The 144,179-nt window shown below is 38.7% G+C and overlaps 2 protein-coding genes across 5 annotated transcripts; both read left to right on the forward strand.

The window, feature by feature from the left end:
* The first annotated feature begins 50,093 nt into the window (after nt 1-50,093).
* NUDT12 (nudix hydrolase 12) lies at nt 50,094-63,946 on the forward strand. Its single transcript, XM_074933244.1, has 7 exons — nt 50,094-50,187; nt 50,799-51,012; nt 54,028-54,617; nt 55,546-55,713; nt 57,524-57,637; nt 59,115-59,314; nt 60,576-63,946. The coding sequence occupies exons 2-7, from the start codon at nt 50,807-50,809 to the stop codon at nt 60,684-60,686; spliced, it is 1,389 nt and encodes a 462-aa protein (XP_074789345.1). The 5' UTR covers nt 50,094-50,187; nt 50,799-50,806; the 3' UTR covers nt 60,687-63,946.
* A 382-nt stretch (nt 63,947-64,328) lies between these two features.
* Nucleotides 64,329-111,525, forward strand: LOC141974012 (uncharacterized). 4 transcript variants are annotated; one of them, XM_074933241.1, is made up of 14 exons: nt 64,329-64,669; nt 73,045-73,129; nt 73,589-73,680; nt 74,685-77,171; nt 79,731-79,913; nt 83,288-83,455; nt 85,165-85,266; nt 88,448-88,558; nt 90,195-90,373; nt 101,137-101,294; nt 102,543-102,585; nt 105,393-105,579; nt 107,469-107,604; nt 108,334-111,525. In XM_074933241.1, exons 2-14 carry the CDS (start codon nt 73,101-73,103, stop codon nt 108,431-108,433), a joined length of 3,975 nt encoding a protein of 1,324 aa, XP_074789342.1. In that variant the 5' UTR covers nt 64,329-64,669; nt 73,045-73,100; the 3' UTR covers nt 108,434-111,525. The 4 variants fall into 4 exon arrangements, with proteins under 4 accessions (XP_074789342.1, XP_074789344.1, XP_074789341.1 ...); XM_074933240.1 differs by lacking the exon at nt 64,329-64,669 and adding an exon at nt 64,676-64,969; XM_074933243.1 differs by lacking the exon at nt 73,045-73,129 and having other exon boundaries at nt 64,331-64,669.
* The last annotated feature ends 32,654 nt before the right edge of the window (nt 111,526-144,179 follow it).

The raw sequence follows: 144,179 nt of genomic DNA on the forward strand, positions 1-144,179 counted from the left end.
AGAAGTAGAAAAAAACCTATATCATCAAAAACAGTGCTTTGCAATTAGAAACAACTGTATGATACGTAATTCATAAGCTGATCAGGTTTCACCAGAAAGCTGACTAGAGGCTTGCTCCTGCTATATTCCCGAGAATCAGAAGCCTTGTCCATCCTAACTCAAGTGGTTAGAAACTGTTGTATAAGGTTAATTAATGGCCAGTTTATACTTTGCATTCATAGAGATGCGATTCCAAGATTCAAAATTGTGGAAAGTCAGTACTTATTAATAACTTTTGGTTTCTTCCTCCTGAAAAAACTCCAAAGGATAGAGTCTAATCTGTTTGCATGATGATTTACATACTACCCAGGGCAACAAAGTTGCAAAAACTTTTTTCAAGGAAAGGATTTCACCCCTATTCTCATGAATAGTACCTGAATACAGACCAATTCTGTTGAGTATCTATAACTAATTTAACTAAAGCATGGTTTAGTGATATTCTTGAACAGAACACACTGAAATTCTTAGTGCCTCTATGTTAAAGTAAATTAACTTTATAGATTCATACAGCAACACAGTGTAAGGGACTGTGTTGGACTCTATGTCTCAACATTGCTATCACACCACCACCATTTCCTCGTTTCGGAGTCCTGTGAACAGGGAGAAGTATGCTCAGGAGAAGAGGAACTGTCCCAGATGAAACCATGATATCCGCCCAAAGTTAAATCAGGACGAAGAAGACATGAAGCCCGGCACGACCACCATGAACGCCGGGGCATGCATGCTTGAAGGACCATGAGATAATAGTCCCGTGGAAACAGGCAGACTGTTTGGAGAAATCTGGGAGAATAAGAGGACTGTGTACTTCTCTCTCTGGATGGACATCTCTTCACATCTCTACACATCTCTCCACATCTCTCAACATATCTTCACATCCCTTCACATCTCTGCACTTCTGAAGCTCGGAGCACCATCATCTGCACCGGGATCAGGCCAACAGTACATCATGGGATTCGTGGTGGTGGTAACTAGCCTTGCTGCATCTCTGCTGTTTTTCTTGCTTAGGGATTCTGACTTTTCTTTCCTTTTCCTCTCTGTCCTATCGCTATTGCCAATTGTATGCTAAATAAAGTTCACAAGGTTGTACGGCATCTGACCTCATTTGTGTCTTAATCTCGCTCTTGGTATTGTTTAAGAACCCTCCCCAATATCGGATTGGGACAAATAGAAGTTACCAAAAAGTTCAAAGTGAATAGTGACATAGCTCGAAAACTGTAAATACAGCTGGACTTTTGAGTTTAGTGACTGAATAAATCAGTGGTAGATTACAATATGAAAGGTCTTATTGTAAGTGGCAGAAAATATTTTACTGCAGGTTGAATGCATTCCAATCTTTCCTTTTGTATGTACTCTTTAAAGACCTTTTTATTATTCAGAGCCATTTTAGTCACTTTTTTAAGTGCCTAACATGCATGTATAGCTTATAGATCATAATGAGGTTTTTTTCTCAAACCATTATAATCTACAGAGTAATATGTATTTTCAAAAAAGGACCTAAATCCTTATTTATCCAGTTGACCATAAATTCTACAAATAAGTGTCATATCAATTAATACTCCCCTAAAAGTTTTTCTCTGCTTTTTCAGGATGACCATTAATACAATTCTTTCCACAAGAAAGAAAACTCAGAAATAAGAAACCATGTCTGCGGTATGCAATGCAGAAAGAAAAAAAACAAACAAACAAACAAACAAACAAAAAAAAAAAAAAAACACAAAAAAAACCCAACACCAGCCTGCTATTTATAAGGCTTGGTTTGTTTTGTTTTTTTCATTTCTTAGGCTGAGGTGTAATGTGAGAATGACATTTCTATGTCATGTGTTTACTCTTTTTACTTTTTTGGACTCTTGCACACAAGTCTTCCTATAACAAGAAATGCAGATGCAGAAAGGTATGGCTTAGACCTTTGCAACTCAGAATAGTAGAAATACGCAAAATGTGGAACAAAATAACTACAGAATTGTTAGGTAATGTAAGAACTGGAGAGACATAGTTCCTCTAGGCCTTTAGAGCTATTCAGATCTGTCATTCTCATGCATCTAGAGAATAACTTTAAGTGAGAACTCAAGGCTAGCAATGGACAAATTGAAACCATAGTCCAACAAGTCTCCTGACTTAAAAACTGTAACTTGTTCTCAGCTGAGAAATTAGCCCTACTTTTCTGCATACTTCTTAACTATCTATCTAAACAGGCAGGAAACAGATAGCTTTTCTGATTGGTTTTTGTTAAAGATTAGCTTTATCTTCAGCATCAGCTGATTCAAAAAAATTAATCATTTTGCAGATTATCAGTGTGGACTACAAATTTCTGACAAGGTTAAGAAAGCTGTCTTATTTTACTTAAACAACTCACCATGTAATATCTGTAGCTTCTTAGTACTAGCTGTCTGTAATATTCCTCTTGGTAGTTTATTCTGTGTTATACAAAGACAGAACAAAGGAATTCAAACTTTTCAACTTTTAACTTTTAGTTGCATAACATCCTTCATTTAAACTTGTATGCCCTTGTTCCAAGGCCTGGGAAAAACAACTTACTGCAATTTCAGAACTTGCATCTTGCGACTTCTTGAGATGTCCTTGTAATCTTCTCCTCTCAGGCAACTGCATGCTTACTTTTGGAACATAATCATATACAGACACAGCGCCCCTAAAGTCCTTGTACTAATTTGCTTATGCTTTGTTATTTTTCCACTTCTATAATGCTTTCATTTTATTAAAGTACACACCAAACCATACCAAACTCCAAATGCAGCTTCATGAGACTAATGTTCCCACGTTATGTTTTATACAGCTATCTAAACTGTATAAATTTCGGTTGAAATTTTGTTTGCTTTTTACTGGTATTTGATTAAATTCTACTATCACCCTCAGATCTTCCTTGTGATAAGTGATCAAGAGTAATTTGCAGATCAAACGGGGTTTTTAATAAAAGGAATGATCTTGCTGCAACAGATCTGAGAACGTCCTGTCTGTCTGGCAAGGGAAAAAGGACTTAAGTGCGAGGTTGCAAGATGTACTGTCTCAAGGCAACTGTTAAACTGCAATCTTATATTAGCATGACAACTGTTGAACTTTTGTCTTTGTTTAGTTTAGACCTTAGTGTAAAAGAGATTAGTTTTGTATTTTACAACTTCACAGCTCCTTGTTAACAAATGCACAACCCCCATTGTTATGTGACTGAAAGCCTAATATTTGCTCAAACCAACAAACCAACAAACCGACCTTAAAGCTAGCGCCAGTCTTTAAGACTATATAATAACAAAAAGAAGCTGAGAGGCATGCCGAAGATGTCGAAACCGACCTCCGTGAGGATAAAAAGGCTGTGTTACTTGTCGGAATCTGCGAGCCTTGGGTAGAGCTGCGACTCCCCGGTGGCCCAGTGCGCTGTTTTTGCTTTCCTACCTTAATAAATGTTTAGTAATTTATTTCGGACTCTAGTAATTTTAATTCATCTATAACACTACTCTTGTTTACTCTTTGCACCACAATCATAGAGTCCATATTTTCTCTTTCTTCTTGTCTTTATCCAAAGTTCTAACTGTTCTTTCATTTAAATTGCATAAACTTCTCAACTCTTCTACATTCATAAAGACAGGGACCTATAGTGCCATCTTGAACTATAATGAGCTATTGCAAATAGCTTTCATTATCTACTACCATGCTTTGCTCCTATTTGTTTGCTGACGCAAACAGTACTGGAAGAAAGGCAAACATTTAAAAACATGACGTACGATCAGTGGAAAAACGTCCTCAGAGAAAAAGCTTCCAGTTTCAAGTTACATTTGAGACCCAGACTGACTAGTCTTCTCCTAAGATAGTAACGATGTAGCAAAAAGCTTAGTAACTAGTGTTTTTGCAGTAACAGCAGTCTTTCACTACATTATTTGCTCTTTCTTTTTTAACACAAACCAACTCGAAATGTCCCAGTCATTCACAATAACATAATGAAAAACACATTGATTAGCAAAAACATAGAGGGATCTGCAACATGGCCCTGTCCATAAATTTCAGAACTACTGGCAACAATACAAAGCAGTCTCAAGACGCAGGTATCTTTGCCCTTGATCTTGTGACTCTCTATATTTTCCCTGGTTTTGGTCCACTGTCTTCAGGGCCAGCAGTCCATTTTCTTTAAAGGGACATTGAAGTAGACCTACCCTCTCCACTGGTATTCCCACACATGAATCCTATGTTAACCAGCAGACCATCTTTATCTTAATATTTAATCTGCACTGCCTTCTTAATGCCCTGCTTAATAAACACCCTTTCCACACCAGTTTTTCCATAGCCTATACAACTGCAGCCTCAGTTTTCACTCCCTATCTTGCCTGGGTTGCAATTATTCTTAACATATGCTGAGCAAAAGATTTGTTACACTGAGAAGCTCACAAGGCCCATCATAGCTGGTTTCATAAACACACAAGCCTGTCACAGGGCCTACATTTATAACTGATACTCTTATACATGCTACCATACAGTATTGATATGATGATGCACCTGAAAGTTTAATTTACTGTCTCAGATGTCTGGAATGAATATTAAGCCTCTTCACCCTCACCAAGAGTAAAAAACCTGATCATTCTAATTAAAACAAGTCTATAAATAATGAGCACAAACACTAGTACAAATGTATCCATTAATTTCTCTTGTAGTCCTCTAGGGAAAGTGCAAGTTAACAAGAATTGTTAACAAGAACTCTTCTTTTTCATCATCAGGTTTGGTTATTCTATAGGCCTGGAATACTTCACAAGCAATTTCAGTCAGCTGTACTTTCCTTGCATCAGGTGGTAACAGCATTTCAAAATTCATTAGTTATTGTACTAGTTTACATGTGTGAATGCAGAAGGCTTTTACTAATGGTTCTCAGAATAATTTTACTAGTGAGTCTCTCAGAGTAATTCTAACTAGACAAGTACTACTCCTAGTTCTCAATTCTGCACTTCTTAGCATGTCTGTTACTTCTGTCTCCACTTAGCTTAAAAGAAAATAAATCCTCTAAGATGCAATATTGTTTTTAACTCAGATGAAAGATAAATGTGTGTCCCCATTCATATGAATGTGAGAAATCATAACCCTTCATAAAGAAGATACCTGAAGTGCACTTCAGTTTTCAATGACTGACACAAATATATAAAAGCACATTGCATAAACCCGTGAAAGTCATGTAAAAATTAGTCACCATTACTCTACTGCAATCTTCAATTTCTTTTTATATTTTAATATTGGCCACTGTTCAAAAACAGAATAGACCTAATAATGCTCCTGGTGCAGTTTACAAGGAGAGGTGGAAGAAAGATAGAGATACTTGTATGTTTATCTCTTTCATTTCCAAAATAGTATTTAGCAACTAAGATGCATGTTATGCTGTAATGGTACTGTAGTTTTTCTCATCTATGACTACAATCCCTTTTCTAAACTTCTTACTCCTGTACATAGTACTGTGCAATCCTTTCATATTTCATCTTTCAATTAATTTTAAAATAAGGACTACATTTGAAAAAAAAAAAAAAAAAAAGAGCCCAAGGTACACACAGTGTATTAGGCAAACTCTAAAAATCCATTTGCAAGTGTTATTCCTGTAAACACCAATGAAGATGCAAAACATCTACATTTTTTACACCTACATTCCTAATCTCACTCTTTAAATTAAACCCCATACTTTACAGAGAGGAAAAACTGCAACTGCACCAGCTATGGACAGTATGTTCAATCCACAGATTTTTTTTCTGCCTCACCATAAGCATCTCTGCTTGTGTAACTGAAATCTAAGTCTTAAAATAAGTCTTAAAATTTGCTGTTGGATTTAAGTTTCTCTTATTTTAGATGGATTGTTAGAGAAGGTTTTCTGAGGTTTAAGGCAAATTTCTAGTGTATTTTTTCAAGTAAGGAACTGATAGCAGTAGTTAAAAATGCCAGACATAGTACTAGCAGATGCCACACAAGCTTCCTTGCAGAGCTCTGCAAATGCTTTTCAGTCCTGACCTATAACAGCTCTGCTATTCTTGATCTGGACATCTCCTGTTCAGGGACTGACAGAAGTTATCTGATATTGTGGCTCTGTGATCTAGATAGACAGCCACTAAGGACTAAACAGATAACTCAAAAATCATCTCCACTTGTTTGCTAAGCCAGTTTTATGATCAGATCTAGATCACTGTGATGGTTTTAAGCCCTGCTGGGACCAGAGACCATGTTGCCGTTGCCCCTCCCACACCCTTAGATGGTCAGGCTGGAAGTGAGGCACAAACTCCAGGTTAAAATAAGAAGAAATTTAATACAACAGAGTGATAAACAATCTGAACAACAGTAGCAATGATATCAACAATAAACTGTAATAACAGTAAACAAAGACAAAAGATATACAGAGAAATACCGCAATGGTTACAGACAGCCCCGTGCTCCCCGCAACCAAAAACCACAAAGGAAAAAAAGTTCCTATGCTCCCACACCCGGACCTGACTTCAGCATGGTATGAATAACCCGGCTGGAGATCCCTTCCCCCTTCTCTGCTGGGGAAACTTAACCCTATCCTAGCTGAACCAGGACAATCATGCAAAATTTAACAGGTATTGTCATGAGTGAGTATGAAATTGTTTTTCAGCATCTGGACAGAGTGTTTAAATGGTTAAAACAATTGACTTTAAAGGTTATTCACAAACACACTGGGAAAAAAAAAAAAAAAAAAAAAAAAAGAAACCCATAGCCCTCCCCCAAAAAGGAAAGGTATTTGCAATTAAGGCATACAAAAGCAATATTTTTTTCCTACAGCTATATGGTATCTTCACATTCTGAATACAAAATCCCCTTGGAGTGTTTCAGATTGTGCTTACAACTGACCCATCCCAAGAAGTCACTGGTGTGCCAGTGATGTTTACTCAATGTGCAAATTATAAAATCTTTCAAATTTCCCAGTGACAGTAAAAAAAAGTTTGAAGTGCTAGAAGCAATACATAAATTATGTTTAATGAGAAAGTATTACTAAAAAATAAATTGTCAGGACAGCTAGTTTGAAGTGAGCTGGATGGCCAAGCAGTTCCTGAGCACTGTCTGTAATACTGTGGAACACAACAGGGAGAGCACAGAAAATATGTAGAAACAAACCAGCAGCATAACTTCAGTACTATAAACTGCCATAGATCGCTTGATGTCAGAACTATGACATTTTACACCTGCTGAGGATTTGTCCCTAGTGCAGTAAGCAAACTACAGTGAAAGTCAGGGGAGAAAAGATGGATCCCAAAATGCTTATTATGTAAGTGCATGTTTACCTTATTTCTTCAAATGCAAGTTAAACACATCTAACATTTTGTTTCTGTTATCTTAGTAATATGGCACAGTTTTGCATCTTAAGATATGATATTTTAATAATGATTTATCAGGCTTCAAAATCCTTAATGAACACGTTGCCCTTTTTCTTGGGAATAATATTCCACTACCACATTCAAGATATAAATATTAAATTTCTTTAATTATTGTTATTATGTTATCATTATTAATGACTAACTTAGAAACCTTTGAAAATAAAGTATTTGTCAGGAAAATAACAACATAAATTTATATTTGTGTGAACAGTGTCACTGCAACATAAATTATTTTAAGTATACTTGTTCTAGAACAAAGTAGAAGATATTAAATAGGTATTTATACCAAATACTTGTATGATGAAATACATAGTAATAGAAGAGATACTAAATCTGAATTATCAATTATGCTAAAGTACAACAGCAAAGTCAATCAGTAACTCGTGTCCTTGGTTAATCAATACAAATAGAATAACTGTACTGAAACCTTACACTGAAGACATATTTCCACCTCTGTATCAAGATCCAGCTAAATGCATTATAATTCCTAACAAATGTATTCAACACATTTTAATTTTTTTTTCTTAATCTTGTAATCTTTAAATACCCAAAACTCTCACTAAGATGGCAAGAAATGTATAAAAAGGAGTTTTGTACCTGTAACACCTCAGGAGAATCAATGTCAAATATGAAAAGTTTTCAAAACTATTTGAACTTTATCTATGTCCTATCAATCACATGCTAATATGAAAGCATTTTCTCTGGTTTTTTTTTGATAGTATAGTTACAATCCAATATTTCAGGAGATTACATAGAAAATACATATCATGGATTAAGTCTCTTCTGAATTACAAATAAACATGTTCACATAAAACATGGTAATATTAAATAAAGAGAATAAATAAATTTCTGCACTTAGAAGATTATCTCATTACCCCTAATTTGGGACCTAGACAAATTCAGACAGTCTGGTAGCATTCTTACTCCAGTCTGATTACAAATCTTGCCATAAAAAGCACAACAATATTGAAATACTTTTAAAAAAACCTATGAAATCTAGATATGTAGCCCTTCATAATAGATTCTGCTTAACTGCCCATGTGTAGAAAGACAATAAAGTACAGACAGTCACTTAAAACTGATAATACTTTAAAATCCCATAAAGGAAGTTGTGGTGGGCTGACCTTGGACAGCCAGATACCCACCCAGCTGTTCAACAGGGTGATGGGAGAAACTGAGATGGAAAAGATAAAGACAGGGAGGGTCAAGATAAAGATAAGGAGATAACTCATCAATTACCATCATGGACAAAGCAGACTCAACTTATGGAAAATTATTTTACTGCCACTTAAAACAGAGTTGGATTGTGAGAAACAAAACCAGAAAGCTAAAACACCTTCTCCCCAACTCCTTTTTCTCAGGATAATGGTCCTGTCAATAACATGCTAATACAAGAACTCCTTCACTCCTTCATTCCCAGCTTCTCTAGGAACAGGAATTGCAGTCAACTCAGAACAGATCCTCTCTGCTGCTTCTTCCTCCTCACACTTCTTGCCTCCTCCAGCATGGGTACTTCAGGATAAATCTGCTCCTATATGGGGTCCTCTCCACAGGCCACAGTTCCTGTCAGGAGAATCTGCTCCAGCATGGCCTTCCATGGGCTGCAGGGGAACATCTGCTCCAGGACCCAGAGCACTTCCTACCCTTTTCCTTCTCTCACCTTGGTGTCTGTAGGGCTGTTTCTATCATTTCTTCTCACCCCTCTCTCATACTCTGTTGCATGGCATTTTTTACCCTTTCTTAAAATATGTTTCCACAGAGATGCCACCATCTTGGCTGAGGAGTTCAGCTGTCCCATGTGGTGGGTCCACTGGAGGCAGCTGAAACTGTCTGCATCTAGCACCAGGCAGTCCCCACCTCTTCTCACAGAGGATGCTTCTGCAGCCTCCCACTGTCACTACTGAAACCTACAAACATACAGCCTATATTTACACCCATACATACACCCTATACAGAAGTGAAAAAGGTAACATTTCCTCTTATCTCACTCTAAACAACAAAAAAAACCCTCAAGAAATAAAAGAGTATTTGACAACCCCTCCATCAACAAGAACACTTAAACAAAGCTTGTCCACATATTTCTACCTGTAATAAGGATTCAAAACAAAAAAGGACTTTAAGACATTTAACATTCAGGACTAGCTCTCAGCTTAACCTTGAAAGTTTTTTGCATTTTTTCCCTGCTTGCTTTGTCATTTGAACTTTAGTCCTTTCATATCTTCCACTTCATCTCTGCAATCTATAAAGCATGAGCAGCAATGCATTTCTAGATCGATAACACAGATGCTAGAAGCTGTGAAGAGAAAGAATTACAGTTAGCCAAGTGTCTCATCCACTAAGCTGCAAAAATGAATGCTACTACTGCTCAAGAAACACTTGTTGCATAGGAGATAGCTACTTCCCATACAATACCTAACCACACCTACTGTAGCAATTTCCTTAGTCTCCAGGTGATAGTCCTGAGAAGCACATTCATTTCAGTTTGAACTTTATGAATAGCAAAGTGGATTGGAATTGTAAAACCACCAGTTTCTCCCAATCCTTTGTCTGGAGGTTGGTCACACACAGTAAGAGCAATAAAGAGCATTGTTTCCATCAAACCCTTTAAAGAGGCAAGAATTAGGAACTATAAAGCATGACACAAACTGAAATCAATAACAGGAATACATAGCCTGCCACCTACATATAAACAAATTTTATTCCTGACCGCCACTAACCCAAAGAAAACATTGAAGTATAAATTTACCATACAGATTAATTTACCCTATTTTTGGCTCAGTTTGTTACACAAATTTATGACAAACTTACTGAATTGATTATACAGTTTACATCACTCTTCAAGATGATACAGGACCTTTATTATTGCTACGTGGGATTTCCATTCTAAAAATTTTAAAGGTAGAAATAGTGATTATAATCCGTGATCATAACTTTTAGACGAATGTCCTGTAAGGCATATGTTTTGCTATTATTATTAATTTAGGATGTTCTGAACCATAAATTCAGTCATTCAAATGATACGAAGAATTAGAAAATCATTGATTAGATAACTGGCAAAAGAATATATTTCCCTGTCTAGCAGGAGCACTTATGCATGTTTAAATGTACGGCTTATTTCTAAATTACTTCTTAAACTTACACTTATCTTCCACTAATTTTCTTTATCTAGAACTAAGTGTGCTACATTATCTGTGTACATATTAATTCAATACTGATACTGTCTCTTACTTCACTAAAAAGTAGGTTCAGGTGAACTCTGTTTTTAAATTACCTGACCACAAAGATAGAAACTGTTGTTTCACAGCCACGTTTCTCCAGCTGAGAAAAGATTTAACAGCTTTGTGATACATCATTCCTGAAACTGCTTTGCTTCTTCTTTTGTAACTTCTTTTCAAATGTACAATACTGATACAGAATGCTGAAATCTCACTTGTATTTTGGCTGAAAAAGAAAGCAAAACTCATGAGAGCAAGAAGCACCTAGTTTATTAAAGTCAAAGCATTAGGAGAAGTTACCTGCTAGCATGGCTGAGAAGTAAATAAATGTTTGTTTTCAAAGTTGAATTTTAGCCTTTGTAAAATATGCTGTGGGAAATCCTGGAAATAAATCATCCACACAAACTGTACTGATTATGTACAACTTGAGAAGCAGCAGTGAAAAATTTCATGTGTGTCCAAATTCTGTTCAAGACAGAGTGAGATCTTGTTATTTTGAGACTGTAGGTGTATCAACATAAAGAAAACAACATGTTAAACAACTTCATAGAATAGAGGTGATTAGGACCTTCAGATGCAGGCTGGTTACTGAACAATATATTGCTAATAGTTATATACATTTAGAGAAACGAGGGGGATCAATCTATAAAAGCCTAATCTAAAACAATAATTTAATAAACCAAAACAACAAAAAAAAATAGCATACCAAATCTTAGATTATAGATCAGTAGCACTGCTGTTTACTTGGTATCTGACAGCTTACTTCAAATGAACATGTGACCCAACCTGTCACATAACACAACTCAAATATTTAAATGAAAAAGAAAAAAAAACAAATACCTTCACTTTTGATAAAGCCACTACACATCTCAGAATTCTGAGATGAAAGAACTAAAAGGCCAAATGAAGTGATTACACTACTTAAAGATGCTCACCTTAAAATAAATGGCAAATCAAGGAAACTGTCTGAAGACTCCATCTTGGAGAGTAAACCAGAAAACTCACATACTGCAGTATCCACATAAGAAAAGCCATAGATAGGATACTGCAAGCAGTAGTTGCAGCCAAGCAGAATGGCAAATGTTTAAACATCACTTCAGCTCCTCCTGACAAGCCTTTCCTGGACTTCAATCCTGTGTGGGTGATTTGCGGAAGTTCTTTAACCAGTCTAATGTGCAGTTGTAAGAAAATGTCAATTTAATAATACTGATAAAAGACAGCATCTAGAGGCATTATCAGGAATAGTCTGAATATAAGCTTATGCATTTTATCTGCTTAAACACTCATCTGAAACACAGATTATTTGATTACCTTTATTACCTCATAATGAAACAACTGCTTATAAGTTTATCAGACACTGCCAACTCCTTATGAATTACCTTTGTCCCAAAACTGTTTCAAAATTAGAAATTTCCTACAGCAGAAATATCAGTCTTGGCATAAATTTCTAGGAAATACTAGAAAAATGTGCTTTAAAGATCTGTGCCTTTATTTCCAGTCAAATTTTGTAGAGCTGGTAGCTTAAACAAACAGAGATAACAAAGTAACAGATGAAGGTAACAGGTTAAAGTAACTTATCGCAAAAGACAAATGGCAAACACTGCATTGCTTATCCTATTTCAGAGAGCATTCATCTTGAAAACCACCTTCTTTTTTCCTTACTCAGGTTGCTGGTTTGTCTGGAAACTCAGAAGAAAAACTAGCTAACAAACAGTCCCTGAGACACATTTGTTCAAAACCTGCTTTGTCTTCAATGGACACCTGAGGAGAAACTAGTTAAAAGCTTGACTGATTCAACACATAGCAAAAAATCTTTTCTTTGGCAGTGCTTTAAATTGCTATGAGGGAAGGTGTATCAGTGAATCAGAGGTCAGCAGAGGAAAAATAAAAAAGCCACTATTACCTCTATATTAGAAAAAGTGTTAGAATTTCAAGGTAGAAAAAAGATACAGAATCTCAAAAGCTCAGAAAACCACCAAATTTTCCAAACTAATTAAAAAAATCTTATGTAAATCTTAGGTATCTGTGGAAACATACATATTCTGAGTGATTTTATGTGTAGTTATAGTTTCACATCAGATAAAAGGACAGATTCTCCAATTTATAGTCTCTGACCTTCAGAAGAGTGAAACTTGGAACAGCTTTCCAGAACAGTCATCCAAAAGATGCAGAAGAATAAGTAAGACTATTTTTAAAATACAGTTTGATAAGATGATGAACAGGATTATATGTATTATGTGCTCAAATGTAATAGCAGAGGTCTGTACTTGACCCAAAAAGTTCTTTTCAGTCCTGTTTACTACATTCCATCAATGCAAGAAATATCCAGGACTATTCAAATACAAGTGGATCAGATTTCATAGAAACATAAAGTGGTTTGGGTTGGAAGGGACCTTAAAGATCATCTAGTTCCAACACTCTTGACACAGGCAGGGACACCTTCCACCAGATCAGGTTGTACAAGCCCCATCAAAACTGGCCTTGAACAATTCCAGGGAGGGGACATCCACAACCTTTCTGGGCAACCTCTTGTGTCTCACCACCATCACAGTAGAGAATTCCTTCCTCTAAATCTACCCTCTTTCAGTTTAAAAGCATAATGCCTCATGCTATCCCTACATTCCCTGATAAAGAGTCCCTCTCCATCTTTCCTGTAGGCCCCTGTAAGTACTGGAATGCCGCTATAAGGTCTCCCCAGAGCCTTCTCTTCTCTAGACTGAACAACCCCGACACTTTAGCCTGTCCTCATAAGGGAGATGCTCCAGCCCCCCAGACATCTTCATGGCCTCCTCTGAACTCACCTGAGTACGTCCATGTCTTTCTTTTGTTAAGGGCCCCAGAGTTGGACACAGTACTCCAGCTGGGGTCTCACGAGAGTGGAGTAGAGGGGTAGAATCACCTCCTTGGACCTGCTAGACACAATCCTCTTGATGCAACTCAGGATACAGTTGTCTTTCTGGACTGTAAATGGCTGGCTCAGTCAGTTTTCCATCCACTAATACCCACAAGTCCTTCTCCACAGGGCTGCTCTCAATCTACTCACTGTCCATCCTGTATTTGTGAATGGGATTGCCCTGACCCAGGTGTAGGACTTTGCACTTGGCCTTGTTGAACTTCATGAGGTTTGCACAGGCCCACTTCTCAAGCCTGTCAAGGTCCTTCTGGATGACATCCCTTTCCTCCAGTGTGTGAACTACACCACACAGCTTGGTGTCATCAGCAGACTTGCTGAGGGTGCACTCAATCCCACTGTCCATGTCCCCACCAAAGATGTTAAACAGCACTGGTCGCAAAATAGACCTTGAGGAACACAACTTGTCACTGCTCTCCAATTGGACATCAAGTCATTGACCACAACATTTTGAGTGTGACCATACAATCAATTCCTTATCCACCAAGTGTTCCATCCACCAAATCCATGTCTCTCCATTTTAGAGACAAAGATGTCATGCAGGACAGTGTCAAATGCTTTGCACAAGTCCCTTCTGATGATGTCAGTTGCTCTTCCCTTATCCACCATCACTGTAACCCCAATGTAGAAGGCCACTAAATCCACCAAGTACAATTTTCCCATAGTGAAGCCATGTTGGCTATCACCAATCACCTCCTTACTTTCCATGTGTCCTAGCATAGTTTCCAGGAGAATCTGCTCCATGATCCTCCCAGTCACAGAAGTGAGACTGACTGGACTGCAGTTCTCTGCATTTTCTTTTTTTCCATTTATAAAAATAGGGGTTATGTTTCTCCCTTTCCAGTCAGCAGGAACTTCACTGGACTGCCATGACTTTCCAAATTTGATGGATAGTGGCTTAACTACTTCATCCACCAGTTCCCTCAGGACCCATCCATGCATCTCATCAGGTCCCATGCACTTGCACACCTTCAGGTTCCTTAGATGGTCTTGAACCCAACCTTCTCTTACAGTTGCCATTCGCATCCCTGGCTTTGGCCTTTGACCTTCCTGACCTGATCCCTGGCTACCTGGACAGTTTTTCTGTATTCCTCCCAGGCTACCCTTCCTTACTTCCACCTTCTGTAGGCTTCCTTTTATGTTTGAGCTTGACTAGGAGTTCCTTGTTGATCCATGCAAGACTCCTGGTGGTCTTACCTGACTTCCTTTGTCAGGCTGCATCACTTGTGAGCTTGGAGGAGATGATCCTTGAATATTGACCAGCTTTTTTGGGCCCCTCTTCCCTGCAGGTCCTTATCCCATTTTACCCCATGTTCATTATTTAATGATGTATGGATTAAAGACTCCAAACAAAAAGGACGGTATGTTTGCAAGATATCTGCAAGTATAACAGAAAACAAAAAAAATAAATAGGACTGTCTGAGTGACTCTATAATAATAGTAATAGACTCTCACCTCTCCAATATTTGTTGTTTCTTCTTGATCATAGTTCAGGCCATAAGCAAGCTTTTTCAAGATTAAGTTAGGTGTTTCTCCTGCTACCAGGATCTTCACTGTATTTAAAACCACCAGTCACAATCTGGCTCTTACTATAAATCAGAGGTTACTGGCTTTGGGGTGGCCTTATACAAACAACCTTAGAATTGGCTAGGATGGAAGATATGTTTAAATACTTGACCAATATATAACAATAATAAATTATAAAAAGTAGGAATTATGAAAGGGTCTGTGAATATGGGGCACGTAAATTACTTTTCACTTACCAGACTTTCTTCCATACCCCTCTTCAGAAAGGGAATACACAAAGATTATAGGCATAAAATACTCAGTATATTGAAGAATTAAACATGCAGTATCAGGTCAAACTCATTCTAGAATGTATATAAATGTATATACACTTCTAGGTAAATGTATATATACATTCTAGAATGTATATAAAAACATTCTTGTACAGAGGTTCTGAAACCTGCCTTTCCTCCCATGGGATACTGCAATGTCACCCACCCTACAAGATGGAATGAGTATGCATATAGAAGCAAACACCTATTTACCTCCTTCTCTGGGACATGAAAAAGGCCTCTATAGACAAAAACATGCACAGAGAAAACTGATAATCTAAGGACAAAAAGAAATGTCCTATTCTGTTCAGAGACTATAAGCCTCCACAAGGCCATCAGAACTGAGAAGAAACAAGGTGTGTTTGGGCCACCTCAATTCTGTTATTCTGACAGGAAATTCAGACTGTTCCATGTGAAGAACCCACCTTTACATTACAGTTTTAAAATGTTCTTTTCATGGCTAGAGATGCTCAGTAAGTTCATTATCAGTCAGTTTCCTTTCTTTATATGTATGAAGCAATGAAAAAATCTGTATCGGTAGGTAAAAAGGAATGCAAAATAAAGGAATTATTTATCTCTTTTGACTAATCAGACCATGAATTTGCCAGGGGATGAAGACATTTAATTTTCATTACAATTTACCTAAAATTATTATTTGTCTCACTACTGCAATGACTCAACAAACTTGCTCACACCTCTTTGTACTCACAGATTATAACCATTTATGCCTGAGAACAATCCAGCACATTTAGCTCCCAAAAGTAGAAAAGTTCAACGTGCATTTTAAAGCTCTTTTCAAGAGACAGTTTGACTTACTCTCTTTTTGAGTTCTACTCCCTGCTTGCCAAGACTTTTCAACCTACCTGAATGCTGATGCACAAGAATCCAAGCATTTGACCATGTAAAAAAGCTGTAATGCAAGTTCTACAGCCACAGGGCAGATATGCATACATGCACAGTTATACAATGGGTATGCTTTCAGACTAGACAGGTTAATTGATGGACAGCAACCATACTGTCAGTCTGATGCCTTGGAAACCTACCCTCAGTCAACTTTCTTTGAGTTTGGATTTCTCTCTAAGAGATACAGGCCTGGCTGTAGTGCAATAACCTGGCACCTTTCTCTTCAGACATAGTTGAAAGCCAAAGACATATTGTAGAGCTGTACTGGGAATGCATTACAGTCAATCTCTGTGTCAGAGAATTAGGCAGTGAGGTCTAAAGAGTGAGCCTCACATTCACAGCATGGGAACTTCACAAGTTTTTCTTCTGGAAAAAGAAACCATGAATGGTTATGAGCACTTTTCCTTTCTGGATGCAAGTCTGAAAAATAAAGCCTGTTCTCACACATCTAACTCCAATCTCACATTAGAAAGAGGACTGTAACTACTATTTTCAGTGAGGCTATGAAGACTCTGTGTCTGAAAAAGGCAGGCTCCATCTAAAAAACATGACCACATAGACATGATGAAAGATTGGCTCCACTGCAGGTTCCACTTCTAACACAGAGCTCATTTCACTAATTTATAACAGTATTACATTGTCCTGTAACAAGGTAACAATGGGTATTTTAATGCAAAAGCAGGTTTAGTGAAGGGAGCTACAAGTCAAAAATATTCATCTGCTTCTTCTCATTAATCATAATGCAGTTTAGATACTCTGACTATATGCACTCTTACAGAAAACAATATTAGCAATCATGTGAATTGATCCAGTTTTAATAAATTTTGCAATATGTATGTACGTTTTCAAATAAAATAGATAGGTGTGTTCAGCAAAAAAGGATTTTTTTCCTATGTAAACCTTTAAACTGTGTAGTCATCTCAAGGACCTACAATATTCTATCTTGATAGCAGTTGTCACAATCTTAAATTATTAATTGTATTAAAGGAAACATATTTTTTAATTCCTCTATGTTAATAGTGATTTTATAGAATTGCTATGCAATGGTCTGCCATAATCTTCTATTCATTTACTATGATCAAAATTTCTTACAAGCACAAAGTAATTATTTCACTTCTATGGCATCTTACCTAAGGATCTTGAAAAGTTAAAATTTGTCAGCTAATTAATTCTAACAACACTCCCATAATTTGGCAAAGGTTATACAAGTATCACTTCAGCAAAATACCTTTTCCTCTGATGTCAAATGCAATATCTGACTGAAAGGTCTCAGTAGAATAAGATTTCAGGTCTTTTTCTACCACATGCTCAGCAGTCTCTATTATCCAGTTGTAGATTGTTCAGGATCTTACAAAGTCAGACATTAAATTACTTCAGAGAACACATATATTTATGTAGAAGGGGTCAAGAAACACACGTGGTTCTCTACAGAAGGTATAGACGTAAAAAGTAAAAATCTGGAATTAATATAGACTATGCATGTTTGGGCAAATGTCTTTTTTATGTTAGCAAAATGACTTAGCCATAGTGTTTGTTACATATGCATTCTGGGACACCTTAGTGCAATTATTACACTAGTAATTTAACTGTTACACCGTCCACTTACAAATGCTAGTTTAAATTGCTAATATATGGCAATATCTGTAGGTTTATAAGACGCAATAAGTCACAGGCTTCTGGCAAGCACTTAAAAAAGACATGTTCACTAAGCATACATTTGGCATGGCTAATTACAGAATCAGTTATACAAAATACAGGAGAGCAGCAGAATACATTCTTGAACCATCCTGATTTGCACTAGGTAAAAACCCCAACATAGTGTCAACAAGCCATCCTGTTTCTGTAAAAACACATTAAGGCACTAGGGAAAGAATTGTCTTCAAAACTATTCCCAATGTATAAAAAATATGAGGTTTCTTATAAATCTAGAGCACAGGCTATCACTCTCAGTGATCCTGCAGACACTTTGCAGCACCACTGTAATCACAAAGCAGCCACTAGCCTTTCTAAATAACAGGTTATGCTTCAGGCCTCAGGCCTAGCTTAAAACTACCTTCAGTTTTGTTGCATGCCTAGATTTGGCACAAATGAAACATCTGGGGGTTTTTTTCTTACAAAGAGAAAAAAAGCACAGGTTCTTAACTTAGGACTAGCTGAATCCTTTATGCTAAATTATATGCTATGCTTTCTGAAGGGCATAGTATGTTTTTTGAGAGGCAAAGCACAGGAAAAAGTTTATGAGGCCTTTGCTCATGCTCCATTTTGAATCACTCTAATATAAAAGAGCCCCTGAATGGCATTGATGGATTGCACATTATGAAGACACACAGACCCCTCTTTTCATTCTGTCTTCAGTCCCTTCCTTTTCTCAACTCTCTAATTTGGAAGCGCATTGAGAAATTGCATGAAAAATAAAATATATTCACAGGATACTAAGTTTAATTCAGATATTGCAGTTACTTTCCAGATTTTGAGAACTGTATGTTGTTTATACCTCATACTATTTAGGAATGCCAGATCATAGATCCCTAAAAAGACAGTCAAGAATTCACTAAAGCTTAATCAGTTCCATAATCAGTGCAGTTCATTCCCTGAACAAAGAACTCTCCTTTGTACCCTTTCAGCTGCAACAGCCACACAACACAAAGATCAGAATGATCTTTCTAGTTCACAGGTCCGGTCTGACTCAGCTCCTGTGCCAGTTTTTAAAAGGAGTGTCAGTGTGTAAGCCACTTACTAAGATCCTGAAAAACTGCACAGGATGATCATGAAACGTCATGGTAGAACTAAGCAAAAGACAAACAGTGTGAAGCAGATGTGAGCAGAAGAAAAATGGAAGGAAAAAAAATAGTACAAGTATATAGGTAAAAAGGCTATTACTGTATATTTTTCCCTCCGTCTTTTTTCCTAAATTTTTTGGGGGGCAGCTATTTTCTGGCTTGCTCTTACTTTGTGCCTCTAAAACACTTTAATGCAAATGTCAACATTAAAAAAATGCAGAAAATCCGCAAAAGGATAACCTCTGCCTCTTTCCAGAGGGGACCAAGAAATACTTTTCCTCTCCACCCTCCAAACCAGAAGGGAAGCATGGCAGTGAAGAATTTTCTTGAATCTTCTTCAATCATTTTTCTAACATGCTGAAAACATGCCTCCTGCTTTCACATTCCCTGTCTCTACTCCTTCCCAATGTTTGCTTTCTTCTCATGATGATATGGTGCATATCATTAACAGTCTTTAATGAAATTACTATTGTTTGGGGTTGTTTTGGGTTTTTTTTTTTTTGAGTGCCATAGGTTGTACCTGCAACTGCTTACAAAGTATTTCCAACAACCTAAAACATGAATGATTCAAGATTATTGGTAAGGGCACAAAAAGCCTTTCAACTCTGTAGGACAAATCAAAATGCACCATAAGATGATGGTGATGAATGCCATAAGCAATTATGTCCTAAAGTTTCATATAAAATAAATGTGGTGTGCTCAGTGATCTATTCCATGTCGAGAAACCCAATACATGTGGCACTAGTTAACAAGAGTTGGCAGTCTCCAAAGAATGGTTGCAGAAACAGTGCTTTATGAAATGGATTGCTCTTTTTGCCCTCTAAGAGGTGTTTTAGCTCAGACACTTCATAAAGATGTGCTAGGTATGGCAAGACTTCATGAAGAGTGGTGAGGATATGGATGAACGCCATGTCCGCTTAACTCTGCTGCTCAGAGATCTCTGTGAAATTTAACGTTAAAAATATTCATAGTACCAGAAGGTCTGGAATTTAACTCCATGGAGGATGGAGTAGGAGGGAAAGGAATAACCTTTGCCTTCACTGAAATAATCAAACTATATAATACAGTTTAGTCAGAGTATTCTTTTCTGGCTTTTCAACTGTGCTTCCTTCTTTTTACAAAAGGCACTGCCAGAAGGCAGGCCTGATAGCTGGCTCCAGGAAAACAGAGGTGCCAAGACACGGGGAAAAAGGGGACCTGCGCTTGGACTAAGCCAGCAAAGAGGAAGATAAAACACAATTTATGTGTGCTAAACCACTGTGGTCACAGGACCCTCACAATTATCCTTTCTGACAATGTTATTCAAGAGACTACAGAGATTATCTCAGTCCCTGGCTGGTTGTTGCTACCAGCCCTCACACTAGTGTTGTGATATATGAGATTCTTTACTGCTGATGTCCCCAAACCAGGGATATTGACCTCTAAAGAATACCCTAAGAAAATGAGCACTCCATGTAGCCATATATTTCATATATCCTTCAAATGGTTCTGGGCATATGTCTTGCTTCCATCAGAGACCATTAATTAGTTGAAAATGAAGTATTAAATGTGCCTGGCCTCCATTTCTCACATCAACCAGTGCAAAGACCCAAAAAATCTGTTAATATTGTGTAAAGACCAAAAAAATGTGTTAATATTTTAGACAACTTCACTCCTAATATCTTATTTCATATGTTTCTGGAACCCAAAACTAAAAGCAACACCATTCAGAGGACAACACCACATAACATGTACTTGGACAGAAAGCAGGAATGAGTATCAAACCAAACAGCTCAGAATGACCACACAGAGTAATTCAAATTACTCAGTAATTTTAAAAAGGTAGAGCATGCATCCTATGCATCACCTATTATTACACTTCAATTTTTCATTCTACCAAATGATCCCTGAAGATATGCAACACCTGCACTCCAATATCTAGTAAAAGTGAGATTCTTATGGAAGCTTTATAGCTTCCATAATCATTCAGTGATTAGTCATATTTCATGCAATGTGCCTATAAAGTTTAGATCACAAAAGGCAATAATACCTAAAACTATCACAGAAAAATTGAATTGTTCTTTGCTTCCAGTATTAAAAAGTTTTAAGCATATTTTAGGTTTGCAAGAATAAATAATGATGATTTGTTTTTCAGAGGATTTGGGTGAAGAAACCTATTATTAAATCCATCCTGAGTACGGTCAGCTGCAGATGCAGACAGAGAAATGCTCTGGAACCTCTGAATGCTCCTTGAAGTGTTAAACATATAAGGTTCCTCAGACATGTTTTTCGGGGCCCTTGAGGAGAATGCATGTAGAGGATTTTGTTCCCCTTTTTGCTATTTCTGTGCATTGTGCACCATCTAGTGGCAAAATATCATATTTTTAAGTATTCAAACTTTCTTTACTATCAGTGCAAGACCTTATATTAAATGTATTTTTACTTATTTTCTCAGATCTTTCTTACTTCGTGCCACACAACAGCTGAACACATTTATCTGAATTTTAAATTAAGTTATCAACAAAATTAGTTGTAAGCAAACTCAAGATTTGGAATGCGATAGAAGCAATGAAAGCACAATTCAAATTACTGCTTCAATTTGACAAAGATATTCAGTGCAAATACATCCTTACCCTAAGCCAGAGGGATTGGTAGATGTCTTATAGAGGGCTAAGGGATACCTACATTGGATATACACAGAAAAGTTTGCAGCTGGTCTGCAGCATGCCTATGTCAGACAGATGCATTCTGAGATGGTAGAATTTTTGTAAATTTTATAAACCGTCATATCAAAACAAAGAGAAGATTATATTCTATTAACTTCTACTAAAGATTGTAAATAGTCATGTTATGCTGTTAATTTGTACTAACAGGACATAAAGGCCTAGTTTTAGAGGTGTATGTATTCAAAATGAGTTGACACAGCTGTACACTTGGCACCTCCCCACTAAAAATGATGTTGCTGACTTTGACAAAACAAGGGTATCTTTTTCATGCTATTACCAGTTTTTCAGACAATGTGTACCAACAATTGCATGCAACTGTTTTCATAAATGTATTTCATTCAGCAGTGTGCAGCTTTTGAACTGTTTCCAAAAAATAGATTTAGCTCCATTCTTTGTTTTGTTCCATAAAAACTGATTACAACACTGTCTTTATAATAGCTAAAATGGATTACCATTAAAACCAATGTACACCGATTTAATCATTTACATAGAATTTACAGGAAGGGGCCTGATTCTAGGCTTCTATAAGTAACGTTTTTCCCCACAAGTCCATATTAATTTACAGATAGGTCACTGTTAAACAGGCATGCTACACCAAATAGTGTTAAACAAAAGTAAGGAATATTTTGGTAATGAGGATAGAAATAATTGGCTTTGTAGCATATGGTTGAGAAAACATTTTAGCAAATATTACATGTATAGATACTGTTAAAGCTACTGTTTTGGTATTACAGCAAAATGACTTAATAACCTGAAAATATGAGCTTTACTTGTACATAATAAGGGCCTGAAAATAAGCTACAATCTCTCCACTCTTATGTGGATTACAAAGTCTCTAAACTTGTACACATGAAAAAAATTTAGCATATAAGGTCTCAGGTTCATGAGCAAAATTCTTATACTTTCACACCTAGCTTTCTAGTTCCAATGTCTGTCAACTATCTGAAGAGAGTTCTTTGCTGTAAAATAAACAATTGTTTGTAAACATTTAGTAATTATCGCTTGTGCCTTTTTTTTTACCAAACACTTCACCTGCTTTGCAACTTGTTCCACAATCTTCTTGTAATCAATGCAAATACCTAACTTCAATTTCTTCATGCCTTTTAAGCATAACTGAGATTATGTGAATATTCACAGGGTACATTAGGTTCTTTTTATCCTAATAGTATTCCTCTCTATCTTTTGCAAGTGGTTCTCCACAGTAATGAGAATGAAAAGCTTCCCCAGGCAAGTACTCTTTTGTGTCATATAGGTACTATACAGATTCTGTACATGTTTAAAAGAGCGACTTTAAACTACAGACAACAAATTTAGAACTAATATAGGTACCCAGAGCAAATGCATATCATACATATGTATGTATATGTATATCTGTGTGTATATGTATATATGTATGTATAGAGATAAAAACATACACACATACCTTTGTTGTCTTTCAGCTTTGTAGGATGAGAAAAGAAACAACTCCTCTATATTGTGCATATACAAGTGTTCTTGGTGTCACTACCTTAGACACACAAAACCAGATAAATACACACGCCCTAGCTTCTGTATTGCAAAGCATGTATTTTGTTATAAAATTCAACCAGCACATACAATGTCAAAAAAATGTATTGGTTTACACATTAAATCATTTTATCTGGGATGATAATTTTATTTGGTTTAAGATCTTCAGAAATCGGACTGATCCACTGGTTTATACTAGCTCAAGTCTCATGAACACCCTCCATTGACTGAGATTCTCAGACCATGCTGCTAATTTGCAATGGTTAAAAACCATTCCTGTCTGTAACATCCGCCATAACTTGTCTACACTCAGACAAAACTGCATGATTAAATGTTATTTTTTTTCCACTGATTTACATACGTTATTTGTTGCTGTGATTCCTTTGACACAAACAGGTACTGATATCCAAATCTTTCATGAATCCCAAACATCAATTCATATTGCAGCATACCTATAGTAAGTACTACCACATGTGCTCTGTACTACCACCCATGCTCTATCATTAGGTTACTCTCCATGAGCTACTTCCGGTACTAGAGGTCTAACTGGAGCCATGCTCATAGTCAGGTAGTTTAATCTAGCTCTCAGCTGGGTTTTGGTGCTGCAATTAATACAGCAAAAGCTATTTTAAAAGCTCAGGAATACCTAGAATGCAGTATAGACACATTCTTTGCCTGGTCATAAAGAAATGGTAAAAAACAAGAGGTGCTGGTTGAAAGCAAATTAGTATTCCTGTGAAAACCTTGAAATTACTTAAATACAACATCAATTTTTTCAAATATTTAGTTAAAACAACTGAAATAGATTAAAACACAGCATACCCTGCCTTCTCACTTGCTATATTTCATACGAGTATCTCAGTATCCCTTTTTTAAAAAGTAATAAGTTTGTATATTTTTGCTTTAACTTACATTTCTGTCTTTTAACTTGTGAAGAAGTCAACAAGTGTAGATTTAACTATAAACAAAAGATGTTTTAACTGCAGTGAAAATTCTATACCAAAACTTCAAAGAACGCAGGCCTGTTTGAAATGTGTACAAATCAATTAATTATATTGATTTGAAAAGAGTTGTGCTTTAATTTAATACATAGATGATCAAAGGCCAGAGTTGATAAAGTCTTATATTTCAGTGAGCAAGTTTTACCGAAAACCTGATCATCTGTAAGACACTTAACATCTCTTTTTTTTTTTTTTCTCTCTAAATGACACAACCATTAGGACCTCCTTAAACTCTTATTGTTATTAATCTGTCATCTACTGAAAACCTGTAAGACAATTTGAATTCAAAGCAGAATATAAACAATGAGCTAACACTTTAGGAAAACCTTGAAAGATTGCAATTTAGACACAATATTTTTATACTACATCTTTTCTCTGGGTTTCTTCAGTCTTATTCCTCTTACTAGATAAGGTAGAATCAAGGCAGACTTGGTGGTCCATACAGTTGATGACATTGGGAAATCATATGATTAGACCAGAAACAACAGGACCTAATTCACTTCTTACAGTGAAACTACACTCAAAAAAAAAAAAAAAAAAAATCATTAACATACACTGAGTCTGCACCTGTGCCATAAGAGGGACTGCAACTCCTGAACAGAACATTCTAAATTCTATTTGTCTTACCTTTCAATTTTTTAACCATTTAATTAATGTTCTCTTTTAAGAAGCACAGTGGGAACACTTCACCATCATACATCAGGCTTGTTTTGTGTGTTGTTGTACTATTTCATTTTGTGTGTTATTTTTGTGATGGGTTCTGTCCAATTACAGAATGGAAGAATTTTAAAAGCTGGTCCTTTAGGCTGCTTATTGAAACTCTGGAAAGATCTGGGGGGAGAATCATTGATGTGAAAGAAACTGATGGAATATTGTAATCACTGGTAGCCCTTATATACTTCAGATTATCAGGAAAAATGGCCTAAGAATGGAAGTTTAAAATATAATATCGTGTTGAAACCGATACTGTTTTGTAGAAGTGAAGGAAAATGGAATGAGATGACATATGTGAATTTGTTCTTTGCATTACAGGATAATGATGATGTACATAAGGAATGTGGTTTGATTGTAAGTGAAAATTATATATTGGAGAAGTGAAAAGGGGGTGAATGGAAGGCAAAGGGAACAAAAGGATAGTGACACAGATAGTTGCGACAAGCAGGAAGATTTCAGTCCAATGGAGGGTAGGACTAGGTGTGGAAATGTTCAGAACATACAAGCCCCTCGCAGGCAAGCAGTAGGAAAGGAGAGACCAGTTGAATAAAAGTGCCATTTTTAGTATCATATTTAATGAATTGGAAGAAGTCTGTTGTTCCTGCCTGAGGAAAAGAGAGTGGTACTGGAAAACGCTCAGGAGGAAGAAGAGAGACTAAATACAAGGGATGGTCCAGATCATTTTATGCCAGCACAAGACCCAGGCTGCAACCTAAACGCAGGGCCAGGCAGACTGATGAATAAACAGTATCAACAGTTGACTACTTTGTTCATAAGTCAGTCAGCACCAGCTATAGCTTATAAGAAGAAAGTTACAAAAGTAGAAGGCATGTCTGGAATGTCAGCATCTCCGTTAACAGAAAATACTGCAATTTTCTTAAGCACAAACCTCCTCTGGGGAAGAGGTTTCCCCAAGAGGATAAAGAAGAGGAGAAAATCTGAGAAATAGAATCCCTCTGGGAAGGGATCAGTGTGTGATCTGCAAGGGAAAGGAACACTGGAAAAATGAACGCCCAAAGAGATAGTCAGTTAATTTGACACCCCTGTCTGCACCCGTTCTGGAGGCAGACTTATTTATGATTGGTATGGAAGATTCGGATTGACGGGGACCAGGGGTTGAGAAATTAAATCTCCTCAGCCCAAAACCCTGGTTTCAGTTAAATTTGGGAATGAGACAGTTAAATTCCTAGTTGATACAGGGGCAACATATTCTGTACCAGGATTTGAGAGCAATAGGTCAGATAACCCAGGATATTCATCCTGTAGTGGCAAATCCACATACATCATTAACAACCCTCACTGAAGAACAGGGTTGGTTTAAACTCTTAGACATGAAAGATGCCTTTTTCTGCATTCCCCTTGATAAAAGTAAGGAGTTCTTTGCTTTCAAGTGGAAAATCCAGAAACAGGGAGAAAAACACAATATACCTGGACGTCTTACCTTAAGGCTTTAAGAATAGCCCAACAATCTTTGGAAATCAATTGACAAAAGAGTTAGAAATTTGGAGAAAAGAAAATTATCAGAGAACTGTATTACAGTATCTGGATGACGATTGCAGCAGAGACTGAGGAACAATATCGTGCCCTGATCATAAGCCTTTCAAATTTCTTGGGCATCAGCGGATAGCAGGTGTCAAAGGACAAGATCCAAACTGCCCAAGAATTGATTACATATTTGGGATTCGAAATCTTGAAATGCTGGAGACATATAGGATCCAGCACAATGAGGCCATCTGCCACCTCCCTGAGCCCAAAACTTTGAGAGAATTATGGACAGTCTTGGGAATGGTGGGATGGTGCTGCCCATGGATCATTAACTATGTATTACTGGTGAAACCTCTAGATGAGATGCTAAAAGATTACCACAATGAGTATCTTGATTAAACTGATAATGGCAGAACTACATTTAAGCAATTAAAGTGGTATCAGTGACAGCACTGCTAATCCAGGAAGCCTACAAATTTACTCTGGGACAAAAGATTACTGCATATGTTCCACACATGGTGGTTACTGTGTTGGAACAAAAAGGGGGGCATTGGCTGGCTCCCAGCCGCATGTTAAAATACCAAGTGGTGTTGCTAGAACAGGAAAATGTTCATCTTAAAATCACCTCACTTGTTAACTCAGCTGTGTTTCTCTTGACTGAGAAAGTAGGAGTGCCAGAGCACGACCATTTGCAGACCAGCAACTCTAGTCAACTAGGCCTCCAGGACATCCCATTAGAGAATCTGGACTGGGAGCTGTACACCAATGGAAGCAGCTTTGTTCAAGATGGAAAACAAATGTCTGGGTATGCCATAACCACTGTTGACAAGGTAATAGAATCACAAGCTTTGTCTTCAAAGGTGTCCACCCAGAAAGCTGAATTAACGGCACCCAAGAGAGCACTAGACCTGAGTGAAGGAAAAGGACCCAACATATGGACAGATTCCAAGTATGCCTTAGGGGTAGTCCATGCCCACAGGGCTATTTGGAAAGAAAAAAGGTTGTTATCAGCACAAGGAACTGTGATTAAACATGCTCAAGAACTACTGGAAAGCATTCAAAAATTCATTGTAAAGCTCAACACACAGGTAAAACAACACCAGAATTGGGTAATCAGTTTGCAGATAAAGCTGCAAAGGAGGCTGTAGAAAAAGGCATCCTAGCCCTGGTACCTGGAAAAGATATAATTTTACCAGACACACCACCCAAGTATGATAAAAAGGATGGAAAATTGGTAACTAAACTACAGAACAAGGAGCAGGTGAATGGGTGAGCCATTATGCCCACTGGACAGGTAGTTATTTCACTCTCATTGATGAGGGAAATTGCTAGAAAAGAACATAATAAGGTACATTAGGGAACAGAGAATTTGGTGAAACACCTTCAGAAAACGATTATGAGCAGAGCTATGACAGAAATTGTTCAGTCCATTACAGAGAAGTGTGAAATTTGTCTTAAAATAACCCAAACACTAGCAATAAACTAGTATTTGAGGTTACCAAAGGTAAGTAGACAGGGGTTACCAAAGGTAAATAGATTTTTCTGAACTAGCCAGAATAAGGGGCTGGGGGAGGGAGGGGGGGTCTTACAGATATATTTTGGTTTTAGTTGATAACTTTACTGGGTGGTCCGAGGCTTTCCCCTGTCACATCAACAAAGCAAAAGAGGTAATTAAAGCTATGTTAAAAGAAATTATCCTGTGACTTGGTACACCTCTGGGGATGTCATCACGTAATATGCCTCATTTTATTGCTGAAATTGTGAAACAGTTGTTACCCATAAACAACCAGTCTAAAATAACTCCCTAAGACTCAATTTAGAGTTTTAGAAAGTAAGTATTCTTTATTGCAGCACCAGACACACAGGGGATAACTCCACCTAATGTGCATGCTGGGGTATCTAACAGCACTAAATATATACAGTTAACATAAACATATTCATCAGTTTTCTGCAAAATGATTAACATTCATACTATTTCTTGCAATTCATTAACATATGAAAATGTCTTTGAAGCATGTGTCCTCATATTCTTTGGTGGTCTTTGGTGGTTCCTCACTGTGACCATTAGTTGAACTCGATTTCTGCACATGCTCAGTCCTACTCCTTATTAAGTTTACATACCTTGCTACATACAGAACCAGTTTACCCTAATATTAATCCTTTATCTTATTCTATTCAAGGATAGCATCTCAGAACAAGCTGCTTTATCTATAAGTAATTTGGCCTAGCTGTGCAATTTCAGTGGGAAAGGAATGCAGTTTTAGCAAGATGAGTTAATTTAAGCCCTGCCAGGACCGGAGACCACGCTGCCGTTGCCCCTCCCACACCCTCAGACACAAGTAGGGCACAAACCTCAGGTTGAAATAAGAAGAAATTTAATACAACAGTGTAATAAACAATCTGAACAACAACAGCAGCAATGATAACAACAGTAAGCAATAATAACAGTGAACAAGACAAAAGATATACAGAGAAATACTGCAATGGATACAGACAGCCCTGTGCTCCCCGCGACCAAAGCCACAAAGGAAAAAGTTCCCATGTTCCCGCGCCTAGACCTGATATCAGCATGGTATGAATAACCCAGCTGGAGATCTCTTCCCCCTCTCTCTCTGCTGGGGAAACGTAACCCTATCCTAGCTGAACCAGGACATAATCCACTCCTTCATTCTATACCATCTGTGTCATGTCCAGCTGACATTTAGCAGTTAACAATAACAAAATAACAATTTACAAAGGCACAGCATAATTCACAGCATGTTGTCACCCAGAATCAAGTCCCTCTGTGGTACGCATCGGACCTCTCCATTGTCCTGCATCACCCACCAGGTACACCCAGGTCCTTGAGCAAAAGCAATCCCGTGGATGGGTTTGCCTTTACCTTTGCCTGGTGCAGGACTAAACCAGACCATTTTTCCTAATATATTTTTCATGCGCACCACAGGGACTTTATCCCCATCTAGAGCACATGAAGGTTTTGACTGAGCCAGGCCAGCTCGACTGGCAGATCCTCTTGTGTTGACTAGCCAGGTGGCCTTTGCTAGATGCATGTCCCAGTCTTTGAAGGTCCCACCTCCCAATGATTTCAATGTGATTTTTAACATTCCATTGTAGCGCTCGATCTTCCCAGAGGCTGGTGCATGGTAGGGGATAGGGTAGACCCACTCAATGCCATGCTCTTCTGCCCAGGCATTTAAGGGGTTTTTTTGGAAGTGGGTCCCATTGTCTGACTCAATTCTCTCTGGGGTGCCGTGTCACCACAGGACTTGGGTCTCAAGGCCCGGGATGGTATTCCGGGCGGTGGCGTGGGGCGCTGGGTAAGTTTCCAGCCATCCAGTGGTTACTTCCACCATTGTGAGCACATGGCGCTTCCTGTGGCAGGTCTGTGGCAGTGTGATGTAGTCGATCTGCCAGGCCTCTCCATATCTATATTTCAGCCATCACGCTCCATTTTGCTGGGGCTTCACCCGCTTGGCATGTTTGATTGCAGCACGTCTCACATGCGTGGATGATCTCTGCAATGGTGTCAATAGTAAGGTCCATCCCTCGATATCAAGCCCACCTGTATGTTGCATCTCTACCTTGGTGGCCCGAGGTCTCATGGGCCCACCGGGCTATGAACAGTTCACCTTTACGCTGCCAGTCCAAGTCCACCTGAGCCACTCTAATCTTAGCAGCTTGGTCTGCCTGCTGGTTGTGTCGATGTTCATCAGTGGCCCGACTCTTGGGTACATGGGCATCCACATGGCGCACCTTCACGAGGTTTTCCACACGGGCTGCAATGTCCTGCTATACTTCGGCACCATAGACGGTTTTACCCTTACGTTGCCAGTTGCTATGTTTCCATTGCTGCAACAATTTCCACAGGGTATTTACCACTGCCCACGAGTCAGTGCAGAGGTAGAGCCTCGGCCACTTTTCCCGCTCTGCAATATCCAAAGCAAGCTGGATGGCTTCCACCTCTGCGAACTGGCTCGATTCACCTTGACCCTCAGCAGCTTCAGTGACCCGTCGTGTGGGACTCCATACAGCAGCCTTCCATCGTTGATGTTTTCCCACAATGCGACAAGACCCATCAGTGAACAGGGCATATCGCTTCTCCTCATCCGGCAGCTCGTTATATGGTGGGGCCTCCTTAGCATGTGTCACCTCCTGTTCTGGTGACATCCAGGAATCTTTGCTCTCTGGCCAGTTTGTGATCACCTCTAGTATCCCTGGGCAGCTGTGGTTCCCTATTCGAGCCCATAGCGATATCAATGCAACCCATTTACTCCACGTGGCATCTGTTGCATGATGTGTGGAGGAGGCCTTTCCTTTGAACATCCACCCCAGCACCGGCAGTCGAGGTGCCAGGAGGAGCTGTGTTTCAGTGCCGACCTCTTCTGAAGCAGCCCGAACTCCTTCGTACACTGCCAGTATCTCCTTCTTGGTGTATAATTAGCTTCAGAACCTTTGTATCCCCGGCTCCAAAAGCCTAGATGTCGGCCTCGGGTTTCCCCAGGTGCTCTCTGCCAGAGGCTCCAGGTAGGGCCATTCTCCCCAGCTGCGGTGTAGAGCATGTTCTTAACCTCCTGCCCTCCCCAGACTGGCCCGAGGGCTACTGCTTGGGCAATCTCCTGCTTAATTTGTTCAAAGGATTGTTGTTGCTCAGGGCCCCATTCAAAATCGTTCTTCTTACGGGTTACGTGGTAGAGAGGGCTCACAATCAGGCTGTAGTTCGGGATGTGCATCCTCCAGAACCCCACAGCGCCCCGGAAAGACTGAGTCTCCTTTTTAGGGTTGGTGGGGCCATGGCTGTTATCTTGTTTATCACATCCATTGGGTGATAGAGGCCATCTTGCCATTTTATTCCTAGGAATTGAATTTCCCATGCAGGCCCCTTAACTTTCATTTGCTTAATGGCAAAGCCGGCCTTCAGGGATGATTTCAATTATCTTCTTTCCTTTCTCAAAGACTTCCTCGGCTGTGTTCCCCCATACAATGATGTCATCAATATACTGCAGGTGTTCTGGAGCCCCACCTTTCTCCAGTGCAGTGTGGACCAGTCCATGGCAAATGGTGGAGCTGTGGTTCCACCCCTGGGGCAATCGATTCCAGGTGTACTGGATGCCTCTCCAAGGGAACGCAAACTGTGGCCTGCACTCTGGCGCTATCGGAATGGAGAAGAACGCGTTAGCAATGTCAGTCGTGGCGTACCACTTGGCTGCCTTCGACTCCACTTAATACTGGAGCTCTAGGATGTCCGGCACTGCAGCACTCCTTGCTGGCGTAACTTCATTCAGGCCACGGTAGTCCACAGTTAGCCTCCATTCGCCATTAGGCTTTCTCACTGGCCATATAGGGCTGATGAAGGGTGAGTGAGTTTTGCTGATCACCTTCTGGCTTTCTAGTTGACGGATCAGCTGATGGATGGGGACCAGGGACTCTCGGTTGGTGTGGTACTGCCACCGGTGCACCATCCTGGTAGCAACTGGCACTCGCTGCCCCTCAACCTTAAGCCGCCCCATCACTGAGGGATCCTCTGAGAGGCCAGGTAGGGTGGACAACTGTTCAACCTCCTCCAGGGCGGCTACACCAAAAGCCCACCGGTACCCTTTTGTTTCTTTGAAGTACCCTCTCCTGAGATATTCTATGCCCAGGATGCAAGGGGCATCTGGGCCAGTCACAGGGGGGTGCTTATGCCAGTCCTTCCCAGTCAGGTTCAATTCAGCTTCCAATAGGGTCAGCTGTTGGGACCACTGGATGGCTGGAAACTTACCCAGAGCCCCACGCCACCACCCAGAACACCATCCTGGGCCTTGAAACCCAAGTCTTGTGGCGACATGGCACCCCAGAGAGAATTGAGTCAGACAATGGGACCCCCTTCCGAAAACAACCTCATAAATGCCTGGGCACAAGAACACTACATTGAGTGGGTCTACCATATCCCCTACCATGCACCAGCCTCTGGGAAGATCGAGTGCGACAATGGACTGTTAAAAACCACATTGAAAGCATTGGGAGGTGGGACCTTCAAAGACTGGGACATGCATCTAGCAAAGGCCACCTGGCTAGTCAACACAAGAGGATCTGCTAGTCGAGCTGGCCCGTCTCAGTCAAAACCTCCACATGCTGTAGATGGGGATAAAGTCCCTGTGGTGCGCATGAGGAATATATTGGGAAAAATGGTCTGGGTTAGTCCTGCACCAGGCAAAGGTAAAGGCAAACCCATCCACGGGATTGCTTTTGCTCAAGGACCTGGGTGTACCTGGTGGGTGATGCAGGACAATGGAGAGGTCCAATGCGTACCACAGAGGGACTTGATTCTGGGTGACAACATGCCGTGAATTATGCTGTGCCTTTGTAAATTGTTATTTTGTTATTGTTAACTGCTAAATGTCAGCTGGACATGACGCAGATGGTATAGAATGAAGGAGTGGATTATGTCCTGGTTCAGCTAGGATAGGGTTAAGTTTCCCCAGCAGAGAAGAGGGAGGGATCTCCAGCCGAGTGTCAGTCAGGTCCGGGCACCAGAGCATGGGAGATTTTTCCTTTGTGGCTTTGGTTAAGGGAAGCACGCAACCAAGCTGTCTATAACCATTGCGGTATTTCTCTGTATATCTATTGTCTTGTTTACTGTTATTACTCTTTACTGTTTTTATCATTGCTACTGTTGTTCAGATTGCTTATCACACTGTTGTATTAAATTTCTTCTTATTTCAACCTGAGGTTTGTGCCTCACTTCCAGCCTGACCGGCTGAGGGTGTGGGAGGGGCAACGGCAACGTGGTCTCCGGTCCCGGCAGGGCCTAAACCAACACTTACGCCAAGCTTTGGAATTATTTATTTTAGTAACACTTTTACTATTTCTCTGGCAGTACCGGTGCAACAGGAAAAGCCTTAGAACATCCAGTATAGGTATCCACTAAAACTAACACATATTTCAACCTTCCATGCCTAGGTAGTTCAGCAAAATCTATTATTTGCCATTATTCTCCTGGTGCCTATTGTTCTGCTGTCTTTCCAAACTGAATTTTTTTTGCGTGTCTTTGAATTATTCCTGCAACATATTTCACAACTCTCAGTGACTGACTTAACCATCTTTGTCATATTTTGACTGATAATTGCTTTTTGAAGATGTGTTATCAAATTCTCTGTTCCCCAATGAACAGCATCATGTTCTCTTTTTACTACATTATTCATAAGGGAATATGGTACCACTACTTGACCAGAAGGGGTGACTGCCCATCCATCTTCCCATTTCTCTGATTTTAATACTGTTTTTTGATTTAAATCATTTTTTATCATACACTGGTTTCTTTGGCAATAATAGTTTCTTTTCTAGTATTATAGTCAGCACTTTGGGTTCGATGCCTTTTTCTGCTGCCGTTTTTGCAGCCAAATCGGCTAACTTATTCCCTTGCCAAAACAACAGTGTTTTGTCCTGACTGATATGCTTTACAATGCATAATGGCCACCGCAACAGGTACATTTACACTTTCTAAAAGTTTCAGAATTTCTTCTTTATGTTTGAGTTCAGTTCCTTACACCAATAAGAGTCCTTGTTCCTTCTGTATAGCTCCATGTGCATGCACTATTCTGAATGCATCTTTTGAGTCAGTTCGTATAATTTACACGCTTTCCTTTACTCAATTGCAAGGCTCAAGTCAGGGCAATCAGCTCAGCCTTCTGAGCAGAAGTGCTGGATGGTGAGTCTGAACTTCAACTGTTGATTTTATAGTTGTCACAGAATATCCTGACAGTCGTTTCCCTTCTTTGATGAAGCTACTGCCATCTGTATAAAATCAAATGAGTGTCCTTTAAATCAGGCCTACTTGAATAAACTTCTTCAATGGTTTGCAATCATATTCAAGGTTTCCTTCAGACTGCTGTGCTGAAAGAAACATTACAGGATTTACAGTAGAGGTGGTCTTCAGGGTCACATCATCTTGTTCCAAAAGTACTGCTTCAGCATTCTACTTGGAAACACTCAATGTCCACCCTTTTGATTTAATACTGTAAGTACCATATAGGGAACATATACAGTCATCTTTTGTCCCATGATCAACTTCCAAGCTTCATATATCATCAGTACAGTCACTGAGACAGCTCTTAAACATCCAGGCCATCCTTGGCTCACTGTGTCCAGTTGTTTGGAAAAATAGGCCATGGTCCATCTGGATTCTCCTAAGTGCTGCATCAGGACTCCCAGAGCCATGGCCTGTCTTTCATGAGTGAGTAATTCAAACGGTTTATCCATGTTAGGGAGTCCTAGGGCAGGGGCCTTCATTAATGCTCTTTTAAACTGAGCACAAGCATTTTGACTTTTGTTAGTCCACAGCAAAAGCCCTTTTGATAATGTCAGCAATTCATATAATGGCTTCACCATTAGTCCATACTTAACAATCCACAGGTGACACCATCCAATCATTCCTAAAAATGTTAACTCACAGACATTTTGAAGTTCAGGAAGTTGACAAATTGCTTCTTTCCTGTCAGTACTCAACTGTCTTTGTCCCCTGAGAATTTCAAAGCCTAGATAAGTTACAGCTTCTTGTATGATTTGAGCCTTTTCTTTTGATACCTTATAGCCACTTAAACCAAGAAAGTTCAGTAGGCTAGTAGTTAATTTAATACATTCTTCCCAAGAACTTCCAGCACGAAGTATATCATCCACATATTAGAACATTATTCCTTCCCTGTTTTCTTGTCACCACAGTTCTAATTCTTCTGCAAGTTGATTTGCAAAAATAGTTGGGCTGTTCTACCCAGTGGCAACACTGTCCAGGTATACTGCGTTTTTCTTCCTGTAGCAGGATCTTTCCACTCAAAAGCAAATACCTCCCAATTCTGAAGTTCAAGTGGGATACAGAAAAAGGCATCTTTTAACTAGTACAGCGAACCATTCCTTTTCTTCAGTCAGACCTGTCAACAGCATATATGGATTTGCCACTACAGGGTGAATGTCTGGAACAATCTGATTAACAGATCTTAAATCCTGAACTAATCTATATTACTTTCCATCTCCCTTCTTAACAGGCAGAATTGGAGTATTATATTTGGACTACTTTCTCTTAGCAAACCATATTTAGAAACTTTTGTATAAGGGGCACTAGCCAAATTTTGGCCTCGAGTTTTGAGGGATATTGTTTTAATCTTACCGGTACTGATCCTGATTTCAGTTCAATCCTTACTGGTTCAGCTCTCTTTGATTTCCCAGGGACTTCTCCTGTCCAGACCACAAGTATCACCACATCTTCGAATTCAGGTGGGATTTTCTCCACTATTTTCTCAAACTCCTGTAATAACAACACTGTGGCCTGGACAAATTTAGATTCTGGTATAAATACTTCTACATTTCCATCTCTAAATTTTATTTCAGCGTCCAAATTTTCTAGCAAGTCCTGACCAAATAGGGACTTTGATGCCCCAGGCAGATACAAAAATTGATGTGTCACCCACTGTTTTCCAATTTTAAATTTCAAAAGTTTAAAGAAGGGTCTAGTCTCTGGCTTCTCTGTTGCACCAATAATTCTTAAAGTGTCATATGTTAATTCATGTTCTTTGGTATTTAAAACAGAATATTGAAGTGCTAAGGCTTGGACAATAGGCCCAAGCCAGAGTTGACCTATAGATAAATCCCGTATATTTTATAACTGATAACCATTGTGCTAATATGTATTATACTAAGTTATAATAAACCACCTGTTCTGATGTAAAAAGTGGAAGCGTTGAAGCCTGAGCAACAGGTCCTGAATCACAACTGTTAACCCGGAATGTAATCCTTAATGAAATATGCATGGAGGCAGGTGTCTGTCTACATGACCTGATGTGATGTAGCTACCTGGAATGTATCTTTCCCTTCCTTTGTATGTGAATAGAACAACAGAGTCATGGAGGCAGGTGTCTGTCCCCGAGACCTGAAGTGAGACCTTGCACATAGTCCCATCAGATAAGCAGAGAAACTCCCTTGAGTTTCTTCTTCCTTGAGCCCTGGGCAGGTTCTGGGGGGAACCTAATGTGAGACTGAAACCAGGTATTTCCGCTCAAAACAAAGTTGCCAGCTATTCTGGCTTGCTGATTTTTGAGTATATAAGGCTGGACGCTTTCACAGCGACTTTGGAAGCCTCACCTATGGGTGGACACACCACGTAGGATTTCCCACTTGCTGGGGCAGGCTCTCCAAATCCTCCCTGTAACAGGGGCTGCCCAGTGACTGCGGATCTGGATGATGGTAACGTATGCAAGTGGTGATGGATCTTTCTTAATCACTGTTTTCTTTCTCTGTTTCAGGTAATAATGATCTGATACATTACCCTGTATTTTCCTATTTGTTTACATGCACTATACTGTCTTCTCTTACTGTATGTTTTCTGTATTATTCTGATATATTATTTAGTTATTTCTAGAAAAACACACCTGCTTTTTTCACTCTGGTGTATGAGTTTAATTGGTATCCCTGATCAGTGAAACAAATATGTTGCCGATGTATCCACAAAACATTCTCCCTCATTTTCATCTTCCCCCATCTTCATTTTAACCAGAAGCTCTCCTCGGGAAAATTCCTCCAGTCCCCCTCAGTCCTTAACTTCAATAGATAGCAAGGGGTTGTTCTCCTCCCCTAATTTCTGTAACAAGGGGCACTCTCGTTTCCAGTGGCTTTCCATTTTACAATATGCACACTGATTCTCTCCTGTTGAAGGTCTTGGAAATCCTCTCCCACATCCTCTTCCTTGATAGCCACCCGGGGTGTTGTCTTACTGTAAAGAACATATCAGCATACAATACGTCATCCCATTTTCTTTCCCCTCTCAAAAACATTTATTGTAGCAAAGTACTGTAATTCAGTTCCATTCACAGACCATTTTTCTCCATTATCTAATTCATACAGTGGCCACCACTGATCACAATATTTTATTCACAGAATCAACTAGGTTGGAAAGGACCTTGAAGATCATCTAGTCCAACCATTAAAACCTAACACTAAGTTCCCAGCTACACCATATCCCTCAGCATTAAGTCAACCCTACTTTTAAACTCCTCCAGGAATGGGGACTCCACCACCTCCTTAGGCAGCCCATTCCAACTCCTAACAACGCCTTCTGTAAAGAAATACTTCCTAATATACAGTCTAAACTTTCCCTGGCACAACTTGAGGGCATTCCCTCTTGTCCTGTTGCTTTCTACTAGGCTAAAGAGGCTCAAACCCAGCTCTCTGCAGCTTCCTTTCAGGTAGCTGTAGAAGGTGATAAGGTCTACCCTCAGCCTCCTCTTCTCCAGACTAAACAACCCCAGTTCCCTCAGCTGCTCCTTGTAGGACCTGTGCTCCAGACCCTTCACCAGCTTCGTTGCCCTTCTCTGGACACACTCGAGTAATTCAGTGTCCTTTTTGTAGTGAGGGGCCCAAAACTGAAAACAGTTTGAAACAACAGGAATGGAGGTGCGGCCTAACCAGTGCCGAGTAGAGGGGTAAGATCCATTCCCTGTCCCTGTTGGCCACGCTATTGCTGACACAAGCCAGGATGCCATTGGTCTTCTTGGCCACTTGGGCACACTGCTGGCTCCTGTTCAGCTGGCTGTCAATCAACACCCCCAAGTGAATCAAATCATCTTGCTTTGCAACTCCACCAGTGGATCCAGCAATCTGTTTCCGATGTATCAAGACACAACCCAAAGTTGATTTCTTTAAAATTCCCCCATTTGTAGATGATCCAGCACTCATTTTAAACACAAGGGATCATGATTAAACACAAGAGATTACACACACAAGCATATCTTTTACACAATAATGCAAATGATTATTACAATAAACAGACAGGATGACAATTATCACAGTTACATTCAGCATTTACTTCAAACAGGGACCCTAACGCTCTGTTATTTCAAATGGGGACTCTAACCCCTCACCCAGGATTTTAGCCCAACCTTGTGTAGGCAGACAACCCAACAAGATTTTCAAAAAAATGCTCTAATACTCACAAACCAGTGGTCCTTTTCTCGAGGGCTCTTCGGTACAGGGATCAGGGTCCTTTCCAGGAATTCTTGGTGCCAGCTGAAGTTCCACAATCCCAGGATCCGTCAAGGCTCAAGAGCTAGGTCCCATCTGGGTCATCAAATTGTTAGCATAAACAACCCTTCTAAATATGTCATTCAGTTATTCTATCAGTTCAGTAAAGTTTTGTATGTAATTTGGGATTACCACATTACTTATAGACCACAATCCAGTTGTAAAGTGGAGCAAATGAATTGTACTCTCAAACAGCATCTTGGGAAAATTTATCAGGAAACACCTATGACTTGAGTTACAGGCTCTAACCTTTAGCATTATTAAGAGTTAGAATCTCTCCCCATGGAAAGGGTAGTTGAAGTCCATATGAGCTATTATATGGATGACTGCATCAGGGTCCACATGTGCCACTCATATTATGTGAGACCTAAATTTTAAAACTCATTTGACATCTTTAGGGAATACCTTACAGAAGCTCCAGAAATAGGTTGTGACAAATAGCCCTTTGTAACCTGACACACAAGCACATCATTTACATCATTCTGTAGATGATGTCTACATCAAATCACAGAACACTGTACCTCTGAGAGAAAACTGGAATGGACCGTTTCACGTTTTGTTAACTACCTATACAGCAGTAAAGGTTTGGGGCAAAGGCCCTTAGATTCATTATTCAAGACTCAAGAAAGCTCCCACTCCATGGATAGTGGGGCAGCAGTCTCCTCTTAAATTGAAATTAAGGAGATCATGACAGTTTGATCTGTGACAATTACGATAGCCATAGTTTGTCTGGCCAGACCCAAAATGGAATCAGAACCTCCATTTAATTTTAACACAAAAAATTACTCAGATAATACACAGAAATAATCCTTGGGTCTGTAGACATTTACTAGAACACTCTTTAGGAACACCAAAGTACATAGGGATTCTAATGTCTGATGATACCCCCTTACATGATAGTATCACCATTACTCAAGGCCAGAGCTATGTATTACATTGAGTACAACGAGCACAAACTTTCAGCGGGGCAGAGCTAAGAAGACTACTCAATATGAAATCTAAATAGAAGAACAGCAAGTATCCTATAACTATACTTGCATACAGCAATGTCATCTAAATTCAACTCCATGATGTAAAAACAATACTGTAGACATAGGACTAGCCAAGGGCTGTAAGAGTTATATGAAATATGTAGATGGCCAATTTGATCTAGCCCTCTTACACAGATTTAAACAAAACAAAACCAAACCCTCAACTGGGTGGCCTGTATCCCAAACAGGAGGAATAGGATGGCATTGCTTTGTGGTGGCAGAAATTGGGGAACAGACAAGAGTCCTGCATCAGACCACCAGAGACAATATGTCCTGGAGCTTTGAAGAATTGTGGTACAAACTTACCTCATGGCTACTGAATTGGGTATGGCGAAGAGATCTGTTTGTAAGAATAGTAGTCTGCATCTGTATCTTAGCTTGCATTATGATTCAGTGTCGTAGCAAGTGTAGCCAAATATGTATGAAAAGAAGGTAGGGATATTGAATATTGAGACCTTGAATTTGTGACTCCAAAGTCTCAAGAAAAGGGGGGCAGTTGATGCCTGCTAACTGATGCGTGCAAGCAGCTGGTGCTCATTGCTGTAAGGATTGCCAGACAAGAATGCACCCAAGGACATAATTTTTGCAACTGATGGGTACGTCCCAGACAGGGCAGATAAATCAGCAGACACCTGTGGAAGCACCTCAGAGACCCTTCATCGAATTTTAGTACGCTTGCGCAATGTATTAATATATGCATTACATTCTCTGGAAATAGGTGTGTATTTCTCAGAAATTACATGAATATTCATTTCTTTCGTATATAGTAAGTGTACCCTTGTCTTTCAGCATGCACATTAGGTAGAATGATTCCCCATGCATCCAGTGCTGCAATAAAGAATGCCTGCCTTCTAAAACTTTAAATTAAGTCTTAGAGAGTTCTTTTGAGACCAAATTTACAGTAACAATGGATGTTGCATTTAAGGTAATGAATTAATTTGGTAAGAGATTAATCCCCTTGCGTTCTATCCAGTCTTCAGAGATTAGAGGGGCTAGGAGCAGCTGGACTTATCTCTTAATAGGTATGCCAATTATGACTGTAACTATAGGCCTGACACCAGATGCACAAACAGCCCATATGCTGTAGGTCCAGTTGCATTCAAGACAAGCAGTCACATTGACAAATAGTACAGTTTATTCTTACACAACATCTACAGATTCTTCGAGATTGTCTACGATGAATACACAAACTGCAAGTTGGATATACAGCACTACACATAAAAACAATTGCAATCACACACAATTTCCGGGTTATCACTCTGCGTAGCCAAGGGCTCAAATCTTACCAAAAGGCGTCCCCGGGGCGGGGGGAGGCAAGGTGCACAAACCTGTTGATCTGTCCCTCTGATTTGGATTATCGTCCCTCCACGTTAGACACAAACTTGAGGTAGTATTTATCTAAGGATGTATGTGTGGGTGGTTGGGACTGCAGTCAAGTCATTGCTTCTTGAGTAACAACACAGCACATTTCTTGGTGCAAGGTGTGTGCTGGTTTTGTGGGAAAAGAGGAAGAATGAGAGATAAGGTCTGCAGAGTACTGCAGTCCTTGAGAGGAGGGGAAGAGCAGATTAATCTGCACAGTCATGTCACATGTTCCTTGAGAAAAGTGGAAGAATGGGACCGGGCAGCCTCGACTGGCAGCCTCCACCCCGCTTCACATGCCTCCTTGGTGCCACAGCAACACAAATCACCTGATCTTCACCCAATCCTTTGTTTGTTCTGGGCACCATGTGTTAAGAAATGTGTGTTTTGCAATTTTTCTGTTCTTTTGCTTTTCCCACTCTTCCAACACTTGGCTATGAAGAAACTACAGCCACCACTTTGGGAAACATCCACCTGAACTTTGCAACTGGCAAGTCTGCAAACACAGGGGCCCCAGGCTGTGAGGTGTGCAGGAATCAATGGAGCTATATACAGACCCATGGAGAGATGTGCAGGGGAAGGCAGACCAGGGAGTACCAAAGAGAAGGCACACAGAAAGGAATACGTAACATGTAAGGGCTGGTTAGTACACTTGTCTGGCTGAGCCCTGTGCCTGACACCTGCAGACTGTCTTATCTTCTTACATATGCTTATCAAAACTTTTCTTAACTACCTGTCTAATCTCTCTGTCGGGTGTGTGCGCATGCTGCAATTACTGTGTGCCAGATACTCGGGAGACCTGTTTGTGTGTGTGAGTGGAATTTGGTGCCAGCCACTGGAGTCAGAATTGGGGTATGGATGCCCCTGGCCTCTTGTGTCAGAGACTGAAGCGAGTGGGAGGATCCCAGTGTGAGTTACTGAGCAAGTGGGGGTCTTTACCTTCCAGCCACGGTGCAAGAACTGTGTGTGTGTCCAGAAACGAGCTATTGGGAGGCACTCACGTGAGTGAGAGGCTGAGTGCCAGTAGGTGGAATAGAAACGCCCATGTACCTGGTGCTGACTGCTGGGGGGCGGGTCTGCGGTACCCTCCCCAAACAGGGTGTGTTCAGGTGTGTGATTGTACTTCAAGCTGGACCAGCCGACGAGTCAGAGAGCCTGGGTCGGGGCAGTGGTCTCACGCGGGCAGAGTCGCTCTGTACTAGTGTGCCCAGGAAGACCCGTGTGCCGTGCTTTGGGGCAACCATGCAAGTGCTGCATGTTTGCAGCGAGCACTGAGTTGGACCCACCAGAGAGTCGGGGACCTATGGGACTGACAAGGGTGAAACAAAGAGCTTCACTCAACAGTCAGGATTGAGTATAACTGTTAATCAGGTATTCTTTACTCACAGTGCTGGGCAGCACCGGGGATCGCTCCCATCACAAGTGCCACACTTACTAACAAAACACTCGACTAATATATACAAAGAGCATACACATGTATTAGATTTCTTAGAAAAGGCAGTCTTATGTTAATGGTTCTCAGAATTCATTTATATAGTCTGAGCATGCATAGTAAAAGTGAGAGTCTTCTCCCCTCCTTAGGGGTCCACATAGCCTTTCTCACACTGTCCCTTAGTGAACTTTAGGATTCTTGTGTACATAGATGGTCATAGTTACCTCATCCGACCTTCAGCTCCTGTTTGTTCCAAGGGGGTAAGTTTAGATCAGTTTTCAGTCACTTACCTTGACACTGGTGTATTCTTTATTCCTGCTATTCCTGCTATTAGGGATGTACTCAGGGAGTTTTTCAGACTGTCCAAGGTCTGTCTTATCTTTACTAGGCAAGGAGTTAAAGGTTTCAACACATCTTACAAGTGGATAATGACTACAGAGGGTAGTTAGTAAAAAGTATAAATGAAAATATATACATTAAAATACAGGAAAAAACAGAAAAATAAAAGCTTGGAAAATACAAGTGAAGTCCAACATTAAAACTAAATGTCTTATTTTACAGGTCCCTGTACATTAGCAATTTCAAGTATACTTGTAGCATCTTTCCCTTCAAGGGGACCCGAGATCGAGGCAGGGATGCTGGGCAGGCAGAGGGGCCATGCCGGTACTCAGGGGATTCATGAATGTGTATGTGCTTGTGAACCTGGAGAGTGTCCAGTGCATTCTGCACTGGTGACCTGCTGTCTCTGCCAGCCCAGGAGAGAAGGGGACTGGGCTGTCTTGTGGTTGTACAAGTCCTCTAAGGGGGTGCTGTCGGAGGCAGAGGCTCCTCTGGGGCAGTGCGAGTGACTGGCTGTCAGTGTCCTCGGTGTGTGTGTCCGTGTGTCTGCGTCTGTCACAGGGACACATCCTCAGCTTCACTCTGGTTAAGCCTGCAGATGGGAAAACACCCTCACCCCTTAGCCTGGGCAAAGACCTCAGATCCCCAGCCTGGACTCCAGCAGCTGGACAGAAGAGGGCCTTGCCTGGAAGAGGCAGCCACAGCCCCTACATAACTTATCAGCTGTATCAGACAGCTCTCCCAAAGTGGCATTAAATTTATCTGTTTACAGGGAGTACTCGGTAACAAAACCCTGTTTCTTTTCTGACACCAGTCCCTTCAGTGATCACCCCCACCTACATCATTCGTTGAGTCAGCAAAAATCTTTCTGGTGGATCTTAAGGTGCCAACTTGTAAATGTGCAGGTTTAACCCCCACCGGAATCGGAGAGCACGTTGCTGTTGCCTTTCCCCCACCCTCTGCCGCTCAGGCTGGAAAGTTAAACACAGACCCCAGCTAAAATAAGAAGAAAACTTAATACAACAGTGTGATAAAACAATCTGAATAGTAGCAGTGGCAATGATAACAACAATAAACAGCAATAACAGTGAATAAGACAAAAGATATACAGAGAAATACCGCTAAATGGTCAAGGAGCAAGCCCGCCGCGTGTATGGTAACCACCAAAACCAGAAGCGAAAGTAAAAAGGCTCCATCCCTGGACCTGACGTCAGCATGGTATGAATAACCCAGCTGAAGATCCCTTCCCCCTCTCTCTCTGCTGGGGAAAAACTTGACTCTATCCTAGCTGAACCAGGACACAACTCTAATGCTGAAAATAGAAACAGTACTCCTTTTCCACTCCTCCATCAAAAGAGTAAACTGAACTTCATGAGTTTCACATACAGATACAAAACCCAAATGAAAAGAAAGCAAAACTGTGCCATACCATTTTCAATATTGCAAAGTAAAACACTAAAATTAGGAAGTGTCATAATTAATGCCACTTTTAATTCATCATATAGATGATAACAGGACTCCCACAACATGACCACATACTGTTTTTTCATGGTAGTATCTACATGTGTTACTGATTTTATTATCGATTGATGAAATTGTGTTTTATTGTGTTTTGATTTTAATATAAGTATAGAGCTAAGAGATATTTTAGTAAAAATCATTTTACATTTATTTATTTTGAACCTAACAACCAGCTGCTACTTTAAGCGTTCCCTGTACAGCCCCATACCAAGGCCAAAGGGATTGGCCGTAATTATCTAGTAGAAACAGTTAGAACACAAGTTACCAAAAAACAAGATAATTTGTAAACTGATCTATAATACATACATAGGACTAGAAGAATGCAAGTAGTTGTCAAGGCCCAGGATTAATGGGAACTGAGGGAAGTAACTGTAACAGCTTGCAAGTACCTGCCAAGAAAACTGTGTCCTTAAGCAAAAGGTAATTCCGGCAGGGGGAGATCGCGACCACCGACTCATGGACCACCTACTCACATTACACCCCAGACCCATTTCTAGACATTTCTAACCTCTACTGCGCAGAATCAGAAGTAGGAGGAGAATATGTTAATGATTTCTTGGAAGTTGTATGCTTATGTATGAAGACTTAATGAATATGTATGAGTAAGTTCTATATAAGGTGTATGATTCTGGTGCCTGGCATGTGTTGTTGGTGAGAGCACTCCCCTACACGTCCGGCCGTCAATAAAGGAGTGTCTGCTTATCTGCATCAAATTGGTGTCGATAAGTTATTTTATCCCGGATTTCGGTGACACATGTACAATGCAGAATGTACATTCTCTGAGTCCTGGGAACAAAACTAGGATTTCTTTTGAAAAACAAAATAATTTGCACGTTTCCTGCTTCATTTTTTTTGGAAATAGATGGTGAAAATGATCAAGGCAAAGAATTAAAGCAGAGAAGTAACTGCTTTAGAGAGCTCAAGCTCTATCTTTATCCCTGTATTGGCTCCACCATCTCCCATGGATACCTAGAAAGTCTATTTTTTTCCCCAAACAAGTAAAACTAGTTCCCTAGTTTTAAAGTTACCTTGAATTTAAGGGGAGTCATCCTTTGAATTCAAACTAAGCCGCATGAACGTAATTATCAGGAAAAAAAAAAAAATCCATTTACAGGTATCAGTTAATTTCAGCTAGAAACCCCCCAAAACATTATTAGATGTTTCTAATACTAACTCTGAGCCTCACCCAGTAGTCTACAGAATGGGGAGAGTTAACAGTTCTTTCAACTCAAAATTGCTTCAAATATGATTTCACTAATCATGAGGCAGCATGTGTAAGCCAGACACTGACAACCCCTCATTAACCAACCCGTATTAAACAATTCAAACACAAACTTAGCCACCACCTGAGAAACTTGAGAAACTTCTAGCACTCAGGGAGCCATGTTGCCACATTCATAAGCAATTAAATACAAGTTCTTAACAAACAAAACTAAATGTAACACTTCCTACTGTCCCATTCTGTCTGTTAACCGTTGATTTTGTTAGCGTTTGAATTAAAGTGATGTTCTTGTTTTCTTCCCCTAACATGCCTGTCTTTTGCCTGTGACCATAATGGGTGAGTTAACTAACCCTCCCTGACCTTAGATACAGTTCCTGAACCTTTTGTTTCATTTGTTCCTCCCCAGCGCTGCAATAGAGGGATAAATGAATGGGAAACTGGGAAACACACTAAAAGAAGTAATGTTGTCTCACTGCTTGCAGGCAATCCAACTCTGGTTTTGCCTGCACACTGCAATGCTGCCAATGGTATTTTTGTACATTCTTTATGGCACATTCAATTTTCTTCTAGAGGCTGCAGCACAAAATGAAAGGGCATCAGGGCATTCAAGTATTACTTCCTGTTTGCTGTCTGCAGTAATCAGAAAGCATTTTGAAAAGACTATCATTAGTCATTATCAATACAGAGCCAACAGAGTCTCCTCCAGGATCAGAGTAAATTAGTGGCACAGCATCCATTTCTACTCTCACACTGACAACCCCACTCACGACTCCGGAAGCCTTACAAATACAACTTTACAACAACAAATACAACCTCCCCACTACTGAAGAGCCAACAGAATCAGTCAAGTCAAATCTTATACTGGACAGTATTTATTTATTTATTACAAAACTAAAGAACCATGGCACACCCAAATCTGGCACCACTTTTGACCTCAGTGAGCTTTACTCAGTTGTTAAATACATCAAAGAAAGACAAAGCTTTTGAAGCAAGTTTCCACCTCATATTTTAATTCTAATGAACTATTAAATTGCTCTTAGAAAATCCAGCACAGTGATTTAATAGAGTTCTACATATTCATAAGAATTTGTAACATTTTATCCAGCACAGTAACTAAAGCTGTTAGCAGAACTAAAACATTTTCAAACTCACAAGTTGATATGTTATGATCACTTTAAATTCCCATGCAATTTTTTATTATAGTTAAAGCAAAGGGTACCATGTTATTTTTGCAATCATGCACTGGGAGATGACATAAATTCCATTTGAAGTAATGAATCAAAAAATGTAATACAGGTGGAATAACTGGATTTAGCTTGACCAGCGTGTCCCACCTGGAGTAACTGCAGCTAGTTTTGCAAGATCTTACTGTAGTAGTATCACTTTCGTATTTTGACATCTCAAATACTACTTTCTCTTTTTATATTTTTTAACATGTAAGAAAGCATGTGGGGAAGAATGAAAAAAAACCCCAAGCTATACAACTTTTAGCATAACAATTAAATTTTAACTCATTACATAAATTGCATTTTCTAAAAAATGTTAACTTTGCTCTATTTCAAGGAGTTTTTCCATCCAAAATGGAATAGAAAAGAAGCCTTAAAAAAATAAGCATTAGTCACCTTATACTGCACTTCTGGAACATGTACAGAACCCTGGGAAAATTAAGAACAAGAACTCTTCTGTCCAAATAGCATTATCATTCAAGAAGAAAATAATTCAGATTTTGCAAACTGAGAAAGCCTTTAGTGATACTAATGCTGAAACAATTCCTTTATGTTTGGAAAACAGGGAGGAAAAAAAAGAAACTTTGAAGAAAGTTCACAAGTACAGAAATTTCTGTAGGATCCAATATAGACATGACTTACATTGTCAAAACTTCCTAAAAGCAGATTGGGGGAAAAGGAAAAAGGGGAGGCAGGAGCATTCTGATAGTAGTAATACCCTAATTGCACAAGTTAAGATTTCACATGCCTTATGGATGTAATTACAAAGTATACGTATTTTTCAAGAGTTTAAAGGAAAGAATCTTCCACATATTTAGCTGATACTGAAGTCAGTGTCATGCTAGAAGAGATAACTTGACACCCATATACACAGAAAAATTCTAAGGCAAAAAATAAAAGTTCTAGCAATACTGAAAAGTACCGCTGGTTTTTTTAGCCTTTAAAAACCAAATTTATTACAAGAAAAAAAGCCTAATAATTAAATACTGGGTATGAAACAGTTTAGTTAGATGCTCATTTGAAACTCCATTTCCATTTTACATGCCATAGATGATAAAGGTACTGCCAGAAGCACCACCAAAGATAGTAAAAGCCTCCCCAAACCAAACCTGATTTTTTAGTCTATAGCATTTCTTTCACCATGTAGCAGAATACTTGTTGTTCAGTGCTACAGTACTGTTATTTTGTGTGTGTATATAGATTATACACAAGCAACTTACATGCTTCATTATCTTGTAAAGGAATATTAATTAAAGAGATGGCACATACTTTGTATCACAGAATTTTCAAGTGATACTCTTCTTTCTGAATTCCAAACCATCCATCTTTCAGCTTAGTCTCCCTCCTAGTATGTTGTTTAGGATTTAGAATGCTTACTTTTTTCTTGAGTTTTACACACAAAGTTTCACAGCCGTTGACAGAGTACCATGAGTTAAGTAAAGAACACAAAGACTGCGTTAGCCCACGCAAGAAACCAGGGAAATCATTACACAGAGCAGAAGGTAAAGGTTGAGTTGTACTAACTTCATAAATGGTAGATTTAAGACATTACTAAGAAATAGAATTGTGGCGTTGTCTATTACAATAATAAAGCTATTTTCTTCTTCAGCCATTAATCATTACAGGAAGAAAAAATTACTTTGGGCATTAGCTACTGAAGGGCTGATGGCACCCCTTCACCAGGCAGAAAAAAATGCTTACAGGTACATAACCCACATCACAGAGGATATGGCTAGTTTCCAGGTGAGTGAATAAAATTAAAATCACATCCCTTACCTTTTTCATTTGTTATTATCTTATCAATTCTTTATGCACATTCACTGGTTTGCATCTGCATTGTTTCTAAGGGGAGATTTCTCTCACATGGCTGACCCTCTGCTGAGGAAGTTTTAGGAACAGTACAGAACTTAAGACCAATCATGAACTTTAAAGTTTGCTTATCAAGGAGTTACAAAGACCACACAATACACGCCTAAACTTTGTACTGTCTATTATGTTCAACAAACCACTTACTACGTATGAAAGCTGATTTTTAACAGTGACCATCTAAAAACAATATAGAACTGCATAAGCTGCAAAGAACAGTAACTTACATAAACTTTATAACATAATAAAAAAAATAAAAATAATGAGTTTTAAAAATAAAGGTCAAGTTTTTCTATCCATGACTACATGAGATATAGCAGTTATATCTGCCATTACTGGGACTGACAGGACCCAGTCACAATTTCTCTCCTCCTCTTCACTCAACACCAAAAATGCATGACACTACGGTAATATATGGATTTTGGTATATATTGTGTTCTCTTAAAAGCACCAGGGACAAAAGCTGTCCAGTTCTTCTGGTTTAGAAGGTATGTCGTGTTGAATAAATTTGCAGATGTGAATCCTCCCAACTCAAAAATTCCAAAGCAAAAAGAAACCCCAGTATTTTTGTTTTCAAGTAAAGTGATTTTAAAAGAATAGTGTTCTTATTCTCTGAAACTTCATGGCCAACATCAGGACTTGAGACTACGTTTGCCACTTGGTTAACAACTTTTGTAAACCATGCACACAGCTCGTAAGTAATCAACAGAAGCAAACAAGACTGAAACACTCCCATGTTAATTTCTCTAGGACTAGTACAGCCTTAACTTCCCCAAGCTTTTCTTAGCTTAACAGCACACACTTTTACTTAAACTATCTTCTGGCTTCTAAGATCATTCCATTTTCCCTGCTAACGCTTCTCACACCCCACCCCCCGTGATATCTCACTTACTCCATTTTTTTTAAACGTACTTGCATATTCTATTGCTACATGGTTTTGCCTTCCGCTAGCATGGCGAAGCAAAGCTAAAAAGGTCTGATTGCTTTCTATAACCGTAAGCTTCCTCCCTGAAAGACAAAATGGCAGTTTCTTCTTTAACCCGTCCGGCAAGTTGGCCCAATTGGCAGCAGCACCCAGGTAATGGCGGCTGATTTCCACCAGCGGTAGCTCGCTGCTCCCTCGCCCCCGAGAAGACGGCGGCACCGAAGGCCGATGCCCACTGCAAAGACCGGCTGCTGTAGTACGGCGCACGGCCGGTACCGCACCGGAGTGGGCTTTCCGTCCGGCCGTGCCTCACTGTATGCACCCCAACGCCACCCGCGTCTGGCTCGCCTCTGCGGCACCACGGCCGCCGCCGGGCGGAGCGGACCCAGGACGTGTCCCCGCCACGGCGGAAGAGCGCCCAGAACCCCGCTCCCCGCGGCCGCTGCACCGCCCCAGCCAGCATGGTAACAGGCCAAACCCAGAGCTTATGCGTGGTCCAGCCCTGCCCTGGAGCGCCCCCCGTTACCGCCGCTCCCCGCGCACTCGAGACACTCGGCCCGCCCTGACTCTAGCGCGCCCCGGGGACAAGTGGCTGCGGCCCCGCGCTGCCGCAGCGGCCGGAAACGGCGGGGGCGGCTGGAGCTGTTTGCGCCTGCGCGGTATCCGCCCCGGCGCACCGCGTTCAGGGGCAGGGATAAACCGCACGGCGGTCGGAGGGTCGTTACGAGATTACCCAGGCTGCGGGTCCGTGGAGAAAGCGGTGTGTGTTTGTGTGTGGCTTTGAGAGGTGATCGTAGAACGAATACTACGGAAAATAAACTTCCGTTGTTTTGCGTAGATGCCGGGTGCCAGCTGCGGTCCCAGCGGCCCTGCCTCGGACGGAGAGGTGGACGGCCGCCGGAGGCATAGCAAAAGTTAAAGTTATCTGTCACTGTTCGGAGGATTCCCACAGCCTGCGAAGGGACTTGCCTTTTTGCGATTCGTTTTCATTATTTCCAAGGCGTCGCTCATTTCTTGGAGTGGGGCTTTGTACTGTTCTGTTTTGTGGCTGTGTTTGATTGGAAAACGAGAACATGTTTTTCACATTCAAAGAAGTTTCACTTTCATAGCAAAATCTTTCTCTCCCGAAGCCTCTTAAAAACTAGTCTTGATTTTTAGGATAAAATTTCACTGTATTTGGAGATGTGTGTGACTTAAGATTTGATTGGAAATAGCAATGTTATACTATTAGAAGAATTTGACTGTTGTGTCCATACTTTTGGTGATAACATTCGTTTATCTGTGTAGCGTTAAACTTAATTGCTTTACTTAAATGCTTTTACTAATGGTGGACATGTTTTCAGGCATTTTTGTTTTCTTTTTTTAACTTAGTTGCCAAAATGACAGACTCTGGAAAGAACCTCCATCAGGACATCATTTCTCAGCTGCATGATTTTGCTGCTGTTGGAGATGCAGCCAAACTGAAAGCATTGCTCAGTCGTTATCCATCGCTTATCAATGCGGCTTCAGATAATGGCTGGACAGCCCTGATGTATGGTGCCAGAAATGGTCACCTTGAGGTTGTCCAGATTCTTCTTGAAGAAAGGTAAGCTGTTTAGTACATCCCATTGAAGACCTCTAACCTGAGTCCCCTTTTGCCCATTTCTTGATCTCAGAAAAGTAAACATCTGATAGATAGATAGATAGATAGATAGATAGATAGATAGATAGATAGATAGATGCAGAATTTTCAGGGTTAAAACTCAACAAAGTGGAGACCAGGGACTAGTGGCATTCCTCAGGTGTTAGTATGGGGACCAGTGCTGTTTAACATCTTTGTCGGTGATATGGACAGTGGGATTGAGTGCACCCTCAGCAAGGTTGCTGATGACACCAAGCTGTGTGGTGCAGTCAATACAGTGGAGGGACAGCAAGCCATTCAGAGTGTCCTTGACAGGCTTGAGAGGTGGGCCTGTGCAAATCTCATGAAATTCAACAAGGCCAGTGCAAGGTCTTGTACATGTGTCAGGGCAGTCCCATTCACAAATACAGGCTGGGCAATGTGTGAATTGAGAGCAGCCCTGTAGAGAAGAACTTGTGGATATTAGTGGTTATAGGACTCGCTGTGTCCCAGCAGTGTGCCCTCACAGCCCAGAAGGCCAACTGTATCCTGGGCTGCATCAAGAGAAGCATGACCAGCAGGCTGATGGAGGTGATTCTCCCCACCTGAAGTACTGTGTCAAGCTCTGGGGCCCCCAACATAAGAAGGACATGGACCTACTCAGGTGGGTTCAGAGGAGGGTTATGAAGATGATTATGGGGCTCAAGCACCTCCCTTATGAGGACAGGCTGAGAGAGTTGGCATTGTTCAGCCTGGAGAAGAGAAGGGTTGGGGAGACCTTATAGCGGCCTTCCAGTGCTTGAAGTACAAGAAAGATGGGGAGCAACTCTTTATCAGCAAGTGTAGGGGTAACATAAGGGGTAATGGTTTTAAACTGAAAGAGGGTAGATTTAGATCAGGTAAGGAAGAAATTCTTTACTGTGAGGATGGTGAGACACTGGAACAAGTTCAAGGCCAGGTTGGATGGGGCTTTGAGCCACCTGATGTAGTAGAAGGTGTCCCTGCCCATGGCAGGGAGGGTTGGAACTAGATGATCTTTAAAGTCCCTTCCAACCCAAACCTTTCTATGATTCTATGAAAATATGTGTCTGTTTATAACTGGATTCTAATATTGCAGCATGCTTTCCATATTTGCTAAGAAACTCATTCAAAGTTGTGAGCATCTCTGAAATTGCTCCTTTGATCTTCAGTGATATATTGTCACTCCTACTAGAGCAGAGAGCAAGAGAATAGAACAGAATTTGTAGTATCCCATTACAACCACTGTACTGAGTATAAATTTGGTGTATTTGATTATTCCGCTTAGACTTTTTCTCTAAACTGCTTGCGTCTATGTTATACTGCACAATGTTTGCTGACGTAGTGGCTGCTAAGTGGGACATGATAGACACACCTTTCCCAAACCTACTGATTGATGAATTTCTCATTGTCATAGAGCACATACCAGCATCTAGAGGAATATCTCACTGACAGATTTTATGGATTGAAATCATCTGTGTCATGATGAATCTTTTGAGACTTTGGGGAATTTACCAGTTTGATAAATAGGATAGCAGTTTTTTAAGTTATGCTTACTGTAAAAAAAAAAAAAAAAAAAAAAAAGAATATCTGCTTGTAAATGTCCCTTTCAGGCCCGTTCTTTTAGGCAGTCGAACTCAGTTCCTGATGCTGTGGCCTCATTGATCTCATTTAGTTCATGCTTAGACATATTAATCATTTGGAAAAATACAATTGCTAGATACATAAACATGAATGTCTGTGAAGGTAATATTACATAACATTCCAGAGATTCATCCTGGAAAGTTTGTCAGTTTTTTTAAATATTCATCCATGTTTGAAAAAAGCTGCAGGACATGTTTGTAGACTGGAAAAAAAATCTTACTGATCTAAAGAGTTCATGCCACTGCTGTGGACACCAAGTAGCAGCCTGATCACAGTCTGCACATACCTGAGCATATAGAAGGGGTAAGACAAAATCAGAACAAAATTCAGTTGCTGAGAAATAAGACATTAAGAAGGAAGTTAGGCAAGATTTTGCCTAAAGGAAACTTAATCCTTAAAGGTAAATCGACAACGGTAGTTTCTTCAGCACCAAAATCTTCTAAATTAAGTTTTGAATGCTTTTCTACTGAGGTTAATATAAAATCCCAAGTCAAAACAGTCTTGCCCGTGGTACAGTTACCACTGTATCAGCAACATGATCTGATATTGGCATCTTCTGGTTTTAAAAACTCAGGAGTGGCCCCACATCTGCTGTATAATTTGTAGTTTACAGTGACATTTCTGGTTTACTCATCCACTTGAGTTTAAATTGATAAAAAATAAGTACATTATTTTTGACCTCCCAACCAACTCCAAACTTTCAGGGTTGGTTTTTTTTTTGTTGTTAATATCACAAGGCAATGTTTCCTCATCTGTGTCATTCTGCAGACATTTTGGTAACAAAGAGGTCCCTACAGGACCAGCACTACAGTTGTAAGGGTGCTATTTCTATCATTAAGCAGAGTCTGTATTCTTGGCTCATATTTAATGGTAAATATTTTACTGTAAATGTTTTGATGCTGTTTTCAGCATCTTCTAGAAAGTAATGCTAGTAAAACTGCTTTTTTAAAATTATTATTAATGGTTATTCAGAAGAGATCTGTAGTCAAAGTTCTATCTCTTAATGATCTTGAGCCTTTTTTTTTTTTGGCATGATACAATGTGTGGGATATTAATTCATTGCTGTTGTTGTACTGCATGAACCTTGGTAAGTGATAATCTGGAGCAGAACTACAAAAATGTAGAATCTGGCTTTAGCAAAAGAAAATGAAGTATGATTACTTTTCATTACCATGATGCTAAGTATTTAGCCTAAAGAGTGCCCCAATATAGACAGTGTGTTTAAAAGTCATTGCACCTTAAGAGTATCAAATGTATATGCTGTGAGAATAATACAGCATCAGGACTCTTCCTAAACATATTTACCCTGTTAACCACTGTTCTTTTCTGTTTCTTTAGGTGTGATAGGTCCATCTTTAATAAATCAAGGCAAACAGCTCTGGACATTGCTAAACTTTGGGGGTACAAGCACATAGCTAATTTGTTGGCTAATGTGAAGGATGGGCAGATGCCTAATTTTTTGTCAAATGAAGTGAAAGAATATGGAAATTATTTTGGTTTGACACTTCTGGACAGAAGGAGTGATAAAAGAACAGATTCTAAGTGGCTAAGCAAAAAACAAAGCCATCCAACTACAGTATACATCCTCTTCTCAAATCTAAGTCCTTTGGTTACTTTGGGTGGGGGAATAGAGAGCCCCCAGCAGCCAGAAGTAAAGCTTTGCAGGCTGTACCACAAAGATGTGAAGCAGTACATGAACCAAACTGAAGAAGGCACCTTGATTTTTCTTGGAGTTGAACTCCAGTTCCACATGAACCTGCTGGCTGCTTGCAATGGAAGAGTTCTGCAAGAAGATGATCAGTTAGTTGCTTGGTTTGCTCTTAGCATAGATTCTGCTTCTGCTGAGAAATTTAAACAGGAGCATGAGGACTGTTACTTTCTCCACCCACCAATGCCAGCACTACTGCAGCTACCTGAAAAAGAAGCTGGTAAGATGCATAAAATGCAGCAGTTATCAAATGTGTAATCAGAAAGATACAGTTTGGGATTCATTGAGGTGTAATGCAAGGAGAAACCACTGCAAAGGAATCAGGTATTTTCAGTGGCTTTAGAAATATTTTAGTTTTAAAAGCCTGGTAGCAGTTTTGTGAAGAATTTTGTATGTAAGAAAATGTGTGCTTGCAAAGAGCTAAAATGCAATGGCATTTTAGTCATATATATGTATTATAATACAATACAAGTATTAGACTGTAAAATCTATGGATCATCATGGTACTATTTAAATATTAACGCGTGAGCATTATGGTTCTAAAGAGAAAAAACGTATCTGTCATTACTGAGTTTTCATTACAGGAAATTAAACAAAGTCCCTAGTAAGTGTGTTGGATGCCTGTCTGAGCAGTAAACTGTGAGCAAGTGTTAGAAAGTCAGGATCCCAAAGTGAATGAATGTCATTGCAGACATGTTAACAACTGCTGTTGTAACAATTTTGCTTTTACGGAAGGATAAAGGGCAAACTTGACTTGAACCTGAAGTTTAAATGGAACAATGGATTATTATATCAGTACCTGTAGTAGCCCTAAAATGCTCAACTGGAAAATGTGTGATATATAATTATGGCACTTTGCCCAGACAAAGTAACTTTTGTGAGAAATGGGGTATATTGATCTGGATAAATTTGTTTCTGAACTCACAAATTGGTCTGTAGCCACATAGTACTGTGCTCTGTTGTGTATGCTGTGCTACAAAGACCTGAATTACTCATCTTTCTCAACTTCTTCTATAGTAGATTGCAATTCAAGCCATAGTCTTACCTTTATTTTTACGTTAAACTTTACTACTTGCTTTTTCTATACCATTAAAATCTTACATGAACTAGTATTTAATTTTTTGTGTTTTCAATGTATTGCTTTAAAGGAGTAGTAGCCCAGGCTAGATCTATTCTGGCATGGCACAACCGCTACCGATTCTGCCCAACATGTGGGAGTGCAACCAAGACTGAAGAAGGGGGTTACAAGAAAAGTTGCTTAAAAGAAGATTGTCCCAGTCTCCAAGGTGTTCACAACACGTCATACCCAAGAGTTGGTGAGAATATTGTAGGATAAACTTGGTCAAAAGGTGGCTTGTTTGTACTACTATATACCTGTAAATCAATTAATTTTGTTATTTCAACTGCTTGCTTCTGTTCCAGGTCTTACATACTTGTTTCTCCCCAGAGAACATGTATCTCAGCTCTATTTAGGATTAAGTAGCTCAGGCTTCTTTCAGTAGTCTGTGACAAAATCAATCTATTACAATGGAGTAATATCATTTAGAAGTTCCAACAATGTAAATGAGATATCAATACAAAGGGTCACATTTTACTTTTTTTTTTTTCCTTCCCTCCATATTGTTTTCTCACTTTGCAAGCCATCTGAGCTTGAAATAGCTCTGTGTCAAATTTGGTCCCATATCAAATTTCTGATGCAGTGCTCATTTTCCTTAGTGCTGTTTTGACTGTGTTAGTCACCCTCACTGGCTTTCACTAGTCATTGTCAGTTGCAAACTGGCAGGCCTATTTCTACTCAGAGTATAAGCTTCTATAGAAAGTCTTTTATACTCCTTTTTTTCATCTGTTGCAAAGAAAGTATACTATGTTATTGATGGGGAACCAAGGAAGGAAAAAAAACTTACCCTTTTTTTCCTGGATAATTTGGTGACTCTTTGACCACCTTTCCCTCACCTACCCTGTCCTCTCTTCTGCAGTTGTAGTTCTGGACATTGTATGTGTGTTGCATTTTTGAATTTCATGTTCTCTGACATGTTCTGCATACACCTTTGTAGCAATCAAAGCAATCCTACCATATTATTTTGTTTTATGGACTATAGTGAAGCTTGCTAAAATGCTAGTGGCTGTTTCTGTACAGTCTCTAGGACAACAAGCTTAGAGAAGGAATGGGATTATATAGGAAAGCCTGATGTACTAGCATTTTCTACTGATGCCTCTCTCTGAAGAAAGCTGACAAAAAACAACACTGCATATTCTATGCTGTGCCATGTGGCAGATATCTTTGAGCAGGACAGCCATCTTTGAAATTATTGCTTATTGTTGGTTGCTGAATCAAGCCTTTTCATACAGAGAAAATACTGGTGTTTTGGACCAAAATAAGGTCCCAGAAGAATGATAGCAAGAGAGCAAATATATACAGGCAAACGTACATAGAAAAAAATTAAAAACAAAACATTGAGATACTTTAGATAACAATAAAAAGGGGAAAAAGATCATAAATGAACACTGTGCAGAAAGGCATGACAAAAAGAATGATACCAGTAGGAGAAAAGAAAGAAAAAGATACATAAAATGACCAGAAGTGAGAAAGTAAATAAAAGTGCAACATTAGTTGAGAGATTGATAGCAAACAGTCAACGAAGTCGAAAGTGGAAAGTTTAATCAATATTTACATTGTAACTAGACTATCTAGCTGGTCTTTGGTATTTCAGTCAAAAGTACATTCTTCAGGCCTGTGTGTGTAAAGGAAGTGATAGTAAATTGGTTTTGCTGTAGAAATTATTGCTATCTGCTGGATGCACGGCTAGGTTAGTGTTGCTGATACTCTCAACAGAATTGGTGCTTTGGTTGCAGGTAATTTATGTGCTGCATTTTAAGCCTTGGCTAGCAAACTGCTTCTACTAAGCATGTATGTTGTGAAACAAAATAAACAGATACTTTGCATAGAAAAAAAACCCAAAGTGAAATAAAATAACAACTTTCTCTGGACATCTATAAAATTCTGATTTCAATCTCTTAAAGGTATCTTACTTGCATTTACATGCATTAGTATTGAATAGGCTGAAATTTATCACTGCTTCTAGGTCTCTCAAATGTTGAAATATATTCCTTTCATGTCCCTTACAGATCCTGTTGTGATAATGCAAGTCATCCATCCAGATGGGAATCACTGTCTTTTAGGCAGGCAGAAGAAGTTCCCCCCAGGAATGTTTACCTGTCTTGCTGGATTTGTAGAACCCGGTGAGTAATTTAATTTTTCCTTACCAAACAGTTTTTCTCATGTATTAGTATCGTGCATTAAAAACAATATAGAAATACATTCAGTGTTATGTCAAATAAATGGTTTTGCTTCCCGTTAGATAAGTTGTTACAATAAATATGCCTGATCTGTACTTTCCAGCAGCTGATTTATAAAAAAGCAAACAGTAACCAGTAAATATGATTTAAAAATCCTTTTCACATCATGCACTCTTAAATCACATATTTAAGTGAAAAAATATTTTGAGACACATACAGGGTCCTTTCTTTGGCGATACTTAGCAAAGGATTTTAGCATAGGAAAAATGAGAGTTAAAGCATAACTTGAAGTTAACATAAAGTTAAGCATATGCTTACATGTTTAGGGCCTGATTGTTTATATGGAAGATAAACAGAAATTATATCATTTCAGAAGGAAAGCGATATTTTGCTCGCTGTGTTCAGCAATAATAGTTGGAATTAGGTGCAATTTTTAGTAGCTGGAGAACAATTTGTAAAACATAGTTATATTGGGAATGCATCAATCACCAGTGAAATTATAGTGGAACTATATTCAATAGATGTGTGCAGGTGAAATACAGTGACAGCACGCGTAAGTTTATTCAGGTATCATTTGAAAAAAGTCAAGATGTTTATTTCTTCACTCCTTTTTTATTCTGCTGGCCTTACTACCTTCTGATATTGAATTCAAGTATATAAACTGAAATTTAAGAGTAGCTGATCTTCCCATCAGCTTCTAAGCTGAACATAGCTGAATTAAAACTTCTATCTCTGATACATGGACTGTATCAGATAAAGATTCACTTTAATGAACCTGTAATCAGTGGTTACAACACAGTACATGTATGCATATGTAAGCCTATGACTATCAACATTCCACATACAGATCTAAGCAGTTTTCTGTGATTGTGGAAGTAAAGCTTTTCATTGCAGTTTAAGTTTGGAGAATTGTCTGTATGTGTTAAGACAATGGAGAATGGTTCAGGCAAAGTGAATAATACAATGCAGAAATGTGTGTAAGTCTTCTTAGGTCTCTATTTTCTTACTATTGTCACTTTAAATACTGATTTTCAAGTTCTATTACATGCTGTTACAATCATACTGATAATTAAAAAAAATAACACAATGCTATTTATAAATTAACAGATCAGCATTTCATGTAATTAAAAGAACAATGTATTTCCTACCCAATTTTTGACATTTTAGGTGTGGTACTAATAGTTTGCCTGTATGATAAATTATCAATTCAGTAAATAAGTGTTATGATGGAGAAATCATACTCTTATCTTCAAAGTTCCTTTTTGCTTTTGTGGCTAGTTTTGCCTTATTAGACTTCTGTATCTTGTGCTTAGGATCGGCACCCTGATCTGTGAGCTAGATCTCTATAGAAAATTGTCTTGGGCGGTTTCAAATTTTTAACGTCTTCATCAGCTGCTTGCTCTTTGCCCTCTTTAATTAGGCGAAACAATAGAAGATGCTGTTCGAAGAGAAGTAGAAGAGGAGGCTGGCATCAAAGTTGGCCCTGTTCAGTATGTCTCTTGTCAGCCATGGCCAATGCCCTCCTCCCTAATGATTGGCTGCTTAGCTGTTGCAGTGTCTACAGTAATTAAAGTTGACAAGAATGAAATAGAGGATGCCCGTTGGTTCACTAGAGAACAGGTAAAGTTCAATTTAATTTTCTTCTTGTATTTATTAGTCTGTGACAGTGTCAGTTCTGGCATACAATCGATACTTGCTTTTTTCAACAAGTTCAATGAGCATGTATACCCTCTATTTTATCATACTACAGTTGCATTGTATTGGAATTACAGATTACACTCAACCAGAGAAAGGCAGATATTCACAGTAATTTCTGAGTGAATGCACGTGCATTTTATATCATTTTTGCCACATAGCTCTTAACCTTTTCCTTTTGGGAGACACCCAAATTACTGCTATTTTAACCCACTTCCTTAGCAAGCCTGTGCTTTTCATTTTGGCAGAAGTAGTATTCAGTAACTTTTAACATCTGAGTTTCTCCAGACAAGCATGCTACCAGATTTGGTCTGAGGGAGGAGATTTAGGTAAAAACTTTGGGACTACATTAGTCTGAACGTATTTTTCCATGCAGTACTATTTTGATACTCTGGTATTGAATGCAGTTTACTCTGCATTAATAGGATATTCTACACTTAGCTTTCCTGAGTATTTAAAATGTAGTCAAATAGAGGAAAAAAGTTCATGAGTGGAAAAAGGAAAAATTGCTTACACAACGTAGTCTTCACAGGTTTTTCCACAGGCTAAACTTTTAATAACCGTGTATTTCTGTCTAGCAGTTGCAAGTGTTTTGAATCTGTAAGTCAACTTGAAGGCAATATTGATCACCTATAGTGTCAGTGTATTCCTGACAATGCTGAGAGCATTATTTTAAATTAATATCAGTTCTGAATACAGCTAGTCACTTGCAGGTTGGTCTAGAATTGGAAATAAGTGTACTTCAGAAATGTAGTAAACTAAAAGTGTATTCCTGTGTTGCTTGCAACTGCTTCAGAAAACCAGCAAAACACATTTCCTACTGCACTCCATATGGAGGAAAAAACCCAGAGTAATTTATGGAACAGTGTAGAGCACCATTTGGTAGTCCCTACAGTAAATAGGCTTCACAAAAACCTTAAATGTTATATTAACAGTCAATGTCCACAGTTGTGTTAGAAAGACGTCTCCTTCGAGGCACATTTGAGCTCAAAAAATGTCAGAGTTCACACAGAATCCTGTGCGGTTTTTTTTTTCTCTGCATCTGTCTTGGAGAATCTGGTAGTGGCTCTAGTAATGATAGACTAATTGATCATCATAGTAAGATAAATCCTGCATTAATACAATGTTATTTTCCATATAGTTTATTATACTACCTTCTCACAAAAAAAAAATCTCTTTATTGCAGGTCATGGAAGTTCTCATTAAAGGAAACCAGCATTCTTTCTTTGTACCACCAAGGCAAGCTATTGCACACCAGTTGATAAAACATTGGATTGGAATGAATGCTAATCTTTAGTTCAAATAATTGATTTCTTCTAGAAAATGCTAAACTAGGAATAAATTAGAAAGAGCTTTTCATTTAGTAAATATTCAATCACATGAATTTTTGAGCTTTTCACTTGGTTTCTGAGCTAAATGTTTGTAGGTTTTTCAGATCTAAGTTAGAACTGAACAACAACCCAGTGATTATCCCAAGCAAGCAAGGAACAAATGGGTAGAATTGGTACCTTGTTGTGCACAGGCTGTTTTCCTGTCCTTCACTGGAAGGAGTCACAGCATTACAAAGAGACCTGAACTGGCCTGTTGTTAGAACTCTGTAATTACATCCTCATATTTTGTCTTTCTCATTTTTTCCTATCGCCATTCTTTAAATTCTGCCTGGCACAGTGCTGAAAGTCTTATCAACAATGGTTATTTTTAAGCTAATAGCATATGTAAATTGTGAATATGTAGTACTTTGTATCTTTTACATTAATACTCTAAGCAGAGTATTTACTCCTCCAGTCTGATTTGGCTGCACTTACCCAATTGTACATCAGCCTGAATTTAAAGGTATAACACAATACTCTGTTTATGAAAAAGGTATTGGAGATCCATCCCCAAAAGACTAAATTTTAGGTTGTCCCTTGGCAGTGAGTTACTTCATTCCCTGATAAGTAGAAATAGAACTACAGAGTAATTGAGGAGAAAGGTAGATAAATTAAACAAGACATAATATCTCAAAATTTGTACAAAATTCTTTTATGGAAATGGAAACACGAAGATTGTTACTGCTATTAAGAATTTTTATTAAGAATTTTATTAAGAATACAGTGGAAATAAATATTAACCCCAGCTGTAAGACTGGAAAAGCAATATAAGAATTGAAATATTTATATTAAAATTATATTATTAAAATTATATGTTAATATAATGCTGCAGTTCAGATTTGTGCCTTAATTTGTTGTGTTACTGAAAAAAAATTTCTTCTTTCAAAATGGAAGGTTACAAAAGTATACTGATTGTATTATTAATGTCATTATGTAATGGTTAAGTAGTATGTGATTATGCATTCATTGCAGTAATACAAAAAGAAATGCAAATGACCCTAAGAAAATACAATTATAGTTGTAATTATTAACTTATCATATGGTGATTTGTTTATTCAGAGTAATTTGAATATTTTTGAATCAGTGAATGATGTCAGATGTGTTTCAAAATTATCTGCAGATTGGAATCACTAAAAATGTTTTACAAATCCTAATAGTTTTGCGGGTTTTTTTCCATCCAGTGTTACACTGTGCACAGCTTTTTTTTTTTAAGGCATTGCATATCAAAATTTAAACGAAGAAGCATTTCTGACAGCCTTAGAATAGTTGACAGATCATTACATTGCTTCATTCTCTTGTTTCAGCTATACCTACAAATGAGGAAAAACAGGTTATCTGGGCTAGCTGGAAATGAGAAGGAAGCAGTACACTGCTTCCCTTAAAAATTGCTTTTACAGAGAAGGGGAAATAGAAAAGCTGTCACGAACTACAGCTACCGTCAGGACCACGTGTTATCGGTGAAATTAATCTTTAAAATGTGGGACAGAAGTAAGCCTAGTTGCAGGTTGTTCATACAAGTAAAGGAGAACATCGGACAGTATGCAGACAGTGGTGGAAGCTAAGCAATGGAATGAATTTTTAACTAGCACTATGATGATTACACATGAAGAAGGATGAACAAGGAATGAATGGGGAGCAGAGGGAAGACGGGGATAAAGAAAGGGCAAATATAGGTAGTGTAAAGATAAAAAATTTATCACATTAAAATAACTAAAAATACATGTATAAGACCCATCCTTGTTTTTTATCTAGGAAGTTATGGTGGGTTGCTATAGAGATGGGTTTGTAACTGAAACACAGAAGTATCCCTAACTGTGGTGGTTTGATGCCAGGTAGCCACCAAGTTACTCTATCACTTCCCTCCTGGGCAAAGAGGGGAAAGAAAATAAGATACACCAACCCTTGTGGGTAAAACAAAAGCAGTTTGAATATAAGCAAAGCAAAGCAAAGGTCCGTGCGTGGAAGCAAAAAAAAAAAATAAACCACCAGATTTATTCTCTAGTTCCCATGGACAGGCGATGTCGGGCCTTCTCAGGAAGCAGGGCTCCAATACGCGTAGTGGTTGCCTGGGAGGACCAAGGGTGACCCCACCCCCTTCCTCCTTTCTCCCAGCTTTATACTGAGCAGACGTCACATGGTCTGGAATATCCCTTTGGTCAGTTTGGGTCAGCTGTCCTGGTTGTGTCCCCTCCCAGGATCTTGCCCCCCCGTCCCACTGGGGGAAATGATATCGGAAAGAGCCTTGGTGCTGTGTGAGCACTGCTCAGCAGCAGCCACAACACCAGGGTGCTATCAACACCCTGCCAGATCCCAGCATAAAACACAGCACTGTGAGGGCTGCTGTAGGGGAAAACCAATTCTGGCTCAGCCAGACCCAGTACAATAGCCAATACGGATATTAAGAATCAGGCTGTTTTTTAAATTCAGAATCTGTATAAACAATGTATATCTGTAATTAATTACAATGGTAATAATTTGAAAAATTTCACTTTACTGCATGAAGAAAGCAGAAAAAGAATAGTTTGAAAGAGAGAACAACACTTCAATAATCTCTCAGTTTGAGAGTAATTTTTCAATGATCTTTCAGTTCTAATAAATTCTGGTGTTGCAACAATTTTTAATATGTATACATTTTCAAAAGCTAAAACAGTCCTTTTTAAGCTTTTTCTTTTTTCCCTCCCCAACACATGAATCATTCACAGAGAAAATTACAAACACCCCTTGTTTAAGAAAACTAATTTGATAATTTAAATCTCTTACTTCAAGTGAAACTTCTTTTTAGTGCTTAATTTGATGTATTTGTAGGTTGTAGAATTCAGTTTTAGTTTGAAAATACCTATGCATAGATTTTTTCTGAAGGGTAGTTATTGTTTGCAGATTACATATGGAATACCTAACTAAAAAGCCAAATGCTGTAGTTATTTAGCAACTAGAGGAATTTAGAAATGGGCCAAATTAAATTCAGGAACAATTAAGCAGAGAGTGGTTCTGACTGTAATATGGTCAGTGCAAGACCTCCATAAGATTTGGGTTGTTTGCCTTCCAAAAGACTGCAGTTTTGCAAGTAGGCTATTTCTTGCCACTAAGTTAATGCAGTACATTAAGAAAATTGTATTCCTTAAAGCACTAAAAATGGAGAAGTTTTGTTCATGCTGTGTAATAACGATCTCACTCTCTTCTCCCTTGCTTCTACAATGGTACCAGAGCAAAAAGAATACTCCTTACATGCAGATATACAAGATGTCCCAATTTACCTGTGCACGAGTGAGAATTAATTTCACTGTATAATTTTTAAATATTCTGTATTTTATCTGTTTTTGAAAATATAATAATTTACAAATAGTAGGAATAGTAATTTGATAAAGTAGAAAAAAATAGATGGTGTTGAAACACAAACCAAAATTGATACTACTAACTTAGCTGTTATTAAGCTGTAAACTCATGTGATGTGTTGCCATCTCATGTAAACTCATATAATATGGATTGTGAGATTTTTAGAGACTTTGGATTGGTCCCTATAAGCATATTTATCTCATTTTTCATATTGAATATGTGTAAACACATGAAAAATGAAATCATTCCAGTGTTAATACCATATATATATATATATATACATTAACATATTATGTGTTTTGTATAGGAATATTATCAAGCTGATAAACAATTATATTGAATTCTGCAACAGGTGAAGGAAGAGGGTGGATGTCAATGGGCTGATTAAAGGTAGACCAGTCATGATGCTTCATGGAATTAAATATACTAAGCAGATTCTGAGCTTAGGAGACAGAAATAGAAAAAGAAGTGGAGCAAGACTGTGAACAATGTTGCTTCCTCTTTTATCTTTAATTTTAATTAGATAATCTGATTCATTAAGACTTTTCAGACAAAGCTGACATTTTATAAAGCCCTGGTAAGTTTAGTTGTTACTTTTCTTATCTGTTTTAGCTGTTAAGAGTTAAATAACTAGTAGTCTTTTATTGGTTCAGTGTTTGGAAGGATATGTGTATACAGCATATCATTGCTGACTGGAGTTGACAGTACAGAAGTGGTTAAGTCCAAAGGAAAAAAAAAAAAATTTGAACTTGTTATCCTATTAAGCCTTAGCAATACAGTCAGCCCATCTTTCATGAGCGTAGAAAAGCAAATTATTCAGAGAGTCCGTAATAGCAAGCAAATATCTGAGGAAAATGAATACTGGCTCAGTGTAACAGTAAGTATAACCTTTTTTTTTTTTAATTAAAATTACACCCTGTCAGGTAGTATTCTGTAGTTATTAATTGTTGTAACTCATCATAGCTTTTATAAAATATGGGATTTCTTCAGGGTTTTTTTCACAGTACATAGAGTTTAAAGAATTTCAATTATAATTCAGTATATAGTTTAGTTTTCTGAAAAAATAAGAATTATAGTTTCCCAAACAGAAGGGATTTTTCAGGTGGATTTTTGACTGTGAGTAAAGAAAGTTTTATTAAATGATAGGGATTTCTAAGATGGATTTTTGGTTCCTAAGATTGTATCTGTCATTTTAGCATATAGGGACTTAATGTGTCTTAGTATATAATTTTAGAAGTAAAAGCCTACCTGAATGAACTTGTTACAGTGTACAGCTATCGTGCAGGTTTCTTTTGGTGAGCTGATTTTCAAGTATAATCAAAGATTTTGGATTTACATTATTACAATAGATGAGACGTTCTGAAGACCAAAAGGTTGAATAATTCAGCTTGACAAAGAATTGTAGTACTTCATTGACAGGAACGTCTCTGAGTATAGAAATTATATTTTATTATTGGAAATGGTCATGTGTTACAGTGAGATTTCTACTAATTTCATGACCATTTGCCACATCACTTCTGAAGGGTATTTCACTTACCTGCTGTCATGTTCGATACTGACAAAGCATGAATTGCATGCAAAAACAGAAACAAAAGTGACTAAAATGCAAGATAGCATACTAAATAAACTCACTGACAAAAAAAGGGTTAATCCATCTGACATTCAAGTTAGCAGTTTTTCCTTTGGTCTGTAAAATAGGAATAGCAGAGGTCGAACAATGTCAACAGAAATGACAATTCATGGGATTTTTTTTTTTATATATATCTTTTCAGAACTTTTGTTGAAGATAAAATTATTTTACCAGGTATAACAGAGATACAATGCACAATAAAATATGTTCTCTATGCCAGTTTTTAAAAATATGTTTTTACATACATTATGAGAAATACATCCATTGCATTAAACTGACACTGCTGGAAAAATCTGCTCAGTAAGTTGAAATACTCATTATGCTAAAAATATTCATTGTGCTAAAATCATCACATGGTCGCTGTATAGACCATTTACAGCACAGAGACTACCTATTTCTCCATTTTGTTGCAGTGCTGTGTATCTTTAAATGAGGTTAAAAATGAACAATCTTGTTGCAGAAATGAAACATCTCCAAAACATAAAATGCATACTTACCTTTATTAGTACATTATTTCTTCTTGTTGGGGTAAAAGCTCAAAATAATTGAACAGAAAGCAAAATTAGTAAGTAGAAGCTTTATAAGAAAATTACTTTTATATATGGTTTTGCAGAATTTAAGAATTGAAAGATGAACCTATGACTTGTCCCTGAAAAGACAAAAATGCTTGTGCATATACAGCCCATGATGGCTGAACTTTTTTTTTACCATGAATTTGCTGGCATTTACATTCTCAATTCTTAATTAATCTTGAAAACATTTGACTGGCTGCTACTTTATTAGCTTTTTTTAAAACTAAAATTGAGAGCTTCCTGTCTGCAGAAATCTTTTACATAATGGCAATAACAGTATAACCACTATTCCTTAAAAAAATACTGGTCAAAACATATTTAACACTTCGTGTGGTGTCACTTGTTGCTTACAGAAGAGTCCAAAATAATGCAAAGTCTAATTACATGGGATTTGGATTTCCTGAATATGCTCATTCATGGCAAAAGTGATGTTCTTAGTTGCTTAGACAATAACCTTCCTTGAGAATCAGAACTGCAGAAATATTGACTGATGTTTGCTGTCTTTTCATGATCTGAAAAAGCAAAATCCTGATTTGGTGTGCTCATTAAAAATTCCACAACACATTTCACAAATAAAATACTTGATCACTGGGTCCCAATATAATACCTGTTGTAGATTAATTTCACTTATCCATGCTTTTCTAAGCGTTTCATTTGGATGCACTATTCTCATAGCTAATTGGATACTGCCAGATAACTACTGAGTTCCATTTGAATGGAAGCCAATTCTTTGCAGCCATATAATTCATGTTTTAATTAATTTTGTAAAAGGCTTTAGGGTCCTGTTACAGTCCCTGTAAATGGCTGCCTGATTCCCTTGTTCTAGACATTTTGCAAAGGCATTTTTTAAAGACCAGTCTTTTCAGGAGAATATGTAGACAAAACTATAAACAGGTGAAAATGAGATACATACAAGCTAAGGCAGGGAGTAAGAAACACAGCTAAGACAGACAGTTTTTATAGCATCACTTTTCTTGCATGTGTTTGGCATAAAATACATTTTTTGGCAACAGTCTTGCAGAAATGACTGTTCAGAAATTATTCAAATAAGGTAATAGTGGGAGCTTGATAAAGAGATTTGGAGCATTTTTGTAGGGAAAAAAAAAAAAAAAAAGCAAAACCAAAAGGTACTTCAATAGGACATACTTGAAGGAGACAAGTAAGAGGTAAATCAATGATGAGCCCTTTTTGCATACTCTATATGGCATCATTAGGCTCTCATATACAACTCATCCTAATGACATTGTTAAGAGTAAATGATCTGTGGGCCATCCGCCTTGGTGCATAAAATCTAACAGGTAATATGCCACAAAACACAGGAGAGTGAAAGGAAAAATTCACAAGGAAAAATCAGGCTTTAAGAATCATTTGAGAAGGAGGAGACGAAATAAGCAGTGAGAGCCTGGGCCAAACATAGTTGGTAAGTTGAGTAGCAAAGTCAAAGCAAAGATCAGTATTGAATAGAATATTGAGAAACACAAGAAGAGCCAGTGGAAGTCAATGAGAACAAAATTCAGTGTAGTTAAGGTTATCTAAGGGCAATGGAGACAAAAAGTAGGATTCTGTATCCAAAGAGAGGAAATTAATCAAAAGGGTTTGACATGGTTGAAATACAGAAGAAAAGAGCAGTAGAAGGTTCTTGTTTAAGAAAGGCTTGTTCAGGTATTCTGTAAAAGTATTCTACAGTCTGTGAACAGTATAGGATTCAGTGGGGAAGTATTCAGTGAGCTGCCACTGAATGTATTTATAGCCATGCATTCTACAACATAAGATACTGAACTTATAAGAAACTTACCATCTGAAACAGCAATTAGTATTTTCCTGACAGAACATTAAATGTTTTGCAAATACATTGTGTCACCACTCTGTTCTGATTCAACATTATTAAATACCTGGACTTGTGCTGTCCCACACAATATCCTTGTCTCTAAACTGAAGAGACATGGATTTGATGGATGGATCAGTCGGTAAATAAGAAATTGGCTGGATGGTCGCACTCAAAGAGTTGCAGTCAACAGCTTGATGTCCAAGTGGACAGTGACAAGTGGTGTTCCTCAGGTGTCAGTATGGGGACCAGTGCTATTTAACATCTTTGGTGGGGACATGGACAGTGGGATTGAGTGCACCCTCAGCAGGTTTGCTGATGATACCAAGCTGTCAGCACGCTGGAGAGAAGGGATGCCACCCAGAGGGAACTTGACAGGCTTGAGAGGTGGGCCTGTGCAAACCTCATGAAGTTCAACAAGGCCAAGTGCAAGGTCCTACACCTGTGTCAGGGCAATCCCATGTGCAAATAAAGGCTGAGCAATGAGTGGATTGAGAGCAGCCCTGCAGAGAAGGACTTGTGGGTATTAATGGATGGAAAACTGAATGAGCCAGCAATGTCCATTTGCAGTCCAGAAAGCCAACTGTATCCCAAGTTGCATCAAGGGGATTGTGGCTAGCAGGTCCAAGGAGGTGATTCTATTTCTCTGCTCCATTCTTGTGAGACCCCAGCTGGTGTTCAGCTCTGGCGCCCCAAACATAAAGACATGGATCTGCTTGAGCAAGTCCAGAGAAGGGCCACAAAAATGATCAGGGGGTGGAGCACTCTCTTACAAGAACAGGTTGAGAGAGTTGGGATTGTTCAGCCGAGAGAAAAAAAGGCTGTGGGGAGACCTTATAGTGGCCGTCCAGTACTTGAAGGGGCCTACAGGAAAGATGGGGAGAGACTCTTTCTCAGGGAGTATAGGGATAGGATGAGGGGTAACAGTTTTATACTGAAGGAGGGTAGATTTGGATTAGATGTTAGGAAGAAATTCTTTACTGTAAGGGTGATGAGACACTGGCACAGGTTGCCCAGAGAAGTTGTGCATGCCCCCGCCCTGGCAGTGTCCAAGGCCAGGTTGGACGGGGCTTTGAGCAACCTGGTCTAGTGGAATGTGTCCCTGCCTGTGGCAAGGGGGTTGGAACTAGATGATTTTAAAGGTCCCTTCCAACCCAAACCTTTCTGATTCTTTGAAATATTTTCTCCATATTTTCCTTACTTTGTATTAGTTTTCCTCTTCTGCCAGTGTCTCATCATTACTGTAGAGGTTCACTGAACATGCTTGCTCAGAAAGCTTAAGAACACACATGTTTTCACATAAAATCTCTGTTTTGTAAGTATTCAAAAGTGAAGCAAAATAACTCCTGTATTCTCAATTTCACTTCCAACCAGCATTTTTCAAGAGAACTTTTCTTGCCTGACAAGATTATCTCAGTGGCATATATTAGAAAAATATTTTGTTATTTTGTTACCATTATTATCACAAAGCTTTTCATCACCTGCATTATCCTGAAAGAAATACTATTATGGATGTTATTCACAGTGAAAATGAACCCATCCTAGATAGAGCTTTTACCATATTTATGGTGGAGAGTGATCTTTCATTCAAAATTAAGAAGTTATTATTCTGAGCTAACCCAAATAGTGCTGTTTAGAACAACCTGTCATATAGAGCACTATGTCAGTGGATGTTGACTTCCATCCAATGAACTGCTGTGTCTCTGTTCTCATCTAAGCTAATTAGACTAGTGTTCATCTAGTGTTCATCTAGTGTCCAGCAGTGGACAGAATAGTCCCTAATGCAGGGTCTTACTCTGTAGTCCTGATGCATCTATCTAAGTCAAGTCAATGGGTCACTCATGTGACTAGGATTGAAGGTGATGAGATTCCTGATTCTGTTAGCACATCTCAGCTGTACTACCAACAAAGCAAGAATAGACAGAGACAATGCAAGGAAAACAAAAAAAGATGAGTAAAAATAAAGAACTGGTGCTTCTTCTGATGTGGTAAACCTTAGAGGAGAAAGCATAAATTAACATACGGAAATGTAGTAGAGACAACAAAACTATTGGCTTCATAAAGGTTCTTTCCAGAATTTACTTTAAAATTGCTTTAAGATATCAACAATTTAACACACTGCATGTATGTTTAAAATCATTAATATATAAATACAAAAATTAACACTGAGAGATGTCTTAATCACAAATGAACAGTGCAAACAATCATTCTAAATTGTAATTTTGTTCTAGTTACAACCAATTACAGAAATAACTAAAAAAACACCAAAATCCAAAATAATACAGATTAATCATCCTGTTCACCTAAGTGCCTCATCTTTGACCAGACAGCAAAATCTATAATATCCTACCACTCTGAGCAACTTCAATCTGTGGCTACCTCTACTGATGGTTTCACAGCTGCATGCTCAGATTATTAAATTTTAGAAGGTACTAGATTCTTTCTGACAATCCTGGCATGCAGAGAACCAACATTATCTACCTTCAGTACTTTCAGATTGTCCTGTGCCACTAAAAGCTATTTGAATAGCAATAGAACTAGTGACCATCTCAGACCTAGAATTTATTCTGCAAAGTTTTATGATGTTTTGCCATGACAAAATCTGGCAAAAACATATAGCTATGAGGAGAAACTTAAATGAATATGATTTTCATTTTAATTGATCCACAGTACTTTCTGCCTCCTCAATATTCCAGCATTCTTCTTGCAGCATTTCCTCTTTTCTTTTTGGTATTGTTCAGTGGTCTTTTCACTTTTCTACTCCTTCATCCGTCTTGAACCATGATAACCTTATCCCCAAATCCTTCATAATTCAGAACCACTCCTAACTGATTACAGTCATGCCTATTATTCTTTCCTACAAAAAGGCCTTAAACAATTTATGTACTGAATATATTCCTGGCCTGTAAGGTGCACTCAGCATTCAGTAAAATGCAGATTTTCTTTAGAGTAATCTGTAGTGCATACAGCTGTACACTTAACTATCAAATGCAAAGAGTAAACCAGGCAAATAATTTTTAACAGCATTTTATCAAGGAAATTTAGCAATTGCACTTCCTAAATTGAGATTAACCATTTCATTACTGACCATAGGATAGGGGGAAAAAATTAAAGTGGAATTCCTGGGGAACAACAAAAAACAGTGTAACAAAAGGTAAGTATTTTGGAAAGACAACCATGAAAGTCAAGAAGGAAAAAAGGAAGAGGAAGGAACTGGGTGTGTAGCATCTTCCTTAGGTTGAATTGAGAGAATTCCTAGAAGTAAAAATATTTTCTCAATTACAACTTCATGAAATATAACTGAAACCTCAAGTATCACAATCAGATTTGGAGCTCTGTTTATCTGTTGTTCCTATTGTCATAAATATATGCACCAATCTGCAGATCTTACATAACATAAGACACCTCTAAATAGGAGTTTGATAGTCTTAACATGCTTGCATATATAACCCTGTAAGAGAATACTGATTTTTATCTGGAACTAATAGACACTGTCTCATATCCAAAACTACAGATAAATATCAGTCCCAGGTTTTGCCTCTGTGTCCTTTAAAGCCTTCTATTTGGCTTTAAGATCATTCTTCCCATGACAATAGAGCTCAGCTGGCAGGTTTGACTGTCTGTCAAGCTTTGAAATTTTACACAATAAACTTTACAAAGTGTCTGCTGTGAAATAAATATAAAATTTTCTCAGTCTTTCTAGTGTAATCCAAGATGGGGGAGAATGCCTGCACTTCTGCAGCCGACTAATAGATGTGTTAGTGCACTAGCATATTCAGTCATTTAGCCTTACACAAAATTTGTTTTAAGAAGTCAATAACTGTGTCTTGAAAGAAGAATTTTTTCCCAGTTTTTTGACTAGCTATGTGTAACTGCACACAGTGGCATGTAAAATGTGTCTTGTAATGTCAGTGCAATGATTTAAAAACCTTTATCCTAATCCTCATTTTTATAACAAAATCCATACATCTCCGTTACACCAAGTAAATTCACAGCCTGAAAAATTCACTCATGTTCTTTCTGCAATGACTCATTTGATATACTGATGATCATCTAAAGATGGTTATGGCTATTAACATTTGCAGTCAGCTGAATTTTCCTAACACAACTCTGCTGATTTTCAAGACTATCCTGATGATGTATGAGCAGTTCAAACACTTCTAATTTCAGATAATGCGAATTAACTATTCCAAGGTCGTGTAGAATACAATAGAAAATCTTTGGATTAAATAAACAGAAACACATCCTAACACATTGACTTATTTTGGAAAGTTGATTATTTTCATTATCAAATGAAATATCAATCCCAAAAAATGCTACCAATTCTAATTGGTTAAATAGCGTCTACATCACAATCCTGCTGCATGGGATACAGACCTCTTCCATCAATACCATGCCTTCAGTCATCATTCAGCCCCATTGCATGATAGGATTGGTAGATGACTTCTAGATTTTAGCTATTCTGTTAAATTCAATATAAATTTAAGGTCTCACTTCAGTGATCAACTGCAAGAAACTGACTGATTAGCTAAATAAACATGGATGCAAAGCTCAGTTCCTAGTTGAGGGTTTAGGGATTCTTAATTTGTCTCAGATTATTGAAATACACAAATAGTAGCATCCATAATATTTCCCGTGGGCTAAACCTTCTTTCATATCACGTTTCTTAAGGCCTGTTAAATTCAGACAGTGAAATTTCCCACAGGTCCATGAAGAAACAAAATTAAGCTTTAAAATTTTTATTTTCTTGATTTTGTGAAAATAATACTATTGAAGAATTAATTATTAGAAGTATTCCACTTACCAATTAATTTGAGTGGAATAGGTCTTCAATACTAAGATAGCATTAACAATTAATCTTACATTTAACAAGTTCCCCTATGAGGTGAAAAAATCATCTAAGACAGTTTTCTTCTTTCAACAAGCAAACACAAGGGACAACCCAAACTGTGGAATGTAGACTGGTTTTGGTTTGCTCTGCATGAGACTCAGTTATGCACTTAATCCTAGGTAAGGCCTTTTATTCTCCTGTATTAAGTCTGAATTTTTCTCAAGAGAAAAACTAATGATTACTAAGGATTTCATTATGTATATAAATAAAATTGAATTTAAAATGAATACTTAAAAACAAAATCTTTAAAAAGCGGAATTGAATAAAAACATAGGCTGGGAAAAGTCAGCCACTGACAAAATCTCACACAATCATCAAATATTGGTTCAGTCCCCACAGCTGAGATCATCAGACCTTGATTTTAAGCTATTATTTAGAAACCTTTGAAAATTTGGTCCCAAACAATCAACAGAATAGAATAGATGCACTATTACCTGCTCTAGCACTTTTCTGGGTTTCATTATAACCAGTCAGTTTTTGCATAGGAGAAAACCCAAATTAAAGAGCCTGAGAGAGCTAGAGAGCAAAATTATTCTAGAGAAACTTTCTCATTATCCAATGTTTTCCCTCCCACACAGAAGAGTGGAATCCAGATGTCCTCAGTTCTTAGAAATGAGTAGAAAAAGAAGAAAAATCTACAAGGGCAGAAAGAGCTCTGATTCCAGAGAATGTAAGTTTACATAAATGTTTAACTTGAAAAACATCAGAATCATAGGTGGTTATTCTCCATTTACTCATCAAGATAGAAATCCATCTTTGTGCCCCAGTCTGTTTGTCAAATTTGAAATAGTTACACTCAAGTGTGGGTACATACAGATAATGTCTTGGTGAAGCTAGTTGTTTTATTTTAGTTGAGTTGCTATCCTATTTCTGGCAGTCTTTCTTAAGATGTTGATGTTTAATTGCCTCAAATTTTCAGCATTCTTGCTGTAAATTTCTCAGTGTTGTCTAAGTTTAACAGCTTGTTCTAATCCTACTTAGGTAGATGTCACTGTAAACTGTTATCCTCTAATGCACATGGCCTATTCTAAAAAAAGCCCAAGCAAAGCAGAATTTTATGTAATTGTATGAATGCCATGAAATCTTGCCTAGTACAGCTTCAGCCAGAAAACAGTATTTTCTTCTGCTTCAAACAGGGAACTGTGGCTCATATCCTCCTGGCAACGTGCCACTGATCTGCTGTGTGATTGTGACAGTATTCATTATCCCTTTGTTTGCTCATCTGTAAAAGGATTATAAAAGTCAACTTCCATGTAATTTACCCCAAAATGCAAACATGCAATGGGATATTGATTGTCCCAGTGTGTTCACAGGAATGAAGTAAATACTGAGAGAAGTAATGAAATTTAAAAGGTAGATCTTTCTATATGCAAATAGAATACCTTATCCTCTAACAACTGTAAAACTTTCTGAGAAAAAAATGCATTAATTTCTTCCAGTCAGATTGAATTAACATGGCCTACCCTGTTTATCTGACTTCACATTACTTATCAGATACTTAAGACAGAAGAAGTTAATACTGAAATGAAAAAATAATGTTGTAGAAAATACATTACACGTTGAGGATAGAATAGGCATTTTCTATGAAAAGTGTCTCAAAGCTTATCAGACATTTGTGACATTTCTTACCAAATCATGGGAAAAACATTTTTTTCTTTTTTTACCTTAAATTAGATGAACAGTTGTCACCCATTTGTAAATGCCAGCAAAATGTAGGAAACCTTGGAAATAAAGCAGATGAGGCTCTGGCTCACTTCACCGAGCCAGTGGATGTAAAAGGTACTGAAGAAGATGGAAAAGATCATAAAAACAAGAATCAGAGTAGCTCAGATGCCTCTGAAGATAGAGACCTTGATACCGTATCAGACAGCGAAAAAGAAGGAAAGAAGGAAAAGAACCACCCTCCCCAAATGTTCTCTCCTCATCAAGATGAAATCCTAGCTACAGTAACTTTTGGTGAATCAGAGGGCTCATCCACAGGAAAAATTACATTGTGGGGCAAGCCAGACTCTGCAGAGTCCATTAGCTTGGCTACTGGCAAAATTACTGCTGAAGTAAAATATGGTTCTTTTAATGTGAAAGTAGAAATTAAGAATGTTTCTTTGTTTGATTCTGAAACAAAACTCATAGCTGAAAAAAGGAAAAGTTCAAAGAACAATAAATGTTGCCGAGAAAGACACCAGAGAAGCCAGTGTTCAAAGTGTTCCAAGTACCAGTGTTCTTCAACTGACCATTCAGCAGAACACCATGGAAATTACAAGGAGTCTTCTAAACATAAAATTCAACGTGCCATCAATAAAAATTCCTCCCTGAAAATGAACATTGAATCAAATGAAATTAAAGTGGAATATACCAATAGAAAGAAAAATCTAAAGGTTAACATCAAACCTGGTGAACAGGCACAGAGTAAAACCTGCAACAGGAAACATGAAGATACATACTGGATTGAAACAGATTACTCTGTAACAGAGGCACCTTGCAATAGAGACTGTGACTCATCTTTTAACTTTTATGAAAAAGTAGACTATACATTCCCAGATGGATGTACACTTCTCCCTCCACCTAAAGAATTTGCTGACTGTGACAACATGCATTTGGATACAATTGCAGAGGGGATATCTTCGTACCCTGTTAATGACAGAAAGGAATCTGACAGCCTCTCTACAGCCTTGAGAATCAGGGGGGAAGAAAATTATTTACATAAACATAGCAAAAAGGACTATGAAGACCACACCAGTGAAAACTTTTCAAATTTTTCAAAAGATAAAATACTTTTCTCAAAAATAAATACCGCAAATTATCTTGTAGCTAGTAATACCTTGAATAACCCAAAAACTGGGAAGGAGTATATCAGTAAGAACAATGAACTAGGTCAAGAAAGAAAGAAGTATGACAAATGGAAAGACACAGGGCAAAAACCAGCAAGAAGAAAGTCTTTCCCAGATACTACCCTTGATGCACCATCACTGGTTCACCCTAGAAGGGATTCTGGGTTTTATTCATTGCCATCCTTAAAAGTACTGCCTAAGGAGACCAAAGCAGGAGATGCCTATAACAGGAACTCGCATGTTCATATCAGCTATACAGAACTTTCTAAATGTCCTGACTTGACCTCCTCACTGAGAAGTTTGAGGGGTCTTAAGTCTTCATATCAGTATGCTTTCACGTCATTTGATCATAATATTACCATTTATCCATCTGAGCCTGAAGAAAGTCTAGATGGCACTTGTTTACTGAATGACCGTGCAGACTATGTGGGGCAAGGTGAAGAAACAGAAGAAACATTAGGGGAGAGTCTTCATTCCAGTGGTGCTATAAATGAGAAAAAAGAAAATGGGCATGAGGAGCCTCTGAGAAACTTAGCCATATGGGAAGAAGACTCTGAGTCTACTGAAAATGCTTTAGATGAAGGGACACCAGAGTACAGCCATCTAGAAAAGCACATTGAATTACAAAGCAAAGCTCAGCTAGTAGAGGTCTCTTCACATTCTAGAAGCTCTTTGGGTGAAACACATAAGGATAAGGAAAGTGCTAATAATACATCTATAGAAAGCAACCCAAATCAACTTGCAGCTTTACAACAAAATGTTCACCTACCCCCTGCAGAGCCTGAGGTAGCAAAAAGAAGGAGAGGGTCAGTAATCACTGTGATAACTGGAGAATTAGAACGAAGACTTATCCAAGGTGACACTAAATTAATACCTGATTTTTTTGACTCTGCATTAAGAAAAGAGTCTAAACTTCCCTGTAGTATACAAGAAAAATCCTTGCTGTCATCCTTGCTATTAGATCCTGAGGAGCATAACATGAATAATGAATCAGAAAGCTTTTCAGAGATACAAGACATATTTGGGGATATTCTTGTTGAATCTGATTGCCATAGTAATTCCGCACAGGTTGCCATATTATCTACCTCTTTGGCATATACAGAAAAGAAAGAGAATTTCCCAGAACAGTCAAGTGTCGAGGAAAGACCAAAGAATTTTTGCAGTAAAGAGGCAACTGATGATAGCTTAAAGAGAGAGCCTGAAGCACATCAACTACCTCAGTTAGCCAAATCCAGCTCTGATGAAGTTAAGAAAAAAAAGATTGAAATGAAAGAAGATTTTCATCAGAATGCAGATATTCCCCCATCATCAGTAAAACAGATTAGTCAGAAAGGTAGGTGTTATAAGACTTCGGGAGTTAATGTCATTTACACACCTTTTGCATAGGTGGTTTATTGCTTTGGTGACTTTTTTTTTTAAATGAAAGTATATCATAACTTTACAAAAAGATTATATTGGCTTGCTAGACCATTTGATTATAATATACAGTTATTGTGCTGAGGATCCTAGGAGCCATCTTATAGAGCCAAGTAACTTAAATTAAAAAATAAAGAAAATTTTAATTCAGCTTTGCTCAAGAAGTGGGTTTCCTACATTAAACAGCCCATCCTATGCATCTAGTAAGCAAAGCAAACACCAAAACAAGAAGGGTTTTTTTGCAGTTGACATGTGGCATGAACTCAGAGGTCTAGTCAGTGTTTAAAACCATATAAATCTGTTTTTTGAATCCACGCAATCTAAGCAAATACTGAATTCTAGGTACATCTCAGTCCTAATTCTGGCTGAGTCTTTACATGTCATGGAATGACCATACTAGATCATTTAACCTTCTTTCTCCTCTCTTTATGTCATCAAGAAAACTGCATATGAAAAATAATTGGTTGTAATCGTTAATCTTTTACAAAATTTCTTGTATTCCCTTCTGTAATCCATCTACTTATATCCATAACTGGTCATTTAAAAGGAGTGGTGTAAATTATAAAAATGTAAAGCCATAATGGGACACTGCACACTACAAAGTAAGCTTCTTACATTGTGAATATGTACACACACATATGTGAGTGTGTGTTTTTGAAATATCACTCCAAACACTTTAATTTTATTTTTTTAATATTAATCAAGTTATATGCAAATTTAACTCAGATTGTCCTCTCCAGAAGAGAATGTTTCCAGCAGGTTTGGAGGCTAGGAGTTCTATAATGTTGAAAAATAAATGGGAAAATTTCTTAAAAAATCTTAGTAAAAAGCATCAGAAAGTTTTTAATAATCTTACTGGTATGTCCTCCAAGGTTGTCCTGTTTGGCACTGGTAATGGAAATTTCAAAAATTCCTGAAGTTTATATAGACTATATAAATATAACTAGATATTGCTATATAGATCAATATCTAAAATAAATAGAGAATTAATGCAATAGAAATCTCTTTAGAACAAGATATAGAAAGAAGACACTGAAGGAAGCTTACATGCTCAAAAACTTTGACTTCTCATACATTAGATCTCCACAGTTAAACTCACAGGACAGAAGTGAGGTGTAGTTATTTCTTGCACTTTGATTTTATTCTTTCCTCTCCCTTCCACCTCTTGCTAAGAATTATCTGTGTGTGTTCTTTCTCTAACCTATCACCTCACATGGTCTGTAACTTTTGTCCTCTTTTGGTCTGTGGCAGTGTTTTGATTTTCCATCTGTGTTATTCTTAGCAATGCTGTGGAGGTCCCACCTTAAAGGAGTAAATGTGTACATCCGGAAAGAAGTATAAGCATTTAAAGTTTTAAAACTTGTTAATATGAAATGAAGTCCACTTGTAATGTGGGAATACTAGCCTACCTAGTCAAGACATTGAGCAATGTGGGACTTGCTGTGCTTGGTAATTCAGTGCCACTGGAAAGGATATGTGTCATTTTTTAACAAAGAGTGAGAGCATCTAGAACAGAGGAGAAAAATAGATGCAGATGTTGTAAAGAGGATGGGGGAGAGGAGTCCAAGCAATCTAGAAGTCTGCTGGTGCTGTGGGAACTTACTTATTATCAGAGGGCCAAGGACTCATGCAAAGGGCCGTAGAAGGGCACTACAAGAAATTGGTTTCCTAACTCTCAGCAACAGTCAGCTGCCCTGGAGAAGGGGCTCAGTGGCACATGTCTGTGATGGAGATCTGACTGAAGTCAGAAAGAGGCTATTGAGCCAAGAGAGCACTTACACAACACTGTTGAGGCTGGGCTCACTTATTCCCTATCTATCCTTGCCGGTGGATTCAGTTGCATTTTCAGAATGGAATCCAGCACAGTCTGCTTTCCAATTGTTGTTTTAGCTTAAATAGTAATACAACAAATAGATTTTTATTGCCCTACCTAGAAAGAAACTGAAAGTAGATAGATAGATAGATATAGATAGATATAGATATATATTCTCCTTTACTTCATACATCTACATACTGGCCACTTCAAAAATGTATGAGTACTTGTAAATAAAATCTATGAGCAATTTACATGTTTCTGCATAAAAATGGTGCGATACAAATGGCTATCTAGGTATTTAACTACAGATACAACTACCACAAGGTAATCACATGCACTTTTCTCTGCATGAAAACCTCAATTAATCTAAAATATATAATTTCAGTATTATTATATATTATATTATATTATATTATATTATATTATATTATATTATATTATATTATATTATATTATATTATATTACATTACATTATATTATATTATATTATATTATATTATATTATATTATATTATATTATATTATATTTCCAGTATTATTTGCTGTTTTCACTTCTATGTTTGGTTAGGTTATTCTCGTATTTAGAATGTGAAAATTTTAAACAGTGTAATTGCTTAAGTTGTCTTGCGTATTCCTTACAATGTCTGGTTATAATTTAGACTTGAAATCAGAAATGAATAAAACCAGAAAGCTGCCTTTGATGAAAGACACCAGAGCTAGTGATAGTTCCCAGGAAGAAGCAATAGACCAGTGGGCCAGGAGACGGAAACAGTTCAAAGACAGCAAAAAATGCAGTTCGACTGGAGGAAGCTCCATAAACAGCACAATTACTGAGGGATCAAGTGAGTACTTTAGTCTTACAATTCTATTCTTTCTCCTTCATGTGACTGACACTCTGTTTTCAGCTAAGAAAATCCATAACTTCAGTCTATGTCTTAGTCATTATCATGAGCAAGCATATTTTATCCAACTGAACTATCCCTCACTTATGGGAGTTAGTATCCTCTCTCCTTCATATAACCAAGTGAACAATCTTACTGAAAAACAGTTGTTTGTACCATTCTTGTACATATGCAGCTAATGTTAAGACAAGTTCTAAGCACAGACAAACAGGTAATTACATACAGCAGCAATTTTGAGAGTGTAATGAAAGCCATACTTCTGATGCCCACTTTGCTTATGTCCAGGCCACGGTGAGCTGGGAGTCCTCTCCTAAGATTACCACCTGATTCACCTTTGTCTTCAGGCTGTTGTCTAGATTGTCCTTCACTGCCCCTCTAGTTACTGAAACAGTTAGTCCTATAACTGTCTCATTAAGAAATCTGTCACCTTGCTATATGCTCATCAGCTTAAATCACATGGGAAATTAAAGAGTAACTGTTTAATGAATTTGCAATACATGGAAATGGAGTTCTCGAGGAAGGGCTGCACAGTCTAAGAGAGAACATATGTGTTACTACTTACTTCACACCACCTTTGACTCCTGTTTTGCTATTTTAGTAGTGTAAGAAGTACTTTGATGAAGAAATGTGCACTTCTCTGTGGAAATATTTTGTGCTGTGATGGTTACTTCTGATGAGGGAAGTTTTATCTGTAAATGTATAACCTCCTTTCTGAAGAAGGTTAAATGTAAACGTATGGAAGACTGAGAGCTGTAAGGCTTCAGCACAGGTCCAATAGAAGATAAACTGTAAATATGTTCTGTCTCTGTGCTGAAAAGCTAAGTACTACATCAGCAGGGCATCAATTCACTACCTAAACATAGGTGTCAGTTGCCAGATGGGATGCCAATAGGTTTCTGAATGTGTGACCTACAGGCAACCCATGCCTTTTTAAAGCAGTTACTGAATGTCAAGTGAGATACCTTAAGGCATCTAATATGGTACTAGCCACCTGTGATCAGATAACTGAGTCAATCCTTAAGTTTTTAATGCCTGTTATTAAAGGGATGAATGATGTGTCACATGAAAATTAAAAAGCTGTTTATTGGTAGCAGTTTCCATGCTTTGCCCCTAAGACTAATTCAAGTCCATGGCAAGGAGGTTAGAAAGTTACCATGTCAAACCACCAAAGCTCAAAAACCTACCAGGAGATAGATACACCAAGATAAACTGTTCATTGATTTCAAAAGTAATATCTGTTGAATATAAGACTGGACCATTCATTTTACTAGATCAGGCACATGCTGATAACAGAGAAAATAAAATAATTTTTAAAAAAAATTAATAAACAACAAACAAAAAGACTAAGTTGCAAGAGCTAGAAGATTTTGATAGCACATGGCATGAACCTGAAGTGGTCTCCAGAACAGGTGAGTGAGCAGACAATTCTGTCATATATCTTAGTATATAAACATTTTGGATAATATGCTACAGGCCTAAGCCTTCTGTCCATTTTGGTTTGGTAGCTAAACTGTTCACTGGTGTTTGCAGACTTGAGATAACTCAAATCAGTATCTGGAAGCAGCAGCTCCTAATGTGCTTACTTCCAGCAGCTGAGAAGTACCTAAGCGCAGCTTGTTCCTGATGCTCATAAACTGCTCAGTTTGACATCAGTGCCGAAAGCTCAAGGTGGGGAGATGTAAAAAGACATTCAAGAAGTGTCTTGGCATAATTCCATAAGACCAGCATGGCAGCATTTATTTCTCTGGTTTTGACTATTTGTCACATTTTAAGTTCTAGTACAATTACAACAATTCTGTATCAAACTGGCAAAAAAAACCTGTGCTGTACTGAATTGCTTGTTGCTAGTATAGGTTTTCTTAATTTATAAATTCCTGATAGCAAGCTAAGATGTGCCTTAAACATATCATCCTAGTAGTATATATTTGCTAATTTTTATTTATTTGCTAGCAGATTTTTATACAGTTAATCATGTCAGCTTTTTATATAGTTATTCATGTCAGCTTTTTATATAGTTATTCATGCCACCTCAGACTTTCTGTATAAGGGAGGTCAGTGGATGTGGAGTATTTGTCTACATAGACACAGTTAAGCAAACTGTCAAAGTGAAAAAAGACTACCATTTAGATGTATTCAGGAAGTAACTTGCTGAACAAAACTAAACAGAGGTTAATTTTTACTTTTCTGTTTTGAAACAGAAAATCATTGCCACATCAAACACAGGATAAACAAAGCAAACAGATCCTTTCTCCAGCTGCATTAAATCCAGCTGCATTATACTAGCTGTGTTTTGTACTGAAAGGAATATTATTTTTTTTCCCACCAGATAATTTATAATAAAGCATTTTTTCAGTCTATCTGTTAGTGCAGTCTCTGATGGTCTATACATTTATATACTTTTCACCACCCAGTTTTACATTGGAAGTTCCAGCTCCCAGACTGCTTGAAGAATTGTCATACTATTGCATAGCCTTTTTCTTCACAGTCAAACTGCTGTTTATAGCCTGCTGTATATATTCAGCTGCCTGAGGTCCTATATCCTTGTGAGCCTGAACATTATTGCTTTTTCAGTTTTTAAAGCTAGAGCTTTCCTCCCTCTCCATGTTTATCTAGGTGACATGGTTTGACCCAGTGAACTCATTGCAAGACTGTGAATGCAAATTAAAACAAAATATGAACCTGAAAATCCTCATTACAACACATGTAACATCATATAAATATTAAACAGCCTAGGACAAGCCAGAAGTTTTATGTTAAACAAAAACAAAATCCAAACTATTATTTCCTCACCTCCTTTTTAATAAAACCAAATACATAGATCTGAAAGAGCTAAGATTAAGCAAACTTCAAATATGGTCATAATTACCTGAGTCATCCCAGTTACTTTCCAGTTTGTCTTTTTTCTTCCCATATGCGCTAATCTCATACTAAATTTCTAGAAAATTTGTTTGGTTTCCTAATCAAATGGGCTGCGTAAGAAAGTTTAACAATTGGCTAAAGCCTGACTTCTCTTAAAGAGGTGCAAGCTCCTCTTTCAATCATTTGCATTAAGACTTCACTTGGCATTTGTGAAGTCTTAATTCACCTGGCATTGAGTTCAATATGCAATAACATCCAATATTGTGATCTTATATTTGGACATCTTTGCAGACTGCCCCTTTAACTGCAGCAAAATTGCAGAACTAAGTACAGATGTTACAAACAGTTCATTAAGAAGTTTGAGGCAATAATTCCATGCTGACTGGACGAGGTCTGTTATTCTTAATGCATTTTCCCTACTGACTTTCCTTTTAACTGTTTTATCCTTATGACAGTAAATTCAGAGGATGCTCGGTCAGTAGATCTGAGACTACATTCTGAAAATGAGGACAGAGGCTTTTATTCAGAAAACTTTCATTCTGCTTCCTGGGTTTTCAGAGGAGATGATGTCTCTCCGGATAATAGTCCTAGATGTCTCAGCAAAAGGCCTAGACCAGTGGCAAGTAAGTTGTCTAAAGCAGCAGGTAATAAATGTCATAAAACTGTATTTATTGGGAGGATTCCATGGCATCAACTTTTTGGAGTAGATTCTGAAGACAGGAAAAAGAGCAATCCAAGGAGCTAAAAGGTTATAAGAAAAAGTAAGTAACTCTTATTTAGCTACTCTCTTTCAAAATATCATAATTACTTGACAAAACTGATACTGGTAATAGGTCATAATTAAACCTCATCTCTTGCTCCATGATAAGGGCAGAAGCAATGCAATTTCATAACTTCTCCAAGCATGGCAAAATCATAAGAGAGCTATTTCTGGACATAAAATATTACAATGTCATAAAACCTGTTCTACATCAAAATTTCAAATATAGTAGATCAAGAAAGAAAATAATTGAGTTTGCTATGGCCATGAAGGTTTGTTTTACGTGTAATTTAAACCCTGTCATGCAAATAGGTATAGTGAAAAACTCTTTCAGGGGTATGCGAGGTTTCCCTTCACTTTTCAAATTTTAAGTTACTGAAAGTTAACAGAGTTCAAAGAACTAACACAAACTGAAACACCCTGTAGCTTTCCAGGAGATAGTTCTTTGATGAAGCTCATAAATCATTCACAATGTGAGAGAAAACCGATGTCCTCTATAAATGTCCAGATATGAAAAATCTCCCTTGAAATATACGAGAATATTCTGGGGAGCCATTTTTATTGCCTCTTCCCCATGGGAGAGCTCAGAAGTTCAGTGAGATCATTAAAGTAGGGATTGAAGTATACATGCTCTTTTAAACAGGTAACATAAATTGGCCTGCTAGTAAAGTAACCTTTAAAGTAATTCCTATCTTCCAAATCATCCACAATTTGAAGACAAAACAGCTGTCATAAATTATAAAGTTGCCCTACATTAAACAAATACAGTAAGACAGTCAAATGATCAAAAGCAGACACCCTGAGAATTCATATTTATTCTGAAGTCCTTCATGAGTATAAGATATGCTAATGAGCCAGACCATTTGAGACACAATAATAATACTAGACCCCAAGAAAACATTGGAAGTAGGCAATTAGACCCTGGTCTTCCTTTTTACTCCTTTTCCCGTTATGTGTTAAATTCTACTGACTTGAAAGACATTTCACATGGGTATAGCCATGGTGTCAGGAGATGCCAGTGTGGTTGGGGTGTTGGACTAGAAGACTGGAAGGCAGTGGAAGCAGGGCGCAGACAGGAATGGGTAAACAAAAGGAAAAATTGGTATCCAAAAGACCTTCTAAAATATAACAATAAAATTACAAGAAACATATTTAAACTCATTTAAGAATTTAGAGCTTATTTTGTATTTGCAGTTTAGAAGTCTGACACTGAAAACAGGAACAATTTTCTCTCTCACAACACCATTGGTAGAGTAGAATATGTGAATGATTCTCCACCTCTTCATTACAAATTCCAGGCACTTAAACTGCAGATGAAAGCACACTTCATTGATGCTGTCTATCTTTGTCCTGACATGAATGACATTTAATCAGTCATGGCATGAGGGAGGTACACACTGGCAGAGGAGCAGCACCAAACAGCTAGGAGTAATACTGAAAGCATCCCATCCATTTGCAAAAATCAATAACTGTCAGTGCCTATAGATAAAAAGTTTTAAAACCAGACTGCTGCTTGTTAAATTGAACTTGGCTTGTAGAGAAAAAGATAATGTATTTTTTCCTATTTTGCAGTTCGCGAAAGAACGGTGAAGATTGCTAAAGGAACTGGAAATTACCCTTGGGGTTTCAGGATCCAGTTCTCAAAGCCTATTCTTGTGACTGAAGTAGACACAAGTAAGTTGTATTGGTACTGGTTAAATTCTTCTATTAAAATGTATTAAAATAAATATATAATATTTTGTAATATATATTATCTACATCATATAGAACATCAGTTTTATAATAATATGTAATATAGACATACATAAATAATTTCCATAATTAGTGGTTGTAAGGTGTTTAGTGACAGGTCCTTGAGCTGCTCATGACAAAGTAACTTAGGGCCCCCGTATGCCTGTGAGTAAACCAGTCTCCACTGTTCTGTGTTCTTCCCTGCCAATTGGTACCTTATGCAAGTGTCTGCATCCAGCCTCTCTCCAGATGTAAAGTCCAGAACTTTTGGGGACTGACATCTGTTAATGACAACAGATTTAAGAATGGAGGATGCAGTGACCCTCAATATTTCCAAAACTCTTATTAGCTGGGGAGACTTCTGCTTGGATGGGTTTCCACTGAGCCATCTATAATTCTTAACAGACATTCTATTAAATTCTGCGGAGTAGTCTGATGATTGTGAGGAACTCCAGAAGAAAATGACAAAACTGAATGAGTGAGGAAAAAAAAAAAATTGGCAGATGAGTTTCAACAAAGATTAAATGTGAGATAATGCTTCTAGACAGAAATTATCTATACCATGTCTACATGATGGAGAACATAGTATTGGCAGTGACACTCAGGAATGAGATCTTGGGAGTCACCACTGAAAGGTCTCTGAAATCATTGGCTCTGTGTGCAATGGCAGCCTAGAAATATGTCTAAAAGCTGGCTCTGTCTGCACTAGCAGTAAGAATGAGACACAGAGAGTCACATTCATTTTGTTGCTGCCTAAAACCTTGGTTCGTCCAAATCTAGAGTATTGCTTGCTGTGCTGCTTTCTGTATCCTCAGGATTGACAGAGTAGAACTAGAGAAGGAGCAGAAGGTACAGGAGACCCTGCCAGATTTCTAATATCAAAGGCAGATATAAAGAAAAATGTCATCCTAGACCAAGAATGCCAGTACACACCCTCTAGCAAGACATCTAAATATAGCTCTGTCACTTTACCAGCATTATGTTTTATATTGTTCAGCTTCTTGACACCGCTGGGAAAGCCTGTGAATTCAGAAACCCGTGAATCCATTAGTTGAACCCATCGTTTTAAAAACTGCCTGCTGAGCTACTAATTAGGATCATCATTAAACTCCACTAGGGAAGATCACAAAAGTCAGAAATCTGAGCCAGGGAGCAATATGCACAGAAAAAAAAAAAAAAAAAAAAAAATCTGAAAAGGTCAACACTTTACTAATACTTTACAAGTCTGACTTGTATTAGAAACCCATACACTAAAGTGGCTATGTAATGTTCTTCATCCTGAAACAGCTACTTAATTTTAGTCCATCATACATATTTTTATAATTCTTGAGACTAGTAATCTTCACAGTATAACTTATGTGAAAAAATATTTACTGTGAACAAGAGAAAGTAATTTTGAATTAAAAACCTTCTTCTGCTCTTCTTATCAGAATATTATTTTTGACTGCATTGTTAAGGATCAGTATTATTCATTGATGATTATTTTAAGAAAACCAAATTACTCAACTCAGCCATCATTTGTCTTAATAGCACAACTGTGACAATGTGTGTGTGCCTGGACAACTAGCTGTTATTATCAGATTGCTTGGAATTTCAGTATCTATCCATACAAAGTTATCTCTGTTGCAAAGAAATGTTTCTTCTCTCAAGAATTAAAAGTTTTACATGATTTCCCAATTGTAAACATACAGATTCCCTTAGGGTTGTTTTGTCAAAGAGTATAACTTCAGAAGAGGTCTTTCAAATTAGAATGTGGGAAAATGTTTTACCTAAATATAAATCGTAGGTCATGCACACATTAGCCCTAATACCTACTAATAAAAGTTAAGTATGGCTACTCACATTGTATATCACTCTTCTTAAATTTACTTGTATGTTTGTATGGGTTTTTTTCAAATGCACTTGCTTTAAAATAGGAACAACAAAAAGTATTTTTTTTTAAAGATAAAATTTATAATTTATAATAGAATTCTGATTTCTCAAAATATGACTAATTTTATTAAAATAGACAAAAATTGCATTTGTATCTTTTTGATTACACACTGAGACGTTATTTTAATAATATTTTGAAGACTGCTTATGATCATAAAGTCTTGTATGAGATCCTCAAGGCCAGCACAAGTCAAAATGTGCTGCCATTGGCAAATTTGCACATAATTTGTAATACACATGGGGGTGAACCATGGCTTTTTTGTGCCTGTTTATTATTAAGCTTTTACTATTCTCTTCCCTACAACTTCTAAGAAGCCTCAGAAATGCACTGAACAATCACATTTACTGCATAATAAGGTACAAAATCTTTAAAAATATACATTATATATATGGACATGGAACAATATTTTCCAAAACCATTTTTTTCCTGGTACATTAGGATTGCTTCATTATAAAAGAGAAGGAAAAAACAGACTGAGAAATTTGTAACTGGGATTTAAGTAACTGTGTACTGGTGCCCATGAATGAAGGGTATTTATGACTTCTCTAAATTGCCACCATTCCTGGCTGGCATGTATCTGAGCACTATTTTATAAGAAATGTATGTACTTTGCAACAATTAATGAAAAAACAAAAGGTTGATATATCAACAAATCTGATTCCGTCCCTCCTTCACTGACTCTTTGTTAACTCACTATGTTTTTTCCTCCTAAAGACAAAAACCCACAAAAACCCACAAAATACTATAGCCAAATTAACCAGTAAGAGAAACATCAGCACACAAAGTAGTCTTTTGGTCTTAAAGCCAAAGTTCACCAGAATAATAGATTTTTTTTCTACTAACTTTACTGAACATTGCACCAGGCGTTTGTTTGCACTTTAGGACAAAATCCTCAGATACTGAAATGCCTGTTTTCATCTTAAAGCATGTAAGTCCTAATGGCATTTTTAATGAAATTTCTCCACTGTCAGTGATTATCTAGTGTTGAACCAGTACCTAAATTCTGAAGCTTCATTTACAGATGACTAACCCATTTCTCAGAAAAACTTGCTCCGCCTCCAAGTTGACATCACAAAGGCCCCAGAGCTTGACTGGTTGGACAAATACCTGTTTTGCTAGAAAAACTTGATCACATAGACATGCTTGATATCCTAACTCTAAATAAAATGTTGGGGGTTTTTTTTGTTCCAGACAGTGCAGCTGAAGAAGCAGGGCTTCAGGTCGGGGATATTCTGATAGCGGTGAATGGAACTGATGTCACCAGCATGCCACATTCAGAAGCTGCCAATCTGGCAAGAAAAGGTAAACTTGAGATCACAATAAATTACACAGAGGGGTCAGGATTGCTGTACAATGCTCCAAATACATCCAGACAAGTTGGTTGATGGATGCAACAGAAATTTTAATTAACAGTTTAATGCATTATTACTTAATACAGTACTACTACTTAAGTCACTTTTATATCTAAACCTTGCCATGAAAACAGAACAAAAATGGATATACAGAATATTCCCCAAAGAGTACATGTGACAGTAATGCTTTTGTCTCTCCTGTCTTAAAGAAAGTAACTGAGAAAGTCCTGAAAGTGACTGCAGAGACACCAATACCTTATTTAAGCCTTATGCTTCCTCAGGAAAGGACTTCACAGCTTGGTTCAGTGCACCCAGTAGTTATTTCTGTGTCATAAAGATCTGAAGTCTAGTCAGGAGAGCAGAGAGGTTATTTCATGAAGCATCCTTTTGCAGCACGACAGAAACAAGGAGTTAGTGATATTAACCATACATACTCTTCCCAGACTTGTGATGACTAAAATCAAGTCTAAATGACCAAAGATACCCATGTTTGCATGCTGAAAGTTAATCTACTGTCATTCTTTTATTCACCCCAGATATCATTTCACAAGGAAATTCAATCAATTAAAATGCTTTTACAAGACAGTGAGAAATTTAACTTGACACATACCAAGTTCTTTAATTATAGAGGTGCCATTCACACTGTTATATTTAAGAGTATGTTGAATGCTTTAGTAGACAAATCTCTGATTAGTGGGTATTTTTAACTCCTCAGAGAACATCCCTGGCCTAAATCTTGGCACACAGACAACATTCCCAAAGTCAAATGTCCTCAAAAGATAAATCCAGCAAATATTTTGCAAATGAAAATGTGTCATAGTCACATTTTTTAATCCTCTTTAAGGCTTTGCCACCTGCTCTGTAGTAATATCCAATATAATCAGAATTTTAGGCCTTAAGGGTCAAAGCCATAGATGTATTGATAGCATCAGCAAATTTTATGAAATTGTACCTCACTGTTGACAATAACACATTTTTAGACAATCATGTAAACTAACATCTCCTTTGAGCACTTATCTTTTGCAAATTACAAGTAAACACTTTAGTACAGATTAGACTCCAACAGCAAGTCCCTTCGGTGAGAGGCACAGACAACACAAAAGGTTAGTAGACTCCAAGACATGGAAAAGAAAGAATTCTCAAGAGCATGTGTAAAATAACAGAGACTGAAAGTGCCCCTAAGAACATTCTCAGAAATTTTTTTATATACCCCAATTTATATATACCCATTTGAGTAATGAAATCCAACCACTTCTCTAAACTGATAAAGTATGTAAGCACTTAAGATGCTGCTTGCAAAAATAGGTCACAAAAATTGTTTTGAGGTGTCTTCAGATAGCTGGCTGCATTACTAGTCCTCAACACAAAAGTAGTTTCATTCTTGAATTTCTGTTAAAAGAAGGCCAAATATTGCTTGATTTAATTCATCATTTCCTAGGTTGGTCCTTGCTGTTTCTAGAAGCTACACTGGGAAGTTAAGGGAATGGAACAGAATATTCCTGCTCCATACTCTATAGGGTTATTCAAAAATATTAACAGATTATAGTTTTAAGATATGTTTTCACATTCTTCATGTAATATTTTAGGTCCTGATATCCTGACTATGGTGGTGGGATCAGATATCAGCCGTTACCCTAACACCCCTCGACCTACCTGCAGAGGATATTTGCATAAACGAACACAGTCAGCAATACTGAAGGGCTGGAGAAAGAGGTGGTTTGTTCTGAAACATAATGGCTACCTACACTATTACAAACACAAGAAGGTAAGGAGAGAGGCTGGTGAGGAAGTAAACCGTGTCCTGAACTACAAAGTGAAGCAGCATTTTACTCAGATTTACAGATAATTATCTTGATTTAGATTATTTACAAAATAGCACCAGCACTGAAGATGGTTTTGTATGTGGTATATAGAGGAGGCTTGTTGAGTAGTTCTGCCTTCCCATATCCTAGTCACAGATAGTAGACACCATTGAGTTTTTATGGATTCACATTTAATCTTATTTCTGATCATCAATAAGTCTATGAATCTAATTGTCGCTAGGAGGCTTTGGATTAAATTGTTTTGGATGTGTAGGGGCTCTGTATTCTGTCTATCATATGTATTTTCTTAAACAGGCATGATCATGAGTCTTCTCTGTGTGTACAAATGAGAAAGTGCCATGGAAAGTACAGAGAGGTATCGGGAAGGCTCAGTTTCTTCAGATTAGCATTACTCAGCAGTTCATTCTCTGTCATGCGAGCAGGGGCCTGTATAGTAATTCATACTTCTAAGTAATATATAAGACTTTAAATTCATCTAACAGTAGACATCGAAAAAAAAGGAGTAAAACAGGAGCTTCATAAAAAGAAATATTTTCTTGGCTTTACCCTGAGGCTCCATTTTTGATATAGCATAATTTAAAACCCTCTACTTATATAATGACTCTTAATGGCCCTAAATCAGTGGTTTCACAGTTAACTCAGCTAAAAACTTTTGAGCATTCTACACAGTTATTTGCCACTAAATAAATGAATAAAGACATTGCACTTTAAAAAAGGAGAAGGAAAAATAAAAAAGTGTGTTTTCCCTTGAAGCGGTTAGCTCCAAGAGTGGGCAACACAGGCAACCAGGTAGGAGGCACAGCTCATGGCCCTGGCCACAGTGAAACCAGTCAACTCACCTGCCTTATAGTAGCATTTTACTGCAGTTTGTGAGGCAGTTCAGTGGGTGATGCATGTAATTACAAGTTACTAATCCCTTCCCCTGTGTAATTTCATGACAAAGTTATTCACTGAGAAAGTTATGCTATAAAATCAAACTAAAATATTTCAAAGACTGTTCAGGGCTTTTTGTGGTAAAACAGCTTGTAAAAACAGATTCAAGCTCATCCACTTAGCATTCATTTTAGCCTGATTTCAAGAAAACTTAGTGAAGCTGAAAAAATTTGCCTTGGTGAGGGATCTGTCAGTGGAAGAAGCCTACGCAACTTTCAGGAGATCTCCTAGCTAAGTTAGGAACGGCATCAATGGAAATATAAGCTGGTTAGAAGCAGGTGGAAACATGTTTGTCTCCAATACACAGTTTCAACACATACCGGTGAAATACACCCATGTCCACCCTTAATCAAAAACTACATGAGAACCTGAGCATGGTATCAAGAACTTGAACTCTAAATAGTTTTTATCTTTCCTAACATGGTCAACACACCTTTTGGTCAACTCGGCATATGAAGGACATAGACATACATGTTACACATATACATATGTATACATAACAGCACAATTTTGCAAAAAACATTAATATAATCTAAACAAGATGGTGTTAAGGAAGTTCAGCCAACAGTAGATCACAGGGAAGTTAATACTTCACTACTGATCCTGAATCTACCTTTATATATTTTTTTCCACTATGTCATTTCTCTCTATTTCATACATCAATCTCCCATTTTTTTAATTTCGTTTTTTGCTCATATGTATTATCGTACTTGTTCACTTTTACATGAATCCTAGAGCTGTTCCAGTAAAATGCGCCCTTGAATTTTTTCCTTTATAGTTAAAACTAGAAATCGAATTATTTTTACCTGAAAGATTCTGTTGCAATGCTTCCCAAGGACTGTACTTGGAGGACTGCATGGGTTAATATTTATAGTTCAAGATCTGGTACCCTCAACAATGCATTCCTCCAGATGATCCAAAGCATAGTTTTTCACGGACAATACTGTTAAGACAAAGAAAAGAATTCACATGAGGCACTGCAGTTTGATGTCCAAACTGATATTAATCAGAATGTCACCATTTAAGCTTCTTGATCAAAACCAAACACTCTATGGGAAAAAAGACATAGTCTGAAAAGTAATTAAAAATTGTAGAAAGAACTTTATCTTCTACAATTGTCTATCTACCTGACCTTTTCATCAGAAAAATCTGCGTTTTTTCCATGCATACGTCATGATACTCACACTAGTCGTCTAATCAGGGTTATGCTGCAGAACCACCAGCTATACAACAAAGCAGTCTGGCTTTCCATGGTCTTTATTTCAGTACTGCCTATTCTGGTCTCAAGATAAACACAAACAAACCAATCACACACTAAAAAGGTTACAAAAATGTGAGAGTATTTGTTTGGAGAGAAGCTTTTATTTTATCCTAGTCAGGTCCTTCATCAAAGTTCTTAAATGTAAAAAAAAATCTCTAGTCATGTCTTTTAAACACTTTCAACTTTCCAATCAATTAAATATCTCTGAATATAAAGAGTGTTAAATTAGACTGAGGATTAGAAGGTGCCCCATAATCCTTCATTCATTAATATTGAATTAAATTTTCTTTTATTTAGCTACCAAGTTTCTTTTTAAACCTACCTTTCTTCCCCAGCTAGCTTTGTCTTATTTACTGCATTGAAAAATTAGCTATTTCAATCATACAAACATATGTTTTCATAGTAGGCTCTTTAGCCATGGAAAACATGCATTTGCTTTTGCTTAAAAAGAGTAAATAAAATTAAAGCACCGCATAAAGATTTTATAGTAATAATTACTGCTTGTTTTCTTGCATTATCCAGGGCTAGTGCTATTCAACTGCTTTTTAAATTATTTCACACCATTTTTTTGACAGCTACCTGTCTCTCTGTCTCTGGACTCAAAGAATACAATGAAATACTGCAACGGTTCTAGAAACTGAAAGCACAAGGACTTTCTTCACCGCCTTGTGTGCTTACAGAGTACTCCAAAAAGTCATTTAGTAAGACAGGAAGAAAGATACTTAAACACAAATACGCTTCTTCCCTACCGAGAGATTCAATGCCCAAATGAGGAGGGAGCTCAACTGGACCTGCTGGCACTTCTTTCTTTTGATATGATATCTATCAGGGCATAAGAAGAACAATACATATAGATGCTGCTCATCCCACTTTGTTTTCTAAGGGAATTACAAACAATGTTCTTAATTTAATACAGAATTTATGTAACGTTAGCTGCATAATTAAGTTGGAAACATTATGTTCCAGGACTTGACTCACTCAGGAGGAAAAATTTTTCCTCTTAATGGATATAAGATGTTTTTTGTAACAGTTAATTGAAGGCAAGAATAATTCAGGGAGACCAAAATAGTTCAGGATAATCTGCATGTCAGTATCCCACAAATTAACCAATCATCAATTTTCAGATCTTGATTCTGATGTTAAGAACAACTTACACTCGTGTAATTCCAGTGACTCCAGCAAGGTCATGCCTGATTTCTACCTATGTGAGAAGACAACCAGGCCTTTTATCTATGTCTGAAGGGATGCATATAATGTCAATTTTGTCATGGAGAAAGGAAATAGTGTTTCATCTTCTGCTTTAGTCCATATTAACAAACACAGAGAGCTACATTTCCTAATAATTGCTACCTACAGGAAGAAATTACACATGTGAACTTTCCTTTTTCTGCCTACATTAAAAGAGATTTATGTTTTTAGAACATTTTACATATTGACTCACCCATGTAATTGCTGCTATTTTAGACTCATCTCTATACAATCACATATTGGTGAAGTGACACCCGTTGCAACAGAGTCACTTAACATACAAGGTCGTTTTGTTTTCCCTCAGACAGATGCTGCCACTGACCTTGACTCTACAATCCATATAAGTAACTAAAACACATTTTCCACCTCGGTGAACATAGTTATATTTGCTACCTCACAGCAGAAATACTGGGCACATTGGGTTAGAACCTTGGTTTGTGTAAATTACTGAGATCATTGGAGATATAATGATTTATAATATTTTTGCTTTCCTTAGCAACAGTGGAGTTCTGTTATACAATCTACAGTTATGATCCCTCATTGCCCAGACCACTGGATCTTCTCAAACATGCTTTTGTGCCAATGATATGCCTAGTTTTCCTCCTGAAAGAAATATGTTTTGACATTGTGAGAAGACAGATAGACAGTGATGTACACTTAAGTTCTAACCGCAGAAGGCAAACATCAAGCACAAGAAACTCGATTGCTTAACTTAAACATTTTTTCAGGGAAAGCTGAAAGCACATCAGCATAGTTAAACATTGGTACTTTCTTTACAGATAGCAGTGTCTGCTCCTCTAAAACTATCTTTTGTTGTTTAGTACAGTAAAGTGACTGCAAAGTCACCACAAAGTGTTTATGGTGAATTCTTCAGTGTAGGACCAGTAAGACAGCAAAACTAACCACAGCAGTAGAACATCACCTCAACATCTTAAGTAAGTTCACACGGATCTCTGAGCTGCCATCACCAAGTCACCTTTAGAACCTGACAGCTAGCTTAGAAACTTTACAATATGCAGCAGCCTTCAGGATAAAAAAATACTACTCTGGCAAATCTGTTAAAAAGAAGGAATATCATTCCTGTGACCCAGGAACAAATAAGGAGTTTAAAAGCTGTGGAGCATGCATTCCACTGTCATGAGGACATACCTGTGAGAGCTAACAGTGTTCTAGGCTCATTAGAAATATTAAATGGTAATTAAATGCTGGGATTTCCAAACCCACTAGAAATGACAGTCAAAGCCAGAATTTCCTAGTTTCAGTTATTTGTTGCTTTCTTGCTATGTAAGACAGGTCAAAACCACATGTATAGCAAGCAATTTTTATGAGTCATGGAAGAAAAGAAAAAAAGGTAGAGTTGGTAAAATTAAAGAATACACAAAAGATCATGTTTGTAACAATGCCTTAGGTCCTCTATGGTTTGTGTATTGCTGTGTTCTTGGGAATTATTCCTGTCCCTTTGCCATAAATAGACCATGGGAAGGAGGACAGTGAGACAGATAACCAATCTAGTGCCTGAAAAGCAACATAGGAAGTGAATATCATTGAGATTGTGGCCTATGAGAAGCAATAAAAATGACTGGCTTCAAACAGGGAAGTGTTATCAATGTATCTCCCTTGCAAATCTCCTTCCGTGAAATCAGAGACTGATGTATTTTAGTCAAATCAGCTCTGTCTGTCAGGTCCTTATGTTATCTTTGTCATTTATTCCATTTCTCTCTCAGCTAAAGATGATGTGAAACAACAGTAATTAGGCATAAATGTCTAAGGAGTGTGAGTGTGTCACCAGCATTTTGTATGGAATCAAAGTAGGAAAGTCAAAAGAAGAAACTGTAATAGAAAGGAAATAGGAGCAGTTAAATTGGAAGGAGTAGCTAAATTGGAAATCACTGTTCTGACAGTAGAAAAGAGCATGTTTTAGAGATTCAGACATAGCAAGAGACTGAACTGTGAATAAAGAGCAAAGTCACCTTGGCGTGTAGCCCAAGTCTCAGAGAAATGGCCTTCATGATAGTTCATGGTTGTAATGCTCTGAAACATGGTGGAAAACTGCAACATATACTTGAGAAGTACTCTCACTGAATACAGTGGCAGCAATGAATGAAAGGACTGTACTTTTTGTCAGTCTTTTTTGTAATTATATATAATAATGTCAGTTTAAAAAAGAATTGCAATTTTCATTTCTTAGGCTTAAAAGTTTAATGCCTCTAGTAAACTCAGGCATAGTGTGAGTTACTTGGGCAAACTTTCTCAAAGCTGAGACAAAGACAATGAGAACAAATATGTACATTTCTTAACATCTAAAAGATGGATTCAATCAGATCCCAGCCTGGTAAACAGCTATTACATCATCTAAATGACCAGATGTTAGGTCATATTCCTGTTTCCATTATGAAGCCAGTCCATTTCAATAGCTCGACAGAATCTTGTCTTCTTTGTCTATTGTACTTTAACACAGCCAGCACACTGACAATTAAGTATTGCTCACATAATTATACAGTGCTATTTACATTCAAAGGGGTCCATAACCTTCACTTTTTCTCAACAGCAGAATGCTTTCTTCACTGAATATTCTTTAATTAGTAGTGTCTCTATAAAGGAAATTGTTGTTCCTTAGTTGTCTCTATTAGACAATGTTTGTGTTTGTAAATCATTCCACTCTCACCCTCTGCTTTATTGAGAAATCCTGGAAACTATTACAATTTGCTGTTTCTTTTTATTCCAAATAAGATTCAACAGCAATATTTACACAGCCTGTATAACCAGCTGGTTACCAGTCTTCTGTTTACCTTTTATTCACATCAAGACACATCACTTTCTACCCAGGCCTCACAGAACAAGTGAAAGCACTCCCTAAATGCAGAGAGGAAATTTAAATGCAGACTTATATGTTCCCGTTTCTTTCTACAATTGTCTTCTCTGTACATGGAAACAGGGCATTTTACAAAGTGTATTTACAAAAATTTTGTCATTCAGACACAACAGTACATGCTAATGGTTTCTCACATTCACCCTTATAGACTGTTCCCAGTGAAATAAAATAGAGAGGAAAAAAAGCTTTTATTTTAATTTCTGTGGTATATACATAGTCTAATTATTAGACCAAGAAAGAAATCCCATGCCTGCCATGCATTGACCCTTCACATCATTTCAATCTATGACAAACATTCAGTCCTTTGTGCTCTTGAGCAAGCCTATGTGTTCATCACTAAGCCTAAGCACTTTATACAAAAGGCTTAGCTATAAATAGATTTAGGTCTAAACCATTGATCATAAAGATACCACTTCTATTTGTTCTTAATTCTTGCTTGGAGCTTTAACATCATAGTCTGTGAGCTGCCACATTATTTAGAACTGGTATACAATTTGATTTGTTCTCTATGTTTTCCACTACACCAGTGGCTCCAGGATATATTTTTCAATTTACATTTATGGAACTGCTGAATCAAAGGTTTCCAATACTTCCATTGTATAGTTTCTATTAATAAATAAGAAATAATACTGGCTGATATGATACTCAAGTTAATTTTGGCCTACTAACAGATTGCATAACCTGACCCAGAGAAAGTGTAATAATCAGTTATATAATTTGACCTGATTCAGGCTGTTCAAAATTTTGACCCAATCAATAGTTCTTCCTGGGAAGCTTGGTCCTATAAAGTTCATTACCTTTTGTGCAATAAATTGCAGAAAATTACTCAACATCAACAAAAGAATCAACTGGAATGTGAGGATTAATCCTATCACGAGACCACTTGATTGTACTTAGTCTGATAGCCAATAAAGTTAGGTGCAGGATAATTAAGTTATTCAAATCAGAGGAGCTTTTACATCTTTTTCCCCTATTGTCTTGCACTTCAGCATGTTTCCTCTCTCTCTAGTTTAGATGTAAATTGCTTAAAACAAAAAAAAATAAACTAACTCAGCTCTCCTGAAGAAAAATGCCATACAAATAGTTGTGGAGTCTAGAGGTCTCTGTTCACTGTCATATGCAAGTCCTTTCCTCAAGAGGAAAGGAAAAAGATGTAGATGTAAAAGACTTCCTCTCTCCTCTACACCAGTGTGTCCAGCTCGAAGAAGAAATGCAAACAGGCTCTAGCTATAATTTCCTAAATATCCAAACAATGATCCTACCACAAAGCCTGGTAATTAAAAAGAAGACATAGGGAGGGGAAGAATTTAGAGATACTACTAAGTAAGCAGGACCAGTAGTTGTCAGCAAGAAGCTGTTCAGAGAAAATCAGAAAATAACAGATGGTGAAAATGCTGCAAGCCTGAGCCAGGGAGAGTTATAGCCATGTCAGCTGTCAAAGTCAGACAAATGAGAAATAAGAAGCAAAAAGAAAAGAGAGTTCATTTTCCTGTCTAGTTTCAGAACACAAGGGCACATCCAACAAGACATTTTTGAAAGACAGTAAAAAATTTAATCATGCTGCTACTGACCTGAAACCAGTCTGAACCAGTTACCTGGGGCAACTGCTTTAACACTTTTTTCACTGCCAGTCTTTGTGCTTTCTAGAACTACTCGGTTTTCACATTGTGGTTTACATTTTTTTCTATTTCTTCTAGGATTTGATCTTCTTTTCTGTAAAGATACTTTTACTTCATCTTCCTAGTACTTGCAGTCTCTCATGTAGCTTAATTTTAGTCTCTTTTCATAGTTATTCCTGTTGTTGATTTTGATTTATTTCACTGCAAATAGTATGAAATGTTCATATATCTTTTCAGCTTCTCCTTTCTAATAGACAAAGAATCTTAACAAGAATAACAAATATAACTCTGCTCAAAATCTTTGAACACAGTGAATCATTCAGGAAATGCTGTGAATTCATTTCTTTTCTGGAAGTATTTACACCAAATTAAATAGGGCTCATTTGTGAACCTTCCTAGGATACATACACTACCATAATGACCATTTCATACAATAAAGCAAGGAGATGTCTAGTTTCTATTCTTATTTCTCCTTTATTTCTCTCTCATAGTTATGCATTGTTTAATTTTTTTTTTTTTTTTTCAGAAAAATTTCCCCTAAAACTCAGGCCATCTTAAGATAACTAGCAGCAAGGGAAGGGTTACTTCAGATGTTTCTATTATTCTTAGAAGAGCATTTACCAAAGTAGCATAAGCTTTCTGCCTTCTACCCAAGCAACTCCATTCATGTTAGATACTGCAGACTGCCAAGAATCCATGAAATAGCTGACATCAACCTTGAGAGAACAAAAAAATTTTTCTTAAGTGCAGAATGGGACAGTAGTAGCTAAAATCTGAGTTAGTTCATTTAAAATCTGTATTACATGTATCATCAACTCAAGCAGCATCACACAGTTATACTAGGTTCCACAGTGGCAGTATCATCAGTATGTTACTCACCAGTCACAGGCAAAAGATGTTACTTTTATAATTATTTTTTTTTTCAGCAATATACCTTTAGCACTTTTTATAACAGAGTTATTTGTCAAAAGAATTCTCTCAAAACATATTCATGAAAGCCATATGAGTGAGAAGAAATGCCCCTTACTGGTTTATCAGAATTAGGGGAGCATGACTGCCTGTTAGTGAATGAAAGACATTTGGTCTCACTTCGAATGCCTTGTATCCATCTTATTCCTTTCCTAACTGTATTCCTTTGAAATGGAGTAGACATAAATCATTCTTGATGCCACAGAGCTCTATCTGCATTTATTCTAGACAGCACAGAAAGTGTTAGGAGTTTATAGGGATGTGCAATCATAGTGGTCACACAGCCACTTCAGTATTTGCCTTGGACAGGATCTTGCTGAGTAACCCTTCATCAACCTAGCACTTATTGTTCTTATTACACTAGAAATGAGATTTGGAACCTGCATACATATTTTGGTTATGCTGTCTTTGCAAAGTAGTTTTGTGTCTGAAGACATTATAAGTAAAGCACATCACACAGCACTGTCAACTTTCAGGATTGCCTTCATCTTCTGTACTGACTTTAGTTTGGCATTTAAAAAAAAAAAAAAAAAAAAAAAAGAAGGAAAAAATAAGAAAGCAAAAGAACCTAGGAAATGAATTCATAAAGGTTTTTTTACTCTGGTTTTCTGTATTAGGGGTTATTTTGTTCCTACAGAAGATTCATATATAACAAAGGTATAATTACATGTGCAAATGAGCATACAAACAAGTATTTAACTATCTAATAGTCACAGGTGCATATTTTGTTTGGTGAAAAAATATATATTTATTTTTAGGATAATATAGAAATTACACAGAGCCCTTACAATTCAGCTCCTACTCACAACATCTAATTAACTCCCAGTAATCAACTATATTTATTCTAAGAGACTCCACCATTTTACCAGTGGCACTAATGCTCTTCCTGTGTCTATTTTCTATTTTATTGCTGCCAAACCTGATGCAACTGTTAGAGCTCCAGTCATAGGTCTTCAAGCTCTCTAGCAATCTTCAAGCAAGAGAGCTAACTATTGTTTAAAACACAGCTAGAGTTCACTGTCCAGATGCGTGCACCTTAGTTTTAAGACATATACCTGAGGGAAGCCAGACCGGGGAAAGTGGGGGGAGGAACAGCTTCAACTGCCTTCTTACGTTAAGGAGCTTAATGGCTTCTTATAACTAACCACACAGACATTTACAATGCCCTTCACTCTGAAAGAACTTTTACTAAATCAGGAATAATATGATACAAAAGGTTTCGAAATGCTTTCCACTGAAAGTTGTCTGAAATGAAGGGGAAGAGTTATGAGCATAAATGATATTTAGGTCAACTCTGCAAAGGAACTGAAATCCAGCCTTTTAAGTTATGCTCGCTGTTTTCTTAATGTAAGCCTTTGTTCCCTCTATCAGCACACACAAAGTGAAGTTTTCAGCATAAACCCAGACTGCAAGCAGCACTGCTTAGTAGGGCCTCATGCTCCTAGATTCTTCAACTCACTTCGAAAATCCCACTCTCATTTACACTCTCAAAAGTTGGAATATTTATTTTGCTATAGCTAGGAATTAAATACCTAGCAATGTTTCCACATGCAGATATAACTTCTGATGAACCAAAACCAATTAAGAGATTAAAAATAGAGATACAAATTTAGAGGGTGCTTGACTAGTTTATCTTTTGTGACGACACTCTATTTTCTGGGGCTACTGATCATGATGGTTCAAAAACGTAAGAGCTTATCACCAGCTTCTATATCTTTGAATATTCCCTGAGTTTATCCCCATCTTACAGGGACTGGTTTCATGTTAGTTCTGAACTTTGGCACTCCTTCCCTCTAATTGCAGGATGAAGGGAAGTGCAGACCCCTGGAAGTTACAAAGCTGGAAGGAGCGGAAATTGGTGTTGACACCAGTCTGGGTAAACCATTTGTTTTTAAATGCGTACCTCAAACTGGAAACAGGATTTTCTACTTCTGTGCAACTTCCAACCAAGAAATGAAGAGGTAAGTGATCTTTCATTTTACAAGGTCAGTAGTATTATTCCAGTTTAGAGAGAGGGAGTCTGAATTTTTGGAGGATGTTCACAATACCTGCCTTGATCAGTAGGAAGAAAAAAAAAAGTCAGCTACTTATGGGAAGATGGTGTTCCTTATTTTCATTTACAGAAGTTTCAAAAATTATTTTTCAGCTTTTTTTTTGATGAGAGTCTTTTTTTCAGAAAGTCTTCAATGTTCATTCTTTGCTCAAGATCCCCCTGAATTCTTGATCTAACTCCAGAAAAAAATCTTCACCCATATTCTCATGCCTTGTCCCACATGGTTATATCAACTGGAAGTGTAAATCTTCCTGTGGATGTAAGCTTGCTTATTGGTCATTTCACATAAATGATCTCTTCTGCCCAGCAAGGACAGTGCTAGTAATAATAAATACAATCCCATCTTCCATTTCCTTTACGGTCATTCTGTCATATTATCATTTTAGTATTTTAAAATGCAAGTATGCCACAAAAGCATACTGGTTGTGACAAGAGGCAATGAGTTTGCGTTCGACTCAAATTTTTAAAATATTATTCTTGCATTTCCCAAAGACTATAGCTGACAAAACAGACTAAAATCACCCAAAATGCAAGTAACAACTTCTCAGACTTTAATTTCAAAATGTACTAAAATATAATCTTATTTTCTTTTTTGTTTTATTGTGAATTATCAGAATAGAAAGCTGTGAAGTGGGGTGACATTGGGTTTTCATCCACCCATCTTTGTATGACATCTTATTACATAGCATAGCAGCAACCATTGTAGTATCAGAGCATTTTCCACTTCTAAATTCTATATCATACATAGTGCAAAAAACACTGCCAACTAATAACTTGCTTTATTCTGTAGTCTCCAATTTCAGGACTCTTTATGTTTCCCACAAATTCCTTATCTATATTATAACAAAGACACAAGAAGAGTGATCATTTAACCTGACATGTTGAACCATATTCAAAATATATAGATTCCCTTGTTTGCAATATTATCTGAACTTGTTACAGTGTGTTACAAAGCAAGCTTTGAGACATTTTTCTGAGAGTTAGCAATGTTTATTTAGATTTAATCCACTACTTTACTATTTTGAGGCCTTGAATGGGTCCTGAAAATTGCTTATACTTTAGATACTGTCTTTGTCAGCAAGAGTTAAAAGAGGCAGTGAAGCACATTTATTCTACTTACCACACTAAGGTATTCTCATTTTTTGTCATATCATAGATGGCTGGAGGCTATGGATAAAGCAGTGCATCCTGTCCATCAGGTAATGCTTTATTTATGTAAGAAGCATATGTATACCAGATTGTGCAGAAGACTGAGAGACAGTAGATATATTTGTATATGGTCAGATGCAGACAGCAATGTGGAAGCTTCATACTTTTTTGTTCTGGGCTGCTGGGTCGTGAGTCAGCTTCAATTTTAAAGCCATATACGGACATTATTGTGACTCAGTAAATATGCTTTGCTGCCATATGGTGAAATGAATCAAAATGTTCCCTTTTCAGGTATCAGCTGCTTTAAGCTGGTTCAGAAATGTAACCTAAAATGAAGGTATCGGTAAGGGAGGAAGGGGAGAGATGATACAACCCCATGTTCTGCCCTAGGTAATACTATTTGGAGTAGAGGGAGAGAAGGGCTGTGTATTCTTAAATATGCCCTGCAATTCTGCCTTGGTTGCAAGCTACCTTTTTGTGATAAAAATGTTAGAAAGAGGAGGAGGGGGTGGGGACTGCTCAGTTCTTCTTTTCCATATTTTCAGAGATGAAGAAAGAGAAGTTAGGTGATCAACTTTGACTTATCTCCCTATCTCTTTATACAGCTAGAGTCTCTGTTGGCCCCTATAGCTGGGAGAAACATAGCCATAACTGATCTTAAGCTGCTACAGAGAGACCTTGCTCAGCCCAACATAATTTACTACGAATAGTCCCTGGTTAACCCCTGAACTGGGAACTGTAAAGCTCATTTTAGTACTTCCAGGGTTGTAACCATATGGGTCAAATCCACTTTAGCCTGCTCTTTCCTGGCTCCATGATTGTTATTCTTTCCTCCTATAGGCAGACCGCATTTATATGCTGGTGATCTGTAAAATCTTTTTTTAAAAATACTTAACTATTGAACGAGCTTGGTTTTTAGCAGAAAGAATGTGAGGCTCAAATGCAAAGTAAGTATCAAAGTCTACCTTTTTTGCAGAAGAAATAAAATCATCAATTAAAAATAAGAAAATTGCAAGGTACAGATTATAACCTGCATTAATGCAGTTTAAAAAAAAAAAAAAAGAAAAAAGAAGATTAATTTCCTTCTCCTCTCAACTCAGGGCACATGAGTTACTCCTTCAGCAGAGTGCTTTAGTAATAGGTTTCCAAACAGTGAGAGGAGGTGGTGTCAGTTTAATTTCTTTTCCACTGAAATAAAATTAATCAAACATATATTTATTTTGTTTTCAGCTTTCAGATAAGATTGTAAGTGCAAAGCCAAATTTGTTTCTATGTATATTCTACCTGGCAGTGTAGAACACAAAGGAATCCACATACTTGGAAACAGTAAAAATAAATCAAACCATTTAAACTGTGTACTGTAGTCAAAAGAAACAACAAATAGCCTGAGCCAAAAAGGAGGATGAAGGCACAAAAGAAAATATGTCAAATGAGTCATTCTTTAGTGTAACATGCAAAAATAACAAGGCTAAAATGTTCCATTATTATATTTCAACATTATATACACAGAAAGATCTCTCATGCATTCAGCCATTAACCACACAGTAAGCTGGCTTCTTTCTGTGCTACTGCATCTTATTTTTGACTGCTTTATGTTTTTTAGTTTTGTCTTTGAGCAAACTATTCTTTTCTGAAAGCAATATTTCATTTACTATGTCATTTTCATTGCCTAACTCCTGCCTTCTAACTGGACTTTCCATTCAATTGAATAGAAAAGGTTCATACTTTCCTTCTTTTCTGTTTGTTTTACTGTTTGTTATTTTTTACAGGAGCTAGTGTGTTACAGTACGGTTCACAACACAATGATTTAACAGACCAATATATTGAGACTATGTCATGTTAATGAATCTACAAATAAAACTATTTTATGAATACAGTTACTATTCTTGAAGTCCTCTTCTGCACTTTCCTGCAATAAGTCTCAGCAGGTTTCCCATTCATAACAAAGAATACAACTAGCTATATTGTGCCAGGTCTTTTTTCCATCATTGCCTTCTCAAGGATACTAAAGAAATATAAATAAATGCAAAAGAAAACCCCCATGGAAACAAACATTTTGCTACTGATGCTGCCCACATTCTCTCCATGGATTTCAAATGACAAGGCACTGGTTGATGTAGAATCTGAAACATGTATTGCAGATAAGTAAAACACACTAGGAGAGTCTGAGTTCCTAACACCTGTCAGATTTAAAGAAAAAGAAATGCTTTAATCTCACGTTATGACAACTTGGTCTTATTAAACAACAGTTTATTTTTTCCTTATTCTTTTATCATACAAACAGCCCATACAAGGGCAGTGTTTCATGGGTTGAGCTTTTTCTTCACCTTTAAATGACAATAGGCTAATTTGAGTGATGAAAAAGACTCTGCTTTCCAGAAAGGGATGGGAAGGCATCTGTAAACATTTTGTGTGTGGTGGTGCTTCCATCCAAGTCTGAGTGCTGTATTCTGGCCTCAGACACCACCACATGTTCTCTGAAACCCAGAGGGTCGATGATGAACCTTGTCTTGCCAGATTACACACAGTAAAGACTGCTGAAGTTAATCAGCAAGACAATCTTTTTTAAAAAAGATTCTTCATACAGCTTTGAAATAATACTGTCTATACCAGCAAAATTGTACTGAAAAACAAAATAGATTGCAGAAAAGACAAGTTAGTATTGTAAGAAGAAAGTTGAAATTTGTCACTATTCGCCATGAAATATAGGTTTTTCTAATTGTATTTTCAGTGTTGACTTTTCAAATTCATGATGAAAGATAATTTCCTACAAGGGACTAGAGCTTGTGTCTTTTCGTACTAGTAGGTCTTCCTTAATTTCTTATGAGAACTTTTCATTTATACACTTACTTTACAGAACCACGTGTGGGTAGATGTCACACTGCATAACACTACACTTCCACCCTTGGCTATCAAAAACCCAGAGTGCCTGGGGCTTCTCCACCAGCTGGACAGAAGCAAGGACATCTGGATTCAGCACTACTGCATTCTGAAGGATGGCTGTTTGTACTTTTATGCCACTCTCCGGTCTACACCTGCCCAGGGTAGGGATGGCTGCTGGATTTTAACTGATTATTAAAGCAGAAATGTTTCACTGCAGTTCACAAATAGAACTTTTACCATTAATGAGTTTCTTATCAGCAAACTCACCCTGTTCTGTGAAGGTGAGTGAAGCAACAGCAGAATCAGTCTGTTTTCATAAAATAGCCACTTTGTTCCCCTCCTTTCCTTTTCCTTCCATGGTCTGAATTTTTCTCTCTGGAATGGACCTAGTCAGTGTCTGTACACATTACCTCAGGAACAAGTATCAGCTACAACATCCACCCTTCCAAAGGACTTTACAGTGGCTTAAGTCAATGACACATATGGTAGTCTGCTGAAAGCTGTTGTCTCCTGCGTGTTAGCTAGCATCCTCAGAGGGAAGGACATCATAAACTCAGACTGAGTTCTCTGTCACTAGCAGGTTTTTACATGACCTTGACAAATCTAGTCTACCCAACAGGCAGAACGTCCCTACTCCAGCAGAGACTGATGCTCCAGGGTGTGGCCATGGTCATTTGCAGCAAAAGCTGCCATCTAGCAGCTCTTCCCATACCAGAAGAGTGTGGCAGCAAACGTGAGGTTACCAGGGTCAACTGCAAGCAGAGAAGCTGAGTTTCAAGCACTGAGGAGAGCATTCAAGCACAACTCTATGAAAGTCGGTATTAAAAAAAAAAAAAAAGTGCCCCAGGGAGAGGGGATTAGATTAGTCAGGACCTGCAAATGCTCTCTCCCTGTGCTAAGAAGTTGACAGAAGAATCAGAAAGAAAATGCTAAGAAAATACCTATGCTTACTTGCCAGCTTCCAGGTCAAAAGAAAAAACTGTTTTCTTAAGGTTTATGGTATTTGCCACATGGTCAGACAAGAGGTATTCCACTTTATAGTCTACACCTTCTACATAGCACTTTTCATCTGTCAAAGATCATACATATGATATTCTCTGCATGAAACTGAAGCTAAGATTTGCCTAGAGCTAAGCAATGAATTAGTGGAAAGGCAAAAATAAGTCTTATGCGTTGATGACACCCAGGCCTATGCTCCTACTGCTAAATGTTACCCTGGTATTTAAATATCCTACTATGTACTATGTACATATTCTTGTATAGAATACGTTTTTTGTCCTTGTTATTGCAACTGTTTTTCCAACTTCCCTACAGATTCTCACACCCCCATATCATTCTCAATGTTATAGCATTAATTTGATGCTCTTGTCACTAAATGTGAGACACCCCCCCAAAAAATACAGACCCTGAAGACAATAATGGGAACATTCAACTGCAGTTAATAGCTCCACAGGTATTTTTGGCTATTCACCATGTATGTATAAAGTGAACACATTGTTGCAGTGAAGTGAGGTCTGGGAAAAAAAAATATCTAAACAACTAAAATCAAAATGTCTTGAAGAAGAAATTCCATCTAATACCTTTCCTTCATAGCTGGCTAATGTGGCCTGCAATGATGTTCCAGTTACTAATGGCAGCAAGAGAACCAGTGATGGCTCTAGGATTTTTTTAATGTTGAAATTCATATCCCTTAAGATTTAAAGGAAAGGAAAATAATATCAAAAGAAAATTTTTTTGTCACATCTTAATGAAAAGCTAAATATATACTGTCTATATTTATAATATATATTTTATATATATATACTGCTGACCATTTGCTGGACTGGAAGCATGTTTTACACTTTTTTCAAAACAATTTTTAGAAAAAAAACACTGAATTTTTACATTTTTAAATATTCTACATGTAAATTCTGTACAACCCTGTTGAAATACCCAACAGAAGACACCTGAAAATCCAACTTGCAAGAATTGTTTGTATGCTTGTAATTGGCAATAATCTCATAAATGGTATCTGCAATATAAATGATGCATGCTATTTTATTCTGTCCAGGTGGCCTTTACCTACAGGGGTATGTTGTGAGTGAGCAGCCTCTGGGGTCCAAGAGATCTGTAATTGAACTCAAACCTCCATCTGAAGAATTTAAAACTTTCTACTTAAGTGCAGAAAATGTAAATGAAAACAAAAGGTAAATCAATCTTTTTTAAAGTTTTATTTGCCACACTTCGGGAGAGCAGGAACACTGTAGCTTGGGAAGATTTAGTGACAACTTTTCATTCTGGTTTCATTTGTTCCCCCAGATTTCCTTTTAATTGTAACTTTAGTCAACTTTTTGCAGTACGAAATGTTGGCACAAGTGAGTCACCAGTTCTGCTATTGTCAGTGCTGGAACTACAGCAAGGCTGGCTTGCAGAGATTCATGAAGAAACCTGGATAAAGTTCCTTTCATAATGATGTGTGGGTGACTACACTAAACAGAAATTCTATGATACCTCTCATTAGAGACAATGGAAAGTATATTCTCATTACCAAGAATGACTGACTTCCAACAACAACCATTAGAATTAAAAAAGAAAATTGGCCTATGAAATCCAGTTTGGGGTGAATTCCCTCATCATAAACAGCCAAATTCCACTGCTGTGAGTTGGAGTTCTTATCTAAAGCCTACTAATTACATGATATGGCTTTTGATTTAATGAACAAAGGACAAAGCTTTTCTGTATGTTGGAAAATGGTGTTAAGATTTGTTTTTATAGTCAACTCCTATATCTCCTGCCTTTCTCCAATCCATTTACTATAAGCATAGATAGTAACACAGCTATACAAAAACTGTTTATAAAAGGCATGTTTCAAGTAAGATAAAAACACATGCGTAAAACTTAATCAGGGACAGTTGTTGGTCTTTCATTTCTTCTAGGTGGATTACAGCTTTGAAAGCTTCAATTAATAAATGGTTACCCCTACACCAGGCAATCCAAGATTTCATGAACAGACCACAGGAGGAGACAAGGATGTGAGAAGAAAGCTAATTTTTTCCCCTCAATTTCTGTTTTCCTTTAAAAATTCCATGCTATGTCTTATGATTCATCTCAAAAGATGCTCTAGCAGCAGGTAATCTTGAGCATTGCTATACATTCACAACTTTTCTAAATGTTAGTAAATAAACATAATGTTTCCTTCTTTGTGGCACTCTATTTTGTGTTTCTGCTTCAACTCAGACCATACATAAAAGCCTGCTTTACAGCAGTGAACTGAGATCAACATTTATCTGACACAGACACAAGAGAAAGCACTGTATTTCAATATATATTTTGTACTTCCCGGAGTTTTATATCTGCACTTTTTTTGCAAATGCACCCTTTGCAAAGACTTCTGCTTTACCATCAAGAAGTTTCATATATGGGTTTGCCTTTAAGTTTCTAGGTGATGTGGGGCTGTTTTACTAATTATTAGACCTAGCATAAAGGACACAGACAGCATAAAGATGAACCAATAACCAAATTGTATTTGATACAAAAGGGTCAGTACACAGGTTAGCACTGGGGTTATACAAACAAGTCAGTCAGATCATACATAATTGACATCAATCCCAATGACCCCAACAACAACACCACACAACCAACAGTGGGTGGAATAAATTGTGCAATGCAGATTCCCATAGAAGGAACGGGAGACAACTGAGTCAACAAACCAAACACATAAGACCAAGGAAGCCACATACTGAATCTCTACACAGCCCGCATTTACAAAAGCCAGACCTGACTGGAGCCCAGTCCCAGGGAATCGGGAGGTCTTTCCCCAACAGTGAACTCTGCAAAGTGCCTCCATCCCACAGACAGACACTGCCCCTTCCCGCAAGTGGTCCCAGCTTTTATCCCTAAGTGGGACACCTGACCTTTGTTTACTTAATGTGGGACACCTGGGGCTCCTTTACCTCATGGCTCTCCCTGCCAGGCCACACCCTGGGGGGAAGCCTAAAGGTAAACTCACCCCCCCCTTTGTGAAGGGCTGTAGGAATCACCCATATGTCAACCTTAATTTGGGGCTTGGGGTTGAAACCCCAGCATTTCAGGGGCTTAAAGCTGTGACAGGCTGGGCTGAGTGAAAGATTAGCAGCTACATAACTATTACAGCACGCCTGGGGGAATGGAATAAATTTATATGATTTGGATTAATACTTCTTGTATATTCTATCAACATAAATTTTAATTTTACAGTGGTTCTGGTTTAGCTATCTGCTATCACAGTACAGCACATTTGTGGGTAGAAATCAATTAAGGAATCAAAAACACTGTTTGCTCCAAAGTTAGCAGTAAGGGACAGCATCGTAAATCTTCATCAGGGATATCAGGGTTAGACATCTGTGGTTATTACAGCTGGTCATATACATAGAGTGTGACATTATTAATATTAAAATAATTCCTCCTGTGAATAAATCTGGGTATTCAGTTTCCAGGCTTCCCAAAATACTAATTCAAGTGAAGTAACAAAAATTAGTTCCATTTATTTATTGAAGACACATACTAACTAAATATCTCATCCTAAGAAATTTACAATTTAATGCTGCAGCAAAGTACAAAAAGGAAAACTATGCATCCAATACAGACAAAAAAATTACCAGCTTGTGAGATTTTATTACAAAGCCTGTGACACTTGGTCTCATCATGGTCCTTAGATCTTGAGATCATTTGAACACACCAGAACCTCAGATACATGCTTGCTCTTATTAGACTGAAAATACCGATTGAAATGCCATAAAAAGCTAAAAAGCAAGTGGTGCTACCCCAGCCACCACAAATGTAACTTTTTAGGAGACCTGTTCATTAACTTCAGATGCTTGAAGTAATTGTACTTCAAAGAAAGCTGTTAAACAGTTCAAATGGTTTATTACAGTGATTGAGTGATATAATTCAAAAGTAAGAATGGTTAGTTGAACAGTTGTAAACAATTTTTGGAAAACAGGCACCCAACCCCAAATATGTTAACACTCTTGTTTTGTATAAATCGGTGCTCTGAGTTAAAATGTGTAACATTTAACAAATATAAAATGTATTTGAAAACAAGCAGTCATCTTAGTCATGTGCTACATTTACTACTAGTATTTTGAAATTTTCATGTTCAGGAATGAAATTCATATTTCTGCTACAACCCTCAGAACAAGTAATGAAGTAGGTGTAAATTAATTACTTCTCTTTCTCACTCTTTTCCACATTGGAGAAAATAACACATATGAGTGAAATACAAGTGCTGTTGAGACTAATAACATTTCCTAAAGAACAGTTATCCAATTCAGATGACAGTTCAAAGCTAGGAAGCAGAAAAATAAACAATTTAGAATGGCAGTTCAGAGCTAGAAAGCAGAAAAACAAGCAATAGTAAAAAAGATGCAAACAGAAAGAAAGACAACAAATGTTCTTCTCATTAAAAAATCCCAGCCAACCAAACAAAAACAACCAACACCAAAATCCAAACCCCAAATATTAAATGAGTCACCCCATGGGATCCAGTTGCTTCTTCAATTGTTACTGGCTTACTCAGCACATTTTTCCCTTTAACAAGTGCCACTTGCAGCCATCCTCAGAGAGAATCACATGATTACCAAAGATCTTGTTTACATAAACCTTTGAAGACACATATGATAATGACATATGTAGCACAAAGAACTGACACCAAAGAAAGATTCAATAACCTCAATAGCAGGGTTCAAAAAGAATTGAACTGTTCAATGGGAGTAAAGGTTATAGTATATGGTCTTTTATTGTCTCACTCAACTGTCATCATTATAATGTGATTAATATAGTTATTTTCCCTGTAATTACAATAACTTCCAAAGTATATTAGTGTTACAGTAGCAATTTGTGCTTTATTCAGTGTTATAAACAACAAACATGAAAACTTAAAATGTATGTATTTTCTCCCATTTGATGCAAGTCAAAATTGAATCAAAAATGCCACAAGTGTACACCTGTAAAAAATAGAATAAACTCTTGTTTCTGTTGTAAAACTGTATTTACACTGTAGACTCGTTATATCAGCAGAATTTATTGAAAGCTTTTTGTTTAATGGACTTGATTTGTCTTTCTTGTCTATGATTTTATACTGCCAAACTCAAATAAAATACTAAGGTGTAGTAAACGTAAACATTTCTGAAATGACCATAAACTTTTAAAAATTACAAAATAGGTAAATTCTTTAGGAAAAAAAAAAAAAAAAAAAAAAAAAGCTATGAGGCTTTGGAATTATCTAGTTTCTAACCCAAGAAAATTGAGGAGGAGCCAAGCTTGCTACATTTCTCTGAAACAAGGCTGGTTCCTTTTTGTACATCTGAGAAGAGATCAGAGTAGCTTATGGGCTGTTCTCATTTTCCTGTGAAGTAGCTATGATCCCCATAGAGGTAGGCTGCCATCCAGTCATTTTTGTAACACACTTCATCTCTTCCTGTTATTATCAGGACCAAAAGCACTTCGAAAAATATACTGAGGTTTTTCCTCTGTATGTATCAATAGCATGAAAATTGTCAGAAGAGGAATTAGGAAGTTCTCAATCCTCACTACCATAGCTGCTTTTACTGTTATTTTTAATGGGTATTCACACCACTTCTTGGACAATACTTCTAGTATGAGATAAAGTTCACTCAGCTCGGCATACATATGACTACAGGAAAAATGTTAGTCATGGTCATAAAGTCAGCTATGCCTTTTAAAAAAAGTCGAAGTGAGATTGTTAACTCTAATCCCTTCTGTAAAACAGCCAGATAGTATTTGCTGTAGTGAAACACTAATGTGTCTCTTGTCTCTAGTGAATGGTCATCTTTCCAGTCATGCAATAATGTCTCCTGAAGGTAGGAGAGAGCCTAACAAAGGATACCCAGATTGCTCACTTACCCTTAACTATCCTGAGCAGCTAATCCAAATAACTTTTATACTAGAGGAAATATTATTACACCAAGTGCAGAGAGAAGTGATGAAGATGTTTTGGGTAAGGCTTTTGTGGAAGAAAGTAAAGAAACCTAGATCTATTGGGCTGTGAAAGGGTAATGCACCAGATAAGGTGATTATTTGATGGAGAAATTGCAGTTGTTAAAAAGCAAAAAAATATCCCTTTCATTTATTGCAGGGCAAATTTAGTACCTATAATGTACTAAAGTTACTAGATGGTAGACCTTGTTAAATGTGGAAGCCATTTCTAATTCTTTTAACAAGCTTGTGTTGCAATTCCTTCAAAACAAAACATGGAAAGCAAAACTGGGGTAAGCTACTTCACTGCTGTCTCAAGTCAGCAAGGGATCAGTACAGCTGTGCAATCTCTGTATGCCAGTATCCCATCATGGCTCATTTGTTTGCATAGAAGACTTTATATTTGTTATACCCACATTCAAGGTTTTCCTTTCACTGACAGGAAAAATATAACTGTATTGAAACCAGAACACTTCCATTAGCGGAGGATGGTATTCCACTGAGAAGAAACTGGGACATGTACTTGAAGCATGATTTATTCAGATGGTTTGCTGCACCCCAACGGAACCGATTTTCTGTCCTGTTCAGCAGAAAATCTGTACAAAGTTCTGTAGAGGGAAAGCCACAGAAGGTCACAAAGGCGTTTTCCACAAAGGGCTATGTTATTTATCAGGAATCACTTTGAGGCCACAAAAACATTTTTGTGAAGTGCGTAACTCCCTTTTGTAGCATGTTTCTAAAGGATAAAAGTGTTGAGGTTAGTTTTTCACTTTCTTTCTCCCAGACCCTGGAATCTCATTTACCAGTAGCTGAAAGTCATTTTAGCGGAAAATACTGAATTTTGCTGAGTTAATCCACCTTTCAAATACAGCAATATGAGATACACATTAGCCAAAGCCAAAACATTGCAGCACTCTAGGACAGAAATCTGACTTTGCTGACACACGAACACATGCCAATTCCCTCCCTTGGCATTGTGCTCATTCACAAGATGACTTGCTAATTTTATCTAAGCAGAGGGGAAAGATTTCAGCAGTATGTAGAATTTCACATCTCTTATTCAAGATGATCTTCTCAAGGGCAATTTATGTCAGCCAAGACAGATGCTTCATAACAAAAAACCCCCCTGTGCTGATAGAGCCAGGAAATACTTTTATTTTTCTGTGAAAAAAAATGTTGCTTTCATCTAAAGGTTTCATCATTTAGGACAAGGTCTTCTGTTAATGAAGATACAGGAAAAATGTCCCAAAGTAATTTCTTAGTACTCTAGGATAGCTAGAGGCTTTGAAAATCATATTTGGTGTATCGTATTTGATATGTGATTACTAATAATATATTTATTAATTTTGAGTAAATACTAAGGGATATACAACCAGCTACTGATTTTTTTTTTTTTTCAGTCTTCTGTTGGATGTAGGCTGGAACTTTTCTTTAAATAGTGTCATTGCTCCAAATTCTGAAATAGGAAGACACGCAACCTTTTTTAGCAACACTATGAAGTTTTTAGATAAATATTCTTACTTTAAAAGCTAGCCTCAAATAATAAATTGAAAACCCTGATAAATCCCTGTAATTCCACATGTACAGTATAGCTGCTGAACTTGTAGCTGCCCTCAGGACTTTAGCAGGTGTACTATGCAGATTCAACAGTTTCAGTTCACTACTTTGATCTTCATTTTCACAAATAAAAATACATTTTTCTGACACAGGACAAGCACAACCAGTTGCCATTGCAATGGGTATCCTAAAATAATATGATGACAGATAATTGTACTCAGACCCAATGTTAACCAGTTATTTTACTACCTGTCAACTACCATGGGACCATTCTTACAATTAAGATGGGTTTTGCTACACAGGAAGAAATAAGAAAATTAGCTTTTGGGAAGGACGATTTCTCAGGGCAGCCCTTAAAGACTCCACAGGCAATTACTTCCCCCAGGTTGCACGTCACTGTCAATGAAGTGTGATTCCCCTTTCTGCACACCTGGAGGCCTTTTGCAGAAAGACTAGTGGATGCACTGCTCCGGCATCTTCTTCCTCGGACTCCTCACCGAACTAGAAGGCCAGATGTGTCAATATGCCATACAGGGAAAACAGCATGCTTGTCCTGTTATGGACTCTCCATTGACATGAAACAAATTTATTCTTTTCAGTGGGAACAAATTATAACCAGTGAAACTCTGGGCATTTTGGTCTAGAATCCATACCAAGCCAGAGACCAGGTCTTTGATGCTTCTGTACAACTGCATTTTACATTAAAAGTGCTAGTGTTTAACAGTGATCAGCAAGCATAGCCAATGATTTTCCAAGGATTTAAGGAAATTTGGTGTTATGCATGTGTTAGTCAAATCACACAGAGCAAAAAGACCACTTGCTGGTAGCCCGGTGAACTAAGTACTGAAAAAATGGTCATAAAATAGGTAAACTTTATTTAAGCAAATATCCTGAAATTTCTTCTCCAAATAAGCAGTTGGCATTGCTGCAAAGATGGTTTTGAAACACAAAAGGAACCACTAATTGAAGATGAGGTAGTACATTCATGAAGCTAAAAGCATGTATCTGGAAATGTCTCTAAATTCATATCTATAGCATACAAGGGAGCGGGCATCAGAGTTAGTAATAACTCACTACTGGAACTAGCAGTACAGACAGTGCAAGGCTGTAGGACTGCTGGAAGTAAGGTCCAGTGGGACTCTATAGAGCACTACATGAAAGAGCCAGCACACCAGCTTGAACTTAGTGTTTCTATGTAGGCTAGAGATACCACAAGTTGTGGTTCACAAATGAGTTTAAAAAACAGTCTAGATTTTGCCAACAAAACAAACCTCACTCTACAGAAATAGCAAAGCAGTCTGATGAGGGAAAGGGTTGAAGCAACAAGTTTTCAAGCTCGGTCTGTAACAACCCAAAAAACAGCCCTGGCCAAAACTACATTCATTATAATCCACTGTCAAGGAGACAGAATGAAAGCTGAAATGAAGAACATCCTGACTAAAACCACAGTAAAAAGGTAGAAGAAAAAAAAAGGTAGTCACCATTAACTAAATAAAGAGCAGCAGTGCACACAGTGACTGGATACACAAACATCCAATAAGAGAAGAGTGTGGTTATAGAAGGGATAGGAAAATCTGCCCTAGTTTGTCTTTAGATACTGCCAAACGCAAGACAAGCTGGCATCCACCTGCACAGGTTGGAAATCATAACAAATATCTATAATGTCTGTAAAACTGAATTCCAGCCTCCTATGCCTTCGTGATTGTAAATACCTGTGCTAGCAAAACAAAAGTATACATATTTATCATAAAACCATAGAAAGGTTTCGGTTGGAAGAGACCTTAGAGACCACCTAGTTTCAACCCCCTGCCATAAACAGGGACACCTTCCACTAGACCAGGTTGTTCAAAGTCCCGTCCTGGCCTTAAACACTTCCAGGGAGGGGGCAGCCACAGCTTCTCTGGGCAACCTGTTCCAGTGTCTCACCACCCTCAGAGTAAAGAATTTCTTCCTTACATCTAATCTAAATCTGGCCTCTTTCTGTTTAAAACTGTTATCCCTCATCCTAACACTACACTCCCTGAGAAGGAGTCCCTCCCCATCTTTCTGGAAGTACTGGAAGGCCACTATAAGGTGTCCCCAGAGCCTTGTCTTCTCCAGACTGAACAACCCCAACTCTCTCTGCCTGTCCTCCTAAGAGAGCTGCTCCAGTCCCACAGTCATCTTCATGGCCCTTCTATAAACCCGCTCGAGCAAGTCTATGTCCTTCTTATGTCAGGCCAGACCAGAGCTTCACATAGTACTCCAGGTGGGGTCTCTCAGGAGTCAAGTAAAGGGGTATAAACACCTCCCTCGACCTGCTGGCCACACTTCTCTTGATGCAGCCCATGATACAGTTACGCAATAGTTACTATGTCCCGTGCAGAGTACGCTCACTGCTGCAAAGGCTGCTTATTTGCAGTTACTCTGTTAGATCATTAGGTCACTAAAAATTTTATCTGGATTGCAAGCCAAGTACACCATAATCCAAACAATATCAATAAGTAGTGACAGCAGAGTGGAGGAATATGGCCAGATGCTTTTAAAAGTCATTTTAGGGTCAATCTGGGAAACACTGTATTTTTGAGCTGATAGCAATGGGTGGATATGTAGGAGTTTCACCTACAACAGGGAAGTGAAAGTAAGGTAATCCCACAGAATACATTCAGTGTGAAAGAAGAAAAATGTCATGCAGAAAAACAATTCAGATCAAGGATCTTGATTTGAATCAAGGATCCTCACCGAGTGGACAAAGTCAGCAAAAGACTCTTCTCTCTTTGTCACAAAAGCACAAGTAATATGTTTTTTTTGGGGGAGAGTTTACAAGGATAGGGTGTCATGGACTCTGTCTGGGGTGGAAGAGCAGCCTGATCATGGTGAGAATTCAGTGAAGCGCAGCTGCATGCTGACCCAGCATCCCAGAGCAGAGGACCCATTATCCACTGCATATGATGGAGAATACACACCTTTTTTACCAGAGGGAAAGTAACTCACTGTTTCTGCTATTAAGAAAGGTCCAGTAATCTGGGGCTGACAAGGATATATAAAGTTATTTAAACACATTCATCATGACAACATTATGGAGCACCTACATACAAGGAAAGAACAGCTGAAAAGAGTAAATGGTATAAAATCTTGGAAAGACTGAGAAAGACGTACTCTGACACATTAGTAACAAAATTTATTTTTATATGGAAATAAAAGTAAATATCAAAAATGTTCTTTATTTCACACTGTCTAGTAAGTTGTTTTGCATGAAGTTTGTGCTGGGATTGTGTGACAGGGTTTTTGGTAGCAGCAGAGGGGGCTACAGGGGCAGCCACCTGTGAGAAGCTTCTCGAAAAGCTTCACCAGCTCCAAGTCAGAGATGCCTCTGGCCAAGGCCAAACCAATTAATGATGGTGGCCACGCCTCTGCAATAATGTATTAAGAAGGGAAATGGGAGAGGGCATTGGGGACTTTGAGGATGAGTTATGAGAAGGGCACTATGCAAACACCGAGGTCCATGGAAGGAAGGTGGAGGAAGCAGGGGAGGCTCTCCAGAGCAGAGAGGCCCCAGTATCCCATGGTGAGACAGCAGGGCTGCTCTCCCTGCCACCCATAGAGGTCACTGGAGGAGCAGAGACCTGACTGAAGCCTGTGGAGGACCCCCAGGATTCTACGGGAAGAAGGCCCCGCTGTTGTAGTTTGGCACGGGGAGGACTGCAACACGTGGAGATGACTGACGCCAGAGCATCTCAAGAAGAATGTGTCCCATGGGCAGGACTCATTGTCACCGAAATCGGCGATAAAAATAACTTATCGACACCAATTTGATGCAGATAAGCAGACACTTCTTTATTGACGGCCGGACGTGTAGGGGAGTGCTCTCACCAACAACACGTGCCAGGCACCAGAATCATACTCCTTATATAGAACTTACTCATACATATTCATTAAGTCTTCATACATAAGCATACAACTTCCAAGAAATCATTAACATTTCCGATTCTGTGCAGTAGAGGTTAGAAATGTCTAGAAATGGGTCTGGGGTGTAATGTGAGTAGGGGGTCCATGAGTGGTGGTCGCGATCTCCCCCTGCCGGAATTACCTTCTGCTTAAGGACACAGCTTTCTTGGAAGGTACCTGCAAGCTGTTACGGTTACTTCCCTCAGTTCCCATTAATCTTGGACCTTGACAACTACTTGCATTCTTCTAGTCCTATGTATGTATTATAAATCAGTTTACAAATCACCTTGTGTTTTGTTACCTAGGTTCTAACCGTTCCTACTAAACAATTATGACCAATCCCTTTGGCCTTGGTACAGGGGATTTTAGAGTAGCAGTCGGTTGCTAGATTCAGAATACAATAAATCTAAAATGATTTTTACTAAAATATCACTGAATTCTATACTGATATTAAAATGAAACACAATTTAATTTCAATTGATAATAAAATCAGTAACATCATGACAGAGAAAGTTTGTGGAGGACTGTCTCCCATGAGAGGGACACCACGTGGAGCACAAGAATGCAGAAGAGTGCTTCCACCTCCCTTTTGCAGAAAAAAGCAGTGGACTGACTGCACCCCCTCATCCCCTGCCCCTTACACTTCCTCTTGCCCTTCCCTAACAAAGCTGAGCCAGGGAAGAAGGGAGGGGTGGGTGGAAGTGTTTTTAAGATATGGTAATGTTTCTCACTTCCCATTCTGTCTTTTGTTAGTGGTTTGAATTAAAGTGATGTTGGTTTTTCTTCCCCTATGAACCTGTCTTTTCTCAGTGCCTGTAATGGGTGAGCTCTGTCCTTATCTTGATTCCTGAGACTTTTTCTTCTTTTGCTCCTTCCCAGCACTCTGAATGGCTGTGTGGCACCCAATTGCCCTCTGTGCTCAAAACACCACAAGGTCTGACCGAGGTTATTTAAAATATTCACCATCAACATTATACACATGTGAACAGACACTCTGGAATGATTGTACTGCTGTCATTACTTTAGTTTTAACCTTATTCAGTTCACCCTAGACTCTGTGGGACTGTGCTATCGTTTACTGTCTAGTAGCTCAGACATTTTCACTCGAGATAGCTGTCCAGACAAAGCCTTTCTACGGAGTGGAAACTCTCTACCAAAAAACCCCCAAGGGAACATCTTGAAGATTTCCATACTAGCTGCTGAGAGGATAAAATGTGTACTAGAACACCAGACCTCTCCTACTTGAAACTGTGTATTTGCTTGGTTTCGGTTTATTTGTTCAGTTGTTTGCTTAGAGAGCCGAACTGGCATTTTGACAAAAACAATGAACCCAGAAATTTCAGTTCAGATATGTGCAGCTTGATAGAGGGAATTGCGCATGAAAAGCTCTTCTTCTCCTGCTCCTTTGCAGCTTCAGTCTAACTGTTGTATCAGTGGAAGAACACTCAGCAGAAATATCTATACATATCCACAGCATGCAGCTGCTTACCCTTAACGTCTTGTAAATTACACTGCAATGAAAAATAAAGCTCTCACATTGTAGGAAGTAAGATTACAATATAAAATGAAGAGGGTATTGGTGTTGGACACTGAAGTAGTATTCAGGGGTGGCAAGAAATGCAGTGTAATTAGTGAAGATCAGAGGAAAAAAACTTGTGAAGTATTTCACACCAGGAAGGACCTGCTGGAGATGCTGCAACTTTTTATACATGCCAGTGCTCATCTTACCATATCGTACAAGGTGTCCTAAAACACTAAAGGGGCTTTCAAACTGCACTTACGGTCTGATGGGAGGAATAATTTCTTTCTTAAAATTATTTATTGCTGCTATTCATAACCAATTGAATTTATAATAATTTAAGCATCTATTTAAAATTTGAAAGTTTTCAAAAATCTTTCATACTAAGCATATTTAGAGGGGGAAAACACAGTGTAATTTTTCTTATCAGCTGTGAAACAATCCTAGTAAAAGTCCATGCCTTTAGGGGTCTTTATCTCAGGGTTACTATTCACAATAGTGGTTATACAGTATCTGTTCACATGATATTCACCAAAATCACACTTTTTCTCTGCACTAGCATCTGAAATGATTTTTTGTTTTAACTGTGCAAAGACACCAACTACTTCTGCTTGTTCTCCTCCCTCCGCGTGATTTTTTTTCCTATTAGTTACTCTTTCTCCTGCAAGGGAAAATTAGAAAGCATGAAGCACTAAAACACACCTTAAAATAATTTATTTCTATACAAATAAAAGCATTCATAAGTATATCCATAGGCTTTTTTCCCAGAGGTTCCAACCAGCAGCAATTTAACATTTTTCTCTTAAGCATGCAGGAAAAGGATTCACCTCAGAGGTGAAGAACCTTTCAAGTCAAATGTGGGGCATGTACGCTGAATGCCAGAGAGCAAATAGTTCATGAAAATGCTCATGATTTAGTAAGGTAAATGCATTCAGACTGTAGAACAGGAACAAATAACTTCATACAGCAAAACCAGCTGAACTCAGCTGCATGTTAAAAACAAAAAGTATGACGGGTTCCAAAAAATTGAACAGTTCTAGGGTGCCCGTCTCAAAAGGATTACATGCTGTCTGAACACATATTGTGTACATAGAACCACATACACAGCTCTGAGAGTGAAATCTAAAGCTAGGCTTTATCAACATTTCATCAAACAATGGTATCTCAGTTTCAAAGAGTACAAAGTATTTTCTAAGGGGTATGCAAAGAAAAAAGGTATCTTACAGATGCAGTAGGAAGTCTTTCAACAAGTCAGCTTCAAGTTTTCAGCCTTCTAGCCCCAGCAGCATATCCACCACCCTTGGTGTCCCAGGATGGGAACAACAAACTGCTCTGGCCCATGTGCTGAAAGAGCAAGGAAGAAAGTGTGAGGAGGAAACAATCATTAGTGAACTTATGTAACAACTTCATTAGAGCCAGGCTTAGACCAACCATCCTGATCTCTTTTTGATAAATAGCCACTGGTGATGTTACTGATTTTATTATCAACTGATCAAATTGTGTTTGATTGTGTTTTGATTTTAGTATAAGTATAGAGCTAAGAGATATTTTAGTAAAAATCATTTTACATTTATTGTATTTTGAACCTAAAAACCAGCTGCTACTTTAAGCGTTCCCTGTACAGCCCCATACCAAGGCCAAAGGGATTGGCCGTAATTATCCAGTAGAAACAGTTAGAACACAGGTAACCAAAACACAAGTTGATTTGTAAGCTGATTTATAATACATACATAGGACTAGAAGAATGCAAGTAGTTGTCAAGGTCCAGGATTAGTGGGAACTGAGGGCAGTAACCGTAACAGCTTGCAAGTACCTGCCAAGAAAGCTGTGTCCTTAAGCAAAAGGTAATTCCGGCAGGGGGAGATCGCGACCACCGACTCATGGACCACCTACTCACATTACACCCCAGACCCATTTCTAGACATTTCTAACCTTTACTGCTCAGAATCGGAAATAGGAGGAGAATATGTTAATGATTTCTCGGAAGTTGTATGCTTATGTATGAAGACTTAAAGAATATGTATGAGTAAGTTCTATATAAGGTGTATGATTCTGGTGCCTGGCACGCATTGTTGGTGAGAGCACTCCCCTACACGTCCGGCCGTCAATAAAGAAGTGTCTGCTTACCTGCATCAAATTGGTGTCGATAAGTTATTTTATCCGGGATTTCAGTGACAGTGACAATGAAAGAAATTTTGTAAATATTTGTGTGGCAGTTATTGCATTGGCCAACCAACTGAACTGTCAAAATTTAAAGCATAAAATATTGACTGGAGCTATATACTTTTGTATCTTTTGTGGATCAAGGGAAGAAAAGGTACTGTGACACTGCCACAGCCTTGAGTAACATGCAGTTGATTCTCAAACCCAGATTAATGTGTTTTCTGTGCCACATATTATGGCAGCATACAACAAAGGTCAAATAGAAAAGAGAGGGGACAGACACCCAAACAAACCAAGGAAGTGAGACAACAGGTCAGTCAAATAAACTAGAACAGCTTATTGGAGGAAATTAATTTTAAGACTTTCGGTGATGATTAGAATACATGGCAGGTACAGGGACTTAACCAGAGCAAAGGGACTGAATAAAAGAAAGTACCAGCCAGAGACTATAGGAAGACAATGATGGGCAGAAAAATAGAAAGATAGAAACAGATGAGGGAAGAGAAGCAAAACAAAAAAAATGGAGAATTTGTGGAGTACATGGAAACATGGTACAAGTACAACACCAGTGATGACAGACAGCCATAAAGTTGGTGGGGTGGGCCAAGCTGCAGAATATAAGTCCTTTAGCAAAGCTGCTGCTTCATGTGGACTGAAGGAGCAAGGCTAACAGGAATACAAAGTGAGCAAATAACTATTTCATGCACAGCGAAGACATCTTTAAATGTTTCAGGCAGTGGTGGGGGAGGGGAACATTCTGTTTTGACAGATTGTCCTTGTTTGAGACACACTGTCATCTTAGTGTAATAATGGATACCACTAAAACCTGAAGAAACTGCTAACCTGGTCTGTTGGTTAACTGGTAACCGGTCTGTCGACACCTTCTTCTGTACAGCAACTCTGGAAAGACAGTCATTAACCTATTTAATTCAAGTAGGTTAGCTCACTTAAATAGTGCTTCACAGAATAAATGTTTGAATTCTTATTTCAGCTTCTAGATGACTTTGGAGTGTCAGTGTGAACACATAAAGATGACAGCAGGCTTCATGCTGCAGAATGAACTGTTTGTTGCTGCAAGTTATTGTCAACAAACCTGGTAAAAACATATGACCTGCTCTACAGTGCAGCATTATTTCCAGTCATTCATATTTTCAAATCATGTGTGTGTACACTCTTCATTTGCCTTCATTGCCAATAGTGATCATCAGGAAACACTTAACTATGGTACTTCACAATATCTGGTGCTACCTCATTCCACTGAGGTCTCTCACCACAAAGGGTTTGTGTTGTGTGTTTGTGTTTTGTCTCTCTCTCCTTGAGGGTTTGTCGTGGTAGAGACGGACATGACAAAGGAATGTTGCAGTCAAAATGTCTAAAATCTTTATTTTCCAAACCCTTCTTTTATATCTGCTTTACAAAACCGTGTGCTCATTTGATTGGTCACATAGTTGTCTTTTAATATTAGCATTGCTATTGGTTGATCTGTACTCTTCTAATCTGCTTCTCAATAGGTGTGAGACTGCAGCTCTTACATCCTGCTTCCTTGCTCATTGTTCCTCTTAAATCGTTTATTCATCAGACATTCCTCCTTTTCAAGGGTACACTGGAATCTTATCAAGGTGAAACTCTTCTTCAGTCCGGCTGGTGGCAGACCCGCTGCCTCCCCCAACAAGGGTTAAACACAAGATTAATCCCTTTTAAACAAGTAAACAGAAATGGGTGTGAAACATTAAAGGGTTTCTACACCTATCATGTCACCAGAAAGCTCTTCTTGCACCCTTTAGAATTTTATACTAAATGCATTTCACCAAAGAGCTAGTGCAGTTTCTGTACCTATTCCTATACCTATGTGGTTATATAGTTATCTACCTATGCAGATACCTATTCTTAAAGGCAGCAGAAAGCAGTGCATCATTTCTGAACCAAAACCAAGTTAGTGAAATTCAACAAGAAAGCTATGCTATGTGCTTTAGAGATAGGCAACATTTCACTTTCCATCTTGTAACCAGAAAAATAGGCTGCAATCAGGAAACACTCCTTAAACAGCCTTCTTCAAAAGAAACCAGCACTAAAATCCCAAATGTCAAAGCACAGACACTTTGATTACGTCCTGCAGGGGTAATGTCAGAGGCCAGAAACTAGGCCAAAACCACCTGTCATTCAGATATGAAACAGACAGCATTCCCTAGCTACTGAAAATGTCTTGAGCTTCATGATCCATGCATCTGACATCATACTACAGGGCTACAGTGGAAGGTTTGAGTGCAGATTTTAGTTACCAGTCTGGCAGCCACAGAAGAGAATGATATGAAAAAAATCTCTGTAATTACAGCCCAAAATGCAATGAGGCTCTTCCACAGTGTGTTGAAATCATCCTTGTTTTCCATATGCTTTTCAAAGGTCATCCTCCTTCCCTGCAAATTTAAAGAGTTATAACGAGTTTAGCTGAAGTGTCTCACCTTAAATTCCTATTTGTAGCCATTAGTAGAGATATGAGAGACTAGAGGATTTCCCCTATCAATATTCTTATAACAGGAAATCCAAAATTTCCTTTCCACTAAAGCAATGAGTAACATAATCTAGTTCAAGGTGGTATACATTGTATACGTGACCCAGAAATATGTGATAGATTTTAATGGTCGTGGAATCATATAAAATATATATTTAAAATGACATCATTTTAATACATTCTGATTAAAAGTTTCAGACAGTATTTTCTTTCCAACTTTTTCTTCTTTCATTTTAATGAAGTTTATCTTAATTATTTTTATGTTGCTTTTTTTTTTTTTTTTTTTTTTTTTAGATGGGTGAAGAAAGCAGCACAGAAAGAAATAAAATTGGGACTGGGAGAAACTAAAAACACCTCTTGTTTTGAAAAAGATCTTCAATTTATATAGCTCCTTATCACACCAAAACACATTTGTGCAACAGCATCATCAGTAATAACAGCAGAGTTCTGGGAGGGGTAGTGTTTGTTCATTAACAGTTCCTGAAGAATCATAGGAGGACAGACTTTTTTCCTGGAAACTGTTGAGCTGATGGCCAATACTCAAAATACTACAAAATAAGTTACCATTTCTCTGCATCATATTCAACAGATTCAATAGATTCAGTAGATTCGATAGTGTCCTGGTTCAGTTAGGATAGGGTTAGGTTTCCCCAGCAGAGAGAGAGGGGGAAGGGATCTCCAGCTGAGTTATTCATACCATGCTGGCGTCAGGTCCAGGGGTGGAACTTTCTACCTTGCTTTTTGGCGGGCTCGGTGGCGGGAATCCTCTGTCCGTGACCATTTGCGGTATTTCTCTGTATATCGTTTGTCTTGTTCACTGTTATTGCTGTTTATTGTTGTTATCATTGCTACTGGTGTTGTTCAGATTGTTTTATCACTCTCTTGTATTAAATTTCTCCTTGTTTTAGCCCGGAGTCTGTGCTTAACTTCCAGCCTGACCGGATGCGGGTGGGGGAGGGGCACCGGCAACGTGCTCTCCGGTCCCGGCAGGGCTTAAACCACCACAGTCTTAATTGGTGCACCAACGTGGGGCACAAAATAAGAATAAAAACGACAGACCCTGACCAGAGTGTGATAGAGCAATCTGTTGGGTGTAATTTTTCTGTTTGTATTTGCATTTGTTTGATAAGAAAAAGTTTGCAATGCTGGTCCACTTGTTTGCATTGTGGGTCTGGATTATTCCTTATATCCAGTGTATGATCCCTGTGGTGGCGTTTGTTATCGGTGGAAAATGTATAAAGGGTCTTATGTTGTTATACAGGCTATTGATTACTTATACTACCTTTGTATCACTGTGTGTGGGGGCGGGCCAGTACCTGTTTGCTGTTTGGGCTTTTGTTAGGGGTCTCACCCCCTCTGTGGGTGAGCCAGGGGAAGAGATCCTCTCGGCTTAGGGGAGTTTCAATTATCCTTGGAGCCTGCAGGCCAGTGTGTTTGCAGCACAATGCCTTCTGAATGTCTGCCTGATTTTGGTGTTGGCCATGCGGCACTTCTCTAACAATAGCAGTGCCCGGAAACCTGCCCTGAGGTCAGATAATAGTGAGTGGCAAGGGGTGTGGGAAAAGATGGGCAAAGGCCTGAGTCGGTGGGCACCCCCAATGCTTTGGAATTTCACTCCTGAGCAAGTGCAGAGCCCTGATAAGCTGATGGAGTGCTTAGAAAGGGTGTGTTGCCAAGCTGGTAAAACCCAGGAGACACAACTTGCTGCAATGTGTTGGGGACTTGCCCATGCCTACCGTGTCCTCTTTAATACCACCCACTGCCCTCAAGGGGAAGAAAAGGCCACAGAAGCTGAAAGAATATCTGAACTGGGGGCACAGGCAAAGCCAGTCTCAGTCGCCTCCACCAGCACAGCGACTGAGCCAGAGAGCCAGGCAGTGCCAGTGTCAGTCGCCCTGATACAGAAAATATATACCAGAAAGTCAGTTTGCAGAGTAAGGGATGAGGATGAGCCAGGACCAGCACAAGAACAGGAGGAAGGGCCAGAGGTGATAGTCAGATCTCTCTCCCCGACTGAGCTGCGAGATATGCGGAGAGATTTCAGCCACCTGGGAGGCGAGCAGATTTGCACCTGGCTGCTCCGATGCTGGGACAATGGAGCCAGTGCTTTTGAAATGGAGGGGAGAGAGAGCAGGCAGCTGGGATCCTTGGCCAAGGATGCTGGCATTGACAGGGAAATAGGGAAACAGACTCAAACCCTCAGCCTTTGGAAGCGACTCCTGCTCAGTGTAAGGGAGAGGCACCCCTACAAGGATGATATCCTATGTCAGCTAAGCAAATGGACCAGCATTGAGAAAGGCATCCAGAACCTCAGGGAACTGGCTGTGTTTGGGATGATCTATGGTGATCTGAATGATGAGCAGTCACCCATGGACCCAGATCAGGCCCCTTGCACACACCTGATGTGGCGAAAGTTCCTGAAGAGTGCACTATAAGCACACTCGAAAGCACTGGCAATAGTGTCCTGGTGGACAGACACCCACACTCTAACAGTGGATGGAGTGGTTGGCAAGCTCCGGCAATAGGAGGGAAATCTCCCTTCATCTCAACATTCCTGGGTCTCAGCTGTGGAGGAACTGTCTCAGAGGGTCCAGAAAATGGAAGAGGACATGTCCTGTATTCCATCGACACGGGCTGATGTCTCAGCCATTAGAAGTAAACGTTTCCCCACCCAAGAGAAAGGCAGCAGAAGGTACACACCACGAGGCACCCGGTGTTTTTTCCTCCGCGACCATGGAGAAAAAATGAGGAGGTGGGATGGACAGCCCACTGCCGCCCTAGCTGCACAAGTAGAGCAGCTGAAAGGGAAGACCATCACAAAAGGGGAGTCCTCCAAGAAGAGCGCAGCTCCAGTGTCCAGTCAGAAATCCCCCAGACAGAATAGAATGGCCAACGTTATGTCTGACCCTCTTGAGGGGACCAGTAAATCATTCTTGAAAGAAGTGAGTGATGGTGAGCAGGATTAGAGGGGCCCTGCCTCCAGCCAGGTGGAGGAAAGGGATAATCGGATTTACTGGACAGTGTGGATTCGATGGCCTGGCACATCAGACCCACAAGAGTATAAGGCTTTGGTGGACACTGGCGCACAGTGCACCCTGATGCCATCGAGCTACAGTGGGGTTGAATCCATCTGCATCTCCGGAGTGACAGGGGGATCCCAACAGCTGACCCTACTGGAAGCTGAAGTGAGCCTGACTGGGAAGGACTGGCATAAGCACCCCATTGTGACTGGCCCAGATGCCCCGTGCATCCTGGGCATAGACTGTCTCAGGAGAGGGTACTTCAGAGACCCAAAAGGGTACCGGTGGGCTTTTGGTGTAGCTGCCCTGGAGGAGGTTGAACAGTTGTCCACCTTACCCGGCTTCTCAGAGGATCCCTCAGTGGTGGGGCGGCTTAAGGTTGAGGAGCAGCGAGTGCCGATTGCTACCAGGACGGTGCACCGGCGGCAGTACTGCACCAAGGGAGATTCCCTGGTCCCCATCCATCAGCTGATCCGTCAACTAGAAAGCCAGAAGGTGATCAGCAAAACTCACTCACCCTTCAGCAGCCCTATATGGCCAGTGAGAAAGCCCAATGGCGAATGGAGGCTAACTGTGGACTACCGTGGCCTGAATGAAGTTACGCCAGCAATGAGTGCTGCAGTGCCGGACATGCTAGAGCTCCAGTATGAACTGGAGTCGAAGGCAGCCAAGTGGTACGCCACGATTGACATTGCTAACGCGTTCTTCTCCATTCTGATAGCGCCAGAGTGCAGGCCACAGTTTGCGTTCCCTTGGAGAGGCATCCAGTACACCTGGAATCGATTGCCCCAGGGGTGGAACCACAGCTCCACCATTTGCCATGGACTGGTCCATACCGCACTGGAGAAAGGTGGGGCTCCAGAACACCTACAGTATATTGATGACATCATTGTATGGGGGAACACAGCCGAGGAAGTCTTTGAGAAAGGGAAGAAGATAATTGAAATCCTCCTGAAGGCTGGCTTTGCCATTAAGAAAAAGAAAGTTAAGGGGCCTGCAAGGGAAATTCAATTCCTAGGAAAAAAAGTGGCAAGATGGGCGTCGCCACATCCCAATGGAGGTGATAAAGAAGATAACAGCCATGGCCCCACCAACCACAGAAAAGGAGATTCAGTCTTTCCTGGGTGCTGTGGGGTTCTGGAGGATGCACATCCCGAACTACAGCCTGATTGTGAGCCCTCTCTACCACGTAACCCGCAAGAAGAACGATTTTGAATGGGGCCCTGAGCAACAACAATCCTTTGAACAAATTAAGCAGGAGATTGCCCAAGCAGTAGCCCTCGGGCCAGTCCGGGAAGGGCAGGAGGTTAAGAACATGCTCTACACCGCAGCCGGGGAGAATGGCCCTACCTGGAGCCTCTGGCAGAGAGCACCTGAGGAAACCCGAGGCCGACCTCTAGGCTTTTGGAGCCGGGGATACAAAGGCTCTGAAGCTAATTATACACCAACTGAGAAGGAGATACTGGCAGCGTACGAAGGAGTTTGGGCTGCCTCAGAAGTGGTCGGCACTGAAACACAGCTCCTCCTGGCACCCCGACTGCCGGTGCTGGGGTGGATGTTCAAAGGAAAGGCCTCCTCCACACATCATGCAACTGATGCCACGTGGAGTAAATGGGTTGTGTTGATTACACAACGGGCTCGAATAGGAAACCCCAGACGCCCAGGGATACGAACTGGCCGGAGAGCAAAGATTCCGGGATGTCACCAGAACAGGAGGTGACACGTGCTAAGGAGGCCCCACCATATAACGAGCTGCCAGAAGAGGAGAAGCGATATGCCCTGTTCACTGATGGGTCTTGTCGTATTGTGGGAAAGCATCGACGATGGAAGGCTGCTGTGTGGAGTCCCACACGACGGGTCACTGAAGCTGTTGAGGGACAGGGTGAATCGAGCCAGTTTGCAGAGATGAAAGCCATCCAGCTTCCTTTGGATATTGCTGAGCGGGAAAAGTGGCCGAGGCTCTACCTCTACAACGACTCGTGGGCAGTGGCGAATACCCTGTGGAAATGGTTGCAGTAATGGAAGCAGAACAACTGGCAACGTAAGGGTAAAACCGTCTGGGCTGCTGAAGTATGGCAGGACATTGCAGCCCGTGTGGAAAACCTCGTTGTGAAGGTGCGCCATGTGGATGCCCACGTACCCAAGAGTCGGGCCACTGATGAACATTGACACAACCAGCAGGCAGACCAAGCTGCTAAGATTAGAGTGGCTCAGGTGGACTTGGACTGGCAGCGCAAAGGTGAACTGTTCATAGCCCGGTGGGCCCACAAGACCTCGGGCCACCAAGGTAGAGATGCAACATACAGGTGGGCTCGAGATCGAGGGGTGGACCTCACTATTGGCACCATTGCAGAGATCATCCACGGGTGTGAGACGTGTGCTGCAATCAAACATGCCAAGCGGGTGAAGCCCCAGCGGAATGGAGAGCGATGGCTGAAATATAGATATGGAGAGGCCTGGCAGATCGACTACATCACACTGCCACAGACCACCACAGGAAGCGCCACGTGCTCACAATGGTAGAAGTAACCACTAGATGGCTGGAAGCTTACCCAGCACCCCACGCCACTGCCAGTAACACCATCCTGGGCCTTGAAACCCAAGGCCTGTGGCGACACGGCACCCCAGAGAGAATTGAGTCAGCCAGTGGGACCCCTTCCGAAACAACCTCATAAATGCCTGGGCAGAAGAACACGGCATCGAGTGGGTCTACCATATCCCCTACCACACACCAGCCTCTTGGAAGATCTAGCGCTACAATGGACTGTCTAAACCACATTGAAAGCACTGGGAGGTGGGACCTTCAAAGACTGGGACATGCATCTAGCAAAGGCCACCTGGCTAGTCAACACAAGAAGATTTGCCAGTCGAGCTGGCCCGGCTCAGTCGAAACCTCCACATGCTGTAGATGGGGATAAAGTCCCTGTGGTGCGCATGAGGAATATATTGGGAAAAATGGTCTGGGTTAGTCCTGCACCAGGCAAAGGTAAAGGCAAACCCATCCACGGGATTGCTTTTGCCCAAGGACCTAGGTGAACCTTGTGGGTGATGCAGGACAATGGAGAAGTCCGATGTGTACCACAGGGGGACTTGATTCTGGATGAGAACATGCCGTGAATTATGCTGTGCCTTTGTAAATTGTTATTTTGTTATTGTTAACTGCTAAATGTCAGCTGGACATGACGCAGATGGTATAGAATGAAGGGGTGGATTATGTCCTGGTTCAGCTAGGATAGGGTTAGTTTTCCCCAGCAGAGAGAGAGGGGGAAGCGATCTCCAGCCAGGTTATTCATACCATGCTGGCGTCAGGTCCAGGGGTGGAACCTTTTTACCTTGCTTTTTGGCGGGCTCAGTGGCGGGAACCTGTTTCCATGACCATTTAGTGGTATTTCTCTGTATATCGTTTGTCTTGTTCATTGTTATTGCTGTTTATTGTTGTTATCATTGCTACTGTTGTTGTTCAGGCTGTTTTATCATTCTGTTTTATTAAATTTCTTCTTATTTTAGCCCGGGGTCTGTGCTTAACTTCCAGCCCAACCGGCTGCGGGTGAGGGAGGGGCAACGGCAACGTGCTCTCTGGTCCCAGCTGGGCTTAAACCTGCACAGGTAGATTCAATATGATACAAAGAAATTATTCAATATATTCAATAGACTCAATATGATACAAAGATAATTGAAACTATAAGAATCCTGCTTGCCCAGACTGTTCTGTGGAAGCTTACCAAGGACTACTGTGTTCATCAAAACAAAGCAGTTCACTCTGAAAATCTACCAAGGATTACAATGTTCAGCAAAATATTATACTTTTGCCCTTGAGTAACAGGTGGCTCTAAGTAGTTGGACTTTTGCTAATGAGTCAAGATAGCCATATACGAATGGTAGAAGTTCTACTGCTTTTCTTAGATAAGACAGAAAGTAAATCATCTGAAAACCACAGTTGTTATTCAAGAAATTGGCCAAGGGAATCTGCGCATGCTCTGGGGAAAAAACAAAGTGAGAAGACTACGAGCCTTCCTCCCAAAGACCCCCGAAGACACCACCAGGAGGAAATGCACAGGTGCAAAGATGACATAAACTGTTGACATCAGCCTTTTGAACTAATCCAGCCTTACTCATGCATCTGTATGTTTGTGTTGTGTAATCCAATGAATATGGATATCCACACTCTATAAGTTTTTGGTAAAATGTGGGGTGGGTGTGCAAGCTTTGTGGAGAAATCCCCTTGCATCCTGGTGCCGGAGTAAACATACCTGCTGTATAACTCGAGTATAATTCGAGTTGTAGAGTCTTTTTTCCGCGAATCAGTTTGGCACCCCAGATGGGACCCTCTCTGTCCGGCTGCATGACCAGCTGAGAGGGGGATGCTCTAGGTGCGCCCCAAGGCTTCTTTTTTGGAGACTCTCCCTCGCTCTCCCGATCTTCGCAGGGACAGACAAGGACCATCCATTGGCTGCAGATCGGGTATGTTGGAAAAAGGGGAGACCTGTAAGTCGTAAGGAGACGTCCTACGCAAGGTAAAGAGCCATTGTGCTGCCCCTGATGTTAGGGTGCAAATCCCCAAGTAGTGTGGTTTTGTGGTTGTGGCCCCGTGGTGACAGAGTGGTTGCGACACTCTGACCACATTGGTATCCTGGGTCGGTCTCGGTACTCCTAGTATGGTGTTACGGGAGTGGTGTGGCATTGCCATGTTACCATAAAATGTAAAATCTGGTACCGTTTATAATAATTTAGTCGATATCAATCAGGTGTGGATTTGTGGTAAATGATAAATGGCAAACAGCTCATGGTATATGATTTATGCTTTTGGCTTTGATTTATGACTTTTATGATTTAGCAATTGTTGTAATTGTTGTAATTGTTGTTTTGTTGTTTGTAGTATTTGTCATTTTATATTGTGTGAGTAATAAGTGTAAGGGGCCTCTTTGTGTGGTTGTGTGATTGTTTTGCATGTGAGAAAAGAGGCGCAGCCCAGCTGCAGCTACACAGTGCGGAGTTCTCTGACCCGCGGTTCCGTTATCCCACCAGGGAAGCGGCCGCAGAGGAACGAAGCGCAGGGCTCACTCCGTACGGGGAGGGTAGTGCAGGATGAGTGAACATTCCTTAGTGCAGAGCCCTAGGGCCTGCCCGCTGGGTCATCAGTGCTGCTGTTTGTTCGGGCTCAGTGTTTTAAGTGTCACAAGTGAAATATCTCCTCTAGTGGGAGGCAGTAATTCTGTGTTCATTGTTGTCTTGAATTTAGGTGCATACTCTGTGGGGAGAGTGCTCCTCTGTACCATCTGCCTGAGGGGGATATTGTCAGCTTAATCGGGTAGTGTGTTAAGGTCAAGTAGACGAGATGGGAAGCGGCCAGAGTGGGGCAATAGTTAAAAAGATCCCCCTGGGCTGCATTGTAAAACACTGGAAGGAGATAGCGGGACCTCCAGGCACAAGTGCAAATAAGAAGACCTTAATGAAGTATTGCAATCAGTGGTGGTCCCTGTATAAATTGGATGAGGAGGAGAGATGGGCCCTTAATCGGACCTGGAATTACAACACCCTGCTGCAACTGATGCTGTTTTTAAGGTGGGAAGGAAAGTGGGATGAAATCTCCTATGCAGACATGTTTTTCACCCTCTGAGACCATCTTGAATATCAGATAGACCGTGGCCTGTCACCCCCACGAGATCCACTAGTGCTGGCACCGGAAAGAGAAAATAAGAAGGAAGGGAAAAAGAAAGGGGCCGAAATAAAGGATTTACCAGAGTACTATAACCCACCATAGGAAGCCGGGAGGAGGAGGGTGAAATTTTAGAGGAGCCAGAGCCAGGCTCCCCCCACACCTCACAGCCCCATATCGGAGACAGAGATGGGAGAAGCAGCGGTGGTGCCGGCTCCTCTGAGAGGCCGTGGGGCTGGATGGGGCCCTGTCAGAATAAAAGTCTTGTTCGCTTCCTTTGATCTTGCAACTTGGAAAAGTCTAGCGAAGGGGTACAGAAACGACCCTGTTAGGGTGACTAGGCATTTTCAGTTTCTAAAAAAACATGATCCGGACTGGAGTGATATACAATTATTATTGGATCACACAACAGAAACTGAAAAACAATTAATATTAAAAACAGCCCAGGATCTGGCTACCAATAACCTTAGGGGTACAGACGAAGATATAAAAGATCACTTCCCCTTACAGGATCCATACTGGGACCCTAATAGAGCAGCCCATATGAGACTGCTAAATGCATATAGAGATTGGATTGTAAGGAGCATGGAGCAGCCTATACTGAAAGTAATTAACTGGTCAGCCCTATGTGCCCTTCAGCAGGGACCTAAACTAGCAAAAGATCTGGAGCAATGGGAGTGACCACATGAAATCGGGGAAGTCCTGCAGTATGTAGATAATCTATTAATAGCCACAGAGACTGAAGAAATGTGCATTACATGGACTATTAGTTTATTAAATTTTTGGGGACTTAATGGCTTCTGAGTCTCTCCACAGAAAGCTCCAGTAGCTCAGCAGCGAGTAACCTACCTTGGATACGAGGTCACAGCTGGTCAACGGACCCTAGGAACTGCAAGGAAAGAGGCCTCTGTCAGACCCCTCGGCCACAGACAGCTAAAGAGCTCCGCACGTTCCTAGGAATGACCGGATGGTGTCACCTGTAAATATATAACTATGGACTCATGATAAAATCCCTTTATGAACTGTTAAAATAAAATCTGAAACCCCTCATTTGGAACAGAAAGGCAGACAGAGCATTCCATCAGCTGAAAAGGAAGTTGATGGATGCCTCTGCTTTGGGTTAACCAGACATCACTAAGCCTTTCTGGTTATTCTCCCATGAGAAACAGGGAATAGCCCTAGGGGTCCTGGCCCAAAATTTAGGGCCAGATAGAAGGGCAGTGGCATACTTCTCTAAACAACTTGATGAAGTAAGCAAGCAACAGCCTAGCTTCCTGAGGGCAGTAGCAGCAGTAGTCTTAAATATCCAGAAAGCACAAAAATTCACATTGGGTCAGGACACTGGCTTTCACCTCAAAGGTACCTGAAATACCAGGCCCCTCGTAGTGGAACAGGATGATATAGAAATAGAGGTTACTAATATTGTCAACCCAGCTTCTTTTCTCTGTAGAACTACAGGAGAACTAGTGACACACAACTGCCTGGAAACAATCAAAGCAGTTTATTCCAGCCGGCCAGACCTCTAGGAGGAGCCATTAGAGGACCTTAGTCAATCCTGGTATACAGATGGGAGCAGTTTTACTTGACAAGGTATCTGCAAGGCAGGATACATGGTAACCACCGAAGATCAGGTAATAGAATCTAAAGCTCTTCCTCCAAATACCTCAGCACAAAAGGCAGAAAGAATAGCTCTAACACAGGCACTGGAAATGGCCAAGGGTATGAAAATTAATATATGGATGGACTCTAAATAGGCTTTCACAGTGGTCCATGCTCATGGGGCAGTGTGGAGAGAAGGAGGACTCTTGTCTGCACGGGGAAAACATATAAAGCATGCCAAAGAAATCCTCAAACTGCTGGAAGCAGTGCAACTACCTGAAAAGGTGACTATAATGCATTGCAAAGCTCACCAAAGAAGAAATTCCACCCATGAACTGGCAACACTATGACAGATCATGAGGCCAAAAGAGTGTCTGAGAAAGGTGAAATAGAAGTTCAGTCTTTGATCCCAGATGGTAAAATACAAATTGATGGTGAGCCTCAATATTCTAGGGAGGATCAAAAACTTATTGGAGATCTAAAAGGAAACAGAGAAGAGAGCAAGTGGACAAAGACCCCTGAAAGTAAAATAATAGTACCATCTGCACTATTACGGGCTATAGTGATCGCAAAACATAGAAAATCGCACTGGGAAGCAGAGGCCTTATATAAATATCTGCATCAGCAAATGGTTGCCCAAAATCTGTATACTACCATCAAACAGGTGACACAGCAGTGTGAAATCTATTTACAAAATAATCCTACAACAGGACTAAAGACCTAACCTGGGTGAAAAGGGAAAGGAAATTACCCAGGGCAACAACAGCAAATTGAATTTTTCTGAACTCTCAAGAAAAGGGGGGTTTAACAGACACCTTTTCCAGGTGGCCAGAAGCATTCCCTTGTTGAACTAATAAAGCCCAAGAAGTAACTAAGGTATTGTTACAAGAAATAATACCAAGGTTTGGGATTCCAGCAGTAATATCCTCAGATCAGGGATCACATTTTGTAGCAAAAATTGTCCAGCAGCTTAGTAAACTTTTAGGAATAGACTGGCAACTACATACCCTGTATAATTTACAAGCCAATGGTCAAGTAGAAAAAATGAATCATTTAATTAAACAACAAATAGTAACATTAGGCCAAAAAGCTAAATTGTCCTGGCCCCAAGCATTGCCCTTAGGCCTTCTAAGAATCAGAACCAAACCCAGACAAGCAGAAACATCAACCCAGGTAAGTCTACAAGAGCAGCTGTGAGAAATAAAGAAATTGGTCCTCAGAATTGTCTGGACGGGCCTGTACACAACATTAAACCTGGTGATTATGTATATATCAGATCTTTTTCAGATTCACCTCTGGAACCAAAATGGGAGGGTCTGTTTCAGGTGTTAGTAACTTCCCATACAGCAATCAAGATTAAGGAACAGACATCCTGGATACACCACACTAAAAGTGAAGAAGGCCCCTAAGCCGAAATAGAAATCGGCACCTGTGGGACTGCTAAAGATTTGCATCCAAAAATGGTGACATGGGTATAAGTGCTTAAAATTTTGCTGAACTGTAATTTAAAAAGTACTTGGGAAGGGCCTTGTTCAGATGCTTATTTTGGACATACAGGCATTATGGGAAAGAATCTACTGGGGATGAATTTAGCAACCGTTCTAATATATGACAACATGCCAATTCGAGATTTACCCTAATGAAACCACAGAGACTATTATAATTTACATGGGTATGTAATGTGTTTAAGAACCCGATGTAATTTTATACAGGTAGATAACCTTATAATAGATACAAGTAATCATTTGAACTTCTGTATCTGCAATTTTGTTAGTCTTACAGGATGTGATTTCAATTATACTGCTCCTGTCACAACTTATCAGTTGTTAAGATCTAATTATAAATTAGTCCAAGATTGGCAACCCACACCTATTGGAACGGAAGAAAACTTTTGCATCATAAAAATTTAATTACTGTCCAGCATGATGCAAAAAGAATAAACGAGTGAAGTCAGATGGAAAACATTACTGATGGGATATATTTACAGGCTATTCCCCATTATCTACCAAAATCTTAAATATACTGACAAACCAAATACGGACCTTACAGACAGTAATAAAATATAATAAACCCCTTTTGACTGCAGAAGAATTTGTTTAGGGAAAAGAAAAGGGGGAAATTGATACAGAGAAATTATAACTTTTTTTGAGATTTATTTACTTATTTACCTATAGAAAACTGCTTAGCAACTTATTTACTTATAGCAAGTTATAGTATTTTTTTTAATATTGCTAAGAATCCTGCTTGCCCAGACTGTTCTGTGGAAGCTTACCAAGGACTACCGTGTTCATCAAAACAAAGCAGTTCACTCTGAAAATCTACCAAGAATTACAATGTTCAGCAAAATATTATACTTTTGCCCTTGAGTAAGAGGTGGCTCTAACAAGTTGGAATTTTGCTAATGAGTCACGATAGCCATATCCGAAGGGTAGAAGTTCTACTGGTTCTCTTAGATAAGATAGAATGAGTAAACCGTCTGAAAAACACTCTTGTTATTCAATAATTTGGCCAAGGGAATCTGCTCATACCCTGGGGGAAAAAACAAAGTGAGAAAGACTACGAGCCTTCCTCCCAAAGACCCCCAGAGACACCACCAGGAGGCAATGCGCAGGTGAAAAAATAACATAAACTGCTGACACCAGCCTTTTGAACTAACCAAGCCTTACTCATGCATCTGTATGTTTGTGTATGTGTATGTGTTTGTGTTATGAATATGGACATCCACACTCTAAGTTTTTGGTAAAATGTGGGGTGGGTGTGCAAGCTTTGTGGAGAAATCCCCTTGCACCCCGGAACTGGAGTAAACATACCTGCTTTATAACTCTATTCGAGTTGTAGAGTCTTTTTTCTGCAAATCAAATATATACAGAAAATTTTGAAAAAAACCCACGAATGTTAGCAGCCCTTGGTGGAGTATAAATATTCCTCATGAAAAGCTGAATTTTCATATACCCAAAGCTTTCTTTGTTTTCAGGGAATATAAGAAACTGATAATGAACTAAACATAGACCCTGATCAAAGCCAAACTGGCTGTTTTGAAATACAGTACTTGTCCCTGTAGGTTCAAATTCTGAATAGTGACTGAGGTATACTACTCTTAGGCAGTACAGCCTGTTTATCAGAGCACTTGCAACTGTAAAATGTGGCTCTGTATGGAGGCATAACAGTAAAAATTTCATAAACAAATTAATTCAAATGCTGCCTCACTCATGACTGAGAGATCAAAGATATTAAAATGCAATGCCAGTTTCTCACAAACATTGCGAAGCCATGGTGCACTAGATTGAGTATCAGCTGCAAGTTCAGACAATAAGGACCAGAACTGAAGCCAAGACTTTGAAGGTGAAACAAGTTATTAAATTCAATGAAATCTTCCTTCCATTCTTGACCAACAGAGAAAAAAATACTTCAGTTATGGAGACCATAATTCTACACCTAGCAGAACCTGACATCTACCTGTCATATACTTTGAGATCAGAGTTATATAGTCCAGGTCAGATAAAGTCTTCCATTTCTCTCCGTAGAACTTCTATTTTGTCCCTCTTTTTCTGTTTATTGTTATGATTAAAGGAGAAAAAAATCTGGTATGTGCAAGAGTATATGTTTGTGTGAAATCTGTCTAATTAATTGCTTTAGTAGCTGTAGGCAGAGTTGATGAGCACTAGCAGAACAGAGAGGAATTAAATCCAGGCGTGAAGGGACTATGTTCTGAGGAAATCTATATTTCAGATAGATATATCTTTAGTCTTTATAACTATTATTTGCAGAATGCATTTAAAATAGATCATTCACAATGTGTTCACATTTAATTCTCAAATACTTCATTAAAACATTCAACTCAAGAGACTGGAGAGGTTGTAAGTGTCCTTTTTATGCAGGCTACTGTGGTGTATTAGAGCCTGATAGAGAATGATCCTTCGCTATTGCTAACTCTTCTGAGATCAAAGTGAAATGAAATCAGTTTTTCACTAATGTTTGTTTTTTCCTTCATGGCTGCTGTTGATGGTGCTCATAGAATGATGCATGAAGACAGGCTGAACAATTCTGAATCCGAAGAACTAGTGTCTACAGAATAAGGAGTTTCAAAATGCAACATCACCTTTCTTGAAAAGATTATTGTAGCATGTTGGTGGCCCATCCTAGTAACAAGCTAAACTAGTTTCTGCTCAGCTGTACTGGTCAGCAAGTGAGGAATGAAGCCCAGAGTATGTTGACAAAGCACTGACTGCAGAGATCACAGTATGCCTGGCAATTCACAAAAGGAAATGAAGACAATTCCTCTACCCATTTACTTTGGCAACATTGAGTACTAGAGCATACTTAGGAAAAGACCGTGTTCCAGAGTGAGTTGTACAGAGAATGTGACTTTTTGCTGATGAAAGGTTTTTTTCTTCTAAGTTACTTATCTGACTGATAGGCAGTGTTATAGGCAAATTAAGAAAAATATTTTGCTATTTTAATAACAATTTTTAAAAACACACTTTTCAGCAGACAAAATGTCATGTCCCAATTCTTGTGTCTTATATCTTTCTCTGATGATTTATTAATTTCCTCTTAAAATTGGCAACCAAGCTGTGTTCTGAAATAGAGGGAGAATATTACAAATATTTTAGTATTATGGAGAATATTTTTAAATAAAAACCACAACTGCTGTGGTTAGGAGAGTCCATATTTGCAAATAAGTACTCATCTACAGAAGTGAAAAAATCTTTACAAATGTCAGTAATTAGCTCTATGTTTGTTACAGTTAGATTTAGGATAAATTCTGCAGTGAAACAATGTATAAAACTGTTAAACAGACAATAATTTAATTTTTAATGGCAAGTCTCTCCACACTAACAGAAAAAGTGTTCCAAAATTCCAAGGAACATAGTAGAAAATAAAAGCATCCAGAGAAAGAGAAGAAATCAACTCCCAGTGAAGAGATATCAATTCCTCCATTTGCATTTTAATTCTAAAGGTTTAACAGGGAAGAATGCTAGTTCAATCCAGAATCCTCATTATTTTTAAAAAACAAACAAACAAACCAAACAATAAGGTGGATAGACATGTAAAAAGAAGAAAAGAAAAAAAGAATTATGTTACAAAAGAACTCCCTGGACTTTTGAGAGATAAACTGAGAGCCCTGCAGACTAGTTAAATCAACTGATCAACCAAGAATGATTTTTTGTCTTAAATTATAACCTCATTTGGGTTCTGTGAATTAAGAATTTAACCTTTCTTGCTTTTTGTCAGAAAAAACTTCTTGACCTCTTAAGATAGTATTTAGAGTAGATTTAGGAGAATGCAAGGGGCACAAACACGGTTTTTAAAAGAGAACAGATGTTACAGAAAAACATTGTGAAGAAGAGGGGACAGTTCACATTGGTAGCACCCTACTGAAGTTTAAATTGAATTTCTTGTCATCATATATTTGGGGGCTCTTAGACACATTTTCAAAACTATGAAAAAGGGAAGTTATCCAAATGGAAAGAATTAATCACTTCATTTCTTCAAAAGCATCAGAGATCAGTTTTCTTTTGATATCATTGTTTATAATCTTAATAGAGAATTAAACATTTCCTGATCATATACTTTTTTTAAAGATTAAATTTTAGCTCTAAGTCTCCAAACATAAACATATAAACCATAAAGATTCTTCAGAGAGTATCTCTGAATTTTGCACCACAGAAATCTCAAATTGCATCTATGTTCTAGAAGTTAGGAGAGAAAACAAGATACCTCTGTGCTTATTTTATTTATGTTTTTTTCAGAAATAGTATAATTTGACCATCCAACATCAAACCCCAACATTTTAATACACATTAAGAATTCAGTGAGTGACAAACCTCCAGAAGTAGTTGCCTGTACAGAATCAGTATTTCCGACATTGTCACTATGGGACCAGAAGCTGTTCAGCAGTTGTATCAACTACCTGGAATAAAAAAAAATATACAAGGTGTATAGATAATACAAAGACTGGTAGAGTGATACATACAGGTGTACGCAAACAACTAAACTTCAGTAGAGCCAAATCTAGGACAAGAAATTGTACATACACTCTCAGGTGCAGAATTCAGACCGAAAGAAAGAAGTATAAAGAAGAAGTTGGGTAGTACACAGTTTGGCAGTATACACAAATAAACACAACATTTTATCCCTTTTTATTCTGCTTTGTTGAGATCAACAGCCAAATAATGCATTCAATCCCTGCTCCACTTCTTAAGATGAAATATTATAAATTGAAGGGGTGAAAAATTTGAAGCAGTACTTGGAAAAGTGAGCTAATTGTAACAGAGTTCACTTAATAAAAAAAAATAATTATGAAAAATTATTGCAGAATTATTTGCTTTTAAATAGCCATCCTGGAGCGTGGGGTGACTAGCAGGACGTTGTCAGTCTAGGAGGATCCTGTCTGTGGGAGATACTATATCCAATTCATGTTAAATGCAATGCTGATGACAACATAGTCTAGAAGAACTTTACAAAGGTAGGTGATAAAAAAGGTGACAGAAGACCTTCAGCAAAGATAAATTTAAGATTATGTCTATAGGGAAAAATAATCTAGATCTTGCCTGAAAGATGCTGAACTCAGATTTGGCAATTATAACTCAAGAACAAAATCTTGGAGTCATCACTAAAAAGTCTGTGAAAGCTTTGCTCTGTGTCCCACGGCAGTTAAGGAACCCAAGAAAATGGTGGCCATGATCACAAAGGGCACCGAGCGTTGAGATACATTGTTCTATCCATCTTGCTGCTATAGAAAACCTTGGCACAATCATGGCTTGTGTAATACAGGCTGTTCTGGCCTCTGCAACTTAATAAGGTAGTAGAGGAGTCAGAGGGAAGGTGGTGAGAATGGTGACTAAAGAAATGAAGCAGCTACCCACCAAGGAGTAATTGCTTTTCCAGGCAAGGAGGTGGGGGAGGGATATGATCAAGATTTACAAAATCATAAAGGCAACAGATAAGGTGAATGCAAAACTGTTACCAAATCTTAGAAACCCCAAATAGGAAACACTCAGTGAAACATGGAGATCAGTTTAAAACATATAAGAAAGCAGTCTTTTCTTTATACAGGGCATAGTGAGTATCTGGAACTTGCAGATGGGCAGGAAAGTAGATAGTGTCAGCAAAGAGGGGCAAGGCAAATTGGTGGACCACAGGTTGCTTAAGGAGATTCTGATGGAAGAGGCAGCAATGTATCTTCTAATAGCCTTAATATAGTGACTATGGATGTTGGGAGAGTACAAAGAACTGCAGATTTTAACCAGGCTTCCACTCACTCACCCTTACACATGTCTTACCATGCATGTCCAGACTGATCATTTGTGTGACACACCAAGACTTTCTTATTTGGCCTTTGATAAGCTTGTTCAGCAGGGTTTATTCTAACTTCTTATATTTTATAGTGTGTAGTACTAGTACTAGTATTAGTATACTACTCCCAACTACCAAAAAAAATGGAATTGCCAAAAAACACTCTGCTGCACGTTATGTCACACACTGACATATTTTCTCAGAATGAAAAAAATGCAACAGCCATAAAGTCAGCTGTTCTATAGTGGAAACGTGTGCATTATACCGTAGCTCTAGGAAAAGAAATCAAAGATTTCTACCTGCAAATGAAGTTCAAATTTTTATTCTTTACCAAAGGTAAAACAACAATCCTGACATCTAAAATGTTTACTTATTATAATTATCAGGGATACTGGCTATAAAAATTATTGTTTTAGTATCACAAATGATATACAGAATAGATATATGGTGATTTGTGGAAAAAAGACTCTACAACTCAAATAGAGTTGTTAGCAGGTATGTTTACTCCAGCACCAGGGTGCAAGGGGATTTCTCCACAAAGCTTGCACACCCACCACATATTTTACTAAAAACTTATAGAGTGTGGATATCCATATTAATTGGATTACACAACACAAACATACAGATGCGTGAGTAAGGCTGGGTTAGTTCTAGAGGCTGGTGTCAGCAGTTCATGTCATCTTTGTGTCTGTGCATTGCCTCCTGGTGGTCGTCTTTGGGGGTCTTTGGGAGGAAGGCTCACAGTCTTTCTCACCTTGTACTTTTCCCCGGAGCATGCGCAGATTCTCTGGGCCCATTTCTTGAATAACAAGAGTGTTTTTCAGCTGGTTTATTCGTTCTATCTTATCCAAGAGAACCAATGGAACTTCTACCATCCAGATATGGCTGTCTCTACTCGTTACCAAGATCCAGCAAGTTAGAGCATATCTGTTTCCTAAGGACAAAACCATGATATTTTGTTGAACACTGCAGTTCTTGGTAGATTTTTACAGTAAACTGCTTTGTTTTATGAACACAGTAGTCCTTGGTAAAATCCCACAGAACAGTCTGGGCAAGCAGGATTCTTAGCAGTATTTTTAAAATACTATAAGTAATACTATAAATTGCTGTAAGTAAGTAAATAAGTTGCTAAGAAGTTTTCTATAAGTAAGTAAGTAAATAAGTTGCTAAGCAGTTTTCTATAAGTAAATAAGTAAATAAGTCTCAAAACAAGTAATCATTTCTCTGTATCACTTCCCAGGTAGGATACTTGGAATTATTTTGTTCAATAACTTTATTCCTTTACATTTACTCTCTTAATCTGAAATACATTATTTTTATGTTGACTATGTTTACACACAAGGTAGACAGTAGCCAGACATTTCTCCATATTTTCCCAAAACAGATACAGTCCCCACTAGTGCAGGACTCCTACATATTCATCAATAGATAAGTTTAAGAATTGCCTTAACAATGTGCAGGAGAACTTCATTCTCCCAGCCCCATTCAAACCTCTATATCTATCTTGGGTCTTTCCATAGCACATTTTATATTAATGGTTCAGATCATTTCCTGGTAAGATTACCTGGTCAGAGGAAACAGATCCTAAATATATGCACTCCAATATATGTGCCTTAATTCTTGTCTCTCAGCAGTTGAGACAGGTCTGGTTTTATGCCAAATCTATCTCCGCTGGTGTTAATGTTGTGCTCCAGAACTCAGGCCCTAGAGTGAATACATGGGTGTTAATAAATCACCTCAGGGATGACACAGATCATCAGGCCAGGAAAACATCACATCTCCATTTGGCAATAGCGCAACAATAAATTTCACGTCCATTCAGGATGAAACAAATGAAACTACCTGAAAGGAAGTTGTAGCTGTAAGGGACTGTGTTGGACTGTATGTCTCAAGCATTACTGTTGCACCACCACCACGTCCTGGCCAAAATGTCCCATGGACATGGAGGAGTACGCTCTGGAGAAGAGGAACTGTCCTAGACAAAACCATGACATCCACCTGAAGTTAAAATGGGGCAAAGAAGACGTGCAGGTCAGTACAACAACCATGAATGCCTGGGTATGCATGCACGGAGGACCACGAGACAACGAGCCCCGTGGAAATGGGCAGATTTTTTTGAGAAATCTGGGACAATAAAAGGACTGTATATTCCTCTCTCGGGATATCTCTCTCTCTCTCTCTCTCTCTCTCTCTCAGCCTTGTCATCACTTTTGGAGCATCATCACCTGCACAAGGACTGAGCCAAGGGTACATCACTGGATTCGTGGTGGTGGTAACTAGCCTCGCTGCATCTCTGCTGTTTTTCTTGCTTAGGGATTCTGACTTTTCCTTCCTTTTACTCTCTGTCCTATCGCTATTACCAGTTGTATGCCAAATAAAGTTCACAAGGTTGTACAGCATTTGACCTTGTTTGTGTCTTAATCTCGCTCTTGGGATCATTTAAGAACCCTCCCCGATATCGGATCAGGACAGTAGCAAGGTAGTTGTTAGTCTCTTTTCCTATGTACAAAGTGATAGGAAAAGACCACAAGATGCAGCAGGGGAGGTTTAAATTGGAT

This window comes from Athene noctua, chromosome Z (genome assembly GCF_965140245.1).
Source record: "Athene noctua chromosome Z, bAthNoc1.hap1.1, whole genome shotgun sequence".
In the NCBI taxonomy this organism is placed as follows: Eukaryota; Metazoa; Chordata; class Aves; order Strigiformes; family Strigidae; genus Athene; species Athene noctua.

Excerpts from the sequence above, each read along its gene's own strand:
- NUDT12 (XM_074933244.1), top strand. The coding sequence starts at position 50,807 with ATGACAGACTCTGGAAAGAACCTCCATCAGGACATCATTTCTCAGCTG. Across the intron at positions 51,013-54,027 it reads CAGATTCTTCTTGAAGAAAG|GTGTGATAGGTCCATCTTTA; the intron begins GTAAGCTGTTTA and ends CTGTTTCTTTAG. Across the intron at positions 54,618-55,545 it reads GCTACCTGAAAAAGAAGCTG|GAGTAGTAGCCCAGGCTAGA; the intron begins GTAAGATGCATA and ends ATTGCTTTAAAG.
- LOC141974012 (XM_074933241.1), top strand. The coding sequence starts at position 73,101 with ATGAGACTCAGTTATGCACTTAATCCTAG. Across the intron at positions 73,130-73,588 it reads AGTTATGCACTTAATCCTAG|AAGAGTGGAATCCAGATGTC; the intron begins GTAAGGCCTTTT and ends CCTCCCACACAG. Across the intron at positions 107,605-108,333 it reads AATGTAAATGAAAACAAAAG|GTGGATTACAGCTTTGAAAG; the intron begins GTAAATCAATCT and ends CATTTCTTCTAG.